At 38.8% G+C, this 144179-nt stretch overlaps 4 protein-coding genes across 9 annotated transcripts; 3 read left to right on the top strand and 1 right to left on the bottom strand.

Annotated features, from left to right (window-relative positions):
• Positions 1-43898: 43898 nt before the first annotated feature.
• Positions 43899-87259, top strand: nsd1b (nuclear receptor binding SET domain protein 1b). 5 transcript variants are annotated; one of them, XM_051878175.1, is made up of 25 exons: positions 43910-44063; positions 44149-44332; positions 44457-44587; positions 46174-46808; positions 49421-49562; positions 49709-49881; positions 49972-51820; positions 51904-52016; positions 52124-52406; positions 52606-52706; positions 52846-52891; positions 54110-54291; positions 54503-54634; positions 64266-64389; positions 64481-64681; positions 79350-79529; positions 79729-79885; positions 79974-80179; positions 81039-81151; positions 81238-81507; positions 82091-82207; positions 82293-82434; positions 82533-82639; positions 83172-83373; positions 84754-87259. In XM_051878175.1, exons 4-25 carry the CDS (start codon positions 46458-46460, stop codon positions 85266-85268), a joined length of 5706 nt encoding a protein of 1901 aa, XP_051734135.1. In that variant the 5' UTR covers positions 43910-44063; positions 44149-44332; positions 44457-44587; positions 46174-46457; the 3' UTR covers positions 85269-87259. The 5 variants fall into 5 exon arrangements, with proteins under 5 accessions (XP_051734137.1, XP_051734135.1, XP_051734136.1 ...); XM_051878176.1 differs by lacking the exon at positions 54503-54634 and having other exon boundaries at positions 43912-44063; XM_051878177.1 differs by lacking the exons at positions 54503-54634; positions 64266-64389; positions 64481-64681; ... (7 more) ...; positions 83172-83373; positions 84754-87259 and having other exon boundaries at positions 43899-44063; positions 79350-79489.
• A 573-nt stretch (positions 87260-87832) lies between these two features.
• rab24 (RAB24, member RAS oncogene family) lies at positions 87833-93610 on the bottom strand. Its single transcript, XM_051878189.1, has 9 exons — positions 93166-93610; positions 92108-92251; positions 91753-91821; positions 91582-91660; positions 90956-91023; positions 90772-90871; positions 90620-90670; positions 90457-90516; positions 87833-89544 (listed from the first exon to the last, which is right to left on the bottom strand). Exons 2-9 carry the CDS (start codon positions 92222-92224, stop codon positions 89480-89482), a joined length of 609 nt encoding a protein of 202 aa, XP_051734149.1. The 5' UTR covers positions 92225-92251; positions 93166-93610; the 3' UTR covers positions 87833-89479.
• Positions 93611-94285: 675 nt separating this feature from the next.
• Positions 94286-99437, top strand: taf9 (TAF9 RNA polymerase II, TATA box binding protein (TBP)-associated factor). The gene is made up of 7 exons (XM_051878188.1): positions 94286-94442; positions 94850-94931; positions 95432-95568; positions 95649-95783; positions 96557-96638; positions 96857-96967; positions 99103-99437. Exons 1-7 carry the CDS (start codon positions 94401-94403, stop codon positions 99264-99266), a joined length of 753 nt encoding a protein of 250 aa, XP_051734148.1. The 5' UTR covers positions 94286-94400; the 3' UTR covers positions 99267-99437.
• An 877-nt stretch (positions 99438-100314) lies between these two features.
• siah2l (seven in absentia homolog 2 (Drosophila)-like) lies at positions 100315-140078 on the top strand. 2 transcript variants are annotated; one of them, XM_051878184.1, is made up of 2 exons: positions 100315-100913; positions 137369-140078. In XM_051878184.1, exons 1-2 carry the CDS (start codon positions 100473-100475, stop codon positions 137918-137920), a joined length of 993 nt encoding a protein of 330 aa, XP_051734144.1. In that variant the 5' UTR covers positions 100315-100472; the 3' UTR covers positions 137921-140078. The 2 variants fall into 2 exon arrangements, with proteins under 2 accessions (XP_051734144.1, XP_051734145.1); XM_051878185.1 differs by lacking the exon at positions 100315-100913 and adding an exon at positions 132378-133544.
• The last annotated feature ends 4101 nt before the right edge of the window (positions 140079-144179 follow it).

The raw sequence follows: 144179 nt of genomic DNA, 5'->3' as shown, positions 1-144179 counted from the left end.
ACCTCAGTTAGTGATCTCAGCTCAGTACTGAGCCTCAAAGATAAAGACAAACCAATCCAATGAGTAAGTCAGGGTCAGAATCCTCCGGTAGTGATTGAGGGCCAGGTGGGGGCCCTTTCAGCTCAAACGGACCTTGAAGGCGGCTGATTGAATTCCCACTTCCTCTCTGTGTTTCCCTCTCAGCAGTGTGGACAGCAGGAGTGTATCCTGCACGGCACTTCATTCTGCTCCACTACTCTTTCCACACTCAATGTGCTTTTTGTTCCCCCTTACACACTTTAACACACATACACACACAGAGAAGAAGGACAGAGGAACTCACATATGTTTCACAGTTATGGTAGTCACTTAAGTTTAAATGAAACATAACAATGTTCAACACAGAATGCAAGCTTCCATACTGCATGTTGTGTAGTGTGCACTGCAAACTAAAATAAAAAGTATGTAAAACAGGATGCAGTCAGCTCTCACATGACTTAGGTAGGTTGTTTGATTTTATGTAAAAATGTCTTTTGGGAGTCCAATCAAATAATGGGTCAAGAAGATATAAAATTGTGGTTGAAATCGTTCTCTGTTCTCTGCTGGTGAAAGCATAGATATGTGTATGTAGATGCCACATTTGACCGTTCTAGACACTTTGACACGCCCGCCATCTTGGAATGGTCAGTGTGTCGTCACTCAGTAAGAATCAATGATGCCACAACATTGTGCAGCTTCTAGTTGTAAAATGCTGAAATTTAAATTCCTGAAGAAATGGCATAAGCTTTCACAGGTGAGAATGGGTTGGTTTGTGTTTTTATATGTATTAACTCAATATTACAGGTTTTTACTATGGTACTTTTTAATGTTTTTACTTTTACTATGGTAACTTTTTAATGTTGTGTTAGTTTAGCAAAATCATCTGCTGAAGTCTAATGCAGATATATGCGCCTAATTACGGTTGCAGATGCTCAGTCAACTTGCTCTTGAATGTTCGCGGACCAGCTTTGACCATTCCAATATGGAGGACGACTTATGTATAGCGGCCCATAGAAACAGCCGGTAATGAGGTATCTATGTATATGGGTTAAAGAAAGTAATGTACATTCCATTGCATTGTGGGATACAGTATTCCATTAGCTCTGGTTGTATAGTGCACATTTTGGTAGTAGGAGGTCATTCTATTACCCCATGCATACATAAAATTTACAAATTACAGCAGACAGTATACAATCTGCTTACTGCTTACTTCAAAAACAGCATCACTGTGTCATTCTAGAGATTTTCAAAAAGACTCCATCAAAATTACACATACGGAATCCGATAGAAGCTGTATTATTTTCTCATGACCATGAATTTTCTTATGATTTCAATATAAATGTTGCTGTCTTGTGATTTCAACTCAATGTATTCTGAGAAACTGTACGTCAGCTCACCATTTTTCTGGTCAGCTGCAAAACTATACAGACAAACCATAGTCTTTGACAATAGTCTCCTCAAATGTCGGACACTGATTTAAAAGTGGCCCATCACTGACAGACCTGGAATTATTTCCGTTTGAGTGAGTGTCTGATCAGAATAAAAACGTCTCGGGATACGACTGTAACCCTGGTTCCCTGAGAACAGGGAACGAGACACTGCGTCCTAGAACGCAACTGGGGAATGCCCTCACGTGGCCGGTGTCTGAAACAATCTGTCCAATCACGACAATCCTATTGGCCGGCGACAGCCTATGACGTAATTCAGGTGTAACCAGGAAGTATAAAAGGGGCACCTGGAGAACATGTCATCTGCTTTTTGTCTGAAGGGACTGACAGCAGGCAGAATGGAGGCATGGCAACGAGACGCAGTGTCTCGTTCCCTGTTCTCAGGGAACCAGGGTTACAGTCGTAACCCGAGACATTCCCTTTCGAAAGGGAACTCGCACTGCATCCTAGAACGCAACTGGGGAACGAAATACCCACGGCGCCATGCTGAGAGGAGTGCATGCCATATGGCTGAGAAAAATGGGCTAAAAAGCCAAGCACTCAACTCCTTCTGGTCACACCAGGCTGTCAGTGACAAAACTCCCTATGGCCAAAGCCGAGCTGAAGCCTCAAAGGAGAGAGGGCATGACTCACCAAGTCTGCTCAAGGCATGGAACCAGCATCTAGCAGAAGAGGTTCCTTAAAGGGAGTCAGGCCAGAAAGCTCAAGCGGAGCTCTGGCCAGTCACTTTCAGGGGGACAAGAGTCAACCCCTGGAGCCACCAGGGAGGCCGACCTAGCCCAAAAAGAGGCCTAGTCCACCAGCAACCTGTCTGTTCATAGAACAGAGTCCCTTAAAACCCAAGAAGGGCAACCAAATGAGAGGGACTGCTGAAAGAAACCACTCCTCACCGGAAAGAATCGGACAACCCAGGGAGCAGAACTTAGCAAAGTGCTTCCCAACCCTCAGATCGATGGGAGTAACCTGCTCGACCTTGGATCTACAGAATGTTAAGAGGAACATTCTGGAGGCTGGCTATTCTACATAGGGCCCAACGGGGCTAGCTAGCTTCACCAGAAGCTGGTCTAAGGGGAGTAAAAACCGAACTCCTAAATAACCCTAGACCGCACTCAGGGAGCAAGGGGAGTAAAACATGCAGCCGGGCTAAAAGAGGAGGCCTGATAGAGCCTGCAACCTTAGCAGGAAATGGCCTCAGGCCCGGGGCTAATGCAATGGCTCTAAGGGAGCATACTCAACCAACATGAAGGAAGGGAGTACCAAATGTGCTCAACCTAAGCCAAAGTGGCGTGAGGCATATCGGGGCAAAAGAGCTAAGAGTAAGCGAAAAAACCTGAGCAGAACTCAAGGGTGCAGACCTGAACAAAACTAGCTGAAGGCAGACAAGAAAGCGTCTGAAACAAGAGCTCAGGTGAAAAAGAGGCCTAATGATAGTATAGAGGCCTACAATTCTGCTGAGTGACTTGGAAACCTCAAGGAGCTCAAAACATGGCTGGAGGGAAGGTTACAACTAGCTCTAAAGAGCGGAGGCTTCAACATATCGTAATCAACTCTTAATAAAGAGAGGAAGCCAACAACACTCAAGACATCAGAGGGAGGTTCAAAACAGAACCTAAAACACCTAAGTGTCTAATTTATGCCACACACCAAAAAGGGAACTGAGGCTCAGCATATCGCATCTACTCTAATATTAAGAGGAGCAACGTTCACCTAGGCCGAAACAGAGGAGGCCACAAACTCACCCTGCAAAAGGGAAGTTAGGAGGGCCTGCTACTCGCATTTATTGCCCAATGCAGAGGGTGGGCCCCGGCCGGGAACAACTCTAACATAGAGGAGGCATACAAGGATCACCAGCCGCAGTATGAGAGCCGGAGAGGCCTTTTCTACAGAAAAAAGGCCTACTCTAGCTACTGTAAGCCAGGAGGCGGAAAGCACCAGCAAAACCTGCCTCTGTCAAACAGACGTATTCCTAAATACACCTAGGCCGGAATTAAAGGGCGGCTCCATGGTACGGCCGACACCTAACATGAAAAAGGTAACAAGAACAAAAACTCAGCCTAGCGACTCTTATGGCAGGAGGAGGCAGGTATGTTCGAACAGGAAAAAACACCTGTGGCCTAAAGGGCGGCGATAAATAGAAAAACGCCTGCACACTACACCGACAGAGACAGAGCGGAGGCAATTTAAAGCCAACATGCATTGCAGGGCGATGAAAGAGAACGGCCATACCCAAAGTCATGATACATCGGGAGCCCAGGGGAGCGGAAGGTTTCAGCATATCACCAAGACTCTCAAAACGAGAGGAAACCACTTCACTACAACCTAAGGGAGGGTTAGCAAGGAGGCCAATTTATTTAAGAACAGCCTGCTACTTGAATCGTGAGCTTTGCTGGAGTTCAACCAGAGAGGTGACTCCAGAAAATGTGATAACCATAAAAATGGCTTGCCACATGAAAAACTTCGTTCTGAAAAAACCCCAATAGCCTATGTGCACAAGCGTAGTGACGAACTTCCGTTGGCGCCAGAAGTCGGCATATCGGTTTCCGGTTTACTTGCGCAACGCTCAAAATGTCTGTTTTTACATGATGTCTCCAGGATTTGCCTAAAATAAGCATCAGCGATGTTTATCGCATCGTTGATGCCTGGTCCCCTGCTCCAACAAGCAAGCCGGACAAAGGTTTTAAACTCTACATATCTATTTGCATAACTACGAGGGTAAGTGGTTTAATCTAATGTGGTGTGCCGTCAGATAGCGGCTAAGCTAGTTAGCGACGTGTTGATTTTTAGTGTAACGTTAGTATAGAAGCTTTTTTTAAACGCAGTCTGTTCGTTTTTTGGTGATAATTGTAATATCAATTGTATTAACTTTATCTCCTCAGTTTCTAATAAAGATCAGGGCACTGACAAGAGTCCATGCAGACTGATGTAGATGCAATTAAAACGTCTTTACTTATGCTCCAATAAACATTGTCTCAAAATGACTTGTTGTAAGTTTTCCTTGTTCACATACATGTATAAACAAAGTCCATATCTTGAAGACACAGCATATCATAGTCCATAAAGCTTTAGCTGTTAACTTAACTGGTCTTTTCTCTTTCATACTCATTTTCAACACTAGGCAAACTTTGCTTTGACTCAGTAACCCCATCAGAAATCGTACACTCTTCATTTTACATTTTGCAAACAATTGTGAAAAAAACATATAATACTAAAAAAACATCACTCAGTCTTTTGCAACCAATGCACTGGAATTACGTTTGACCCCATTGTGTGCACACATACTTTCATATGGCCATTGTAATGTTGCAACAACAAACATATTCCAGTCGATCAGTCCTGGCAAGACGAGCGTACAGTGTAAATCCAGCAACAAATGCAGCAAGTGAGAAGAAAGAGTCCAAACGAATCCAACGATTAAAGCTGAAATAATTTCCACGACGAATCCAGCCAGTGAAGCACAGTTTTTGACTGTGTAACAGCATGCAGACTGATGTAGATACAATTAAAACAAACGTCTTTATTTATACTCCAATAAACATTGTCATTGCACGCTACTCTCCTTATTTTGTGCAGACAGCGCGCACGAAGGTTGGTGTCCTTCGGGAAGCGGTGGAAGCTCAAATGGCTGTTAAGGCCAATTCACACCGCACCGACAAACGCCAACAAATTCGTCTGTTGGGAGTTTGTTGGATAGGTGTGATACCCCTGTTGGCGCTGGTCGGAATCTGTTTTCACCCGACTGAACATGTTTAATCGGCGTTTGTTGGGTCGTGTAATATCTGAGCAGTGTGAACAGTTTTCCAACAAACTGCAACAAACTCTGACGTAATCTGACCTGGCCACGAACCGTTGCGATGACTATGAGGCAAGTCCCCTGCAAAGACAGCTGTTTAATCGCGCCCGCGCCTCACGCACACACAACAAAGCACTGGAAACGTGACATCGCAGCTTGTTCATTATGAAAAATAAAATACAGTTTAAAAAAAAAAAAAAAACATATAAAAGGTAAAATAGTCTGTAGTGCAATCCGTGCCATTCAGCAAGAGCACTGCTCGACTTCACCGAAAGAGAGAGGTATAACCACCATGAGAGCAACGCAGGTTTACCTTCAGTTTCGTTTTAAATTAATTCGTTTTGGCTTGTTTAGCTACATGGTTATAGGCCTATGGGTCAAATAAATAAAAAGGTTTGCGCTAAAAAAAAAGTTTAAAAACCGGTGTATACCAACCGCAACGCAATAGGTTGCGATCAGATCGATGGCTACAGCGCTTCGAATTTCAGGTTAGTATTTTTATTTTGCCTCAATACTTTAATACAATGAAAATATATATGATACTATATTATTAATATAATTAACTTGCCTGCCAATATTGTCAACACGGTTACACGTAGGCTATGTAGTTGTGGAATTTTTCCAGTCAGACTTGACTCGTTTGTCTTTGTTTGTTGGGGCAGTGTGAACATGACAGTTTTTTTCTCATAGAATTCTAAATCCAACAGCCAACTTGTTCGTTGGCGTTTGTCAGTGCTGTGTGAATTGGCCTTTATACCAACTTGAAGCAGAGCAAAGTGGCACACAGCACAGCAGTGCTCCGTAGATCCACCCTCAGTTCTTTGAAACTTATATGAGTCACGCACATTATATCTCTTTTTCCGTACAACAGCAGCACTCAATCTTGCTTGTTTACTATAGCGGATGAAGACAGGAAGTAAACCGGAAACCGGTATGCCGACTTCTGGCGCCAGCGGAAGTTCGTCACTACGCTTGTGCACGTAGCCAATAAAACCTACAAATCAAGATCATGAGAGGAGGAATTATAAAAGGGCCCTAGTAAAAATGCCCATTAAAAAATAAAACCCTAACTAAAAATATATACATATATATATTATATATATATATATATATATAAATGTCCCCCAAAAAGCCTTAAGCAGGGAGCTTTGAGGCCAATGCAAAAGCAACAGCTCTAAATAGTTAGAGGCGACCTACAAAAAACTCAACCTGAGACATACAGAGAAAATGGCCAGCTTATAAATGTAAAAGTGGCCTGCCATACTCATGCAGTCTAAAAGGCTGCGCTTCTCTTTGAACCCGGTCCGGACCATCAGAAAAGTTCCCGTTCTGGGAACATACTCATCATTGGCCCAGCCTCAGGACCGATGAAGAAGCGCCTGTGGGGACGAAGGGTACAGAGGGACAGAAGAAGAGGAGAGGGTGGAGTGTGCAAACCCTCAGAAAGAAAGAAATACTACGTTCAGAACGCCTACGCTGTATAACTTCTCTCAGATCCTGCTTCTTCTTCCTAGCTTCTCGCCTTCTCTGCAACCTGCTCCTCTGAGGAGGAGGGGCCCGAGCGGCGACGCTAGATTTCTGGCCCTGTCTATGACCCTCAGACCAGGACGGGCCAGGTCCCCCCTGGGCATAGATTCCGACCGGCGCGGTATACAAGTTTTAAATGCTGCTGAGCGCGCCCTTGCCTCTTTGAACTTTCCCACCACTGCCTCGACGAAAGTGCCAAAAAGTTCAGAGGGCGAGGCCGGGGCATAGAGGAGAAAACCCTTCTCTCTCTCCACGATATCCGCCAGGTTCACCCACAGGTGTCTCTCTGTTGCCACCATTGCCGCCATCGATCTACCGATCGCGAAAGCGGTCTGCTTAGTGGCACGAAAAGCTAGATCTGTAGTGTGGCGCAACTCAGCTACCACTTCAGGTGAAAGACCCTGACCCTGGTCTAAATCTTTTAGCAGATCAGCCTGGTAAGCTTGAAGCACTGCCATGGTATGCACTGAAGCACCAGCCTGACCCACCAGAGCTTCAAGAGTTGACGCCCCCCCCTGCCGAAGAGATAGTTCTCAAACGTCTTGTCAATGGGAGGCATCGCCACATATCCATGCTCATGCAATCCTTCAACATTGGCATAATTCGCATGCCAATGCCGATGGATGCGGGCTGAATATGGGTTCTTCCATGCCTTCTCGATCTCAGAATGGAGATCAGGAAGGAAAGGAAGGCTCACGGGGGCTGCACGACGGTGGCCAGAAAGAAAATGTTTGTCTAATCTAACACAAACCGTTTCTTCCTGAGCGTTATCCCATGGCAGCTTTAATCTATCTGAAGCGAGCCCCATCACGTCAAGCAGCTCCTCATACGCGGGACAGGATTGGCCGAGACGGCTCAGATCTCACACTCTCACTGCCAACCTCGGCCATCGACTGCTCTTCATCTTGGCTCGGAGCCAAAAGAGCACTATCTGCTGAACCGGAGGATGCAAGAGAAATAGCATCCTCCTCGAGCAGATCCGAGCCGCCGAATCGCAAGAGACAGTAACACCCTTCTCAAAGCGTTCGGCGAGCTCCACCTGTGAACCCCACCTGTGAACCCCACGTCTATGCCTCAGCACGAGAGGGGCCCGAGCTGCCAGGCACAGGTGTCTGTCCTTCTTCTCTCGAGAAAATGGACAGACGAGAGCGGAGTGTCCTCATAGGAAGACGCTCACAATGCACGCAAACTGCTCCCTCGAGAACAGAGCGTGCATGCCCAGACAATGAACGCACAAGTCGTGTGTGTCCTCCGGTGTCAAATATCTAGGACACGGATCAGCACACACCGCTTGAAACGTTTCTCATCCATAGTAGAGAATGTCTTACCTTGAACAGATCGCTACAGACAAACAGTTCCTGAAGACGAAAAGAGGATGACATGTTCTCCAGGTGCCCCTTTTATACTTCCTGGTTACACCTGAATTACGTCATAGGCTGTCGCCAGCCAATAGGATTGTCGTGATTGGACAGATTATTTCAGACACCGGCTACGCGAGGGCGTTCCCCAGTTGCGTTCTAGGACGCAGTGTGAGTTCCCTTTCAAAAGGGAACAAACATTTTTGTCCATGATGCAACAGTATATACTACACTTAATGTTTTTTCCGTAAAGAACATCAGAAAGAATAAGTCGAGATCTCAAAAAACACATTTTTTTGTTACATTAACACTTTCCCTGCCATTGACAAGTTATTTAGTCTTTTATGAGAAAGCGCTTCCCCGCCAAAGACGAGATTTTGCGTTTTTTTCACTGTTATAAGGTAGGGGGCGCTATTACACATCTTCTGAAAGAGTACTGAATCTCCTGATCAAAACACAGGCGAAGAAGATGCAGAAACAAGCGATAGCGTATGTAATCATAGGTAAAATAATGCGATCATCAACGTTAGACAGCATATAAATCAAAACTGCCTAATGTTACTGAATGAAATGTCGACCCAGGATGAGCTATAGGACTGTGCAAGCTTTGGGGATGTTGATGGACTCGATCTACCCCATCTATGTTTTGATCATTGTTCTGAATCTGATAAAGATGTAGTCTTTGACAAAAACGTGATTTTCTCAGCTTTTACTCAAAATCTACTTCTGTTGTGTTCAAACCACAAGAAATGCAGACCGAGATCTCGAGAAACAACTTTTGTTTTTTCAAAATCACGAGAAAATTTAATCAAGAGCTCCAGACAACAACTTTTGATGTGTTGAAATCCTAAGAAAATAATGTCAAGATTCTGAGAAAGAATTTTTGTGTTGTGTCCAAATTGAGATTTTGAGAAACAAATTTGAGAAACACAAGTGATCACAAGAATATTAAGTAGGGATCATGACAAAAGAAGACTGAAAAAAATAATGCAAGGCCTCTTAGAGCTCCTGTAGAAACAGAGCAGTGAAAAAGCTTATGATTCTGAATATTCATTATTCATTTTATTATTCTAAACATTCAGAATATATATAAATGTGGTCAAGCTGTTGATCTTCAACAATTTCCAGATATTTTCCCAGCAATTCTGAAATATAACATCTGGAGTGCTGCAGATTCCACAACATTTATAACGCAGAACATAGTAGAACATTTCATAAGGCCACAATTATTTTTCTCTAGATCAATACCCTCTATTTACACTTTCCTTCGAAATCAAGCAAAAGCATGTTTACACCTCAATGCCAGTCTGTAGTTGGCTGACTCAAAAAATGCACCCTGCATCCTGTTGCATAGACATGTATCTATTAACATTTCGGTCTAGACCCCTTGATCCCTGCTACATAGACTCAGAGGCACCATAAGTATCCACTTAAATTTATTGGACTCCCTTAAAACCACAAACTCAGTGTTGAGCTGCCGGTTGTCTGAGGCCCCTCTCTCAACACCCGTGTAGTGAAAGTCCTGTCTAATAACAAGACAGACGTGGGCTGCGGCGACGTCAGCAGTCGCAGGCCAACAGCGTCAAATCCGGCTGATCCGTTACAATGGACTCCTGTCACCGACCCCTCCACCCCAGGATTCGGAGGGAGTGTCTGGATATGAAGGCCAGGGTTGGTGCTGTTCATCCAGGCAGAGAGTGGCCCCCGGGGATTACGCAGGGGCCGATGGACAGACAAGCAGACTGCAGCGCCATGCCGCCATCCACTTTTGAGGAAATGACCCCATGCTAAGTGCTGCCTGACATACTAGAGAGGCTGGTGATAAAGTAATTGGCAAACGTAGAGACTAATCTCACTGTTGAGCATTTACAGGCTGATCTGAAGCTCTGATAAGCACAACCTAGACTGCTTACCTGCATATCTTAGTGTTGCGCAAGCAACTAAAAGACTTTAGATTCTGACTAGTAATGACTGATAACTGTTGAGCAGGCTAGGATTTGGATGCAATTTTTTCAAAGTATTAGACAATAAAAGTGTCATTAAGGAATGGTTTATCCAAAAATGTAGGCATTATTTACAATACAAAATGGCTGTATTAGAATTAAATAAAAACAGTCCTTAACCATAAATCCAACAGGGAACATGCAGGAAATCACAGGAATAATAAGCATAGCAAACAACCACATAAAACATAGACAGCACCGAACAAAGAACCAAAGTAACTAAGGGCTTAAATACACACATGGACTAATCAACATAACGTGGAACAGGTGAGTAACTCAAATACAAAACCATAGCAACTAACAAGGAATGATACCACAGCCAAATTAAAAAGGGAACTAATTTAACCCTGAAAGTAGATGTGTTCGACTTCAAGCAGAGCTGCGCAGAGCAATCGTTGTATGACATCAAAGTACCGTGAGAGTAATTCGAAAGCATACGCGGTACTTTGATGTCATACACTGATCAGTCTGCACAGCGCTGCTTCAAGTCGAATACACCTAATGTCGTTCCAACCAACATTTTTTTTTTTGTCTGTACAAAACCAGATGTAGAATTTTTTTTGGTCCATACAAATAATGTTTCCTATGAATGAGTTATTCTGTATTTGATAGTTCTGTATGACAAGTAAACATCAACCAAAAATGGTGACGTAATTGCTGGAAAATGTATTTTTCTTTCATGTATTTTTCTTTCATTCATTCATTCTTGGGACATTTAACTGAAGACATAAAATAATAGAAATAAAATATAGATTTAAAGGGTATATTACATTTTTAATAATATTTTGTTTTATTAGTAGTATAAACTTTTTGTCTTCTTTTGTCTTCTACAGAAAAAAAACAGCATATAGGTTTGAAACCTGAATAAATAATGACAAAAATTACATTTTTGGGTGCACTATTCATTTTAAATAGTCAAAAGCTTACGACAACACTAATTATGCCAAACTCCTGACATATTTAACACAAGAAGACATGCAGACTGACACGACTTGTACACAATGTGAATGAGACAGATGTTTCAGCATCATCATGACATACGGCCAGTCAGTGGTCATCCAGTAGTCATACTGACTGAATGAGTCACCCTTTGTGGCTTTTTCATCCAGGATATTTCACAACAGAACCAGACTGTGGATTAGAAGTGTGTGAAAGAGTGCTTCCGAGAAAGCAAACCTCATTTTCATGCTGGCTAAAAAAACAAACACAGAATCGGAAGGGAAAGTGAGAATTGTAAACATACTGTTCTCTTCTTTTTCTGGAATTTTCTTAATTGCACATGAAAATGGTAAGAAGAGATTAAACTGATCTTCACATGTGTTCAGCGGCGCCCTCACATATTTAACGCTTGTATTCTTTTGACGCTTGTATTCGTCTTGTTAAAAAGAGGTAATGAAAACAGCCGACAGGCGACATAATCAAAGCCTCATTGGCTGCTCTTTGAACACATCTTTATTTTTGCACATTGACAGAACAAAGCTTTGCTGGAACCAGCCAGAGTAGCCCACACATCCATTTTGTAATTTATGGATTTGAAAGAAAATGAGTTTTAAAATATAAGATATTCTAAAATTAAACCACATCAGAAACATGTGGTGCCATTAGCACAGTTAGGGTTTAGTAAGCAATACCGAAATGTAATATTAAGATATAAAATAATAGAAACTCACATAAAAGACAATAACATAATGAAGACAATAGTATATTGAAAAAAATAACCAATAAACTAGATAAACAAACCCCTAACCCTATTTAACTTTGACATGTAATCATCCTGCACAGTTTGTGCTACGGACATGAATGATACCTCAAGTGATCAGTGATCACATAAGTGATCAGGGATAATATTATCTCTGACAGAACATAAAACAGGTGAAAAATCCCTTAGAACTATACTATAGAAAGGACCTAAACCATATACAGGGACCAGAATGTCATTGAGACAAGCAACCATCCAAAATACCCCTTTAATGACCTAGCAGCAACTGCATAGCAACATTCAGAACACCTTAGCCCACATCTTAGCATCGTGACCACGTTTTGTGGGCAATCATCACTCACATTTACTTCTAGTAAATATCTAGTTATCTAGATTTATTTATTAAATACAGTTTAAAATGCATACAGTTGCAAAATGAATGAAAAAATAGGCTACATGATGTGGTTGCTGCATGATTTCCAGTTCAACCAAAAGGGCCCTTATTTATCTCATCTAACAGACTTGGAGGAAAGAGATGGCGAGCCCAGGGAAGTAAAGCAGACCACATTGAATCACTCCCGTTTGACACTAATAAGCAGATACATTCTCCAATAAATGCTGGTGACATTTAAGAGCAGTGCCAGCTGTTTGTGGAATCTGTGTGGAGAATGAAGGGAGGAATTAACCGGCTACAGGAGGATCCTGACTCCCTTATACACACACACACACACACACACACACACACACACACAAACCCACAGAACACTGAGATCCAGCCCTGAATAGCCTCCACTGGCTCAGGTTCCATAACTTCCTGTCCTCCTCTTCCATCTAACCAAGGGTAAAATACCACTTTATTTCTCTGCCCTTCCTTCCAGTAAAATTTGGGAAGGGAGAGCGGGAAAGAAAAAAAAAAGTTGTCAGGAATATATTTTGATTTCATAGACTCTTGTTTTAAATATCCACAAACATCTACAAAGTTACAGAACCACGGGGCAATGAACGGTTAAAAAGGAGAACAAGATCTTTCACTCATGAGAAAAAAAACATCAGAATGGGATGTAGAGAGAGACAAGAGAGAAGAATGTATGGTCAGTGTGTGTTTGTGGTCTCTGTGCCTCCTGGATGTCGTGCTCAAGGGGCTTGTGGTTACTTCATTCTGCAAGGGAGACAGTCTGACGGCGACCCTTCACATGTGGCCCTTGCAGCTCGAATTCCTACTGACCAGAAAATCAGTTGAGCAGCACCCGCCAAGCATTGGCTGAATAAAAATTACCCTTGGTTTAATTTCATTCCTACTTTTTATCCTATACAGTGCAATAGTCAGGCTCCGGAAGTAAAAATCCCATTCATTTTCTTCAGAGAGGAATTGGTTTTGAATGGTAACTTATCATTAAAGACTCTGAGATACAAGGTTGGTAATGGTATGTGATTTTGTTAAAGCCATCAGCCTGCATTATTTCAACTTATTTTTTAAATAACCATGTTGAACAGTGGAATTTCTAGTGAAAAACAACCTTACCAATGATTCTGCAAAGAATCTTTACCAATCAGAGAATCGAAACAAGCAAATCGTGCCAAAAGAACATTGTAGTGCCTGTGCCTGCTTGAATGAATAATAGAGTCAGTTTCCCTGTGCTTCCAAATTACTTAAATTTTGCAAATATATTTTGCAGTAAACCTAAATACACTGTTTCTAATCAACATATTTAAATCAATAGTTGTATATTTCTCCATTGTTTTTAATGTGAATATGTCATAAAAAATTTTTTTTGAATATGATTGTAGTTCTTTACCTCAATAAAGCCATTAAGTCTTGCAAATGTTCATCAAATTAAATTTTTAAAATCCCTACATGAAAAATGAAAGGGGGAAATACAGTTGCATTCAATAGCCTACATTTCCTCTGCATCAATGTTTACATTTTTCCAAGAAAATGTGTATACCAACTCACTATCACAATGCTAGGGTGTGCTGTATGCATTTGCTAGGCTGGTTTTGGTGGTTGCCAGGGTCAGGATCAAAGCCTCAACTCGTTTCACTTGAGAATGCCATCGCGACGGCCATTTATGAGCGCTATTTATTCATATTAAATGTTTAACATTTTAAAAATTTAAACATTTAAAATACTTACAGTCTTAACAACAGTCTCCGTGCTCACAGCATCACAGACATTAATATTTTAAAGATTTATAAAAGATGAATCACTGTCTGGCCATCTGGGATTTTGGTATGGAGATAAAGGTTATGATTATAATTTTTTAATAGTATTACACCACATCGTGTGTGTATATTAGCAGTTTAGTTTGTTGTTTTCTTGTGGTATGAGAGAGCATTTGGACCCAGAAACGCTGCCGTGTGACGTCAGACTTAACAACTGTATACTTGATTTTGGGGTTTGTTTAAATCGCTATCCATAAGTATGAGCAATAGTGAGAGTGATGATTGCTAACGCCTCAATAGTTGCTAACAAATTGTGCACAGCACCATCTCTTTGAACTTGCTCATCTCGGGTCAAAAAAAAAAGTGTTTGTTTGTCCTTCAAGTGCTTTGAATCATGTTTGCTCAAATATCTGGTGCTCAAATATGTGTCTCATGCTGTCTTGGTTTGGCACTGGGGGTATGTGGGTAAGACTCGCTTAGAGACGTCGCTTGGAGACGTCTACTTCAAGTAAGCAGTGTCAGAACTGGCAGATAAAATACTGTGACACACCAAGCCGACGATCGGCCATTGGCCAATATCAGGACGTTGTTGAGCATCTGTCAGCTCAGTTTTTGCGGTGTTTTCCACACTGTCGGCATAAGCCGTTGCCAGCGTTTTGGCTGATTTAGCATGTTGAATTGGCGTCTGGCAGTCGGTGAGACTCTAGCAAACTAGTGCACAAGAAGAATAGCAAAAGTGATTTAAGAGATAAGAGTGCACACAGAGAAGGCTGTTCTAATTTTACATCTTCATCATACATGAGCCTTCTAATACATTAATATTTTCATAACTACATGGCCGTCTGGAATGAAGAAAGTGAAGACCAACTGATCAACATGATTCATTAATGGTTAGCAAGAGCTGCTTTTGTTTATGGTTTGTATATTTGCAACCCTATTGTCAGTTTCCCTTTATGAATGATGAATATGGACTACTACCACCTGCTAATACAGACAGTTATTTCCTCTCTTGCAGGCGCAGAACATACTTGCAAGGTGGCCATTGGCTGTAGTCTTTGTGGTATGTTTAAGCACAACCTTTTGTTTTTGCATCTTTTGAAGCAGTAAGTGCTACTAATGGAGCCACCATGCTATCCTAAATTGTAAAATTACTTAAGGAAAACAACTGACCACATTAGTTGCTCATGAGCATTCTTTTCAAACCTAAAATGACAAATGAAACACCTTACGGCCCCAAGGACGTGACAGCCAAGTCCGCAATCAATTTGTACAGGCAAGTATGAATCAAAAGTTCTGGTATGTGCTATAAACTATGGACATTCACGGAATTATGTTACTTCAACATACACCAGAATAGTTCATTACATTGAGTCCAATGAGTCAGCATACATGTGAGTGAGTCCTCAGTACATTTGGATGATTCTGATTCTATAATACATGTGGTGTTTGATGTGACTGGACCAGCTTTAAGTCTTCAGAGACTCAAACTGCAGTGCTGAGATAGTGTTGCAGATAGTATGCATGGAAACTTCTAAACCCTGTATTTCACCGAATTAAAGGAGACCTTAGTCTGTGTGTAAAATGCCCATGAGACCCTCGTTAAGAAAAAAATGAGGGAAAATTCTGGGTTTGGATATCTGAATATGAGTGCCATTGACGTAGTATAAGCAAAATTGCATGCAATTGAATAATTTCTCCATGATCCGCTTTCAAACAATTACAGACCTCAGATCCCACAGAGAATTTTAAATGTACATGTTAGATGAAATTCTGATGTCAAGAAATAAGTAATCACCCCTAAAACCGCACTTTAAATGAGACTTTGGAGCATTTTATAAACTGCGGTTTGTCTTCAATAGTTTGCAGGGCTGTGAAATGCAGTGTGAATGCGACACTTAAGGTGATTTATGTTCCACTTCTTCTTTGTCCCGGCAGCTGAGTTTCCACACAGTTAAGTGTCTCCCAGTAACCACAAAGTAAACTGGCTTTGTTTGACTATTCTTTTGTTATGTTTTTTGTTTTTTTGTTTTATTACTACAGCATACCCACAAACCTCTTTGTTTTGTCTTGTCTTTCTGCTTGTGTACAGGCACAATAATGAACACTCTCAGCTTGGTGAATCATTTATGAAACTTTTCACTCCAGTCACAAAGTCGAGAAGGTTCTGCCGATAAACTTGTTAACCACGGGACATTTTCAAGGCATGTCAATGAACTTCTAATGAAAAAACCCACATTGTATTTTGTATTTCTGTAATCGTTTCCGTAATCAGGATGAGGGGTAAATGTTATTTGCGGTGTTTTGGTTTTCTCCTGCCTGGCGACGGGAGAATTGAGGCTGAGGCTGGGTCATCATTGCTTCCCAGTGGAACTCCCAGACCCGGCCAGACGCTAATGAAAACCTTCCCTCTCCATTTAACAGCTCATAGATAAAAAAAGTGGAACTCGAGAGGGATAGAGACAGTGCCAAACTCCCTATCTCGCCCTCTCAGATTTATTCTTCCACTTCGTGGAACAGGGTTTTAGGTTTGCCATTAAGGGAAAAGCTGTGACAATATTCATATGATTGAAACTGATGCTTAACTATCACTATAACTATAACTAAACCCAATAGGGGTAGCATCCACATCTGGTTGAATTACTCAGGGGTGGGCCGTAGCTCTTGGTTAGTGTGGCGGCACAGACAGGTGATAATGAGGAGGTTGTTTGCTTTTACAGTAGGGCCGATGTGGGCCCCATGCAGCGGGGCACAAGGACAGTGTAGACCTCGCCAAGGACTACCGATGGGGCAGCAAGGGAGTGATTAAGTTTTTAGGGAGCTAGCGGGCAGATATGGGGGTTAGAGGCTAAAGAGAGGGGATTTATTAAGGCTGTAAATTACAGTCAGACGGCTTCCTCCTTCTCCTCCGGAGCTCCCTCCCTGCTTCCTTTCCTCTCGCCCTCCCTAGCTTCTCCACAAAGTCCTCATAGTTCCTAAACCTCTTCCCAAGTTTTAGGGGGCAATAGAGACAGAACCCTCCAGGCTCAAAGGCGACTTTGTGTACAAGAAACTAAGAGAAAGAGAGCAGATGAAAGATGGATACGAGAAAGAGAGTCAATCTTTTGCATTGACAGATTATTGTGACCTTTGTGAATGTCATTAACACTTCATTCAAACAGTCAGGCTTTGTCAGGGGTTGACTCATCTCCTAACTGACCACTAGGGTGAACTTGTGTTAGCAGAGGAGATGGAATACACTGCACGCTGGTTTGGGGGGGGGGGGGGGGGGGGACTTTGGAAACCCCCCTACATCCAGTGAACGTCTTTTCATTCATTAGCTGGACAATATTCTAGTAGCCTTAGTGTAAAACTACACAAGCTGACTTTAACTGCATCCGGACATTTATTTGGACCAATAAATCAGAATATTCCATACTCCCTCGCCTGAATCCTGAATAAGCACACTATTTCACCTTCAACAGAAAAGCACTGTTGCATACTGCAAATGCTCCCCTTTTGATTGGTGTGAATGGTGATAATTGTGGATAAATTCAAAAGCGCTTTCATAAACTATTCTGTCACTCATACGTGGAGTTGGAAAGTTTGATTTATTTTATTGAATTGGTTCATTCAGGTGTTCACATACTCTAAATGAACACTGACTCATAATTCTAAAAAAAACAATTCATTAAATTGAGTCTCTGTGCACCGTTTTATTACAAAATAATATTTAGTTAAATGCAACTCTTCATAATTATGAAAATATGCCTCTGATTAAATTAGAAATTATATTATTCAGCAGCTAGATGCAGTCCTCTAATCTGATTGGCCAAGCAGCAAGATTTATACTGATATTTTATATAACAGCGCTGGGATGCTTTACTGTTTGTATTATAGCATTTGTTTTCATGGTATTCTAGACCAGAGTATGTGAGCGTACGTGTGTAGATTGAAAGCAGAGCGAATTGTGTAATTTTGTCTGCATCCAGGAGGAATATACAAATTAACGGCTAATTTTCATCTGAAACATAAGTTACTTGATATTAAAGGCATAGCTTAATTTTTTCAAAAAATGAAAATTCTGTCATCATCTACTCAAACTGACGTTGTTTCAAATCCATAAGACTTTTGTTCATCACCAACACAAATGAAGATTTGTGTCTCACAAAAGAGACACAATCACTTTATATGATGAACAGATTTAATTTAGGCTTTTATAAACATTGATCAATGCACACACATAGAGCACATCAAATATTGTAAACAAAAGCTCAAATATGCTTGGATCTCACATGTCAGTCAACCACGTTTAAGCTTCCATTTACCATATTTGATGTGCTCTGTATGTGCATTGTTTTTTTTGTTTTTTTTTTAGTCCATATGCAATCAATCAGTCATTTGGAATGTAATGAAAGTAAATGATGACTGTTGTTTACAGTAGAACAACTTCAAATTGTGAGTAGCTTGTAGCTTGAACACTGATTCAGTTGTTTTAAAGTTGGACTCATGTTTACTCCTGCTTACAACCATCAAAACTCAGAGCATCTCATGGAATCGTTAAAACACAGGAAACTCTTCAGGGTTGTTTTTGGTACAGACATTTGGGGAAGATCGTGATGTGGGCAGAACGGTGAAAGAGAGGGTGCTGCACAGCGAGTGTTTTGTAGCTTTTACACACAACAAGAGGGAGCATTATGTTTAGAGTGAATGGTAGGTTGGACGAGGCAGGAACAGGGCGATGCACAAGGTTATATCCTATCTACTCACACCAGGCATTTCTCACTTCTTCAGCTGAGTGACTGGATACAAGTCTCAATGAAGAACATCTCACTTCAGTGTCAGTTTGTATGAGCAAAGGTATATTTAATGTGGACCAACTACTGAAAAGACACTGGGAGAATATGTTCAGAGATCCTGAATGCAGCTCTAGTACAGGATAGAAAATGCCATCTAAGAGTCCCAGCTGTGTGGTTTGGTGTAGAGGAGTGGTGCCAGGAAGCATTTCAGCTATTTTTTTCTTGCCCCACCAAAAGACTCTCATAGTATCCCCACAAAATATTTTGTGCCCATATAGCACCAAAGTCTGAGTTGACTGGTAGCATGTTAAGGCAGAATTCACATTCTGTTATTGTTGGCTCTCAAATAAAATACAGCACCATCTCGACTCTATAAAACGGGTGGGACTTTAACAGTTTTAAACTCTACTCACAATAAATGTGCTATTTTGTTCTTTGAGTGAACCACTAAAATCTGTAGCTCAGGGTATTTGATGTCACATCTGTTTTCACCCACAAAAACAAACTGAAGATGTGTCATGTAGTCACATATTTAAATTTATCTTTATCCAAAATAACTGTGACTTTTCTCAGTCCTAGAATGCTCGTAACTTGAATCACATCACTTTTGGCAAGATTCAAAAACACTGTTTTTCATCATACATCTATTCTTACTGTCAAAGAAACAATTGATCTGCACAAGACAAGAAATTTATTTGAAAAAACGACCTGTATTAGTTCCAAATTACACAAAAAAAGCCCAATCTATCAGCTTCTAAGAGCATAAATACTCCCCATAGCCTAATAACCCTGTTTCTGGGCATAAATGTCATCATCTAATTGTTTTACAAGCTAAGCTACATAGAAAATTGGCCTCAGCTACGTTTAAAGCCCCTTAGTATCCAACTTTCAGTAAGACATATATACACACTGGTTTAATAGCAGTAAAACTCAGAAAAATCTAATCTACTGTACATTCCTCAGCAGGATGCTAATAGCTTAGTGCAGTCATTATGTCACCAGTAATTCTCAGCGGCCAGGACTGTATGATATGTGAACCTGGTAAGTGATGCTTTCCAGTAGTACAGCATGTTTTATCAAAGGGGGCATGTGTTCCTGTGATCTCTCCCCTCTGGCATTATCACTGCTGTCCCGCTACTCTGCAGCCCCCCTCTGTTGTGTTGTTTTATCAGGGCTGCTGGGGTGGATGGGAGTCTGTGTGGGACGGCTTGGCTCCAAGTGCTAGGCCTGATCTCATGGAGCTATATCAACAGAGATAGTCCTGCAGAGGAGTGGTCGAGAAGATTTTAGAGTGTGTGTGTGTGAGACAAAGACACCTCTCTTATGGGAAACCAGCACTGAAATAGATTATCGGTTAGCATTGGGTGTTGTTTCCTGTTTAACATCACCCAAAATAAGATTAGACTGGCATAAATGTGTGTACTGTAATGTAAAAAGAAAGCTACAAATATATAACCATACAAAGATGGATTATAACAAAATGGGCAGTTTATATCAGTATCCTGCAGTATTTTTGCATTGTTTTTATTATTAGCCATGCAGTTTTCAAAGTCTTATATTATTTGAAATTTAAACAGAGTATTTATATATTTTGTATAATTAAAAGTAAATTTTTCACACTACAGGACTATTTAAGCAAACTGCAAAACAGCTCAAACGTTTGATGACAATGCTGGAAATGAAATTTAAACATTTTTGGAAGAAAATGGTCTTTTTCCAAGAAAATGGGGAGGAAAAACTTGTTTCTCTTGCTAAGGCTAGTTTCATAGCTAGCAATTTCTGTATGATAATGACACAACATTAAAAACAATATTTTATACATGTTTTGCTAAATCTGACAAAAAATGATTGGAAATGACACAATTAAAATATTTGAAAGCAATCTTATTAATGGCAAAATTGTTTGCTATGGTGTAAATGACCAATAATAATAATAATAAATTACGATACATTTCCATATTTTTAAGAAAATCAGACACCCAAGGGACATTATAGTAGTTTTTAAAAACTATTTATTCATTCATTCATTCATTCATTCGTCAGGTATCCAAATATTTACCAGATTTCAAGAGGAAGCGGTATGGTCAGTCACATTTTTTTTAGCTTGAGATGGCCGAGAGGGAAATTTGATTACATACTTTGAGGTCTGATATAATCTTTATTCTCCTTTTAATGGGTGACACAGACTGAGCAGTGGGAGAATAAGGGGTCAGCATGAAACTGGCCAGATGGGAAAGCTAAGCCTTATCGCTGTGGCCTTCCCAACAAGATAAGCTGCAGTATGTCCACTCACCTTCTTCCCTGTGGCAGAACCTCAGGGGGGCAGATAAGGGGGTCTTTGATGCATGAAAGGGGGAGAGGACAAGGTAGAAGGGCAGAAAGACATACAGAGGATGAGAAAAAGAAGTCCTCTAATCTTTTAATTAAGTTTGCAGAATAGTCTGTCGGTGTCAGAGTAAATGCCACTGTAAAGTTCTCACTATACTATATACAGTCAGATAATTAGCATAATTCAGGTAACTTTGATTTCACAGATTAACTGTTCTTAAGTTAATTAGAAAGAGTTAGTGGCTGTGTATTCCAAAAAAAAAAAAAAAAGAAAAAAAAAAAGAAAGAAAAGGAAAGAAAAGAAAAAATAGGCTGACCCCAAAAAGACTATTAGACAGCTGCAGTTCATGCATTATATATATATATATATATAATGAATTAGTTTTATTTAATACTTTACTAAAAATGAACTTAAAAATACAGAAAATGTATACTTTACTATCTTTACTTCACATATATAAAAATACATTTTACTATATAAGTCCACATGCATTGCCATCCTGTTTAAACAATTAAGACAACTAACAAATACCCACAGCACTAACAGCTCAAGCCGAATTCCAGCAGAGGAATGAAAGATTAGGGTCACAGACTGTGTGTAGGCAAAGAGGTGTGGGGAGTACATTTTTTACAGCAGCGCCACACCAGAGTGTCGGAGGCAACCGGCAGCCTGTCTGTCTCCATCTCTCCAGCTTAATTAGAAACACAACTGTGATATGGGCTGCTGCCGAACAAAGACACAGTCAAAGCCCTGTCGATGATGCAAAGTACACCACAACCGCCCTGTTACAGTGCATAAAGTGCTATCTCAAGGCCTGGAAGACAACCTTCACACTGTCCTAGAATGAGCTATCTATGACCTGGCCCTACAAGGTACCCAGCAGAGATAGGCCTCTGCTTTTATCTGTCAATGTCATTTCTATGGCAAAGGAGAATCGGATTAAGGCTTTTTGGACAGTGTTATCCATAGCAGTGGGATAGGATGTTAGATAAACAGGAGACGAGGAGGATAAAACAACACTGGGGAGGTGGTGTGGTTTTAATGAGAGTCTTACAAAAGGAGCCCTTATATCCTTCACTGGGTTTTGCCGTGGTCAATCAGCCAGACCCCAAAGATAAAAGTCCTAAGTTCCCATGACCTGAACTGTATAAATCCCAGGTCTCAGTTTACTGATTTTGGCCACAAGGAATTGCAAGTAACTCAATGAATTAAACATGACATTTTTAAGTTAAAAGACTGAAATATTATTTTCTTGTAAAACTTACTCCTTAAAAAGATTTCTTAAAATGCTTAATCTTTCTTAAAAACGTAATCTTTGTTTTATTTACAACTTATGTAATATTGTGACAAAATATACCTGTCCAGAGGAAGATGTTATTGCTTAAAGGTTGCTCTTTTATTGCTCACAAGACTTAATGCAGTTCTCAATTATCTTTCTGTAAAGTGTCAACTTTGTCTCTGAAGTTTCTGTAAAATGCTTTTGGAAGAATTTGAGTTCATAATGAGACGTCTGACTTTTGATGTCTGGGCAAATCTGAGCACAGTTTGAGACATTAGTGAGATCTTGTGATACTCTAGAGCAGAAAGATCTGAGAAGCAGAAGACTTAAGCAAAAGTCTTTAATCGTTCTCAGTTTAATCTCACTGGTGTCTTGAAGACACAATAGAGCTAATAACGAGATCTCATTTCCCTCTGGCGAAGATGCCACAATAAAATATACAAATTGAACAACAGTACAGTACAGTAAATCCATACAACTACATTGACTGGTGGAAGGTTGTTGATTGGAAGTTGCTATAGACAATCACTTCTTTGTTAAATGGTTACTTCACAAAAAAAAAAACTGGCAATTCTGTCATAATTTACTCATCTCCATCTCATTCCAAACCTGTATGATTTTCTATCTTCTGTGGAGCATAAAGGATGATATTTTGAAGAATGATGGTAACTTAACAGTTTCAGTTCACACTGGCTTCCATTACATGGAAGTCAAAGGGAACCAAATCTGTTACCAACATTCTTCAAAATATCTTCATTGTGTTCCACAGAAGAAATAAAGCCATACAGGTTTGGAACGACATGAGGGTGAGTAAATGATGACAGAATATCCCTTTAAGTAAATCATTCAAAGAATTTAGTTTGCCAATAATCACTAGAAATCTTCCTGTTGTTGGACATGGATTATGGTTAAATGTGTTTATTGTTTTATAGTATTGCTCTCGTTCAGTCAGTTAAGTGCTGTAAACTTTTAATGATGACCATAGTGCAAAGGAAGCATTTAAGAAATCTTTTTACAATTAAAGAGGTGCAAACAGAAGCATGTGATACCATTAGCCACACTTGACTCAAAGTTTATGGTTCCAGTGTGTTATAAAATGCTACATTTTGATATAGATCTGTTCTTGCTTTTTCAGAGCATTATAAACACTTCCAAAAACCATCTGCTTCTGCAGTGACTCGGCTTTCTTTCATCATTGCTCAACATGAGATGATTCCCAGCCTGCGCAGACTGGCAGAAGATGAGCTTTGCGTCAGTCACAGAGATAAGTTCAAGAGCCAGGACATGTGTTAAGTACGAAGCACTTGTTGTATTTCCTGTTTGGCTACATCCTGTCTTGGACCAGATGATCCTTCGCTGTTCCACTTTTATGTCTGATCTCCTGTCCTCACCGGTCTGCGTATTCCAATCCTCTCTCTCAACCCTTGACCAACCTTTTGCCCCTGTCGCCCCCCTAAAATCCCCTCACCCCTCACCCAACCAAACAGGAAAAATAAACTTGACCCTACAGATAGTTAGCAGTTCCTGTGGAGAACTGACCCCCCGAATACGCCATCTCATCCCCCCTCCCAAAGCCTGAGTCCGCGTCTCTTGGTTGCTGCATTCTTTATCCCCCTGATCAGCGCTGAATGTTTACCCAGGTGGAAGGGTCAGATCTCCGCTGGGCTTCAGGGAGTGGATGCCCGGTCAATCTCTCACTTTCTCATTCATCTATCTTTCTGTCTATCTATCTCCCTCCTAGGCTGATGATTCTTGAGAGATGCTCTCTTGTGACCTCGCTCTTATCTAGTGAAAGGGTCATATCAGAGAGGCCATTTGTTTGGAGATATTAAAGCTCCGGGATGTCTCTGTCTTCATCTGTGCGCATCATCTACATTTAATAGCATTTTAAGCTAATGTTCTCAAGACTTACAATTTACATGTATACATGTATACAGTCATTCAATCTTAATGTTATGAAGCGAAGAGAATACTTTTTGTGCGCCAAAAAAAAAAAAAAATGACGACTTTATTTACAAATTTCTAGTGATGGGTGATTTCAAAACACTGCTTCATGAAGCTTCAAAGCTTTACAAATCTTTTGTTTCAAATCAGTGGTTCGGAGCGTGTATCAAACAGGCCTGCTGTATTGCAGAACCCCCCCCAGTGGTGAACCACTGAAATTTCGAAATGTTTCAAAACACTTATGATGTAACTAAGCCTCGTTTACTGAAATCATGTGACTTTGGCAGGTTGATACACGCTCCGAACCACTGATTCAAAACAAAAGATTCATAAAGCTTCAAAGCGTCATGAAGCAGTGTCGTCTTAAGTACCTTTCTGGGCACTGAAAATGTAAATAACTTGCTGTCAATGGAGGCCTCACTGAGCCATCGGATTTGATCAAAAATATCTTAATTTGTGTTCCGAAGATGAACGAAGGTCTTAAGGGTGTGGAACGACATGAGGCTGAGTAATTAATTACATAATTTTCATTTTTGGGTGAACTAACTCTTTAAGCAGCTATATACTTGGTCTGACACACATTAAAAAATATATATGTAAAAATTTATTAATTATGTTACCTTGTACCACTGTACCATGAAAAATATATATGGACAAATACATGTAATTTTACTGTAAATAATGTATCTAATATAGGCTAACAAGACAGTACAAGTACTTTTACATAAAAATAGTTAAAATATATTCCAGTTAAAAGTGAGTAATTATATAATTTAAACAGTAAAGTTCATTCCCTGTAGTCTGTGAGACACATAACATTTGGTAATATTTTATTTAAATAGCTGTTTTATAATCAGTTATGTATGTTTTTATGTTACATTTATGTTACTTAAATGTTGTTTAATTAATGGTTTGTAATGCCTTAAACATTATACCACATATTTACAGTGGGTTTTTTTTCAGTGAATATAATCAGCTGTTATAATAAAGTTTTTGCTAAATTGACCAAACAAACATTCTAGTGTAAATTTAAATATTACAGATAAAAAAAAAACAAAGAAAAAAAACAAAAAACAGATTAAGCCTCATTCAGTAATGATTTCACTTTTTTCAAATAACATAAATCTAATATTATTGCAGTTTCTGGGTGTTTCAGCTGAATGCAACAGCATTATAAACTACTAAATCCTTGCACATTCCTCAAGCATTATTACAGTGGGAGGAGACTGGTTTCAACTCAAATCTGTTTCTATTTTAATCACTGAACTTGGTTAAAGGAAGGTTGAAAGTTCATGTGCAAAAATGGAAACTGAGGTAGGAACATGTAAGAAAAGATACCTGAACCAGAAGAAGATATGGAGAGCGAGAGAAAAATGGAGGCAGGGAGAGAAAGCATGACCTGAGAAAGGTGAGAGGTTGGGGGTGATGGTGCACTTATACGAAACTCATCAGTCCAGCGTATGTAAGTCCATATGTGCATCACTGCCTGGCATGCTGGGAAACCAAGGTCTTCCCACACTCCCCCAAGAAAACCAACGCTGGACAAGACAAGTCAGCACTATCAAACTCTACAGACTGTGACTGAGGACAAATACACCAGCACTCCCATTCCAGATTATTAACTCATCAATCTGAGCTCTCAACACAAGACCCGATGCGTCCACAGCTGGTTAAAGGAGAAATATCTCCAGCAACTTTGAAATGTCAGTCTGTAATATGCATATTCTGATCTTTTCTTTTTTTAAGGTCAAGTTTCAACCTTGCATGTTCAACAACAGCGCCCAAAAATGCACCGACACCCCCTGTCGAGAGATCTTAATATAAGAAAACATGGCTGACATTTGGAATTTCTATGAACTGTCCTGTAAAACCTCTTTGAAGTTGATACTATCAGAAGTGAGAAAGATCTTAAATGTGATATCATTGCAAAGATTCAATATTTAAGTGCCAAACTATCCCAGATCTATTGATACACGTGTTGTTCCAACCGCTTCCAAGTAGTTGATATATTTAGCGTGAGTGTGGAGTTCAAGATACAACCACAGTTTTACAATTAGGGAGGACGAGGTAAGATAATGATGAACGTTCTCCATAATAACTAACGTAATAACACCCAGACATAAATAAGGGCACTTCTTGACATGAATTACAAGAAAATTCATCCAATGAGTTCTCCCTGCGGAGAACATGATGACACTGAACGTGTGTTATGTATTGGAAGCGAGAGGTATGTGTGTGTTTAGCGCTGCTTTTTCCCGAGCCCGCAGTTCCGGCAGAAGGAATGAGAAAGAAAAACAGCCCTGTGTCTTGTTGCCAGACTGGAGTGGAGCACAGAACACATGGTCCCAATTTCACGGCTGTGGATAGAGAAGTGCGGGCGGATGCGGGGGCAGGAACAAGCATGCAATCTGCAGGCATTAATACCTCAGTAATAGTCACATTCGCTTAAAACCAGGAAACATTTTTTTCTTTCTTCAACACACATACATTTACTCTCTCTCTAAGTGGCTGGGGTGCAGCAGATTGTGCTTAAGAAATAGAATGCTGAGAGACGGGCCCATGTCCTGTTTCCTGTGCGTACCTGCAGTCTTAATGAGTGCCGTTACAGTAAACCGGACATGTGCTTATGACTCGCACGCGTCTGGCCCGGCAGGCCAGAACAGGAAACGGCGGAGGGGCTCGTCAGCCTCCCTGTTTTCCCAACTGCACAGGCTGCTCTGGGGAAGTTGACGGACAACTTGAATTTCCAAACTGCGGTCTCTGAGACCAGTGTGTAATTACCGGACAGGAAGCTGCTTTTACCCGGGTTTTTTTTCCCTGCTGGTGTAACCACAGTGCCCGGCCTGGCCTGCGTCGTGTGCGTAAAAATGGATTTAAAGCAGGTCAAATGAAATGATAAGGGGTTTAGTGCCTGTGAAGGTTTTAATAAAATTTAAGCCAGAGCTTTGAACTGTGCCTCAATTAAAACCTATCAATGACTCTCAAATGGCTTCTGTGTAGTATTATGAAAAGCACGTGAATAAGCACGTGGAAAGCACATAACCTGGGGGGGGGGGGGGGGGGTAACTAACTTTATGTAGTCTGGATTACATAATCCGATTCCAAAAATTAAGTACTTGTAATTAGATTATATTACGTTTTCAAAAAATAGCATAGCATATCGCTTATATACATTCAGAAAGTCTTCTACTTTTGTGAAATTGCACACACAGACCAGCCACTAGTCAGGTGGCAATAACTACAAAATTTGAGAGGCCACAGAACATTTGATCACTGGATTTGCAGAAATAATTTCACTCTTAAGGAGTGTTTTCTCAACATTGCAACATTGCATATCGAATCAACTCCTAACGAACACATTAATTATTATTTGATTATCGCTCAGTAAGTCATTTAACCATGCATGTATTGCTATATATTTGAAAGTTTTTTTTCTTTCAAACACATTTTTATTATAGGTTTTATTATTTTAAAACTATTTATTTTAATTTATACATTTTTTGATTTATAAAAAATATTAGCTTTTCATTAAACTCAAAAAAAACCCTGCAGCTCTTTTATGAACCCCAGTTTGGGAAACACTGACGTAATGTAATATTTAATGCACTTCATGCTGTTAACAAAGGATGGAATATATTTTCTTTCTCTTTGTATTTTTATATCAATATGGTACATGATGATCCTTTTCAAATCAATGTGATAATTGAGTTAGGTCAAAAGTAATTTAAAAGTAATCAGATTATATTACCTAAAATGTGTAATGTAATGGAATACATTACTAATTACAATTTTTGTCGTTTGTAATTTGGAATCAGCAAAGGACTACAATTTGTAAGTAATCTACCCAATGGCAATTTTTGCAAATTCAGATTCACTTTGAAACTTAATTAAACTGTATTTGATCTTAATATAATGCATTTAAAGGATTTTTTATTACAACGCAAATTCCGGAAAAGTTGGGATGTTTTTTAAATTTGAATAAAATGAAAACTAAAAGACTTTCAAATCACATGAGCCAATATTTTATTCACAATAGAACATAGAGAATATAACAAATGTTCAAACGGAAAAATTTTACAATTTTATGCACAAAATGAGCTCATTTCAAATGCCTGCTACAGGTCTCAAAATAGTTGGGACAGGGGCATATTTACCATGGTGTAGCATCTCTTCTTCTTTTTGAAACAGTTTGAAGATGTCTGGGCATCGAGGTAATGAGTTTCTGGAGTTTTGGTGTTGGAATTTGGTCCCATTCTTGCCTGATATAGGTTTCCAGCTGCTGAAGAGTTTGTGGTCATCTTTGATGTATTTTTCGTTTAATGATGCGCCAAATATTCTCTATAGGTGAAAGATCTGGACTGCAGGCAGTCCAGTTCAGCACCCAGACTCTTCTATGACGAAGCCATGCTGTTGTAATAGCTGCAGTATGTGGTTTTCCATTGTCCTGCTGAAGTACACATGGCCTTCCCTGAAATAGACGTCGTCTGGAGGGGAGCATATGTTGCTCTAAAACTTTTATATACCTTTCAACATTCATAGTGCCTTCCAAAACATGCAAGCTGCCCATACTGTATGCACTTATGCACCCCCATACCATCAGAGATGCTGGCTTTTGAACTGAACGCTGATAACATGCTGGAAGGTCTCCCTCCTCTTTAGCCCAGAGGACACGGCGTCCATGATTTCCAACAAGAATATCAAATTTGGACTCGTCTGACCATAGAACACTTTTCCACTTTGAAACAGTCCATTTTAAATGAGCCTTGGCCCACAGGACACGACGGCGCTTCTGGACCATGTTCACATATGGCTTCCTTTTTGCATGATAGAGCTTTAGTTGGCATCTGCAGATGGCACGGCGGATTGTGTTTACCGACAGTGGTTTCTGGAAGTATTCCTGGGCCCATTTAGTAATGTCATTGCCAATCATGCCAATGAGTGATGCAATGTCATCTGAGGGCCTGAAGACCACATCCAATAAAGGTCTTCGGCTTTGTCCCTTACGCACAGAGATTTCTCCAGTGTCTCTGAATCTTTTGATGATGTTATGCACTGTAGATGATGACATTTGTAAAGCCTTTGCAATTTGACATTGAGGAACATTGTTTTCCACAATCTTTTTATGCACTTTTTCACAGATTGGAGAGCCTCTGCCCATCTTTACTTCTGAGAGACTCTGCCTCTCTAAGACATCCCTTTTATAGCTAATCATATTACAGACCTGATATCAATTAACTTAATTAGTTGCTAGATGTTCTCCCAGCTGAATCTTTTCAAAATGTCTTGCTTTTTCAGCCATTTGTTGCCCCCATGCCAACTTTTTTGAGACCTGTATCAGGCATCCTCAGTGTCAAATTGCAAAGGCTTTTCATTTTATTCAAATTTTTAAAAAAAACATCCCAACTTTTCCAGAATTCGGGTTGTACTTTCTCTAATGTGTCTTGAGCGAGAAAAAGAAACTACATTATTGCACAAAATTTAATTTGAAAGGCAGCATTAAAATACATGTACAGTATGCTGATAAAATAGTTTAGACCTGAGCAAAGCTGAGCAAAACTTTCCCATATTTTACTACAAAAATTAATTTTTTTAAGGTTTTGTTTTCTTTATTGGCATATTTGTTCATAGTCTGGAAACCACAAATTTTATAATACCCTCATATGTCCAGTTTGAGGGATATGAGTAGAGACATGGAGAATCAATCAGACATGAGGTGAACGGAAGCCTGAGAACATGTAGGCTACATTTGCAAACATAAATGCTAAGAACATGTCTGTTTGCAATAAATATATTTTATATTAACAGTTTGCTCTGAACATGCATGTTTACTAACATGAAGTCTAAGAACATGTATATTTTCAAACATGAATGCTAAGAACATGTACATTTGCAAACATGAATGTTAAGTATGTTGGCTAACATGTACATTTGTTAACTTGTATGCAAAGAACAGGCGCATGTAATAACATGAATGCTAACCTGGATTGTTACAAAGTGATTATTACACTGAAATTTGAGGCAAGTAAGCAATCATGCTCATTTTAGTATGTGCATTCTAGATTTCTATCTGGACCTTTTATTGTTACAGTACATAAAGGCAACTGTTAGTCAGAGCTGTAAAGCAAGGCGCTGCCAGTTTAGCGTAGCATATGAGAGGAGCCTCGAGTTTCAAAGAGGTCAGATAAGCTTGTCGAATGAGGTGCACACGAGGTTTTGTTTGATCCTCAAACATCACCACAAATATCAAAGCTACTGCCCACCCCTGCAATTTAGAGCCAGAAGGCAAGACTACATGCATTTTCATCTACAGCCACGAGACACTGTTATTATTCTCAGGTCAAGGCTTCTACCTGCATCTTTATGTCATGGAAGTTATTAATTACAGGGGCCAAGGTCAGGATACGAACGTGAATAGGTCTACAGTGCGGCCGTATAAAGGTTACATTGTTCCTAATAAATAACATGTGACCTGCCGAATTGAGAGGAAGTGCATAATGTAATGTATTTACATTACAAAATGTTTTCCTATAAGTGCTAATGACATTAGCATGAACTGAAAAGGCATGGTTCATGGTTCTGCTGATTATATTTTCCTCAGGTGCAGAAAGTTCAGATCATATGATGTGGACCCCCGATTGGCAGGGTGATGGGTGAGGGCCAGCTTTCACATACGGAGCCCAGTGAGGAGACCCAGCATGGGGGTAATTAAAACAAACTGCCAATGCTTTCTTAGCCTGAGCCAAACAAACGCCGTCAACTGTGGAGCTCCCGAGCGTGATGTTGGTTGCCGGCGCTACAACGAGAGGTGGCAGTTGGGCTAGTGATCGTGAGGATATGACAGACTGTCAGATTCACATGAAACAGCAAACAGCATGTTTGCTTAAATGCTCAGACAGAAGCTGTGTCTTCACCTTAAGATGTGTTTGCTCAGCCTTTGGTTCAACATTAATCTTTTTTCTCATACTCTGCAAGAAAACCATGGCTTTTGTTGAAGGGGGAAGGTTGAAATCTTCCAGAGACAGCCTCAACCTGTTCACCACCTAGGTTCAGCTGGACTTCTGGCAGGGTGACAGCGTGGCTGGCATTGTCAACTGTCTGGGCCAGTTTATCTATAGGCTAGCTGGAGATGCTAACAGATTGTGTCAGCTTCTTCAGTGATAAGTGCACTAGAACGCTTTCACAAGCTAAAAAAGCTAAAATAAATAAATAAAAGGCCTTTGTCCATCATACACCACACAATTTTCTCTGAAATCAGTCAAATGTCCAAAATCTGCAGACTATCTATTACTTTCAGCAACTAGCATAGACTCCTCCAGACTGCAAATTGGAGCAAAATCTTGGCACAAAAATTGTGTAGTGTATTACAGCCTTAACTAGCGAGTAGTGTGAAAAAAGGCTAGATTGCTATTTTTTTTGCCATGTATCTTCATTCATTTTAGTCAGTTGGTTCTTTCAGTTGGTTTAGAATAAATCAGAAAGTAGACAAGTCCCTGTGTCCACTACTTTCCTAGAAGGTTGTTTCCATTACATTCATTTTAGTGAATCGCTTTGTTCAGACAATCAAAATTAATTGGCTCAAAAAGATTTGAGTCCTTATGTTCACAACTCTCTTATAATATATTTTCTCTCTTTTTATTCATTTTAGTGACTTCATTCAGACAGTTCAAAAATAATTGGTACAATATATATATATAAGAAAGACTTTCTCTTTTCACTGGTTTACTGAATCAGATCATTCAGATGGTTTAATATGGCTTGGTTCATAAAGATTCAATTGAGTTGTATTGGCATTGTAGAACAGTTTTTTTTTTTATACCAAAATTTAAATATTGCCAGGGTGTTGTATATATTAAACAGTTTAAATTTTAAACTTTCAAATTTAAAGTTATGTTTACATCTTGCACAATTACATATTTATATTTAGGGCCCGAGCACCGGTGGTGCGAGGACCCTATTGTAATTGCTCAGTCAATTATTCTTCTTCTCCGAAATGAATCGCATTTTTGAGGGCCTAAACATGCTCAAAAACTCATGAAACTTTGCACACGCATCAGAAGTGGTGAAAATTTACATCTGATATGCGTTTCAGAATTAGGTGTGGCAAAATGGCTCGATAGCGCCACCTACAAAATTTCAATTAAGTTTCGCATGAAACAGGAAGCTGTTGCAACTCAGGCATACAATGTCTGAACTGCCCCAAACTTCACATGTTTGATAAGAGTCCTGGCCTGTAGACATCTATATGCCAATATTCAGTTAGTCATAGCGCCACCTGCTGGCAACAGGAAGTGTGGCACGTCGAAATGACTGCCATATTTCTCCTGTATTTACTCGCTTACACACATGTCACCCACTTTTCACTGTTTTCCTAAAGCCACCAGGTAGCGGTGGCCCTGAGTGCAAGGGCCCTTTCATCGCTGCTTGCAGCTTTAAAGGGATATTTCACCCAAAAATGAAAATTTGATGTTTATCTGCTTACCCCCAGGGCATCCAAGATGTAGGTGACTTTGTTTCTTCAGTAGAACACAAATGATGATTTTTAACTTCAACCGTTGCGGTCTGTCAGTCGTATAATGCTTGTCAATGGTAACTCCATCGATAAGAGTCAAAAAAACATGCACAGACAAATCCAAATTAAACCCTGCAGCTCGTAACGACACATTGATGTCCTAAGACATGAAACAATCGGTTTGTGCGAGAAACCGAACAGTATTTATATCATTTTTCACCTCTAAACCCGCAGGGTTTAATTTGGATTTGTCTGTGCATGTTTTGTTTTTTTCACTCTTATAGATGGAGTTACCATTGACAAGCATTATACGACTGACAGACCGCAACGGTTGGAGTTAAAAATCATCATTTGTGTTCTACTGAAGAAACAAAGTCACCTACATCTTGGATGCCCTGGGGGTAAGCAGATAAACATCAAATTTTCATTTTTGGGTGAACTATCCCTTTAATTAAATATTGTAATTTATAAATGTAATGCTCTCACCCTGAGATCCTAGTTGTTGTTGTTGTTTTTGGGTTTTTTTTTTTGCCAGATAAATAAATACCAGAAAAATATATTTAAAAATTATTGCAGCTAGAAACACACACACACACACACACACACACACACACACACATAGCTTCACAATTTTCGCAGACCCTCCTCAGCCTGAAGCAAAACATGAACAGATAGCAGGAGGCTAACGGTCTCAATCCATCCACACTGTCCCTCATTGTTCAGGCTCTGAGAGGCCATTAGGCTCCATAGAGGGCCGTCAGAGAGGCTCTTTCTCTGTGGATGGAGGGGTGCATTGGTAGAGGACAGCTCTGAGAAGGGCAGCAGTGTCCTGGGCAGCAAGCCTCGGCTTTGATGGGGCCAAGTCGGGCTTTGGCTGCATTCCTCGCATGTCTCCCTGGTTTCCCTCTACCACATTACTACCTCCAGTCTAAACAAACAAGCTGCTCTCGAAGGCCCAAACCCTACTCTAAAATATAGGCCTTCCATTTTTAAAAGCAGGAACACATATTCTTTGTTTCGGTGCCCACAACCAAAGTTGTTCCACATGTCCCTGTTTCTAAGCTCTTGTCACTTGCCACATTTTGTATGGAGATGTTCTCCTCGGATGACGCTGGTGCACTGAAGAGAAAGACTTGCTGTGTAAAGTTGGTGTGACAATAAAAGACAAGGCCACTGAAATTCAATGCACATTAAAAAGATGTTTACTAAATGTATTTTTCCTCTCAAAAATTCTCAACATTTCCTCCCACTTGGGTTATTATGGCAAGACGGTGTGGCAAATTTCATTTAACAGGAGAAACTGAAATGGTTTTATAGGCCATCTGGAAAAAATGAATGTATTCACAACTTTGAAAAACAAACTAATTTCTTATAGAGTGCTAAAACAGAAACATTTAGTTCCACCATCATCAAAACAAAGATAACCGCAATGACTTCAGTTTAACTCACAAACAAAAGAGAGAACACAAGAGAAGCAAGATATATTACAATAATGTTTAAAAGAGCCTTCAGGAGAAAAATAAATACTAAGGCAAAAACAACTTTCATACAATTAAAGTGAAGGCATAATTGTCCATGTGACTTTTGTATTTATTATTATATTATATTATATATTATGGAAAATACAATATTGGCATATTAGTGATAATCATTAATCCAAACCCTGAGGCAGTTTTGCACAAAGGGGCAATGGCTGTGGTTAAATACCCTCTGATTGCTGACTGCAGACCCTGAAAGGAGAGACAAGAGGGGGGAAGCCAATGAACCGTCCCTGTTTTTAGTGGAGACAATGATCTGAAACAAACCTTATGAGTGACATGATGAATAGTGTCATCATGACCAATAGTGTCAGTCTCCAAGGGTAAGGTTGTGAGAATGATGAGATTGACTTTGCCCCAATGTGTAGGCCTAGAACATGGTCTTCCCATCATAAAAAAAAAAATTGACCATCAGAAGACAAGCTGCAAAACTGTTTTCAGATCAGCAGGAAAGGAAAACCCACAATTTGAGTAAAATAATTGCTTTTAAGTAATTAATTCAGTAATATTGCAAAAAAACTTGTTCACCTAAAGAAGTGTTCGCCTGTAATAGACTGTAGTAGACTTCATTAAAAGAAGGTTTTCATATAATGATTTCAAATTTAATTGACAAAAAACAACAAAAGCTAAGCTGAGCATTACTGACATTGTTACTGACATTATCACCACCTTCTCTAGCAGTACATCTAAAAACTCTGTTAAAAACATACTGCTGTCCAGTGTTGGGGGTAACACATTACAAGTAATGTGAGGTAAGTAATCAGATTACTTTTTTCAAGTAACTAGTAAAGTAACACATTACTCACAACAAAATATCTGAGTTACTTTTTCAAATAAGTTTTCTTGCTGAAGTAAGAGTGTTGTACTTTCTTCTCCTGCATCCTATTCTTCTGCGATTCAGAATGGCAGCACAGCTGAAAGGTTTGTTTAAGCTGTGCCCTCTACTGTACAGGTGTGAATTTGCATTTCCTTCAGCCTAAGGCTTATTCATTTTACTTTTGATGTGAAAGGGCCTTTACATTTAAGCCCAGCCCAGATGAGAAAAATGAATGCAAAGGTAATGTAATGCAGAAAAACACTTTCTAGAAAAAGTATAACTAAGTAACACAATTAGTTACTTTTTTAGGGGGTAATGCAATATTGTAATGCATTACTTTTAAAAGTAACTTTCCCCCACAGTGCTGTCTGTAAACATACTGCTGCCTATGTATTTATGAATTGGAGGAAATTTTAAAAGCCAAAGTCACAGTTGTGATTTTTTTGCTAACTAATGTTGACTTTTCTGAAAACACGAACATTGCAATGCTGAAACTGTTTGTTTAAGTGTCCCGAGCATCCTGAAACAGCAACCAATGGTGTGATTTTGGGGCAGGACTTTTTGTTTACCTGACCAATGGCAGACATGCGGAATGTTCGAGAAAACAGTTTGAGAACTGTTACATTTACAATAATATTTTTTTGTTTGGTGATGTGGAAATTACACACTTCACTTTATTAAACAGCAATTTATTTAACAAATTAAACAAACTACCAATAAGCAAAACTGTCACAGCTACATATTAATTTATGTTTATATTTGGCATAAAACATGTTTGACATAATGAAGATGGATATTTTTCCATCTTCCTTTTTCATTCATTATGAGTTATTATACATGTCATTTTATCTCTGTCTTTATCTATATTTGCATGCAAATGGCAGCATTTATAGTTAAACAAATAAAGACATTTACATAAAGCTATAGGGTAATGAAATCTTGCTTTGTTTCTTCAGGTTTTCTGAGGCCTCTTTTCCTTTTGTTCCTGTCTAACATTCTTACCACCTCCTGTTGGCCAGCTTCCGCTCCTATAGCCTTGAGGAACATCTATATTGTCTCTCCGTCTAAATCACACACACACAGTCTCTTTGTCTCTCTGTCCATCAGGTTCAATTCTGAAGCAAGTGGTACTGACATCTATGTCTCTCTCAAACACACACACACACACACACGCATGCACACGCATGCACACGCATGCACACGCACACACACACACACACACACACACACACACACACCTGTCACACTCTAGTGGTTTCAAGGAACCGGCTGCAATAAAACTGTCTTAGAGATCACATATTAATCACTTGTCCTATTTGGGCTTTATGACTAGATCAGTGTATATATATATATATATATATATATATATATATATATATAAATTAATTTATTAAATTTTGAATTTATAAAAAACATTTATTTAACATTTATAAATACATTTATTTCAACAAAGTTGTGCCATTGATAACGTGAACTCTTTGTGCAGACGGTCATATGTTCTTGAAGCACAAGATGATCATTCTCAAATCACATGACCATCAGGTTTTACACAAACTCATGGAGTTCATGCAGCTTGAGCACTGCTTTTATTACCACAAAATGGCAACTTACCAAACAAAGTGAAATATAGAAGTATATATAAAAGTGTGTATTTCATGGCAAAATGCGCTTAAATTAATCAGTGGGAAGGAAGAGGCTCTCAACAGCATCGGATCGTGACCCGCCCCGGTCCACCCACACCAGCAAGGAGCCCTAAACCCGCTCATCAACAGCTATATGACAGGCCTCATCCCACAGAACCACGATTCAGATTGACATCTCAATGAGGGGGTCGGTGCCAGTCTTTTACAAGCGCCATTTCACGGCTGTGCTCTTTGTCCTCTCCCCCCCACCCCACCCCACCGGGTAGAGACCAGCCCTTTCTTTTTCGGAGCAGAGAGAGCTGCGACAGGCAGATACAGGGAGGGCCTCTCGTCATGCCCCACTGCCCCTCAATCGGTGTCTGAGTCATTGCCCACAAAAACTGGCTTGCTCCATATACCTCATTTTTGCATATGAATGAGCAGCCCATTGTCCGGCCTTAAATGCACATTAAACCTGTCTGGAAACAATCGAGAGGAGGCGCACACTTTTTCCTCCACCTTAATAAACTAATTAATTGGACATATGAGATTTAGGAGAGGAAGAACATCTTGGCGCTGTTTATTTCAGTGCTTCCTTAACCAACGGCAAGTGTCCCACATAAAGGAAAGGATGTTTATAGTTCTGCCAAGAGTAGCTCAGTGTCTTTGTACAGAGGCCAAACTAAGACCTCTGGCTTTTGTCTACAAAAGAGGGGTTGAACAGACTCATCCTGCCAGGCAGACCGTTGCCGAGACACCTTCGTCGTGTCTTGCCCCGCAGGTCTGCCCTTTGCTCTGGCCTGGAGAGCAGACACTGGGATGGGCCGAGCTCAGGCAAACCAGGTCAGCTGAGATCTGAGAGAGAGCAAAGTGCACGTCCAAATAAGAGTGATTAGAGATATCAATAGGCATTTCCATTGACTCAAACCATTGATTTGCTCTGGTCAACTTTCTTGTCAGCCTTGTTCGGCCGTGTTGAGTATTGTCGGTTGACTTCATCCACACAGAATCTCAGAAAATATATTATAATTGATGCAGATGTGTAAAATTCTACAATCCAAATCCAATCTGATTTAAGGCATAGTTCACCCAGAAACGAAAACTTTGTCATCCTTTAGCTGCTCTCTTGTCATTCCAAACTCATATGGCTTTCTTTTTTTCTGAGGAACACAAGATATTTTGAAAAATGTTTAAATTGTTTTGTCCATACAGTGAAATCAATGGGGTCCAAAATTTTCAAGCTTTAAAGCTCCAATCAAATCTGAACAGTGATGAACATCAAATTGGTCTGTATATGCATGCATCAAACCTCAACTAAAAGCAAACCTCATTGGTTCTCACATGACATGACATTTGTCATGCTGCCTTTTTTGATATAAATCCGTTTATCATACAAAGTGATTGTATCAATACAGAAGAAAATACACCATACATGTCCTTTAATAATATGGATAAAAGCTCAAACATTCTTCAAAATATTCTCTTTTGTGTTCTGCAGAAGAAATAAAGCCATATGAGTTTGGAACGACATGAGGGTGAGTAAATGATGACAGAATTTTCACTTTTGGGTGAACAAACCCTTTAAATGAGGGGTTCTGAATTATACGCCTGTCCTTGATGTGCACAAAGTCTCAAAGATGGATAGTTGAGACATGGAAAGGGAATGCTTCGGATACCCTTCATCTGCATACAAAGCTAAAAGAGGACCAAGACTGAGAACATCTAATCTCTGGTTTTCCTGGACCTTTTCTCAGAGTTAGCGGTTTTGCTAAACTACAGGGACTAAGATGTGAATGTCAAAATAACAGTCCAGACTGGACATATAGAATACAGACAGTTTTTATAAGTGGCTTTGCATTTTAAAATCCAAAAAATAGTCATTAGCACTACATTTTTCACCACCTACAGTGCTAAACTCTACTAAAATCTGCAATTACGCTCTATGAAGAGATTTCTGTAAAGATGTGAATCACTAGTCTCCAGCCAGTTTTTGTGGCGTGCCCCATGTTGGGCTTTGTGTCCTGGCTCTAACTGCTTGGCTCCATCCCACATGCAGAGGTCCTTCAGGGCCAGCGTCCCAGAGGGGGACTCCATCCCTAGCTTCGAACAGCCGTCATCAGCCCAGTGGGATTTGTTTGTACTCGGTCCGAGCAGGAGCTCCACATTTCTCCTTACACAATGTCCGACCCCGCCAATTCGGGGCTCGGGCCAAGATGCCCTCAGCGTCGTATGGTAAGTAAGGAGCCCCGGGGCCTCTTTGCAGAGCTCCTGGCGGACCAGCTGCGCATGAGGTTCCCCCATCTTTCGTGCTCATTCTTTTAATTAGACAATCTGAGAATTAGCTCTCAGAGGGACACCTCCACCTTCTCAAAAAGCCCTGCATGCTCAGAGAGGTGGCGGCCCGCATGTGAGCCCCAAGCTCATATACATAATCTCACCACATACCTACACCCCCCCCCCCCCCCCCCCCCCCCCCCCCCAATCCTCATTTCAATAGCGCTCCCCTCCTTTGCCCCACAGATTCTCAAAAGGAGCCCACACCTCCCATTTCCAGGAGCCTGTGGGCGCAGTGAGAAAATGAAGACCTCTGCGCCCCTCCAAATCCCCAGGAATTTCTCATTAAGAGCAGGTCCTGGGCTCCTGAGGACCCCCGGGTTCCCCCGGCACCCCCTGCTCCCTCAAGAAGTCGACCCTCTCGCCCAACTAGAATGGACTACTCCAGTCCACTTTGTGTCGGGCGGCTGTTTCCCTGTGTGTGTTATTCATCTTGCTCCCATTCTCCAGGCACAAGAGGCTTTCCCCGCCAATGGTGCTTTGAAAGTCCTCAAGACTTCCTCTTCTTTTCACCACATTTTTTATGTGTGTGCATGTGCGCAAGTCAGTGTCCGTAATGAAAGACCTGGGCTCTGGATAGCACAGAATAGGGGTAATTGAAATGACATTTTTTTTTAATGGTCTCCCATGACAGGAAGCGGGAGTTGGTTCATCAGGACAGTTCTGAGGTTTTGTGCCTTGCTTGGCATTCAGCAACAGGCTGTTTTATTGACGGATGAGTGCTTGGGTGATGAGAACAGAAGAGCACTTTAGTGCGAGCGAGATGCAGTCAAGAACAGTTATGTTTTTATTTCTCTGTGGCTTACAATCATATCAGCTCTGCTAAGTGTTGAATGAATGAACAGTATGTTTAAACAGTATGAACAATATGGTTTAACATAAACTGATAAGATAAAAGTAGAGATTTTGCTACTAAAAATAAGCCTTTACTAAGGCTTGCCTTGAAAACATTTCTGATCAACTCTACCTTGGCAACTGTTGCCATCTGCCAAGATTTTGCTTATTTCTAATGTAAGTCTATGGAGGATCTCTGCAATTTAATTGTTTTAAACACAATTTGATGGCAAAAATATGGTAAAACGTTGTTGCTATGGCACTTATTAAAGTGACAGAGAGTACAGTGGTATTTGTCCTTCTACAAATCTTTAAATAAATCATACATTATTATATAAAATAAGACTGTAACTAATGTTACAATTTCTTTCTACTGAGAATTTTCATTTTCAGTTGAGTGTAAGAAGCATTTGCATTGATTTTGATTTATAGTCCCTGAGGTTTTTAGTCACAATATGGAATAATTTTAAAGAAAAATTTAAACCTAATCCTGCAGCTAATTGTAAAGATTTCATAGGCCATGCCAATCACAGTGCTGACTGTCTACACAACACTGAAACAAATACTAACCCCTAACCCTAACACCCTACACTTAACTTCAGTATAATGTTGGTAACACATCCTGATGATAGTCTAACTGTTTATGGAGATCCGATCCAATAAAATCTGAACCTTTATTGACACGTGACTGTGTGATTAAGTTGACCAATGAAATCGGCCTTTGGGTGGGGTTCATGCTTAACTGGTTTGGGAGGAAAAATCACGGTAATTCATTCTAGGCCATATACAAAAAATATCTAATAATTTTACCACTTTACGAGCATATTTTACCAAAAATGACCTCTTCATGGAAATCTCCTGTTTATTCCTTTTGGATGTCTTGTAAAGCTAGACAGCAACAGTGAGCAGGAAAGGTGGACCTTAGTGAAGGGTCAAAAAAAGTGGGAACTCCCTGTAAGAAAACTGCAAGAAAATTAAACAAATTCTATAAATAAACATCAATATATGATCACCGTTTATATTTTTATAAGTAACAGTATTCACTCCAGAATAATCATTGTAGTGTGGCCTCCAGGTACTTCGTCTATGAAAGAGCGATTGACTCCATCTAGTGGAGAGACTCTCTGCCTGAATTTGAGTCCACACATGCAACAGTTTGAAGATCACTCTAAATCATAACCCAAGACAAGACAGGACGTAACCCTACTCATGAAGAGCTTAAGACGTCATTTGTCACAGTCAGTTGGATCAAGTGTAGCATGCAAAATATAATTTTCTCATCCACATGAAGTCAAATTACAAGCCTAAACTTGAAAGGTTGTTATACTATTTATATAATTTACGTTCCTCGGCCAAGAAGTGAGGAGTTTGCTGTGCATTTAGTTTTTGTAAGTCTTTGTGCTGTAAATCTACAGTCTTTGTTTATACAGGACGTACAATAAAACTCTGAGTGACTCGTTTATTTCTTTAAATGCTTCTCAACCACTCATGGTTTTACTTGCCAATTCATGCTATCATTCAAGACACTGGGCTGTTTAAAAAGTTGAGTAAGAGAAGATGTGGAAAAGAAGGAACGCAGTGAGAGAGACAGAAAGCAGGAGAGAGCTGTCACAAATGAAGACAGCTGTCAGCTGGGATGGCAGGGCTCAGAGGTTAAGGAGGAAAACAACGGGGGTGGACAGTGGAATCTCAAACAACAGGAAAAGACTTCTACACACAGACTCAGACATACGGGCCTCCGGAATTCTTTTTGGGAGATGGGTACAACCAGACACCTTCAGCAGATCAGCTGCTTACCGCTATAGCGTAACACGCAGGATAGCCTCTACTCATCAACATGACGACACTCCATGGCCCTGTCCTAAATGCCACTAAATATATGTGGTGACAATGCCACATAGACTGTTGGGAAGTAGTCTGCTGCAGTCCAGACTTAGCAAAAGGAGACATGCATGAGCGAATGCAAATCCACATCAAGTGTACCATTTGGGACAGGGCCCAGGGCAGCAGGATTCTTAAATTCTTTTGTTGAGTTGTGCTGCCCTCTGCCAGTAATATTTGTTATTACATTTGTTGGTTTGTTAAATGTCAAGTACAAGTATAGACCTTCAATTAAAGTATAAAACTTACATCTAACAAAATATTGCTTTGTTTAATAATTCTGCTTTCTTAAAATTAATCTTATGACACTGATTTCATATTAAAATCGGTTCTCTGATTAACTTTTTCTTGTGTATGTCAGAGGAAAATGATTAAACTTCATATGCATCAAAGTGAAATATCCAGGAAAAAGTTTTATTTTATTTTGTCCACTGAGTCTACAAACTGAGTCCTGCAATCTAATCACCAAAAGACAAATGCTCTGCTGAACGATTGTTGAAGGGTAATAGGTCAAGACAGAGATGACTTACCACCAGGGGGCGTAAGAAAGAACAGCATGCGCTTTAGGCATGAGAAAAATTATATCATCCAAAAAGAACAATATAAGCAAAATAGTAATATAATGTTAATGTAAAAGCACATTTGTGTATTAATAGGCCCATTAATACATAAATGTGTTAATGGGCCTATTAATCCCCCCCCATTTGGCTTTTTCTGCATGACAAAACTTAACTTGGTTTTTGTTGTCATGTGCCAAGTGTCAAGTTGACAAATGTGGAGAACAATATTTCTCCAGTCACAATGGAGATTAATTTGTAAAATGCTCATAAACAAAAACTGCAAGTATAAGATGTACAGGCCACTACTAATTTTATAGCTGAATGTTACAATGTTATGTTATGAATGTTATATGTAGATATTATAAGACGCCAAAGTGACTGAAATTGAAAAGGGATAGCCTACGTTTTACTGTAGGTTTGTCTCAAAGTTCTTTTGTACACAAATTTTGTTAATCAATATTTAATTTCGTTTGCAACATTTCAGATGTCATTGTGTGTTGAAAACGGACAGCCTGCCATATTTGACTGAGAAATAGACTGGAGATAGACTATTACGAGTATAAATCGGTTATAAGTGAGGTTGGGAAACTTTACTGCTGTAACTCGGGTGTATTTTCTGCCAGGTGCGGCGCTGTTCAGGCGAAGCGGAAAGCAGCAGGCCCACAGACAGCGCTGAAACACTTTCTCTCTCAGCTCAACACCAATTTTGACATCTTTCGCAAATTTCATTTTTCTAGGTGCCAGCGAAAAACATCTTTAACGACGTCGTCAGTCGACATGATAGCGTTTCCCAAGCACCAAACACGCCATCCCCTTAAAATATATCGCACGGGACTATTACAGTAGCCTATAGGTTTTAGTTGTGCAGGATTTGGAATAGACGTGTTGCTAAGCAGTTACATGCAGGTTACGTTTATCGCTGTCACTTATTGAAACGGGATCTAAAGCTGTATGCTCCTCGTATCAAAGCGCTCCAGTGTCACATTCACATGACATTAAACTCGGCCACAATCGTTGAGATGGTGTCGGACTCCTCCATTTTCTCTCTCCTCAGACAAAAATAAATAAATAAATAAAACAAACGGCAGACCAAAACAAATGCGCTGTTGATATATTTACACGTCCAAATATCATTAGGATCAACACAGTTTTGATGTCATTTCCATATGTTAGAGATGTGACTGAATGAAACGGAGAAGTGCGTTGTGCAGCGTTGCCTGCGATATTTAGGCTGTTTATTACACAAAATCCTCTTAGTAGCCTATACTAGTACTATATCTATATAAATGTGTCATTGTAACGCAGCATTGCTGAACGCACGTGTCTTCACGCGCAGTCATTTTTATCAACTCTAATGTAAAAAAAAGCCTCGTTGAAAGACGAGTCACAACTTCTTGAATGTATAAAAGCCTTACTTCAAATCGAAATTTAACACTTTGTGGCCTGTGCCAGCACACAGCAGACTCCATCTTGAATGATCAAGAGCGCTGAACTTGAATAGAATCGCGTATTTTCATACGGTTCCGAATGTTTGTGTTAAATTTTTGTTTATTTCAGAATAGGATTTTATACCACTTAAAGGAAAATATCACTTAAGGGTAGACATGTCCGTTATAAAAGCACAGTTTCTTGCAAGTGAGTGGGGAAAAAGATTAAAAGGACGCCTAATGTTCGATTAAACGTACATTTGAGCGTTTAAAAATGCATAATTGTGTTTTAGGATAAAGTGAAGCACCGGAGTTGAGGAGAGCTCCTCTCACAAGGGGTTGGGTTGCCGTGCCGATTGGCTGCTGTTCATAGACACATACAGTCACGGGCTTGAAACAGAACCAGGGGCAGGTCGACAGCAAGGAAACCATAATCATTGAAAATGAAAAGTACAACGTCCGCATCGTAACCCAGAGGTACGTTGTGACTCAGACATCGCGCACTGGAAAGGTTCCTCTCTGTGTGAGTGTTATAATGCATGTGTTTGATGTGTTTTTATATTGAAGGGGTAGAGTGATGATAGCATGAATGTGTTCTCAGGTTCTCTGGCCTACTACTGCAGCTGCGGCTGGGATTTTCTTGATCCACTTTCACAATTTGGGAAAAAAGGTCATTTCACGCGCACAAACGAGGAGTTTTCAATATGAATAACACTGGCCAACATTTAAATGGTAAGATTCCATCGGTGTTTCCTTAGGCATCACATTTTATATGTTTTAAAATAACGAAATATTAAGTAGAAGACCGGTGTAACTCTGTGAACTCGTTCTGATGTTTGTTCGGGAGAGAGGTATTATTAAAATAATAGCTTATAAATATTAATGAGATTAGAACGCGTGACAACGAGCCCAGCGCTGCCAGATTTACATGTATGGCATTACTGTATGTCATCATATTATAGCCTACTTCTTTATGTGAATTGTGTCAGTCAGAGTTCACTCATCGCTCTGTTGTGTGCGCCCGCTATCATTCCTGCGTTCCTGTGTTATGGAGTATGTTCGAAATGACATACCATACTTCCCCTACTCGGAATAGTAAGCACTATAAGCAGTACGTAAATAATCTGTTCCAAACGTACAGTCGCTCTAGAAACTTTGTAAACGCTTAAGATTTTTCTTAATTTAATCATAAAATTCCACTACATTGTAAACAAAGCTCTATACTTAAATAAAGAGAATCCACATAAATAAATGATTCACAAATATTTGTATTAATTTATTTAGGCTATTGAGCGAAATGATGCAGTTGTAAATATCCTTTTTGGAGAAAGTTACGCCTACGAGTACCAGATCATAATAATTCAATAGTTCATAATAATAGGGATAATTGGAGCAGGTGTTTTAAATGGATTTTATAGGATAAAAATCAAAAGTGAGTTTGACAGCCCCATATTACGGAATGAACATACACCTGGGTCTCTGGTCAAAAGAGATTTCTGAGAACCTCTGAAAAAGTTGTTGATGCTTACTAGGCTGAAAAAGGTTACAAAACATTTTCTATAGAGAATACAAATAGATTCTCTTAGTTTATCAAGAAATGATCATCTACAAAAATTCCTCCAAAAGCAGGACATATAATATTCAAGGAGGTCACAAAAAACCTCAGAGTAACATCTACAGATCTTCAGGTTAGTGTTTGTGAGTTCACCATCAGCTAGAGAGACAGGGCAGCAAGGAGGATGTTACTGCTTCTCCAAAAAGAACATTACTGCCTGTCTAAAATTTGAATGAGCCAGAAGACTTATGGAAGAATGTTTTGTGTACAGATAGGCCCAAAATAGAGCTTTTTGGTGTCAGTGAACCATTACAGTTGGAGAAAACCAAACAGTGGATGTGGCTTAATAAATAAGTGACAATATGTAATTATATAAACATATAACATATATCATTCTTTTTATGTAGTTAAAAGGTTTAGATGAAGATGTGATGCAAATTTAGGTCAAAGTTGTGCAAAATTTCAGTGCTGGGCACTTGTTGGCAGCTTTGCTTTACTATTACTACTCTTTATAACTTTTTGATAACATGTTTTAGAGAATTCACACACAAGCACAAATTATATAATAGATTTTTAATTTATAGGAAGCACAATTTATTATTATTTCATTTCAAGAGTTTTGCACATACAGAGGAAGTGATGATGAAGTGAATGCTTATATGTATATACAAATTTGTTTTTCAGATAATGTAGTAGAGCTGTTATGATTCGGTCACATGTGCTTACTTTCAGTAATTCAACACATTGCCGTACCTGTCCACAGGTGCTGGATCTGCTTGATGGTACATGGAAAACATCACCCATCGACAGAGAGACACTTGGCTTTGACCCTGGCCATTCCTGTCTCATGTGTCCGTGGGTTAAAAGCTTAAGAGCCATAGTTTACTCACTTATCATCACTAGAGAAGCCTTGGAGATCTGAGCCTTTGGGATCAGGACCTGCCTTTGCCTGACAGGGACCCACAAGGCTTATGGAACTATGTGTGCACGATGAACTCAGATTGGTGTGTGGTAGCCAGACTGACTTATTGACACATCTGTCTCAAAATGGATGCAGCTCTGACTGACAGCTGCACGTCCCCACCTAGCCCTGATTTTAGTCTGGACTCATCCAGTCCATTTGCAAATGGACTGCACTTTGATTCAATTCTGTTTGAAGATGAGGACGAGGATGAAGTTATGGATCCAGAGACATTGTCTCGGCTGGAAAGATCCTCGTGTGGCTCAACGAGAGATCATACAACAAATACAAATTCAAAGACAAAATTGGATGTCAAGCCTAGAAGCAAAATTTCAAAGGCTAGCTCATCCTTGGGGCAAGAAGTCGTCTTTGAAGACAAGTCTAAAAGTGATTGTGGGCTTTCTTCTCTTGTAAGCAGGCCTGCCGGGATTATAATGGCAAGTTCTGGTTCTGTTCCTCCATCCCCACCATCAAACCACTACCAACATTATTAGATATCTCTTCATACACCAATCAACTGTTCTGCTATAGCTTTTAAAATGAGGAACATATCAATATGCGTAATTTAAGTTCTAAATAAATGTATAATTATCAATAATTTAATATTTGATAATATAATTTATAAAAATATGCTCATAAAATGTATGCTAAAACATTAAATGAATCATATATTATATTATAGCTTATTATAGGCCTATTAGGCTATATTACTAATAGAAATGATATCCATTTCTGATATCCGCGCAATGTCTAGATATAGGCTACCTAGTATATGACTCTATTTCTGTAGGCACACATACGGGAATTATATGGGAAGTTTACTTTACAGGAATTTAACATATTAGGTTATAATATTTATTTATTTCAGCTAGTAATTAATAGACTACATTAGTAAATAGATATAATTATAAACATGTAATTAGTGTTTAAAAAAATGTTTTCTTATATTATGTTCTTACATATTCTTTTAACAAATATATAATATAATATAATATAATATAATCACATTGTAGTTCCACACTTTTTTTGTCATTTTTAATTCAAAATAAAATATTTATTACTTCTGATAATCCCAGGTTGCTATGGTTATGCAGGCTTGTTGACACAATAAATTTTTGACCACAAGAAAAGGATGTCGTTCCCTCAACATAAAAAGTCATAGCCATGAAATATATTGTTCCCTCAACATAGGATCTTGAGGCCATGACTTCACATCATGTGGCCACGAAATATACCTGGTATTAAGATGCGTTTTGGTCAATTGGATCACAAGTAGACGAGGCAGACAGATACCCATTTACACCTGCTTCCAGCTGCATAAACAGCCATTATGTGTGTTAAGTACTAGTATGACCAACTAGCGATTAGTCTAGGAGCAGTAAGTCTTACAAGTCTTACAAGTCTTAGACCAATCTACGTTTTTATCATGTAATTGACTTAAAACAGTTATGAACATTCTTAAAGAAAAAAAATTGATGACTAACTTTTAAGACTAGTCTTAGCAGTATGCAACTGGCACTTGGTGTTTTAATCCGTCTCTTTTGTCCACTTTCAACTTTCAACCACTTCTGTCCTGTTTTCTTCGAGGGGAGGATCTATGGCCGGGTAAATGTATGGGTTTTTTCAGAACTTTCGATCTAATGGACAAAATAAGCTCACACAATTTACATATGAATGCGCACGACGACGGAAAAATATACGGAGAGCATCAGCTTTCGTTTCTGCTCTGATAGCTGCAAGACCACACCAAACGCGGTGAGTGCGTGTTAGAAATCAGGAATGGTGAGAACATTGTGCTTGTTACGTTTTTCATCTTCAAACCAAACTTGGGTCTTCGGCCAACAGAGTTTAAATCCCATCTGGATAGCGTGCTTCCCATAATGTTTATGCACTAGGTCAGTAGGTGGAGAGTAGGTGGTCTTTTGTGGCTGTTCGAACATATTTGACCACATGAGCGTCTACATTACGAAAGCAATCTGGTCGAATGTGTTTTCGACTACCTCTGGAACTGGTCAGAATTTTACAAGCTCAAAAAGTTTTAGACCCTCAACAAAATTATCTCATGGCCACAACATTTTATCACGTTCCCACGAGTTAATATGTCTGAAAGAAATCCGGTCGAATGTCTTTTCGACTACCTCTGGAAGTGGTCACAAGTGGACAAGCTCAAAATATTTTAGATCCCATTTACACCTGTATTTAGCATTGTCCACTTGTGATCTGATTGACCAAAACGTATCTTAAAGGTTTTGTTCACCCAAAAATTACATTTCTGTCATTAAGTACTCACCCCATGTCGTCCCTTCGTTAGTCTTTGGAACAAAAATGAAAATATTTTTGATGAAATTCAAGGGTATCTGATCCACACATAGGCAGCAATGACACTGCACCTTTTGAGGTCCAGAAAGGTACTAAAGACATTGTTAAAACCGGCAAGAAGTATTCACAAAAAGTATTCTCGTCGCTTCATAATATTAAGGTTGAAGTCACTGTAGTCACTTCGCCGGTTTTAACGATGTCTTTAGTACCTTTCTGGACCTTAAAAGGTGCAATGTCATTGCTGCCTATGTGTGGATCAGATACCCTCGGATTTCATCAAAAATATCTTAATTTGTGTTCCGAAGACAAACAAAGGTCTTGCGGGTTTGGGACGACATGAGGGTGAGTACTTAATGACAGATATTTCATTTTTGGGTGAACTAACCCTTTAATAGCAGGTGTAAACAGGGCCATAATGATGTCGTTACCTCGACAAAATGATCTCATGGCCACAACATTTTATCACGTTCCCACAAGTTAATATGTTGTGGCCTCAACATGCTGTGACGTTCCCACTAATTAATATCTCATGGCCACGACAAAGTGAACCGAACCATGTCTCCTCCTGGTCACCATTTTTTTGTAGTTGATACTGAAACCATTTTTTTTTTTGTAGTTGATACTGAAACCATTTTAAAACATTTTTCATGTTTTAAATGTTTACCATGTTTTGAAACCATTTTAACAATACGTTAAAATAACCTAATTTATATATGATGTCCACCAGCAGACAAAAAAAATGAAAACAAAGGCATTACCACCAGTGAAATATTTGGAGGGTGAAGTTATATGGGCTAAATTCAACCGTAGACCATGGTGGCCATGTCAGGTGACTGTTCACCCAGTTGAGGGAGTTTACCACAGAATTAAAGGTAAGTACACAACCACAGAAGCCATACTGTGGATGCCTAACTTAATAAACTAGATTCATAACTTTTCAGTTGCTTTTTACCACATAATCCACCCACAAAAATGTGTATTGTCCTTCCTTGAATTGCTTTGTGTGATTGTGTTTCAGAGCCACCAGATAGGACCAATCGTCAGTATTTCCTCAAGACATTTGGGGAACCTGAAGAACAAGCATGGGTTCCTGAGCGATCTACTCATATATTTGTGGGTGGATATCAGTTTAACAATCTCCCTTTTGTGAGGGGAAGTGGACGCCAACAAGATGAAAACGCCAGACACTCTGTAATTTCTGAAACATCCTTTCAGTTAAATGGATATTGTGACACCTTTTTAAAACCCTTGTGAAATTGTTACTCTTGGGTTACTTTGCAGATACCCAAGCGTTTTCTGAACTCTTGGAGAGCTAGTGTGGTTGAAGCAGAAGCACTTCTCCTGGAGAAGCCAAGGGTCACCACTCCATGCTCAGACTTCTCCAAAACAATCTCTGAAGGAACCACAAATAACACAGAAAACAAAGTGTCTGTACCAGTGGAATTACCCAACATTAGTCTTCTGAGCAATGGAACAGTTACACAAAAAGACCACCTGAACACCTTGCAACAAAATCAGGGGTCTAAAAACAAAAAGAAACAAAGAAAGTCATCAACACATTTAAAAACATCTGAGGAATTTCATTACGAGAAGGATAAAATTATGGAAGGGTTGGACAGTCCCTACTCTGACATTGATTCAGTACCACAGATCCGCAGATGTCCCAAAAGCTCTGAGCGAATATCAAATATTGAACAATCAAACTTAACCCCAAGTCAGCTTCCCATTACAAATGACAAAGAAATAAAAAAGAATGTGGAGAAACAGGGTGGCCTTTGGTTCAGTAAAACAGGGAAAGGTCAAGTCAATGGGGGACTTGGTCGTGCTGGAATTAAATCGGTGAATTGTTCCTTCGGGAAGGTATCTTGTAAAATTAAGATGCCAGATTCAGCAAGCATGAAATCCAAGGACAATCACATCACCGGACTTGAAAATCTATCTACCGAAGCCAGGAAAGCTCTCGGTAGGAGAGTGAAGTGCCTTCCGGCAAGTAGTCGCCTGATGACGAGAGCACTGAAGGCGATGGAGGAGGCAGAGTGGATGAAGAAACAACTGGTAAACCAAGAGTCAACCTCAAATGTTGATATAGAGAATTGTGTATCTTCTTCTGACTTTACATTACCTGAAACAACAGATGTAGACAACAATGGCCCTTCACAGAAGATGCCAACTACAGCAAGCAGTGATCTGAAAGAGGACTCAAACATTAGCACATGCACCCAGCTGTTGTCTAATCCTCTGAGTTGTAAAGACAATGAACATTTAGTCAAATCTGAAGATGAAGCTTCTTTGATATCTCAAGCACCTGTTGCCTTTCATTCATCCAAATTCAAACAAGAGAGTCATGTTTCTAATTTATCTTCTAGTTCTACACCAAATTTGCACCTAAATATGGAAGATATGGAGAACATGAAAGAAATAACTTTCAAATCACTAGCAAATGAACACAGTGGCCAGCCTCTGTTGTTTCATCCTGATGCAAACTACAAGTTTAGCACATTCCTAATGATGCTGAAGGATATACACGATAGCCGGGAAAAAGACGGAACAGCATTGGTAATAGAACCGTTACCCAAAAATGAACTTATTAAAGAGGAGCCATCACTGATTCCGAACGTGAAGGATGATCTGACAACAGTAAACACAGTAGCTACACAAAAATATCAGCTGGGCAAAATCACATCCAAACAGAAGAAGATGAAGCTGAAGTCTGGGACAGATATTATCCCAGAAAATCAGTTAAACTCTACAGTTTCAAAAAATGCTCAAAGACTTAGTAAAAAAATGAGTTCAAAAAAGAAAACCACTGAGGTCACAGCAAACATCCACTCCAAAGATTCCTTTGACAAACTAATATCTGAGCATCACCTGCCCTCAGAGGAACCAGAGACCAAGTTCTCAGCTAATGTGCCCAAAAAGCGTTGGCAGAAGTTTGACCAAGTCAGTAACAAAGCGTTACATGCAGATGAAGGTAGTTGTATTCCAGAAACAGAAAGATTGCCCTCAGAAAATTGTGACATTTTGGTAGGTGGCACAAATAAGTCTTGCTCTTTTGTGCCCGAGAAGGCAACAGTCATCAATGCATCAGAAAATTCTCAAGCCAACTGTCAAAAAAATGACACCCCTACAGGTAAGGTAGACAATGTAATCACTGCTAATATCATCTAAGGATTGTGTGAAGTCTTGGCTCAAAAATGTTTGTGCTTTTCACAGAATGTAAACGTATTAGAAAACCTAGCAAAAGACTCATAGAATGGACAGAAGAATACGATCAATTGTTTTCTACTAAGAAGAAAGCAAAAAAAAAACCTGAGTCGTTTAATAAGGTAGCTCAATTTACGCTAGCTAATCATGTTCAAGTTGCATATGCAAATTTTCTTGTATTCTGTAATTCGCTTTAGCATTCTGACAATTTTTTTAAACTTATGAATAGGTTGAAAACCACAACTGCAGTGGCCCAGTTGAGAAAACATCTGGCGAAAGTATACAGAATCCTCAGGTAACAGAACAAGTTATGTCGAGGCCCCTGCCAGAATTACAGACTCCTCCTCCAGAAGACCTATCTCGGAGCACTCCTTCAATAAATACCACGCCATGTCAAGAGAGTCAAGTGTTGTCTGTTGACACACTAACTCCACCTCCAGAAACAATCCCATCACCATGTGCTGAAATTTGCCATAGGGAGCAGCTTCAAAGACAAAATGCTTTAGCCATTGGTGAGTACCTTTTTGAAGGTTTACATAATTATGAAGAAATTCAGCAAGCATATGCAATGGTCATATGAAGACCTAGTGTCAGAATCACTTTTTACTATGTTTTATTTTATTGATTGTTTTAGGGCTCACTATATTCAGTACTTTTTATCAGAACAAAAATAACAGTCAAAAAGAAATGATTGTTCACAATTTTGAATAGGTAATGGTGTGTGTTTAAGCACAAAGAGACAACGGAAACCCACCAAAAAGATTCTAGAAAGCTCCATTGAAGCTGAACCAATTCTCATCCCTAAAAGAAAGGTACTATTACTATTTAAAAAAGTTCACTTTGATAGATAACTAAATAAAGAATCGTTATCATAAACCATACTTATTGTGTCTTTAGTCTAAGGGACATCAGAACAAAGGAAAATTGGGCTAATAGCATTATCATTCACAGGTGAAGTCACAGAAGATTTGCTCATCTGGACAATCTACAAGATCAGGTTTGACTGCTTTCAAAACTCTGTTATTTTATTAAAATCATAAAGTTAATATTTTGGACGACTTGTTTATTTTAGGGACATAGCCAACAGTCAGAGACAATTCAAGGGCCACATTTTCTGAACATGCAGCCCTGGGGTACATTTCCCGTACAACAATGTAACTGCTTAACTACCATAGCACGATGCATCGTTGAAGAAATCAACTAGCTAGTCACGACTGTTTCCCGAAACCGTACTGTCACAAATTTGTCATTTAACCATGTTGGTTGATGCCACGCAGGTGGTAAAAATAACTTATTTTAATGAATCCGTTTGAAATCAAATTAATGCTAGATTTTTTGCTATAAACTACAGACATGTTAACTGAGGACTAATTCTCATTTTTCTCAGTTATTTTGCTTAATTCCCAGATATATTCATAGGCATATACGCACATGCGCACTCTTCAAAAATGGCGCTATAAAACTTTTGACAAACTAAAATATGTAAATGACATTTGTATATATTCGAAATAAAAGATATAGATTGTACTGAATGTCAGCTTGCTTATTTTGCTCAAGATAAAGATTTATTAAGTTCACATGTCTTGCAAAGAAACTAACCACTGGTTGAGAGCTGTCATTCCAACCACACAACTTTGTGATGCTATTTGCAAATGTTCGTTGGAACTATAGTTTTGGGAAGCACCGACTTGTTGAACTATGCTGATAACGACGGAACTTGCTACCATGGTGGGCTAACAATGCTTTTGGAAAATGCACCCCAGGTCATTTAATGATGTACTAAAAGATGTATGTCCATTATATTTTATATATTTTCAACAACAATCTAATCTAGTTAATCTAAATTATGTTTTAAGCATGTTATTTGACATTATTCAAACTTAATAACAGGCAAATTTATATGATGCCTCAGGTTCAAATCAGTTCAATAGTCAGCCTCTTATTAGTGACCATCATAGTGACCGTGATCAGTAAATTTTCACAATTGATATTAAATTCTGGGTTTTTAATAACAGAAATCTGAAGAAGCCTAAATCTCCAATAATATTTTGGAAATGTAAAACAGTTCTTTTGTTGAGCTGCTAGAAGAACTGACATATGCTGCACAAATAACTTTGTTATTTTTTTATAAACAGTAATTTAATCTATGCAGCAAGTTTATTTGGTGCCTTAGTTGTCTTCTGTTTTACAATCTTTAATTGTATTATAATTGAAGGGATAGGACAACAATCATCAAAAAGTAAGAACAAGCTGTCTTCTGAGTCCATCGACACACCAACTGACCCAATACTAAAAAGCACAGAGCTGGAGATAAAAGTTGCCCCCGCAATGCCTCATACAGTTAACCCAGAATCAGCTGAGGATGGCTCAGATGCTCTCAGATGCTCAAGTTCAGAGGTCAGTAAAATGAACTCTTGAAAATAGTCTTTTATTATTTCTTAATTGCCACTTTATTGGGTACACCTATACAACTGCTTCTAATTAGCCAATCAGTCAAATGCATTACTAGAAAGTACCAATATCCAAAGAATTCAATGAAAACAATTTAAATCAATCTTTCCAAATGCCCACTTAATTAAATAACCTGAATATCTGACATTTCATTCAGATGTTTGAATCTAGTTATGGCTTGTGTTCTGAAAGAGAAGAAAAATCACGATCTGAGGAAGGACTTTCGGATAATAAAAGACTCTCAGAGGAGAAAGGTGGCAGCATCTTACTCGTGGAAAATGTGTGTCAGGTAGGTGTGTTGAGGCCCGTTTACACCAAGAATGATAACTATATTAGTGTCCACACCAACGGACAACAGTTATTTTGTCTACTGTGTTAAATACTCAAGCTCTTTAAAGTCAGGTGAATTCTGACTGAATTCTGATTCTCAATGTTTTTTATCATTCACTGTTCAACAAATCACTCTAAAAATGATCCAGTGATACTGTTCCTCTATGCTATTATTGTTATAGCTGTGGTGTGAACTTTTATTATCACTATTTATTATTTAGCCTTTATTGTCTCCCTTTGGACAATTTTTGTCTTGGGCGATTCAGTGAACACAATTGACCTATCAACACATATATAATGAAATCAACCTACAATTAACAAAAACTTAAAACAATTACTAAACCAGCAAATTACTTTTTAGTTACAGTTATCGTTATAATTACCGTCCTTGGTGTAAATGGACCTTTATCCTGGCTAACAACAGTGTTGGTTGTAATGCAGTACTAAGTAATTAATTACTGTAATTTATAGGGATGGACCAAAATAAAAATTCTGGGCCTAAACCGAAAATGTTTTTTCGGTTAATTAAATTATTTATTTCTTATTTTAAATTAGCTTTTTTTTTTTAAATGAATGATTCTGAATTTAAAAACACAAGCCAATAAAATAAAAGAACCACACTTTTATTAAAAGTAACAAACTAATATTATTAAATATATTATTCTTTATTCAGTTATATGCAACAGAATCAGATCCAAATTATCCAAATTATGTATAGTCCTACAAAGCTATTATTATCAGAGCATGTGAGCAGATAAGATAAGTGAAAGAGAGGGTAGCATCATTTTACCAGCGTTGTCCAGCCCAGCTATACCACACCATGTTACAGCACAGTAGGGCTATTGCAAACAGAAACAAGTATACTACTACATAGAAATATACGTTGGCACGTTATTTGAGCGGACTTTGCTTTTCCGGTAAGAGTGAGTGGTACATGAGTGGAGCGTTCGCATGACCCGTAAGCAACTGAGAGGAGCACACGTGGATAGAGCGGAATATTGAGTGGAACATCACACGGTGCAGTGATATCGGCTAAACCCAAACAACGAACACTGCGGGGCAGCATATACAGTTGTGGTCAGAATTATTGCCACCCTTGGTAAATATGATCAAAGATGACTAAAAATAAATGTGCATTGTTTATCCTTTTGATCTTTAATTCATAAAATAGCAAAAATATAACCTTTCATTGAAGGAAAAGAATTGAAAGTGGGGGGAAAATCACATTATGAAATAAATGTTTTTCTCCAAAACACGCTGGCCACAATTTTTGGCACCCTTTTATTCAATACTCCTTTTGCCAAGATAACAGCTCTTTACCTATAATGCCTGATGAGTTTGGAGAACACCTGACAAAAGATCAGAGACCATTCCTTCATACAGAATCTCTACAGATCCTTCAGATTCCCAGCTCTATGTTGGTGCTTCTTCTCTTCAGTTCACTCCACTCATTTTCTTTAGGGTTCAGGTCGGGGGACTGGGATGGCCATGGCAGAAGCTTCATTTTGTGCTCAGTGACACATTTTTGTGTTGGTTTGTTTTGAATCATTGTCCTGATGGAAGATCCAACCACGGCCCATTATTGGATTTGTAGCAGAAGCGGTCAGGTTTTGATTTTTTATCTGTTGGTATTTGATAGAATCCATGATACCATGTATCTGAACAAGATGTCCAGGACCTCCAGCAGAAAAACAGGCCCACAACATTAAAGATCCAGCAGTATATTTAACCGTGGGCATGGGGTACTTTTTATCCATGTGTGCACCAAACCCATCTGGTGGGTTTGCTGCCAAAAAGCTCTTTTTTTTAGTTTCATCTAGCCATAGAAGCCAGTCCCATTTGAAGTTCCAGTCTTGTCTGACAACTGAATGTGCTGGAGATTTTTTCTGGATGAGAGCAGAGGATTTTTCTTGAAACCCTCCCGAACAACTTGTGGGGATGTAGGTGCTGTTTGATAATTTTTTTTAGGCTTTCTGAAACTCAAGACTCAACTAATCTCTGCAATTCTCCAGCTGTGATCCTTGGAGAGTCTTTGGCCAACCAAACTCTCCTCCTTACTGTGCATTAGGACGATTTAGACACATGACCTCTTCCAGGCAGATTTGTAACATCTTTAGTTCATTGGAACTTCTTAATTATTGCCCTGATAGTGGAAATGGGGATTTTCAATGCTTTAGCTATTTTCTTACAGCCATTTTCTATTTTGTGAAGCTCAACAATCTTTTGCTGCACCTCAGAACTATATTCTTTGGTTTTACTCATTGTAATGAATGATTACGGGAATTTGGCCTTTGTGTTTCCTCATGTTTATACTCCTGTGGAACAGGAAGTCATGGCTGGACAATTTCATGTTCATAATTACCCTGGTGTGCTAAAAAAAAATGTAAATATGAATGAATATACTTCAGAGATATTTTATTCATAAAAAATTCTAGGGGTGCCAATAATTGTGGCCAATGTGTTTGGAGAAAAACGTCTCAGGTTACGTATGTAACCACGGCTCCCTGAGAACAGGGAACGAGACACTGCGTTTAAACGCATATGGGGAACGTCATCACGTGAACCGGTGTCTGAAAGCAATTATCAAATCTCACCAATCCTATTGGCCGGCGACAGCCTATGACGTCATTAAGACGCGACCTGGAAGTATAAAAGGAGCGCCTAGAGAAGCAGTCAGTACCTTATCATCTGAAGGGAATTCAGCAGGCAGCCCCGATGCATGGCAGGTAACGCAGTGTCTCGTTCCCTGTTCTCAGGGAACCATGGTTACATACGTAACCTGAGACGTTCCCTTTCGAAAGGGAACTCTACACTGCGTTTGAACGCATATGGGGAACGATATACCCACGCCGCCATGCGTGAAAGAAGTGCATGCCAGAAAATGGCTAGACAAACGTCAGAACTAGCAGCTTCAACTGAAATGCCAGAACCACTCCCCCTACGGGTCATACATAGGCTATCAGTGACAGCATTCCCAATGGCCAACAGCCCAAGCTATGAGCCTCAAAGAGGCCTTCCGCAGAAGGCCTACCAAGGCCGCTCAAAGGCTTCTGGGACCAACTTACTTTTCGAAGAAAAGAGGGTACCTCTAAGGGAATGTAGCCAGGGGGCCCGAGGGAACCCTAGCCAGTCTTTTGTCAGGGGAACAGAGTCAACCCTGAATGCCACCAGGGAGGCCGACCTGGTCTAATCAGCAACCTAGTCTTGGCCAACAACCTGTCTGATCACAGAGTCTCAAATCACATTCTTCAGAGAAGATATCCAGTAAGAGTGACTGCAAAGAGGCAGTAACCAACTCAGAGGGGCATCCTGGAGAGCAGGACTCAGCGCTCTTTACCCTTACCAATGAGGGGAGTGACACTCTGCTCAATCCTAGGATCTACTCAGCGCCTGATTATTTGCACTGAGGAGGCTGTGCACTCTAAAGGAACCCAGAAAGGGGAGTACATTACCAGCCTGGGGGCTGATCCTCAATAGGGAGGCCTCAGGGAGGCCTTCAACCACTGACCAGCTTAGGGAGCTAAGTACTATGCGGGACAACCCTCAACGAGGGGAGTACAGAGCTCAACCTAACAGATAAACCGTACTGTAGGCACAAAATCATGGAGGCTCAGGAAGGGGCCTGCAACATGACGCAAATTCTACAATGTGAAGAATACATCACAGCAGCCTTGCTAAGCCTTGCTAAGGCCAACATGTGAAGCTACATGCTCAATCTGCTTAATCTGCTTGAAGGGAACACACCTAGAACAGCTTGCTTGCTGATAAGCAAAAACCCACAAACATGGAACTCATTCAAAATGTAACGGAGTTAAACCAGCAGACAAGACTGTAGAGTGCCCACATAATAGTCTACCTAACACAATCTGACGAGCAGTGTACTCAGTAAAAACACTTTTTACTCTTTAAAGCAAGAGGAGTACAACATACGGCATCACGCCCTGCAGGAGGCCCAAAAGAGGGCCTACGACTTCCAGACACATGGCGTCAGCTCATGGCAGTGTTCTAAGCTCTAAGGGAGCCAAATATGATAACCAAACTTCTCTAGTGAGGTTAACTAGTTTAACTCAACCTGAGCCACCATACCACCTGGCAATGTACTCAGTAAAAACACCTTTTACTCTTTAAGCAAGAGGAGTACAAACCTATGCCATCATGTTCTAGAAGGAGGCCCAACCGAGGCCTACAACTCAGAAAGACACGTGGCGCCAGCTCTAGTGGCAGTATCTAAGCGCTAAGGGAGCCATATATAGAACCAAACTTTCCAGTGAGGTTAACTATTAGCTCAACCTGAGCTTAATTCTAATCAACAAATTCCAACAGGCAGTGGTTTTAAGTCTTTTACTCAGTAAAAAACTTAAAACTTTTAAAGCAAGAGGAGTACAAAAACTCACATGCCACCGAAAGACTTCTACTACTCCAGAAGGCATGGGCGTCAGCCAGTGGCAGTGTCAATATTAAACTATCACAAACCTGCGCCATCATGTTCCTAGGGGAGGCCCAAATGGGGCCTGCGACTCCAGAAAGGCATGTGGCGTCAGCTAGTGGTATTTTTTTAAGCTCTAAGGGAGCCTAATCTGAGAACCAAACAATCAAGTGAGGTTACCTAGTTTAACTCAACCTGAGCTTAAATCTACACATTCCAACAGACAATGTACTCAGTACAGGGTTAAGGCCACTCTTAACCCTGTAGTAGGGGAGTACAAAGAATATATGCTGCCATGCTCTGAAGGAGGCCCAAACCAGCCTACTACTTCAAATAAACACGGGCATAAACCTGTGGCAGTGCTAGTTCTAAGTGAGCAAAACTCTGACCAAACATCTACCAACAAAACTTGTGACACAACAAGCTATTGTGCTCAGAAGAAGACTTAGATCAAAGCCTTCAGCTCCAAACAACGCAATCAACTCTTGTGGCAGTGTTCAAACTCTAAGGGAGCTATAAAAGAACCAAACTGAATAGTGAGGTTCCCTAAACAAACTCAACCTGAGCTATGCATTCCAGCAGGTCATGTACTCAGTAAAAACACATTTAGTCTTAAAGCAAGGAGAGTACAAATTAGTCACCATGCTCTGAAGGAGGCCAAACCAAGCCTGCTACTACAGAAACAGGTGTTAACCTGTGGCAGCAATAGAGTTACAGCTCACACTGTGTAGGGCAAAACTAGAACTTAAAGCATAAAACAATGCTTTACTTTTCATTCATACCATCCTGAAACTCAAGAATGAATGCTTTTCACCAAACCAGAAGTTCTTACATCTGTACTGAACCCTAGGGAACGGGAGCTAGATCAAAGCTAACACCGTTACACTCAAGCTTGAATGTTAATTCAAGGGGTTCAGGGGAAAAGACAAAACACAGTATGAATGAAAATTCTAGAAAAAGTGGGGTTTACGCAACACTAGCATTCTCTTATCCACATAATGATAAGGGGCCTACCACCTGAGACAACGGCACCAGGGAGACTAGCCATAGCCTGCTACCTTAGCTGCTATCTATCTTGCACCTACACCAAAGGGGTAAAGGGCCTTGGTCTGACAACTCTGATAAGAGGAGGCCAGAACTAGGAAAACTACACAACTTGACAAGGGAAGTAATAAAAAGGGTGAAATGCTTTAATATATCACCTGAACCCTAGTTCTAGCCTAGGCCAGCTATAGCTGTGAGCCTATAGGGCCACACATAAGCATAGATCTGCCTGGGGCTTAAACTCAGCCTCTAAACTCATACTAGAGAGGAGGCTACTCTGAAAATAACTCTCTAAAATAGGAGCTCAGAGGAGCAAAGCTCAACCCAAGCCAAACAATGTCAGGCGGCCCCGAAGGCCGACGCTAAACATAGATCTATCTGAAGTAAAGAGTGCTAATCTCGAAACATCTCTAGCTATGACCAGAGGAGAAGCTACTCTACCAATGGTGGCTATAAGGCGGCCATTTTGTTTGCCAACACCAGAAATAAATCGTTCTAGCCAACCTACTGGAACTTCAGAGCCCTAAATTCCCCTTTCTTTTTTTCCATTTACATGCCCAGGAAAAAAACTATACAGAAAACTTAAGGTCAACATATTTTATAACATAAATATAGACCAAGCTCACCTTCCTGCAGCTCGAAGACCGAATCCTCATCATGAAAGGGATGGAATCTAAGGTTCTTTTAAGCCTAAAAGAGCCTCTTCACTATCAAGCCAGAAGGCGAGCCATCAGAAAATATTCATCATGGGCCCAGCCCTCAGCCTAACTGTAAGAAGCGCCTGGGCGTGTTTCAAAAAATATACCATTACTCAGGAGGTGAAAGAAGAGAGGAGAGGGTAGAAGTGAACTACCCTCACGGAGAGGAAATCAATCACTGACGCTGCTGGCGTCTGTGATTGATCACCTCCCTCAGATCCTGCTTCTTCTTCCTGGAGTCCCGCCTTCTCTGGGACCTGCTCCGAGGAGGAGGAGGTGCCCGAGAGGCTACACTGGACTTCTGGCCCTGTCTCCGATCCTCGAATCAGGACGGGCCAGGACCTCCTGTCTGTCTGGACCCAGGATCAAATCTGAGTGGTATGCAGGTCTTAAACGCTGCCGAGCGCGCCTTTGCTTCTCTGAACTTTCAGAAAAGTTCAGAGGGCGAAACCGGTGCATCGAGAAGAAAGCCCTTTTCTTTCTCCCCGATGTCAGCCAGGTTCAGCCGCAGGTGTCTCTCCGTGGCCACCATTGCTGCAATCAATCTACCAATCGAGGCAGTGGTTTGCTTAGTGGCCCGGAGAGCCAGATCCATGGTGCAGCGCAGCTCTTCTACCGCCTCAGGAGACAGACCCTGCCCCTGATCCAGATCCTTCAGCAGATCAGCCTGGTAGGCCTGTAACACCGCCATGGTGTGTAAGGCCGCACCAGCCTGACCTGCTGCCGTGTATGCCCTGCCATTCAAGTGAGAAGTCACTTTAAGAGGCTCTGAAGGACGAGATAGTTCGCAAACGTCTAGTCAATAGGGGGCATCGACACATACCCATGCTGGCTCAATCCCTCAACATCAGCGAAATTTGCCCGCTTATGGCGGTGAATACGAGCCGAGTATGGGTTCTTCCATGCCCTCTCGATCTCAACATGCAGATCAGGAAGGAATGGAAGGCTCACGGGGCTGCTGTGTTATGGCCAGAAAGGAACCGCTCTTCAAACCGTCTGCGTGCGGTCCCTTTCTTAACACGCTCCCAAGGCAGCTGCAGCCTGCCAGAAGCGCGCTCCATAACTTCAAGCAGCTCCGCATACGCAGGGCAGGGAGGCTTTGAAGTCTCAGCAGGCTCACCTGCTTCCTCTTCAATAGCCATCTCCTGCTCTCTTGGGCTTGATGCTAGAAGAGCACTCGCTGCTGGATCTGATGATGTCAACGAGAGGACATCATCATCATCCAGCAACTCATCCTCGTCAGCCACTGAGGGTTGAGAGAGATTTACACCTCTCTCAAATTCCTCAGCGAGCTCCACCTGAGAGCCCCATGATTTCAGCCGCCGCTCTGCCTCAGCACGGGTGGGGCCAGAACCACTAGGCACAGATGCCGGCCCCTCTTCTCTTGAGAAGAGGGCCAGACGAGAGCGGAGCATCCTAATAGGTAGATGCTCACAATTCACACAGACAGCGCCCTCAAGTACTGTCTGTGCGTGCTCCTCCCCCAGACAGAAAACGCACAGATTGTGTGTATCACCGGGTGTCAGAAACCTGGGACACGGATCCACACACTTCCTGAAACGTTTGTCAGACATAGTAAACTCTTACCGGATTCGATGTAATCACAATCAGACAAAAACAGTCCCTGAAGACGAAGAGATACTGACTGCTTCTCTAGGCGCTCCTTTTATACTTCCGGGTCACGTCTTAATGACGTCATAGGCTGTCGCCAGCCAAGAGGATTGTTGAAATTTGGTAATTGCTTTCAGACACCGGTTCACGTGATGACGTCCCCCATATGCGTTTAAACGCAGTGCATAGTTCCCTTTCGAAAGGGAACATTTATTTCATAATGTGATTTTCCCCCCACTTTCAATTCTTTTCCTTCAATGTAAGGTTAGATTTTTGCTCATTTTTTTTAATTAAAGATCAAAAGAATAAACAATGCAGATTTATTTTTATAGTCATCTTTGATCATATTTACCAAGGGTGCCAATAATTCTGACCACAACTGTATCTTCGACTATTTTTCTGTTTCGGCCAAAACTAATTTTAATAATTTTTTGATGCAGAAATTTCGGTGTATCCCTAGTAGTTTAATTACTTTTCCCTTAAAATAGTAAAGTAAGGGATTATTCCTAATTATTTAGAAATTTAATTACAGTTCTGATGTAATTGCATTAAATACTGTATAGAGCAAGGGTTCCCAAACACATTCTGGACCCTCACCAGCACTGCACATTTTGCATGTCTCCTTTATCTGACACACCCATTTCAGGTCTTGGAGCAGGGGTGTCCAAACTCGGTCCTGAAGGGCCACTGTCCTGCCGAGTTTAGCTCCAACTTACCTCAACACACCTGCCTGGAAGTTTCCTGCATGCCTAAAAACCTTGATTAGCTGGTTCAGGTGTGTTTATTTGGGGTTGGAGCTAAACTCTCCAGGAGCAGGATTGGACACCCCTTTCTTGGAGTCTCGACTAATGAGCTGAAGATCTGAATCAGGTGTGTTTGATTAAGGAGACATGGAAAACATGCAGTGTTGGGGAGGCTCCAGGAATGTGTTTGGGAACCCCTGGTAAAGACTATGGAACAATTTTATATAAAACAACAGTGGATTTAACATCTAATGTTAAAATGTTTTAATGTAACCTTCTCTCTGGTCAGTTCAAAAATAATTTATGGAATTTTATATAATTTATTTAAAAGAACAAAAAGAGCAGTTTCATATCTATCCTTGTATTGTTCAACTGGTCGAGGTTGATTTGGGATTAATTAGTAATAAGTCATGCAATACATTTTAGAGAGAGTAATTAGTACATATAATATCTATCTAATAACATACACTGTTGAAGATATAAATAGTAGCTAAATAATTACTTTTTTAGAGTATTTACCAACACTGGCTAAAAATTACTGATACTAGTAAAAACAAAAATAAATGAAAAATGAATTATCACAATAAATATTCACAATAACCTGTATTTTTAAGTCACAATTGAACAAAAGTAGGACATATCTTTTTTTTTTCTTCACCTTATTTTGATGTACTGTATTTCTGGGAGAAACAGATTATTAAAAAGAACTTGGTTTTATCCATTGGTTGTTGATTGCAAACGTCACCTGACAAAAGTCTGTTGTTTCACCATAAGATCAAAAACGAAGATCAAAATGCATGGATGCATTTAAAAAATAAATTTTTAATTTTTATGCTAACGTTAATAATAAACAAATGACAGTGTCAAATGACAAAAAATTATATTATATTTTGTTAAAAATTATAACTATATTTAAGACTAAGATGTTTCCAAAGAGTGATTGACCTTAGGATGTTTTAGCTAATTGAAATTTATCATTTAAAATATTAGTTCACTAAACTAGTAGTCAATAACTATATGGTATATTATAAAATACCTCAATGACCTCCTCCTCTGCTGTTTCTGAAGGCGTGTGAAAAACAGGGAGATCTCCTTCTGTGCGAAGGGCAATGCTGTGGGGCATTCCACCCACAATGCACTGGTCTGAACGAGCTTCCCACAGGAAAATTTTTATGTCAGGAGTGCACGTCTGGTGAGTGCCTGCTCCATAATTTACACACCAACAATTTGTCTTAAAGTAATTTTACAGCTTTTGACAGCTGGTTTTGTGACCATTTGAATAGGTATACACTCATGCTTTGCTTGTAAGAGCTTGGGTGAGGACGTCAGGCGCTGTATGCTTCCTGGATGTGGGAAGTTCTACCATGGGGAGTGCGCTGCCAGCCATGCACCCACTGTACCTCTGAACCGGGCCTTTCGTTGCCCTCTACACGTCTGCCTGTCTTGTTTCATCACAAACCCTACCAATCCATCCGTATCTAAAGGTTTGTTGTGCTTAGAGCAGTTAGGTGCTAGATCAGGTGATTCTACATAATGAAAGCCTGTTCACACTGCCCTAAAAAACACCAACAATTCCACCTGGGAACAGCAATATCTGTATACGGTATCTCACAGAAGTGAGTACACCCCTCACATTTTTCTAAATATTTTATTGTATCTTTTCATGTGACAACACTGAAGAAATGACACTTTGCTACAATGTAAAGTAGTGAGTGTACAGCTTGTATAACAGTGTAAATTTGCTGTCCCCTCAAAATAACTCAACACACAGCCACTAATGTCTAAACCGCTGGCCACAAAAGTGAGTACACCCCTAAGTGAAAATGCCCAAATTGGGCCCAAAGTGTCAATATTCTGTGTGGCCACCATTATTTTCCAGCACTGCCTTAACCCTCTTGGGCATGGAGTTCACCAGAGCTTCACAGGTTGCCACTGGAGTCTTCTTCCACTCCTCCATGATGACATCACAGAGCTGGTGGATGTTAGAGACCTTGTGCTCCTCCACCTTCCGTTTGAGGATGCCCCATAGATGCTCAATAGGGTTTAGGTCTGGAGACATACTTTAGCAAGGCAGCAGTCGTCTTGGAGGTGTGTTTGGGGTCGTTATCATGTTGGAATACGGCCCTGCGGCCCAGTCTCCGAAGGGAGGGGATCATGCTCTGCTTCAGTATGTCACAGTACATGTTGGCATTCATGGTTCCCTCAATGAACTGTAGCTCCCCAGTGCCAGCAGCACTCATGCAGCCCCAGACCACGACACTCCCACCACCATGCTTGACTGTAAGCAAGACACACTTTGTACTCCTCACCTGGTTGCCGCCACACACGCTTGACACCATCTGAACCAAATAAGTTTATCTTGGTCTCATCAGACCACAGGACATGGTTCCAGTAATCCATGTCCTTAGTCTGCTTGTCTTCAGCAAACTGTTTGCAGGCTTTCTTGTGCATCATCTTTAGAAGAGGCTTCTGGGACAACAGCCATGCAGACCAATTTGATGCAGTGTGCGGCGTATGGTCTGAGCACTGATAGGCTGACCCCCCACTCCTTCAACCTCTGCAGCAATGCTGGCAGCACTCATACGTCTATTTCCCAAACACAACATCTGGATATGACGCTGAGCACGTGCACTCAACTTCGTTGGTCGACCATGGCGAGGCCTGTTCTGAGTGTCCTGTCCTGTTAAACTGCTGTATGGTCTTGGCCACCGTGCTGCAGCTCAGTTTCAGGGTCTTGGCAATCTTCTTATAGCCTACGCCATCTTTATGTAGAGCAACAATTCTTTTTTTAGATCCTCAGAGAGTTCTTTGCCATGAGGTGCAATGTTGAACTTCCAGTGACCAGTATGAGATAGTGAGAGTGATAGCACCAAATTTAACACAACTGAGACCTTGTAACACTAACAAGTCACATGACACCAGGGAGAGAAAATGGCTAATTGGGCCCAATTTGGACATTTTTACTTAGGGGTGTACTCACTTTTGTGGCCAGCGGTTTAGACATTAATGGCTGTGTGTTGAGTTATTTTGAGGGGACAGCAAATTTACACTGTTATACAAGCTGTACACTCACTACTTTACATTTGTAGCAAAGTGTCATTTCTTCAGAGTTGTTGCATGAAAAGATATAATATTTACAAAAATGTGAGGGGTGTACTCACTTCTGTGAGATACTGTATATGTAAGATTCAACCCATAAAGTGTGGGTCCATAAAGTCCATAAAGTTGTTATTTTTAATTAGGTGAGTTACCTCATCATAATGGGAACAGTGTTTGTTGGAGCAGTGCGAATTAGCTTTAAGATGTCATCTTGCAAACTAGGTATAGACTGATATTAAAATTCTGGTTAATACAGATAAGCCTATGATTATTTCATGTTGTGGCTGATAACCAATAAATGGATGATATGAAAATTCTATGCTATTTTGCCTAAATAATTTTAAAATTAAACACTTGAAACTAAAATAAGTCATTTGAATTTGGTGATTTTGTGCATCACAACATTATAATGAAAAATTGATTTTCATTTTGAGATTTGCTAAATATTACATTTAAGTGTTTTTAAAGATTAATTTCAAGTGAGTGAAAGGTAATCTAAATTTAAAGGGGTCCTGTTATGCCGTTTTTACGAAGTCTTGATTTTGTTTTGGGGCTGTACTAGAATATGTTTTTATGCTTGATTGTTCAAAAAACGCATTATTTTTCACATATTTTACATAATTACAGCTCCTCTCTCCACAGTCCGGCTTGAACGTGCTGTTTAGTTTCTGTTTCGATGAAGCCCCTCCTTCCGATATACGAAATGTGCTGTGATTGTTTAGCTGGCCCAGTGTGTTGTGATTGGCACCACTTAGCGCTTGTTCGGGAAATGCCACACCCCTTCATAACAGCGAGTTTTGCTCTGGTGTAAATAATTAAGGATGGCGTCAATTTCAAACCATTTGGGAAATAGAGAGAAGATGAGGTGTAAATTTTGTCAGCTTCATGATAGTTCATCCATCAATGCTCTATTACTATTCAGTTTAAGATTATATTGAGTTGCTGTGTGCGAACATATCAAGTAAGTGAATACTGTCTATATATTTCCTGTTTTTACTGAGAAATGCTTAGTTTAATTTCCAGTCTAAGCAGTAGCTGATTAGCATGACTCTGTCTGTATTCATCTTTCTGTTCAGTGTATTTCGGAGTTTTTTTCTATGTGCTATTTGATGTTACAGGTAGATGTTACGTATTGCACACTGTGTTATTATTGGATGCACACGATTTGGAGATTATTATTATCGCTCAGTGATCAGCTGCATAAGCATGCCTAGTTGAATGGCATTTACGTGCTACTAGCGCTCTCTTGTGGCGATGTTAAGAATAGTTACTCAGAATTGTCTAATAATACTTTATTAATAGGCCATTAATAGACATTCTTCTGTACATACTGAATACTGTTTAATCATTTAAATGGATGTTTATTTGTGGAATGCATGTATATATGTATATATTAATACGCTTGTATATATTAATACAACTAAGAGTCAACTCACACAGTTCTAATCGCACAAATCTAAATTAGCCAAACTTCGAACCTCTTCATTTCAAGTGATCCTTCGAGCCAGATCGGCGAATCACAGCAGAGAGATGACATCCCACCCTGAGCCAGATCCTCCTGTTGTCCGACCTAGACAACAAATAAGGCTACCTGCACATCTTGCAGATTATCAAGTTCCTGGATCAGGCTAGGTGAAGAGAGTATTAGCACCTGCCTGTCTGAATGAAGCTGAAATGGAGGAAGCTCTGCCCATGCCAGAGAATGCATCGCGATCATCCTCTCCAAAGAGCCAGCCAGATGCCAGATGAATGGCAAGAGACATTTGAGGATATGCTACCAGACCAGGAGGAGCTTCACTTTCAAGCTCAACAGTTGTCTGACATTAAGTCTATGTGGCACAAGATGAAAAGAGACAGTGATGAGTTTCACAGCCACATCCTACCTGAGATCCTGTCTGCATTACAAGGGCTCAAGGCAGAGAATGCTGAGTTAAAGCAGGAGATCCAGCAGATAGCCACAGGTAGAGAGACTCCTTGTCGATCACTGACACCAGTGCCAGCCCCCCACATTAATAATGTGCCAACACTCATGCGTCCACTGGTCACCCAGAGAAAGCCTGCAGCATATTCAGATAATGTTCCTCAATACACATCTGTCCAGAGTGAGCAGCTGACAAGGCAGATGAGGGACCTCACGCTTTCACACAGGTCAGAGCAGATGTGTGTTAACGAGAGGTCCTATGCATACTCACCACAGCCTGTTGAAGCCATACATTATGACGACAAGACTCCTCAATCCAGACATGGGCTTTATCCAGGTGAAAGAGAGTTTCATTTACAACAATGACCTGAGGCTACACCTAGAGCTGAGATGTTACATGTTCAAGAGAAGATATACAGAGGACCTAAACCTAACATACCCAGCCTGACAGCAGCTGACCCCAGTCAGTTTTCAAGACCGCGGATGGCACTGGAGAACCTCCTGCTGGAAGATGCAAGTGAGCGTTTCAAATATCATATCCTGACTGATCATTTAAAGCTTGTAGAGGCACTCTTGGTAGCAGACTCCTACTGTAATTCCACGAGACCCTACACAGACACCATGCAAGCTCTTATGAAGATGTATGGACAACCTCACAAGCTTGTTCTGCAGAACATCACTGAAGTGCTGGAAGGACCCAACATCAGGCCAGGAGATGTTAGAGCATTCAAGCTATTTGCCCTCCATGTGCGCTCATTAGCAGTACCAGTGCTGAATCTGAACCCAAAGAGAACTCCTGCTTTGTGAGTACCACGAAAGACATCTTGTATGTGGACCATTCTGTCAGCAGCCGCAGAGTCCTTCTGAAAGTGAGTAAAGTAATAATTACAAATGGGGATGCCTCAATGGAGACATATGCTGTGCTGGATGATGGGTCAGAAAGGACTATTCTTCTCCATGCTGCAGCTCAGCAGCTAAACCTCAAAGGACAGCCAGAAGACTCGATGTTGTGAACGGTCAGACAAGATTAGCAGGTGCTTCATGGGGCGGCTGTGTCTTTCACAGTGTTTCCTGTGTCTAATCCTCACAAGAAATTCTTCATCAGAGGTGCATTCACAGTCGAGAGACTGGGCCTTGCTGAACATACCTACCCAGTTGCATCCATACAAAAGAGGTATCGACACCTAACTGGTCTCCCACTGCAGCAGATGGATAAAGTGCAACCCGTGCTGTTGATTGGTTCAGACCACCCGCATCTTATCACACCTGTTGAACCTGTCCTGTTAGGCCCACCAGGTGGACCTGCAGCAGTTAAGACCCATCTGGGATAGGCTCTTCAAGGCCCCACGAATGAGATTAAACATGGGATCAGGGCTCACCAATGCTTCTTCACATCTATCCTTCCCAACGCAGACCTGTTTGCTCACGTTGAGAGACTGGCAGATGGATGTGATTCCCTACCGCAGTGACAAGGTAGTGATAAGATCCAAACTAGATCAAGAAGCCGTCAGAGTCCTTCAGTTGAAAACCATGTGTGTGGAAGTAGAAGGGACAATGCGGTATGCCACACCACTACTTTTTATGCAGAGTATGCCACACTTGTCCATGCCCAAGGAGGCTGTTCTCCCTCGGCTTAGGAGTGTCGAGAGGAGATTGCTTAAGGAGCCAGATCAGGCTTCCGCCTATCAGGCCGAGATCACTAGACTGAAGGGAGCTGGTTATGTAGCCAAACTGGACCCGAGAGAGATGGAGAGCTCCACAGAATCATGGTACATCCCCCACCATATGGTGCAGCATAATGACAAGAACCGGGTCATCTGTAACTGCTCCTTTTAATATGAATGCCACAGCCTTAATGAGTTCCTCCTACCAGGACCCACACTAGGCTCATTACTACTAGCGGTTCTGCTCCATTTCTGGGAACACCCTGTGGCCATAAGCAGCGATATTCGTGGTATGTTTCACCAGGTGAGGCTGCTTCCTGATGACATGCCATTGCTCCAATTCCTGTGGCGAGACTTGAAGCCTTGAAACAAACCCCGACATGTACCAGTGGCAGGTGCTCCGCTCTGGCACCACGTGCAGTCCCTGCTGTGATACATATACCTGCAGAGGCATGTCATAGATCACAACCAATGTTTAACAGGAAGCCAATGCAGTGTTGACAGAACTGGCTAATATGGTCATACTTCCTAGTTCTAGTAAGAACTCTAGCTGCTGCATTTTGTACGAGCTGTAGTTTGTTTAACAGGCGAGCGGAACAACCACCCAGTAGAGCGTTACAGTAATCTAGCCTTGAGGTCATGAACGCATGAACTAACTGTTCTGCATTTGTCATTGAGAGCATATGTCGTAGTTTAGATATATTTTTAAGATGGAAGAATGCGGTTTTACAGATGCTAGAAACATGGCCTTCAAATGAAAGATTGGTATCAAAGAGCACACCCAGGTTCCTAACTGACGACGAAGACTTAACAGAGCAGCCATCAAGTGTTAGAGAGTATTCTAGGTTATTACGTGAAGAAGTTTTTGGTCCAAAAATTAGAATCTCTGTTTTTTCTGAATTTAGAAGTAGGAAATTACTGGTCATCCAATTTTTTATATCAGCTATGCATTCCGTTAATTTTGTGAATTGGTAAGTTTCGTCAGGGCGCGAAGAAATATAGAGCTGAGTATCATCAGCGTAACAGTGAAAACTAACACCATGCTTCCTAATGATATCTCCCAAGGGTAGCATGTACAGAGTGAACAGCAACGGTCCTAGTACTGAGCCTTGCGGTACTATTGAACTTGTTATCGATATGACATCTCTTCATTTACTACTACGAACTGATAACGGTCAGATAAGTATGATTTGAACCATGACAGTGCAATTCCACTAATGCCAACATAATTTTCGAGTCTATTTAAAAGAATATTGTGATCAATAGTGTCAAATGCAGCACTAAGATCCAGTAACACTAATAGAGATATACAACCACGATCTGATGATAAGAGCAAATCATTAGTAACTCTAATGAGAGCAGTCTCAGTACTATGGTACGGTCTAAATCCTGACTGGAAATCCTCACAGATACTATTTCTTTCTAAAAAGGAACATAGTTGTGATGATACTGCCTTTTCTAGTATTTTTGACAGAAAAGTGAGATTTGAGATCGGCCTGTAATTGACTAATTCTCTAGGATCAAATTGTGGTTTTTTAATAAGAGGCTTAATAATAGCCAGCTTAAAAGTTTTCGGTACGTATCCTAGTGATAAAAGATGAATTAACGATATTAAGAGGATCTATGACCTCTGGAAGCATCTCTTTCAATAGCTTAGTCGGTATAGGGTCTAACATACATGTTGTTGATTTTAATGATTTAACAAGTTTAGACAATTCTTCCTCTCCTAAAACAGTAAATGAATTAATTTTTCCTCAGGGACACTACAATGCACTGTCTGACGCGATACTGTAGTAGACGGTTGCATGGTTATAATTTTCTCTCTAATATTGTCAATCTTGCAAGTAAAGAAGTTCATAAAGTCATTACTGCTGTGCTCTTTGGAAATATCAGAAGTTGAAGCTTTATTTCTTGTTAATTTAGCCACTGTATCAAATAAATACCTAGGGTTGTGCTTATTTTCTTCTAAAAGTTTTGAAAAATAGGCAGATCTAGCAGTTTTTAAGGCCTTTCTGTACTCAATCATTCTCTCTCTCCACGAAATGCGAAAAACTTCTAGTTTTGTTTTCTTCCAGCTGCGCTCCATTTTTCTGGCTGCTACCTTTAGGGCCCGAGTGTGCTCATTGTACCACGGCATTGGATTAATTTCCTTAATCTTTTTTAAACGCAAAGGAGCAACTGAGTCTAATGTGCTGGAAAAGACAGAGGCAATAGTTTCTGTTGCAACATCAAGGTCTTCTAAGCTATCTGGTATGCTAAGGCAATGAAACTGATCAGGAAGATCAGCAAATTCTTTGATAAAGTCTGTATGGTGTCCTGGTGGCCTGTATACAGTAGCCAGCACAAATGTCAACTTACATAATGTTACATAAAGTACCATCACTTCGAAAGGAATTTTTTTCGAAAGACTTTTGACTAATACTGTAAACCTTTGACTTTCTGACGAGGATTGTGTCGATAATAATAACCTTGAGGGCTAGACTCATTTAAAGTAATGTAATCGTCTGATTTTAGCCAATTTTCTGTCAAACACAGCAAATCCAGATTATTGTCTGTGATAATATTATTTACAATAAGTGCTTTTGAAGAAGGGGATCTAATATTTAACAACCCAAGCTTTATCATTTGTTTATCAGTATTATCTCTATTTTTTTATTTGTTGAACATCAATTAAATTTTTACCATTAAATGGGTTTGGAAGATTTTTGTTTTTACTAATTCGGGGTACAGACACAGTCTCTATGTGATAATATCTAGGTGTAAGAGTTTCTATGTGTTGGGAATTATCTGACTTCTGTAATGTGAGGCAGCTAGCAGACGGTCGGTTTAGCCAGTATGTCTGCTTCCTGACCTGGACCCCAGTTTGTCATGTTTCAGCTCTAAGAATATGTGCCATATTACTAGAGAGAAGAGCAGCACCATCCCAGGAGGGATGAATACCATCTCTTTTCAACAGGTCAGGTCTCCCCCAAAAACTTTTCCAATTGTCTATGAAACCTATATTATTCTGCGGACACCACTTAGACATCCAGCCATTGAGTGATGATAATCTGCTAACTATCTCATCACTCCGACGAACAGGAAGGGGACCAGAGCAGATTATTTTTCCTGACATTGTACTTGCGAGTTCACACACCTCTTTAATGTTAATTTTAGTGATCTCCGACTGGCGAAGTCGAACATCATTAGTGCCGACGTGAATAATGATTTTAGAGTACTTACGATTAGCATTAGCCAGCACTTTTAAATTTGCTTTGATGTCAGGTGCTCTGGCTCCCGGCAAACATGTGACTATGGTGGCTGGTGTCTCTATTTTCACATTCTGTGTAATAGAATCGCCAATAACTAGGGCACTTTCAACAGGATTCTCAGTGGGTGTATCACTGAGTGGGGAGAACCTGTTTGATGTTCTTATTGGAAAGGAAGAGTGGTGTTTTTCACGGCTAGGCCGCCTCATCGTTACCCAAGTGCCCTGCTGCGCGGGCTCTACAGCTGGAACCGAACAATGTACAGAGTTCACTAAGCTAGTCGCATCCAAAACAGTATCTGAAGCCCTTACATTCTTACTATCCTCAATTAAAGTTTGGATACGTGTCTCTAATTCTGAGATTTTCTCTGTCAGCCTGACTATTTCCCTACATTTATGACATGTAAATCCCTCGTCGCTGACAGAGAAAGCTATACTGAACATGTGGCAAACAGAACACGATATAACACTAGGAGAGGATGACATGACTCACTGTGTTTGTAGACTGATCCGACTTACCACAGCTGTATGATGAACGCGTTGAAAAGAAAATGAGCGCGCGAGAGACTGATGACAAGTTAACCAGCTAGCGAGATGCAAACGCGTTGTAATAGCGATTTAGATTCAAAGATTAAAAGTTAGCGACGTCAGATTAATGTGGTAGGCAATATTATATATAAGGTAATGATAATATAAGCAACAATGAATGAAAGTAAGAGATTCAAAATAAAGCTATACAGAGTTACAGACGCAAACCACTCTGAGCAGCGAGGAGCAATCGATCCTTTACTGCCAACACTGGAAACTGGATAATGCAGACCATCAGTCTGACACCCTACATTACAAGCACCAAGCCAGACGCTGTTCCCCCATGAGGATGCGTCACATTTACCATGTTCTAGCAAGCCAATATGACCCCCTCGGTTATATCATCCCTTATACTACCAAAGCCAAGATACTGGTACAGCGTCTGTGGGATAAGAAGCGCAACTGGGATGACCCCCAGTTGCCTGAGGAATTGCTTACCTTGTGGTTTGAGTGGGAAAAGGAGTTGAGTGGTCTAGAGGAGATATCTCAGCTCAGGTGTTACTTCAGCTCACAGATGGATCACCCTTCCTGTAGACATGAGACCCATGTGTTCTGTGTTGCGGTGGAGTAGGCATATGGGTCAGTGGCTTACCTGCAGACAGAGGACAGCAAGAGTTAGACCCGCTTAGAGTTGTGTGCCACTCTCAATGGAGCACAGCTTTTCCAGCTCCTGACTACAGAGCTTACGATTCCCATTCACTTCTCTATGCTTTGGTCAGACTGTATACCACTGTGCTCACATGGCTAACCTCCAGCTCATGTCGTTATGAACACGGGTGGCAGAGATCCAAGAGATGACAGCATCAGCCACCTGGCGCTACGTCAGATCCGCAGACAACCCACCGGACGATATCACTCGTGGCAAGTATCTTCCAGATTTCTCCGGAGGGAGGCAGTGGAGCCAGGGACCGGAATTCCTTAAACTGCCACCAGATAGTTGGCCCACACAGCCCCTCTTGCCGCTTGAAGAGCTGAGCTGTGAATTGAGACAGTCAGTCTTTTCTGGGTTAGTGACGACAACTGCACCCCCACTTAAGCCAAAGCACTACAACAAGCTGTCCGAGTACCTGAACGCCTTTGGGCAGGAGCTTCACGGGGCAGCCTACACCTCCAGTGCTGAGCACCAGAGAGTCGTTCAACAAGCAGTCCTCTGTCAAGCTCAAGCCGAGTCTTTTCCCACCGAGCTGAGGCTTCTGAAGTCAGGCAAACCAGTGACTGATTCGAGTAGGAGGACGTCTACGCCACTGTGAAGTACTCCAGTTGCCCTCAACCCCTGACCACCGAGCTAATAATCAAGGATTATGATGAGAGGCTGCATCATCCCGGTACAGAGCGTCAGAAGAATGAGATCAGAAGAATGTACTGGATATTGAAAGGCCGTGAAGCTGTCCGCTGACACCAGTGCGGAGTACAAGAAATGGAGAGGCCACCCAGAAGTGGCTGAGCTACCCCTTACCAGACTGGACTGACTGGTAATGGACTGTTTTGACCCCTTCCTAATTAAGATTAGTCGTCGTAATGAGAAGAGATGGGGCATAGTCTTTAAGTGTATGACCACCAGGGCAGCCCATCTCGACCTTCTCACCAGTATTGACTCATTCCTGATGGCCCTACGACGGTTCATTGCCTGACGAGCATAGCTCTCATTGTAGCATCTCATTTGTGCGCAGCTTTCATTGTTCTGGAATCTGTCCTCCGTAAAATGTGCAGGGCACAAACAAACGTTGGGGTTATAATGTTCAGAAACAGTGTTTAAAATAAATTTTAACCACACTATGCTTGTCTGCCTTTGGACAAACTTTTTCCTGGGTGAAAAAAACAGCAACAACACTCTTCATCTTCTTTAGCGCAGCTCAACCGGGCCTCATCCCCTTTTTTGCGAATTCCGTGGGCAGAGATTATTTAAATGAGTAACATTTTGACTTCACAAGATCTGGAAAAAACACGTTGTAGTCCAAATGAGTCGTTCGTTGTAGTTCTTGAAAAGTGGATTCTGGTAAATAAAATATCTTCCTTCAGAGTGGACTTTGAGCTTTGTAACTGTTACGGAATACAGACTCAGAGAAATGCAGTTAACGGTGAGCTTTATTGACAACACAGAGCAGATTGGAGGATACGGGTGACTATGCAGTTCAAAATGACTTTGCAGAATGAGAATGGCTTGGTAATAGAAACTTTCCTTGTCTTACAGGTGCAGGAGATCGTGGATGGCTGAACGGATGGCTGGATGGATGCACACACCTCGTCGTGTTTGGTGAGTATAGTGGTAATGGTCTTTTGCAGGTTGTTGACTGGAGAACACATGAGACACAAGAGAGAGGAAGACGCTGGAATACAAACGCAAATCACTGGAGATAATCACTGGAGTAAATGCTGGAGAAAAGATAAGTACTCCACTTCGTATGAACGAGACCGGACAAGCTGCAGGTGTGTGTGATTTAGTACTCTGGTGAGGGTGTGTGCTGTGATTGGCCGGGATGAGAGCCTGACAGATCCGTGACAGTACCCCAACCCAGCCAACCTCTTCCACGAGGAGCAGGATGATCTGGGTGAGAAGTGTGGATGGTAGCAAGCAGTCACTTCCCACTGAAGCTGATGGTGAGCTGCATCCCAGACCCTCTCGTTCTCTCTGAACCAGTGGTCGACAGATGGGACATCAGATGGTTCTCCAGACCATGGGAACAAGGGTGGCTGGTAAATGAGTACATGCTGGAAGGGCATGAGTCCAGTGGCAGGCTGACGGAGAGAGTTCTGCGCATACTCTGGCCAGCCCAGGAACTGGTTCCAGGAATTCTGGTGGCCATGGCAGAAGGTTTGTAGGATGCATACAGGCTCCTGGATCTTTCTCTCCATCTGCCCGTTCGACTGGGGATGGTAAACTGAGGAGAGACTTATGGTCACACCTAGTAGGGTAAAAAAGGCCTTCCATTCCTTGGAAATTAATTGGGGCCCACAATCCAACACAATATATTGTGGAATTCCGAATTATCTGAAGACATGATTGAAGAGAAGTTCAGCAGTTTCAATAGCCGTAGGGAGTCCCTTGAGAGGAAGCAGATGACATGACTTTGAAAATTTGAAAATGAGCAATGACAACCAGAAAATGTGTTTCCATCAGAGGGAGGTAAGTCCGTGATGATGTCCACTCCTAGGTGTGACCATGGCCGATTAGGAACGGGCAGCAGATGGACTTTGCCAGTTGGTAGATGATGAGGGCTCCTTGAGATGGTGCAGTCAGAGCAGCCTTGAATGAACCTTCTCACATCCCTGGCCATGCTGGTCCACCAGAAGCGGCCTTTTAACAGCGAGAGGGTGTTATTGGCCCCTGAGTGGCCAGTGCCAAGAGATGAGTGCACAAGAGTGGATGAGTAGAGTGCGTTGTGATCTGGGAACATACTGAAGCTCAGGTGGACAGCCCGGTGGAGTAGCTGCGGAGGCATTGGAGGAGGTGGCTGACTCTGGGGACCATTGGATGGGACTCACAATCATGCTAGTGGACAGGATGGGTTCAGGTTCTTAGCTGAGAAATGGAGAAGTTAAATTGGGTAAAAAACAGAGCCCAACCAGCCTGGCGAGGATTTAATCTCTTAGCTTCTCAAATATTCAAGGTTCTTGTGGTCAGTCAACACAGTGAAAGGATGTTTTGCACCCTCCAACCAATGCCTCCACTCCTGAAGGGCTAACTTGATGGCAAGGAGCTCCTGGTTGCCGATGTTGTAGTTTCTCTCCACTGGGGTGAACTTCTTGGAAAAGGCGCATTAATGGAGTTTGGCTGGAATCCCCTGCTGGTGAGACAGCACTGCTCCTACCCTGGTGGTGGATGCATTCATTTCCACAATGAAAAGTTTGTTGGGGTCAAGATGGATAAAGAGCGTTGCACTGGTGAAGGCCTCTTTGAGTTGTTGGAATGCTTTGGTGGCAGATGGTGACCAGGACAGAGACTTGGGCTTGTTCTTCAGCAGATTGGTTGAGTGACTAGTGATGGAGCTGTAATCTTGGATGAACCGTTGGTAGAAATTCAAAAATCCTAGGAAGCTCTTTGAGCTCATTGATGGTGGTTGGGATGGGCCAGTTCTTAACGGCTTCCACCTTCCCCTTGTCCATTTGGATACCATGTTTGCTGATGTTGTATCCAAGGAACTGCACTAAGGATTGATGGAAAGAGCACTTCTCAGCTTTGAGGAAAAGATGGAACTCTCTCAGGTGTTTCAGGACCTCCGTAACATGCTGCCAATGTTCGGCCATGCTCTGGGAGTAGACGAGGATATCATCTATGTAGACAAGCACAAATCAATGGAAAAATTTCTGGAGCGCATCATGCATAAAGTCCTGGAATATGGAGGGGGCATTGACCAATCCATACAGCATCAGAAGATATTCATAGTGGCCTGTAAGTGTCACAAATGCTGTTTTCTGCTCATCTCCCTCACGTATCCGGCTGAGGTTGTAAGTGCTGCGGAGGTCCAACTTGGTAAAGAGTGGCTCCATGGAGATGTTCTAATGCCGCTGGTGCGAGGGGAAGTGGATAACAAAACTTTACTGTCATCTTGTTAAGAGCACGATAATCACTGGAGAAGGAATCCATTACAATCCTCTGCCGAGCCAGAGTAGGGCACTGGTTTGGCCATGGAACTGGCAACAATTGTTGGTGAAGAAGTGGTGGTGGTGGTGATGGAAGTGGAAGCAGACACTGAGGTGGTGAGAATACTCCGAAGGGAATCCACAATGTCCTGGAACGGGTCAGAGGTGCTCATGATGCAGTTGATTCCTTTAGGGTCCGGTCTTCTGTTACGGAATGCAGACACAGAGAAATGCAGTTAACGGTGAGCTTTATTGACAGCACAGAGCAGATTGGAGAATACAGGTGAGTACGCAGTTCAAAAAGACCTTTCCTTGTCTTACAGGCGCAGGAGATCGTGGATGGCTGAATGGATGGCTGGATGGATGCACACACCTCGTCATGCTTGGTGAGTATGGTGGTAATGGTCTTTTGCAGGTTGTTGACTGGAGAACACAGGAGACACAAGGGAGAGTAAGACGCTGGAGTACAAATGCTAGAGGTAATCGCTGGAGGTAATTCCTGGATATAATCACTGGAGGTAATCGCTGGAGGTAACTGCTGGAGGTAATCGCTGGAGGTAATCGCTGGAGATATTCACTGGAGATAATCACTGGAGATAATCACTGGAGAACAGGTAAGTAGTCCACTTCATATGAACGAGACCAGACAATGATGGTGGACAAGTTGTGCGATTATGTAGCACTCCTGATGATCATGCAGATAAGGTGCAGGTGTGTATGATTAGTACTCTGGTGAGGGTGTGCATTGTGATTGGCTGGGGTGAGAGCCTGGCAGATCGGTGACAGTAACCTTGTAGATCTTTTTTAGTCTCAAACAGCAACATTACAGACTAACTAAAGTTTAAAAAGTGAAAAAGCATAATAGGACCCCTTTAAAAGCTAATGAAATTAAATGTCCAATTTCGCCTGATATGGATTAAAAAAAAACAAAAAAAACTTGATAACCGTTATGGTAACGATATATCACATCATGTTAGTGTTCACTATTTAAATCACACATATTTCAAATGTGGGTGCATTTATTATGAAATTCTCTGTATTTTGTGTCTCAGGCCAGCTAACCTGCTGTATTAGATGCCCTGTGGCATATCACGCCAACGATTACTGCGTACCTGCTGGGAGTGTCACGCTCACCGACAGCAACATAGTGTGTCCCAAACACTTCACACCAAGAAAAGGCTGCCGCAACCACGAGCATGTCAATGTCAGCTGGTGCTTCGTCTGCTCAGAAGGTTAATTCAGCTGTCTTAGACACTAATTTCTATCACAATTTACACCTCTAATTTTACAGTGTGTGCACTAAATCGTTTATATTTAATGGCATTAGTAATCCTTGATGATTCAATTCAGCTTAAGAGAACTTACAATTTCACTTTATATGACCTTATCAGAAACATTTCCTCTCTGTATCTGTATCACTTCCCTCTACAGGAGGTAGTCTGCTGTGTTGTGAGTCATGTCCTGCAGCATTTCACAGAGAGTGTCTGAACATCGACATGCCAGAAGGAAGCTGGTACTGCAACGACTGTCGTGCTGGAAAGAAACCACACTACAAGGAAGTAGTGTGGGTGAAAGTGGGCCGCTACAGGTCAGCATCCACAAACCAACCGTTATCATTCCTGGTTTGTACAGTCATTGTACACAACAGTTTCTGCTCTGCTTCTACTCTTTGTTAGATGGTGGCCGGCGGAAGTTAGCAATCCCAAAAACATTCCTGAGAATATCCTCCGCATGAGACATGATGTTGGAGAGTTCCCAGTTCTTTTCTTCGGCTCTAACGACTACCTGTGGACTTACCAAGCCCGTGTTTTCCCTTACATGGAGGGTGATGCCAATAGTAAAGAGAAAATGGGAAAGGGAGTTGACTCTACCTATAAGAAAGGTATCTTCTGCAACTAATTATTTTTGCTTGCTTTTGGTGCTGCTATTTCTAATGCCCTATCGCTTTTCTTAGCAATCAGATTAACATTTTCAGGTGTGATAAAATTGATATTAAATGTAAAATAAAACAAAATCATTTTGCTACAAAATCCAATGCTAAAAGTTCATTTAGACATCACAATATTGAAATGTCATAGTTTGGTAAAGCAAAGGAAAGTTGAGGTGTTGATCTAGGAGCAAGTGGTAATTAAATAATCAAAACAAAGACTCTAAACAACTGGAAATGCTGAGAAGCACAACCAACATAAAATATGAGAACAGACAACTGAAACTCAGAGCTATGAATACATAGACTAAATGAAGAACTAAACAATGGAGAAGCTAGCAGAGTGGGATGCCTTGATGGAGCCAGAGGGATGAAGGCCCATTGCGAGCCTTAGGCAGTGCAGCCCAGGGTGGTATACATTATACATTATCGTATACATTATAGGATACCCATAAATGATAAAAATCTCTAATATGGGCTGATAGCCAATATGGTACAGACATATTGTGCGTCTCTAATACAGTCCAATGGACTTACATTGAAGAAGGGACTTGAATATCAAAGAGAGGTGGGGTCGTTTGACTTGGGCAGCCACATAAGCAACTGCATAGAAACATTCTAAAACACTTGGAACTCCTTAACAACTTGGACATAGCAATGCCTTAGCAACCATCCACAACACCCTAGTATCTTGAAGGTAACATTTACACACACTACTCGTGTAAAAACCTAGTTGTATTACATGGTTCTTGGTGTAGCTGAAATCAGCGATCAAATGAAAATTTCTGAAATCAGAATGTTCAATGTGGTTTAGCTTTGGAAGAAGCTGCACTAAGGTTCAAAGAACTGCAGGCTGAGAAAGAACTGCGGCAGCTCCAGGAGGACCGACGAAATGACAAGAAACCTCCACCATACAAACATATTAAGGTACATGACCATACAAGACACGTTATGAGATTGATTGCTAGCATTATATTATGACGGTACCTGTCTTATCTTGGTCAATCCAATAGGTGAACAAACCAATTGGCAAAGTGCTGATCATCTCGGCAGACCTTTCGGAGATTCCCCGCTGCAACTGCAAAGCATCAGACGAGAACCCCTGCGGTATGGATTCAGAGTGCATCAATCGTATGCTGCTGTACGAATGTCATCCACAGGTTTGTCCCGCAGGCGAGCACTGCCAGAACCAGTGCTTCACCAAACGGCAGTACTGCCAGGTGGAGATCTTCAGGACACTCTCTCGAGGCTGGGGGCTGCGCTGTGTGCACGACATCAAAAAGGTGAGCTGATTTAGAATGTTCTTCATGGGTACCGATGCCATTAAACATCATTCATGCAGACCACACAAAAAAAGCCCTAAGGTATACTTTGTTCGTGTTCCAGTTCGGCTCGCGAACTGTCCGCATGACATAATTTTCATCATCAGCACAGTCCGCTGATGTCCGCATGCAGCCAGATTTTTGTGTTTGTGCAATTGCTCAAAAACAAAGTTCCAGTACGTGGTGTATCCATTCACACTCACAATAAATTACATATATACATATTACATATATAAAGTATACCTCACAATGCTCATAGTTGATGCTTAGCATGTTGCTGAGCTAATTGCTTTAAATTAACAATCTCAACAACATAATTTTGCTTCTCTGTCTAATTACACACAAAACTATGTTCAGTTTAGAGTGAACAAACTTTCAAAAAGCGACTGACTTTTTTTTCCCATACATATTTCTACTATTAGTCCATCTCCTCCTCCTCCTTATAATGTCTCTACAGAGAACCAGTATGGATGTGGATATAATTAGCTTTAGTTTGTCCAGTCTGCTTTGTAAACAAGTCTTTGTTTTTAATGCTCGACCCAAGGGAGGATTTGTTAACGAATATGTTGGAGAGGTGATTGACGAGGAAGAATGCCGTGCCCGGATTAAACATGCTCAGGAGAACAATATCGGCAATTTCTACATGCTTACGTTGGACAAAGTGAGATTCTAAAACTACAACACTAGTTTTTTTCTAAGATTTATGTTACTGGAAGCTGAATATATTGCTTTGTTTTTTCTGGAAGGATCGAATTATTGATGCCGGGCCCAAGGGAAATGAAGCCCGTTTTATGAACCACAGTTGCCAGCCAAACTGCGAGACCCAAAAATGGACGGTCAATGGAGACACACGTGTTGGGCTTTTTGCACTTACTGATATCCCTGCTGGTAAGTCAAATTAATTTTTATATAGAAGACACTGTGGTACAGCCTCACATTTACACCGCTTTTGCGAAATCATTGATGTGTTGATGTCTTCTTTAAAGGCACAGAGTTAACATTCAACTATAACCTTGAGTGTCTGGGCAATGGAAAGACAGTGTGCAAGTGTGGTGCATCTAACTGCAGTGGATTCCTGGGAGTAAGGCCAAAAGTAAGCAGATGATCTCCAGGGGATATCTTTTATATAGTATAACATCATGTTATATCTAGAGATAGATTGATCATTGATTTGGCTGATATAATAATATATAATAATTAATAATAATAAAATATTATTATTATTATTATCTTTTATTAATATTATTATTAATATTAATAAAAGAGACAATACTGGAAAAACCAATATAAGATAATAATAATATAATTTATTTTACTTATATTATTTAATTATTATAAAATAATAATAATGTATATTAAAAGAAAATATAAATTAAAGTAAATAAATATATATATTAGCTGTTATAATAACTAAATAAATATAAATAACTATGAATATAATAGTTATTAGACACTGATAAAAATAATAATTGGTATCTATATTGTTTGTTATATATGACTGAGATTTACAATACATTTCTAATGTAAACCTGTCGTTTTTAGTATCCAAAGCATTTTTTCACATTCAGTGATCATTTCTGCTTCGATAAGTGATTGTAGTTAGACATCAACTTTGTGTCTATCAGAACAACCCCCCATCAGACGACAAAGGCCGTAAGCTGAAGAAGAAGTCCCAGATGAAGCGCAAATCCCAGCAGGAAGTAATCAAGGAGCGGGAGGATGAGTGCTTTAGTTGTGGAGATGGAGGCCAGATTGTGTCCTGCAAGAGGCCAGGCTGTCCTAAGGTTTACCATGCCGACTGCCTCAATCTCACCAAGAGACCTGCAGGTCAGTCTTAAAGTATTCTCAAACATAGGCCACTCACTGATCATAAAAAACACACTTTTCTTTGATTTTATGTCTATAACTAGTGTGTTGCAATACCAAAGGTTTAGTAGTCAATAGCATTACAAGTGAAATTTCACAATTCTCAATACCAATGTCTTCAAAAAGGATTCAATAGCACCATGTCATATTTATAAGTCAAGTCACAATTATTTATATAGCGCTTAATACAATACAGATTGTTTCAAAGCAGCTTCACAATAATAAACAAGAAAATAACAGTATTTAAAATACTAATGTTGCAAAGTTCTTCAATCATATAATGAATACAATTTCAGCTGTAAAGCAGTTCTAAAAAGACTGTCATTATTCAGGTCAATTTAGTTTAATGTTGACAGTCTAGTTCAATAACATTGTTCATTTGATCATTTTCATTTGACAATTTTTTCATTAGTTATGAAGCAAATGTAATTCAACTATGATGTAGTATCATTATTCAGCTCAAGGCAGCTCAGTGTTGTTTAGATCAATAATAGTGTAAAGTTCATCAAATTATGAAACAAGCTAATTTAGCTGTAAGCAACTCTACAGAAGGCAATAGTGTTGTTATTCAGCTTAAGTCAGTTCAATGTTGATTCAGTGGAGTTCAGTTACAATGTCAATGTTGCAGAGTTGATCAATATGAAATAAATTCAATTCAGCTATAGAGCAACTCTACAGAAGACAATTGTGTCATCATCCAGCTCAATTTAGTTCAAGTTTTGTTCTCATCTAATAGTGTCAGTGCAGTCAAATCAATAATATTACTGAATATTAAGTGTCTTTTAAACCCTTATAAAGCCATATGATAGCTGTTATTGAGAAACGAATTCAATTTAAGTCAATATTGATTTGTGAACAGATCATTATTTTGTGTCAGATCTTTTCAATGAATCAATTGATCTGGTTCACAAAACCAATCTGAATGTTCACTGACTCAACGATCCACTTGCAGCAGTTAACTACGGAGCCCCGGGCATGACATGCAAGAAAAAAATTAAATCGTGTGCACGATTTACTAGTTTGTTCCCTCAATTTACTAAATCGTGCACACGACTTACTGATTCGTTCCCTCGATTTACTAAATTGTGTGCACGATTTACTAAAACGTGCACACGATTTACTATTTCGTTCCCTCGATTTATAAATCATGCGCATGATTTATAAATCGAGGGAATGAAATAGTAAATCGTGCGCACGTTTTAGTAAATCGATGGAACGAATTAACAAATCGTGCGCACGATTTAGCCTACTATTTTTTTTCCTGCATTTCATGTCCGGGGCTCCGTAGCTAACAGCTCACTGGAGGAGAAGATTTACTGAGTAACCTGTTTTGCCTTTCAGGCCGTTGGGAGTGTCCATGGCATCAGTGTGACTTGTGTGGACAGGAAGCAGCTTCCTTCTGTGAGATGTGCCCTAGTTCCTATTGTGTTGAACATCGGGACGGCATGCTTTTCATATCCAAACTGGATGGGCGATTGTCATGCAGCGAGCATGACCCCTGCGGCCCCGAGCCCCTGGAGCCTGGCGAGATCCGGGAATACCCCGCAGAACTCGTGACAACGTACCCTATAAACCTCATCAGAGCTGCCAAAACCAAAACCACAACCCTAAACACTACGGCTGTCCCGCAGGCTCCCTCTCCTCCTGATATAGCCCCTCAGGTCTCCTTTAGCCCCCCCAGTAGCCCTCTACCACTTAACATCTCTTTAAACTGTGCATATTCACCCATTTCTCCCTATGGAGAAGAAAAAGAAGAAGAGGAAGACAGTTTGACACGTTTAGAAATGGATGGTGAGAAGAGCGCATCTCAAGATAATTCAGAACGACTGAGGATAAAGAAGAAAACCGAAGTATGAAGGTTTAATCTACTGACTATCGAAGCAAACTGACCTGGGGTTTAAATTTCCCAACAGACCTCTTTTTAGCCATGTTCTTATTTTCTCACACTACTTTCACTGAGGGTGTCTGGTGTAATTTGAGTTCCAATCACTACAACTTAGTTGAAGATGGTACTCAAAATGGTTTGCATCTCCTTCTGTTATCTCTTGCAGATTTTATGAGGTTGATTTTAACGGCACCGAGGAAGATGACAATGCTTACGAAAAAAGATTCAAACGATGATTGAACAGTATCCACTTCATACAATGCCATCAACAGTTACAACATCATGGGACATCATGAGATTTTGGCCATCTTATTGTTTCTTGCTACACCTGGCACTATGCTGAGCATCACAAAAAAGCAACAATGAAGAGAATGAAGATACTACAAGTATTGAGGAAAGGGACTATATTTTTCCATGGAAATGCCATTGCCTTCTTCATTGAGTCAAATAATGATGACTATAAATAATAAGTACCATTACCAAAACTCATTTGCTCTGTGAGCAAATGGTACAAAACCTAAGCTTATGTTAAATTTTACTATTGAATAAGTGGTTGAAATATTCAAGTCCAAAGTATACTTTGGTTTTTATAAACAAATGCTATATGCATACAGTGCGTGTGACGTAAATTTCATCATCAGCCCGACTTTTGTAACCGCGTGTACTTAATTTGCGCTAATAATCTGGTAAGCAAAGTAGCAACACTGGGCTGAACTGTTTGAAAATAAAAAAGAAACATAAGAGATCGAACAACAAACTACTGACGACCACATTAACAACAGAAATGCACATTGATGAGCGATTGTGCGAGAAGGTTAAGAGATATCACAACAAAACAGCACAGACATTAGATAAAGATGAAAATGTCTAATGAATGTGTCAATCGCTTATGTTGGCATATGCTATCAAATTGACTATACTTTGAAAGGCTATGTGTTTAGCTGTACGCATATGATAAGCATCTGCATTAAAACTGAAATATACTTTGGTGACAATAATTAATAAAATTAAAATATCAGTGTCTTGATCCTGTATTTTTTCCACATCGTATTATAGAGCCTGCTGTTAAAATGACTTCAAGTCTCGGTTTGTTGAAGCACTTTTGTATAATAATCCAAAATTCACCTGCTAACATGTTTAAACAAAGGCAAGAATGCTTGTAATTTATTTTAGATAATTTAGGAAATTTCCCAGAAATGTCTCCGAATTAATCTTAGCCAAACTGTCACAAAATTTTCTGGTGTAAATTGTGCTGTAAATTTAAAGGTGAACAGTGTGATTTTTTTAAACACTTGTGACATCCAACAGTTACAAAACATTCAAACAAACAGGAAGTTCTGTCCCAACTCAGTGGTTGAGCCAGAAGTTTAAATGTTGGCTGCTCAACCAGAGCAAACTTATTAAAGCGCAACTATGAGTTCTAGCTAGATAAAAATATGAGCTGTTCTATCCTGTTGTATGTTTTTATACATTTAAGCCAAAAGGGAGAAAGTAACAGACTTCGCAATTCTGATAATGAAACACTCCCAGTCAAGTATTTGTCATTTGGTGACTTCATGTTAAATCCACATACAGTTTGAACTGAGACTGCTCGTTTTACAAATGTAAAACACTAGAAGACAAGTTCTCTATCATCATTTGTAAAGCTAATGTATTGGACAAATGATATTGGCCTGTTGCATGTCTACACTCCTGAATTCCCTCTTCTGGTTTTCCTGACCCCCATCTAACTGATCAAGTGTTCATGTTGAACAACATTTCAGTTTTTTTATTTTTTTTACTGTATTCATGTATAGCAATGTCAACTTAATAGTTTTCATGCTGCTCCTAGAGTCATTCCACTTCAGTATATTTCAGACAAATTATCAAGCAAAAGGGGAAAAAAAATATCTGTTGCCTTGTCAGAGATTTTAATTGTGCAGTAGTGCTTTGTACAGAATAAACAACAGTACGCACTTCTTGTATCCTTGCTGCTGTTTTTACTACCTCCCCATATATGCTTTGATCTCAATTGTATTTAATTTATTTATTGCATTTGCCAATCATTAATTGTCATTAATCAAATGTGAAAGGAACTGAAACTATTAAATCTCACAAAAACTGTCAAGAAAAAATAAATTCTATTTTACTTAAAGAAAATGAAACCCATTTTTAGGAACATTGAAATGTTTCGCATTGCAACATTAATGTCATAACAATTAAGCACATTTCCACATGCATTTATCATTAGCCAACAATAATACAGAAAAAAGGCTCATTACTGTAACACAAAACTATTCTATTTACATTGTAAATTCTAAGTAGGCCTATAGATAATTGCAGCATTTGTTGTACTGTACTATATATATACCGATTTTAATAACCAAAAAAAAAAAAAAATTGTCCAGACAGGATGATTTAATTTCTGTATTACAGTAATGAGAATTTTAATGAGAATTTGAGGCAATTGTCATGGCAATAGTCACAACGTAAAACTCTTGCAGCTCATTTCATTTTCTTTGTGTAAAAGATCCTGAAAGTGCAGAAAATGTCTAATTTGATTTCAATTTTCAGTTTAATTTCTATGGAATCACATATATAAAGTATTTGGTAATGTACAAGAATGATACAGAATATTCAATGAATTTTGTTCTCTGATGCAGTACACAGAATTGCTAATATTATTTTGGTGAGAGAGTTGATCTTAAACAAAAATAACTTACACATGTGAGGGCAAGCAGGAATAGGCAGCAAAGGATGAATATGATATGTTGGGCAAAAAAAATTCCATGTTGAATTTAGGTGATTACCCCTCAAAGTTCTAAGATTAATTTACAGTATTGATACAAGCATGCTGCACGCACACTTGATATTTTATTGTTCCAATATCTGATAATGATTTGGGCTGCGCTTATACACTTAAACAAACTTGGTAAAAAATGGTCTGTATATGCAAGAGGTGTTTAAGATCACATGCTTTAGCCTTTTTTTTTCTTTCTTTTTTTTTTAAAGTGATCATTGTAACTTAATCTGTAACAAAGTAAATTATTATTGGGCCCTTTTTTCCTTTAGGATGCCCAGTAAAAATGGCACAATATCAGGATCTCTCTAGAATGACATGTAAAATACGCAATTTTTTTTTTTTCACAAGAACCATATTTTTTTAGCTACAGGCCTCTTTGAGCAGTATTTAATACATTCACAATATGAACTGAGAGCGAACTAAGGCTGTAAAGTTCGCACAAACACGTTCACAACAGTTAGTGTCCCAGTTTACAATATCTTACCCAAACTGCATTGAAGTAAAATTAAATAATAATAATAGAAATAACGTTGTAAACATTAACATCACATTCATCAAAGGCTGCACATAAACTCACTTTTGGAATACAGGATAGATCTATTATGTCAAACAGTCAACTGCAAATAATGGACAACATAATACAGGAAACTTTGGGCTTGATTATCAAACACTGCAAACTAACAGTTCTTGTGATATTTCCAGACAAATTCACCATGATATTATAATGTTCAAGTGACCATAGTTATAGTTATTAGCCTTTAAAATATTGACAGCAGCTTTTCAGCTGAGCATGAATGGGAAACTACCTTTTACTCTTTGTGATCTTCCAACCCATCAACATCAAAACCTTTGTCATGAGAAAGTGTTTTCAGATCTGGTTTCAGATCTGTGAAAACTGCAACTTAAATGGCTTCAGTTTAGTGTGGACGTGCATGTATCAGCAGAGCGTAATAAATGAAGGGTGTAAACATTTCAATCCTCAAAAGATCTATAAAATGGAGACACTTTAAATTATAAAAGGTGATGAATCACAAGGCATTGTTTGTGAAAATTGGCAACGATCATCTCCATGCAATGGCATCTGTCCCTAAAGCTTACTTGGTGTCTTTTCTTTTTGGTAAAATGGATTGCCATTCACTGTTGACATTTGCTTTTGTCAATATTCTCAGGTCCAAAAAGTGTTCCTGACAAAGAAAATTTTTTTCATTGCTAGAACACAAGAAAAGGAAGAATCCTTCATCTTCTTCGTTTTCAAAAGCCCAATCTCAACATACTGCACAGCAAAAAAGAAAAAGGAAAAAGCAAAACACTCCAGCTGATGCTTTGAGGAGTATAAAAGACAGAGAGCTTCCAGTCATCCCAAAATAGATCATATGATACAGCAGTTTTCCTGTGATAGGTCAGTTATGGCAGCAGTTGTCAAAATAAGAGTCCTTCTTTTGCCCGAGATCCACTCCTTTCTCTTCTGTGAGGATACAATATCAAATATTTTTATTTTATTTTATTTTATTTTATTTAAACAATATCACATTATTTTAACAATTCTATTCCTATTATTATTTACTTGCCTTAATAAAATTAGTAAATGAAATTATTAAATGCATTCAAAAGCTTTGGAAATTGATAAATACTCTTCAGCAGTATTGATTAAAGCAAAAAGAGCAACTTGTGTTTTTTTTTTCTATCAAAACTGTAGAAAATAGACAAAAACACTGGTGTACATCTGTAATTGAAAGCAAATCTGTTATTAAATAACTATTAAGGCCCGTTCACACAAAGCATGATAACTATTAACGACAAAAATATATTTCAAAAACCACACCACAACTATAATGATAACGACACAGAGGAACGATATTGTTGGAATCACTTTGAGAATTTTTTTTTTTTCCAGCTGATGAACGATAAAAACATTGACAGCCAATCAGAATTCATTCCACTTTAAAGAGCTTGAGCATTTAAAACGGCAGACGACAAACCTGCAGCACGCGCTTAGAATAAGCAGAGCATTATAGTTCGTTGGTGTGGATGCTAATATAGTTATCGTTGTTGGTGTGAACAGGTCTTTAGGCATCCAAGCCCATGTAGGTTAGGCAGGTATTTCCAAGCCTGTAAATCTTTGCACATACATTAAGATATCATTGTTGTGGGCTGTATCTTTGTTTCCCCACAAAGACAAGCAGTTTACCTAAGTCATTGTAATAAAAAGTCTCTGTGCTTTTCAGGCTTATGCTAAGCATCAAGTAACTGACAGAGTGTTATGATTGTTAGCAAATAGGTTAGCATGAAAGTTGATGTGCCTGAAACACAGGACCAGGTGTATAGTGTAAAAAAATAAATGTGTTGTTTCAAGTTTTATTTAGCGACAAATTCCCACCTTGCATGAACTCTAAAGCACAGCTACTGAAATCTTCAGCCATCTTCTGAAACACCTCATCTGTACAAAAAAAACAAGCAAGAAGTGAAACTTCTCGGTATCTAAATCACATGTTACACATAAGTAGTGCTCAACAGAGCAGATACACTGAAGTATCACTTACCAACATTTTTTCCTGTTTTGCTGGAGGTCTCAAAATGTTGAGCACCTATTTCTGCAAAGAAAAATTATAATGTTGATTTTTAAAAAATTGTTTGTTTTAATTGTTTTGCAATAGTTGCATGGAAAAACAAAAGCAGCTAAATTCATGCTTACCATCTGCGAAGTCTTGAACATCATGGAAGTCTACTTGCCGCACACTTCGATCGGCTTCAATTAGGTCACTCTTGGTACCACACAAATATATCTTGCAGTGCTGAAAATAAAATAATGTGTCAATAAAGTTGTGCTAAATAATCTTGAGATGTTCTTGTTTTTGTGAGACGTGGGTATATTTTACCTCTTCACAGTTCTGTAGCTCCTTCACCCAGAACCTGGCCCTTTTAAAACTGCTGCTGTCAGTCAAATCTAAGTGCAAATGTCAAAGACAACCACATATTTAAAATAAAATATTGATGTTACCCAACTTTTTCTCTTGTAAGGGACTCATTTTCTTATGACTATTTCCATGTACACTACCGTTCAAAAGTTTGGAGTCACTGACATTTTTAACAAAATAAATTACATTTTAAAATATCTTAAAACAGAAATCTGTTATTTTAAATCATAATATTTCAATACAATATTATTGTTTTGTTTTTTTTTTACTGTATTTTTAATGAAATAAATGCAAACTTGTTGAGCTTCTTTCAACATACAAAAAAATGTAATAGATCCCAAAATTTTGAAATACAAACCCATTTATAGTATATGAGAAAGAAATAGTATATGAGTGTGTGTGTGTGTGTAGCCCTGATTAACTTATTTTAACCAAGCCTAGCAGGACTCGTAACTACTGTAAAATGTACACAGAGTGAGCAAGTATGAGCCATTTACTTGCTCACAGTCACCTGACTGCTAGACTAGCTGCTACATGAAAAAAAAAAAAAGCCACTTTCTGTGTCAAACTGTGAAAGAGGGATATACCATAGCAGACAATGGCAGCACGGGCTCCTCTGTAATAGATTCTGCTCATGGCCTCGTAACGTTCAGACCCAGCAGTGTCCTGAGATTAAAGGAAACATATGAAGATATGAACATATGAAACCTATTACGTGGTTGACGAGCATATATAAAGACCCTAGTAACAACACTTACCCATATTCCCAGCGTAACCACTTTGTCACCGACATTGAGGGCTTTTGCAACAAACGCAGCCCCTATAGTCTTAATGAGACACAAAAAAAAAAAAAAAAAAAAAAAACACACATCAAGCCTAAAAACATCATATCAGGTCATTGTTAAAGAAATCATTGACATCAGTGGAAGGTGGCTTTACCTGTGGAGCTGGTTTATGTGACACATGATAGAGATAGCTGATACCCAGTCAAATGTACATCTTACACAAAAATGTCTTTAATGAGAGCAAACAATCTCAGATAATCTGAGAAAGGCCCAGCCTAATGACCATAACTAATTACTTCTTGAGGTGTCTATGCAAACGCATACTTACATTTTGATAAGGTCCCACAAGAAAGCGGCGATGTACGTATCTTTCCACCAGGCTGGTTTTACCAACACTCTCCTTGCCAAGCATGACCACTTTAGCATCCACTCGCATGGCAGTCATGATTATTTGGGTTTGTAGAAAAAGACACTAAAGAAAAATAAAATGGACATGGGTCCATTGTGTAGACATAATAATATATAGATACTGTAGATATGGACAGCATCATTCTTGTGAAAATGAAGAGTGCTTAATTGTTTTGAATGAGCACTTGTAGTACTTCAAATCTTGAAGGTATATTTTTAAAGACAAACAGTACTTGCAGGTAATATAATAATAATGAAAAAAGGCCACTTTAAGAGAGTAAACTTACAAGACTGTTTCTTAAAATGCTTAAGTACACTTTTAAAAATTGCACTTTGCAATAATGTCAAATTAAAAGTTTTTCTTTAAAGTACATTTTAAAACATTTTAAATGTTTTTGCTGTGTTTACATGTAGTACACTTATTTTGATGTGTTGACTAAGATGGTAAAGCACATTTGACATGTAAAGTACTTGATTTTACACACCTGTAGTGCATTATTCAATTTTACATTTAATATTAATATACTTTAAATGTACTAAATTGCAACGTCATTATTACAAATGTGTAATTACAAACGAATTTAAACAAATGACAAAAGTTTCATCATACAGTACACTTAAGTTATATTTCAAAGACAACAGAATTATGAAATTACATATACAGATCAGCTTAAGTCTTGCCAAAAAGCAGTTAGTTAAATTGAAGAGTATTCGATATAAATTTAAATTATACATCTTCATTTTCAAGTGTCCGAGAACATTACGTTTAGTAAGCATTTAAGCATATTATTTTAAAGTATATTATTTCCGTAATAAATATTATTATTATTGTTGTTTTTTTAAGTATGCTAAAATGTTGAAGTAGTGGAAGAAATCAGAGCTAGCTTTGGCTAATGCGCAGTTTCAGTATATCAAGCAAAATAGTAACCATGTGAAACACACTAGAGGTTTGTTGGCCTTCTCATATTTTTCACTTACCTGTGCTTTTACCGTATCAGTTGACGGGACTTCAGAGTGACTTTACTGACAGATAAATACTGTAAGTGGGTGGCTAATTGTTCAGTTAGCAATCCACATTGATGTGCCACTGAAAACTCCTAATACAATTAAAGACTACTTGATGAATAAATACAAGCAGCGAATCACAAGACACTTCAAACTGAGGACACGGTCAAAAATAAAATAATCGGTGATTGTTCACCGTAAAACGAAAGGAAAACAGCTTAGCTTACAACATCACTAAATACAGCAGAGATAGATAATTTCCGAGCCATGTTTTTTCCCGTTTACATGGGAATTACTACAGTAAATGGTCTGACAGATGTTAGATGTATTCGGTAGAAGAGGAACTGTAGTGTGTCTAGCTAGCTGGAATAAACTAGTGTATGTTTTTTTGTTTATATAGAGGAGGATGTGACTTCACTAGGGACAACGGTTGTGTCTCAAATAGCGATGTATGAATCGGGAAACAATCGTTCTTACGAGTCGGATCTTTTAATTGAATTGCTTGACGGATCAGAGTGAATCAGTTCCAACGTGGGATTTGCAGAAATGTCAGGAATAAAACGTACTGGAAATATGTTTATAACTTAATTTATGTTTATGAATTAGAGCTAATTATAGATTATTTTTAAAAAATTCAAGAATGTTTTTCACGCAAGCTGGATATTAATTCTAGTATTGTTTAATGTAAATGCTTATTATATTTAGGTTCAAAATAACTTTTTAGTGAGTTAAATCGTGACTGTAACGGACACATGAAATTTCAATAAATACTCGTAAACAACAGGTAATCGAAAAACATAATATGGCTTTATTGTAACGTTTACCGCTTGAAATATGCCACGCCGGGATGTCAAAGACCACGATATCTTTTTAAAATGAGTTGCTTGAAACGAACTGTTCGAAAGAACCGATTCGCTGAAATGATTCAGAAGTCATATCACTATAGGCACGTGCTGCAGTTTGGGCGCGTTGAATGTCTAAGCCGCTACTGATTGGATGCTCGAGTCACTTGGCGCGTCACAGTTGGCTGAATATTTGCATATCTCTCTGTGATTGGTTGCTTGTCTCCGCCACTCATTGTTTCTTCATCCACAGTGGCTGCGCTGCTTCGGCACCGCCTGTGGTGGCCTAAACGCTGTCTAGGTAGTCAACTCAGTACGTTTTGAAACACAACTCGAGCCTTCAAGGGGAGGAGAATCTGAGCTCATATGAAAATGGCGTCTCCGAAAACAGTGCCTAAAGATGCACAGGTAAGTAATGAATCAAAAACGGTTTTATTACTGTGGTATGCACCATTTATTGTTTTATAACAATAGCGATTAAAGCAGCACGTTTAAAGAGTGACTGTGTATTTTATTTGTCTTACTTATTCTTCTTTGTGCACACACATGCGTTAGCACGCTAACTGGTCCACTGTAATGCAGTGGTTTGAGTTTCAATTTGGCGCGATTCTAACACGTTGTGTTATAATTTGCCATATTTTTGTAAATTTGAAGGGGTTTTTTTATGTATGATGAATTTTACAAATGTAAAGTAAGATGTGTACTGGCGCATCGCTGCAAAGAACCTGCAACAGAGACTAGTTGATGCTAATATAGTATGCATAATATTTCCCTTTAGCACTTTTTGCTTTCTTATTTTACTATTATTTTTAAAGGTTATGATGCAGATTCTTAAAGACATGGGGGTCACGGAGTACGAGCCTAGAGTGATCAATCAAATGCTGGAGTTTACATACAGTAAGTCAGGATGCCTTTAATGAAATCAAAATTGGCAATTTTTATTTGTTCATGGAATATTGCAGCATTTATAATGATTGATTTATCCATGCAAATCATTATTTTTTTAATTCATGTGCTCTCGTAATCTTTAATCAAAACGACTTGCCCTCCCTCTTGCAACAAAATCACTTCTCTGATGACGTGTTTACTGGCGCGAAGGCGGGACAACCTGTCACTCACATGACATCACAGCAATGGCAAACCACAATCATCCAATCAATTCTCGATTGACAAAATCAAGTCCCGCCCTATGTTTTTTTTTCTTGTTCAAGAAGCCGCTTCACTCAGATATACGGAAGAAAAGACACACAACATCAGATCACAACATTTGCTTCATGCCAGCTTTTAAGTATTTTGTTAAATGCTTTTAGAGAAAATGTTAACACACTCCAGCAATAACTTTTCTGTACTAAAAAATCATCCAGTAACATTTTAACATTCCTCATGTTTTTCTACAGGATATGTAACCACTATTATCGAGGATGCAAAAATATATTCCACCCATGCCAAGAAGTCCACTGTGGATGCAGATGACATAAGGTTAGCAATCCAGTGTCGAGTGGATCAGTCGTTCACATCTCCTCCACCTCGAGATGTAAGTCTCTCTTGATGATTAATTCATAACTCATATGTGACTTAAGGTAATTAACAGTGCTGTTTGGTCCATGGTTTCAGTTTCTTTTGGACATTGCAAGGCAGAAGAACCAAACCCCTTTGCCCCTGATCAAACCGTACACAGGTCCACGCCTTCCACCAGACCGCTACTGTCTCACCGCACCAAACTATAGACTGAAGTCCTTGCAGAAAAAGGTATTACTTTAGATAATGTGATAATATACAGTTTTATTCAGTCTGGTATAAAAATTGGATTTGGTGATCTAGGGATACTTGTGATGTATTACTACAGTTATTGTACCTGTAGGGCAGTAGGTTTTTAACTTTTTATCCTTTTTATTATTTAGCTTTTTTTTTTCACTTTTTATCCACAACAAAATTCGAAGGCCATAGTTTTGTTTTTCAAAACGTATTTTATTTTAATCTATTTATACATTAATACATTTTTTGTTGATTTTAAAAAAAAAAAAAAAAAAAAAAAAACTTTTTTTACCAAAGGAATTTACAAAAGTGCAGTCACAATTTTCAGCAAAACATTTTTTCTATTGGTCAACACGGCAAATTCATATAACCAACTTGAATTGCAAAATCATTGGGGAATTTTTTTTTTCATTGGGGAAGTCACATGCTCTTCTATCGAAATGAATGGATTTTATATTTGCATAAATAGTAAAATGTATATTCATTTTTAAAATGCATATGGCCATTTATTATGACCTTTCCAATTTTTAAAAAGTGTTATTTTACTATCTTACTAAAGTAGATGGATACTATTGTATTTTTATTAATATTTTTAATTAATGGTTTTTATGATTTCAGTTTTTAGTCAGACTATAATAAACCTGATAGTAACTTAAAATTCAATTTCCTCATATCTAGGTTTTTCTAGACTGTGGGAAATCCTGGTTCTTCAAATAAAACAAATAAATTAATGTACAGTCTGATATGGTTCTGATTTGAATGTTTAGGTGTCTTCATCTGCGGGCAGGATAACAGTGCCACGGTTGAGCGTGGGGGCCGTGTCCAGTAGGCCAAGCACTCCAACTCTTGGTCAGTTATTCTAAATGCTTTTTGTATAAACTGAAATTTCTCAAGCATCTAAATGCACTGAGTTTTCAGGACACTTTACATGCTCACGATTTCCAGCATACATTAATTGAGCTAACTTCTTACAAGAAAAGCTTTTAGTAGTTTTCCTTTGTGTCTTGTCATTGTTGAATGAGCAAGATCTAAAACTCCATTTTCAGGATCCTCATTGTGTTTTGCAGGTACTCCATCAGTGCAGACAGTGGGGACAAAAGTGGGAACACCAGTGTCACTGACCGGCCAGCGCTTCACTGTTCAGATTCCCAACTCACAGGCTGCCTCTGTCAAATCAGGTACCAGTTTCCACTTTAGAACAAGCAGTTCTCCTTGTATGTTCTTTTTATATATTAAAGGATTAGTTCACTTCAGAATTAAAATTTCCTGATAATTTGCTCACCCCCATGTCATCCAAGATGTTTGTCTTTCTTTCTTCAGTTGAAAAGAAATAAAGGATTTTGAGGAAAACATTCCTGGATTTTTCTCCATATAGTGGATTTCACTATATGGACAGGTTGAAGGTCTAAATTGCAATTTCAATGCAGCTTCAAAGGGCTTCAAACAACAAGTTTTTCATCCTACCGCAGTACTTCCGCCTACGTCACATGTGACTTTTCCAACATGGTTATGTAATGCGTGGCGCATCGCAGAGCTAGTGCAAGATGAGCATTTGTGGTTAAAAAGTGTATACATTTTAATTTTTTTTTTTTAAAATGACGATCATTTCTCTAGATATGACCCTTATTCCTTGTCTGGGATTGTGTAGAGCCCTTTGAAGCTGCATTGAAACTGCAGTTTGGACCTTCAACCCGTTGTACCCCAATGAAGTCCACTATATGGAGAAAAATCCTGGAATGTTTTCCTCAAAATCCTTAATTTCTTTTCAACTAAAGAAAGAAAGACATAAACATCTTGGATGACATGGGGGTGAGTAAATTATCAGGAAATTTTAATTCTGAAGTGAACTAATCCTTTAAGGGCCATGGGAAGATTTTGTGCCAAATCAGTGAGCAGGTCAAAAGTTAAGCTGTTGATTGAGTTACAGTACCTGTAAAAAGTTTGGAAACATTAAAATTTTTTTATGTTTCTGAAAGATGTCTCTTATGCTCACCAAGGCTGCATTTATTTAATCAAATGTTTTCCATTTTAATACATTTAAAAATGTAATTTATTCCTTTTTAATGACAGCTGACTTTTCAGCATCATTACATCAGAAATCATTCTAAAATGCAGATTTGCTGCTCAAGAAACATTTCTGATTATCAATTTTTAAAACAGTTTTTGCTGCTTAACATTTTTGTGGAAACAATGATACCATTCAAACATTTGTGATAAGATTTAAAAAAGAGAAATTAATACTTTTATTCATCATAAGTTGATCAAAAAGTGTCAGTGAAGACATTTGTAATGGTATAAATAAACTCATCATGCTGCCTTATTCATGTTCATTGAACTTTCTATTCATCAAAGAATCCTGAAAAATGTATCTGAGTTACTAGAAAAATGTTAAGCAGGACAACTGTTTTCAACATTGATAATAAGAAATGTTTGTTGAGCAGCAAATCAGCATATTAGAATGATTTCTGAAGGATCATGTGACATTGAAGACTGGAGTAATGATGCTGAAAATCTAGCTTTACCATCACAGGAATAAATGTTCCACAACTACTTCCGCGTTCTACTTATTACAATGCAGGAGTTTCCGGTAACAGCATTCAGTGCACCTACATACATGAGAATGCAGATTATTACTATATTACTTTTATGGTTGTCAGTTTATTAGAACAATGAATAATGTTCTCTGCGTTAACATGAATTATCTTGAACCTGCTGAAATGTTCCTATAAATATATTTTCTTTCTAACTGTGCATTCTGATAAAAGAAAAAATTTATTTCCCCACTAACCTGCCGCAGTCCAGTGCCTGTCTTCTCATTAACATAAATACTGATCATATTTCATACCTGTTGAGTTTAAAATTTTAAATGAATTTGACTGATAAAAAGGATTTCTTGTGTGTTATATTTAATTAATCTTAATTCATAATATATTTAATTAATCTTAAAGTAACGGGTTAACAGCACTACTACTTTGAATATTAAGAATTTTTGCATAAATGTAAATTACATTTTGGAAGAGTTCTTTACACAGTAATCATCAGAACATCTTTTCTCCTGCCTCTGAAAATGTCCAGATTTTTAAATCTTCTTTCAGACACTCATTTTAAGTGGCGTTGTCCATTGCAGTTAAAAATATAAAAATATATATTAATTTGTAATAATATTTCACAATATTACGTTTTTTACTTTTTATTATTATTATTATTATTATTATTAAATAAATGCAGCCTTGGTGAGCATAAGAGACTTCTTTCAAAAACATTAAACTGTGATGTAACATTAATTATGAATGATTTAATTTTTTATTCACAGCTACTCCTACCACTCCCACGGTTCAGAACGTCCTCATCAACCCCTCTCTCATCGGCTCCAAGAACATCCTTATTACTACAAATATGGTGTCACAGAATTCATCTAGTGACTCTGCGTCTTTAAAGAGGAAGCATGAAGATGAGGATGACTATGATGCTTTATGACCTGCTGTGGTTTCTTACTAGTATGGAAGAAAAAGTGATTCTGTAAATAAGCATTTGATAACTCTGAATTTGCCTTTCAGTAGTCTTGTCTTGTTTAGAATATTACCATTACATATTACCATTTATTGTTCATTTTTGTAAGTAAAAAAATAAATTAAATAAATTGATAAATTGTGTGTTTGGTTATTTCACAGATTTCATTTAGTAGTTGAGGTAGTTAACAATGGTGCAAAAAAAAAATTCTTGATCACCCTGAGCCAGTTTAATCACTTAATTAAGGGCAATTTAATTATTTGGATAATTTCATAAATCATAATATTAGGTGTAAATAAAATGTAATTAAAATACATAAAATAAATTCAATTATTTCTAATGAAATCAATGGAATGCCAGCAGAGGGAGCTGGTTACACAAGTGCTTTTACTCCAGGATTCTGATACTGATGTATGCTGATATACTGATATAATTTAGAGGCAGCAAATGAGATGTGCAGTTTGTGAATTCGTCCACTGGCCAAGTGTACAAAGGTGTATCTGTAGCTCGCCTGGTAAAGCATGGTGCTAGCAGTAAAATTGTTTCTCTTGTGTATTATTTACATATTTTAAAATGGTATTAAATATGTATTTCAAAGTGTGTTTTTTTTTCTAGATTGAGAACGAATGAAAATAAATGATGTTGAGCTCATTTTAAGGTAATTAGTTTGAATATACTCATTGCACATACTTCATTTGTGCATCCCAAGCATGTTAACTAAAGCGGAAAACAGATTTTATTGAACCAGAAAAGAAGGGACTTTTTTTTTTATTAAGACTTTATATCCTTTTTTTTTCATTCTGTTTAGTTCTAATGGTTTAGCTTTAGTCTTTTAAATGCGCCAGTCTTCTGATTGCATAAAACGGTGAAACATCCTTTGGTCGTGTCGAGGTGCCATAGTGCAACTGTTTGCTGTTTACTTCACTATCCAGTCACGTAGACTCTTACGTAAACGTCAAGAGCAGCTGTGTGATTGGCTGAAGAGAGTGTCAATCAAATCTCCTTCATCCAATAGACTCGTTACTCGCTCTCAAACTATGGCGGCCATGTTGTGTCCGCGGGGGATTGGAGGCTGCTCGGAACTGAGTCTGTCTTCAGTTGGGAGTATATGGTGAGGCTCTCGGGCTTGAACTCGTCTGGGTTTTACACCATCAGAGATCTACACTCCTCGCCATGAGCCGTCCGTCCTCTACGGGTGGTGCGGCCGGGGGACTCGGAGCTGGTAAAGCAGGAGGAAGTAAGCATGGAGGTTCTGGAGGAACAACCGCCTCTGCTGCCGCCGCCGCTGCAGCTGCTGCCGCCGCGGCCGCAGCAGCAGCCGCCGCGGGGGTATCTGGCTCTGTCCCGGGCTCTGGTACTGTGCCCGCGGCCGCTGTAGCCCTTCCAGCCGCTGCCCTACCAGGACAGTCAGCCGAACTGACAGCGTTGTTTGAATGCCCGGTGTGTTTCGACTATGTGCTGCCTCCGATCTTGCAGTGCCAGGCTGGGCACCTGGTGTGTAACCAGTGTCGGCAAAAGCTCAGCTGTTGTCCAACCTGTCGCGGCCCTCTTACGCCGAGCATAAGGAACTTGGCAATGGAAAAAGTTGCATCTACTCTGCCGTTTCCGTGTAAGGTAAGAACAACCCCGTAGCACTGGTGAAATGCATTCACAGTTGTCATAACCAATCCAAAGTTGCCTGGAAGATTGTTTCATTCAGTACTATGATGGCACACAGGCAGCCATGAGTTTAGGAAGTATGGTCATATTGTGTAACTTAAGCTCAGATGCCACAGGTATATAACATCAAGCCAAGAAGATGCAGCGCTTCTCCTTCATTTATATTTTCAGTCAACTTTTGCTTATATTTGCATTGACATCCAGCTGAACTGTCTATTTTTTTGTTAAAATACGTTAATCTATTCTTTATTCTAATAGCTTAAAATGCTTTACTTCTTAGATATCATATCACTAAAATTCAAAACGATATTTTGAGCTTCTCGACCAAAGCCGACATATAAACATTGTCTCAGCCAATGGCTTGTGTTTGGGGGCGGGGTTATCTTTTAGTTCAACAAATGACAATAGAGAGGCGGGGAATGTTTGGGAAACCTGTTTGGGAACAATTATTTTTGTATTTCCGTTTGGTGACACTAGGGGTGCAGAAATTACACTTTAGCTTTAAAATTTGAGATAGAGGCATAGGCTGTGTCCGAAATCGCCCCCTGTATCCTCATTCACTCCCTGTATCCTCATTCACTCCCTATATCCTCATTCACTATTCCCTACATTAGTCCACTAATAGTTCTCGAGGGAGTGAATGAAAATGAGTGAGCGAATTCGGACACTGGGTGTGCCGCTTTTGCATAGTTTGTGTTTGCTGTTTAATAATTATTTGAAACTTAGCAAACTGGCAGCTCCAGTAGTAAGATGAAAAGATTTATCTTGAACTCTATCATGGGAACTGTGTGAGCCTTAATTAAAGGGGTCATGAACTGTGTTGTTTTATTGTTTCATAATGTTTCCTGGGGTGCGCTTATAATGTTAGTATGCTTTTTATATCAAAATTTGACACAATTTAGAAATAAAAGGCATTTTTCCTACCCTGATTTTAGCCCTCTTATTTGAACGCTCTGTTTTCAGGCTGGACAAGTCAATGCTCATGTGTGGTCCTAAGCGTGAATTTCAGGTTTCTATGGGAACTGGAGCTTTTAACGCCAACTGCAGTGACGTAATGACTTTATCAATCAGCGATTGGCTCTTTTACTTAGAAGACGGACATATTCCACCATACTGCGTGTTGCAGTTTCTCCTATTCATAACTAATAGGAGTGAACTGTCTTTCTATATCTATAATCATTGGTATTACTCTCTCGAAAACTTTTAGCATGTTTTTACTATTACAGCTCTCAAGGTTAACGTGAAAAAGCATTACATTTAGATCTATGGCATTATATTCGGCATGACTCTCACAGTGCTTTATGGGTATTCTCTGGCCGTTGAGTGTACATCAGTTGTACACTCATTATTGCATTTGGCATTAAATGGTTTCGGACACCACTACAAATGGCTGTCCCTTCAAATAGTGCCCTATTTAAGGGTATGGGGGTGATTTTGGACACATCCATAGTTTCACAGCCCCCCCATCATACTCTTCTTTTTTTTTTATTGTTATGGATATACGTATATAAATTGTCTTTACTTGCAGTACAGAGTTGTTCACAGGCTGTTTGCGCAATAAAGAGCTGCCTTATCGCATACGATTCAAAACATTTTCAGGTTTTGTTTGCTACAATGGATTGTAGGTAAATATCCATCTCATCCAGTGCTTTGTTTTTTTATTTTAGAAAGTATACTGTTATTATTTCGGTGTGAGAAAACGCTGCAAACAATTCAGTGCTTGACTGATGTGTCCAAATGAACCAAAATGAATCACAAATATTTTCAAACTTTTTTGCAAACCTATTTGACCAATTAGCAGTCCCACCAAGATTTCATGATTTTTTTTATTCTTTTATTTATTTTTCAGATTTTTGTGATCAAATGACTAATGACTGATTTTGTGGTGTAATTTCCAGAATTTTGCAGAAGATCTTCATTGTTTTATAATTATACCACCACATAGTAGATGTACAGTCATCATACAGGCCGGAAAAAGAATTTCATCTTTCATAAGATAATGGCAAATTATGGAGGATTGCAAAAAATGCGTCTTTTTTTTTTTTTTTTTTTTGGAGGGCCTGAATTGATCAAAAGAGTGATTCATTTGTGAGTACATATCTAGTTCTGATTCTAAACCGCTGATAGAAAACACAAAACGTAATTACTGAAATATTATCAGGGAGAATTAGAATTTCCATTGTCAGACAAGGATCGGTCATGTTTTACTGGGGTAATTACTTGAACCAAGTTTGATTGCTTGGTTTAAACATAAGGGCCTGGTTTCAGAAACAGTGCTTAGCCTAATCCAGGATTAGGCCTTAGTTCAATTAGGATATTTAAGTAGTTTTTATAAAAGTACACTAGAAAAAAACATTACTGGTGTGCATCTTGAGACAAAACAATGGCACTGACATATTTTAAGATATATCAGGACAACTTGCTTTCAGTTAAAACAGCTCAAACATGCATTTTAGGCTAGGACTAGCTTAAGCCTTGTCTGTGAAACCGGGGGAAGAAGTCTTATTAAAACCTTACTTAACTTGGTTTTGACTTGGAAAGATCTGAATTCACTCTGGATTAGTTCTAGCTCTTACTGCATATTAAACACAAAGTTCAGTTCACATTTTTATTTTCCCCCATACAACTGCAGTGTGTTGTAGCTTTTTGGGCAGCTTGAGCTTAACGTTTTCTTTTGACTGACCTGAAACACCTTGATTGCATCATCAGTACATTAAAGTTGTATTCTCTGTGTTATCACTGGTGAAAGTTGATCACTGCTCTTGTTCCCTGGGGTAATGTTTCCTCCTTACAGTGGCTGTAATCAGGGCATGGCAACTGGTATGTGATGTAGTGCAGTCTCTAGAGTCTCTGATACAAGCCACCAGTAAAGGAAAGTAACCCTCAACATTTGTAGTGAAAGTACAGCTGGCTCCACTGTTGTTTCAGCAAAGGGCTTTGTCAGGTAGTTATTCAGTGCTCTGTACTAACAGCATTAAAGTATATATGGGACCTAGGGCTGGACGATATGGCCAAAAAAAATGATCACGGTTAAATTTTTCATATCAGTCGATGTCAAAAATTATCACTCAATATAAATATCAATATAATAAAATTCGACAAGAATATCCCACATTTCTGCCACAATGCCATGGTGCAGTTAGTGTTACTACAGTAAGTCCATGGTAAATGATGGCGAATGCGATTTGTAGATTGAAAAGCTGATTGTATTGAGCACAGTGTTTCTCCTGTTTATCAGCTCTGTTTCATCTGGCTTTAATTCACCGAGACATTTGTGTTCCTTGCTGAATTCAAGCGCTTCTCACCTGATCTCACGGCACTGTTTAGCGGTCACCTGACCGAGACAGATCAGCGAGTAAATGCATCTGCACTAGTAAGGTTTCGATGCGCTACCATTTGAATTTTGAGCCAAGCGAATAAATGGTCTGTGTGGCGCGGTTTCGTTACGCTTTTGGCACATAAACATTATATCGAACATTTATCGATATCTTGTCATCGTTATATCAAGGAAAATTATATAGCTATATTTATAGTTATCGTTTTATCGCCCAACCCTAATGGGACCTCAGTTTTTAGTGGAGGGATTTGTGAAAACACGTGCAGCACATAGCACAATTGTATTACATTTTATTCATTTTATTAGTTTGATCTCTCTGACCCTTGAAATTAAACAAATAAATTCTTATTGCAGTTTGGGTTCAATAAATTGTATTTTTGGACTGGGAATGACAGTGAGACTTGAAAGTTATATAGTATATTTTTTTAAGAGGTCAAAAAAATATTTCTCATGAATTTGCCTATTTAAGATGCTTTTAGAGGTTTGACTATATTACTATATTTCTTCTGCTGAACAAAAAAGAAGAGATTTTGAAGAATGTTGATAACTAAACAGTTTTGGTTACCATTTGCTTGATTTCATGGACAAAAAACAAACAAACACTAAAGCATTTCTAAAAAATAGCTTTTAAAAATAGCTTCTAAAAAATAGAATAAAGTAAGTCATACAGGTTTAGAACAGCATGAGGGTGAGTAAATGATGATTAGTTTTTTGGGTGAAAATAATAGGATTAAAAAAATGTTTTAAGTCAACATGAGGGCACAGTATGTACTGTTTTTAATATGCTTTCCTGGCTATCTTTGCATTGATGCATGTTATTCTAAATGTAAACAAAAAAATTTGCCGTTCTAGCTGCTTTGTATACAGGGGTTACCAGGGTAAAGTTATATTTCTGTTGTTCCATAAGCAAGTCAATTTGCATTTTCATTCAACCCACAACAAATTTTCACTTGACTTGCTGATTACATTACTTGGCCACTGCGGCACCGCCCCACATACGTTTTGCTTTTTTATAGAAATAAAAACCATATAGTTCATTTGGGCAATGGATGCTACATTTATAACCTGAAAGTGTCTGCTCTGTTCCATAGCAAAGTGCAGCATGAGTCAGATTTCACCTCTTTCGTGTGAAGAGAGTAAGGAGAGATGACTGACAAGACGATGTCGGAGGACTTGGTGCATAACATTGACAAATATGTTATCTTGTAAAATGTGCGGTCGGCATCGCCGCTCCATATACTCAGAGTACACGTGATTGCGAAAGCAATTTCAATAACCCACATATTCATAGCGACCGCCTGATGCTTGCAAATTATATACAATATCTTCCCTCCATGCCCTAACCGATGGATAAAAAAAAGCAAATGTGCATTCTAAAATATAAACATTATCACACATAATTTTAAATATAATCATAAGAATATAAATATAATTATTTATTTATAATTTTGACATCTCTTTTCTTAAAAAAAGTTTGAAACCTGAAATGTGAGGTTTATGATTTTATAAAACTTTTTTTAAACTTTATTTGAACTGTAATGTTGTTTAAAGGTGCACTATTTAACTTTTGTGTACAAAATTAGCAACATTTAAATAATAGTCAATAAATCATAAATCCTTTGTCAAAAACATGTTCTTGTCTTACCCTGATTAACTATGGTAAGCCTATTATAAGTGTTTATATTTTAGACCTGTTGGGCTGGTTTTCGTGGGAAATTGCGCACATGTGTCTCTCGCCTGTGCTTCTTGTCATATCCGTAAATAGAGAAAAGTTGCTCTGGCTACTTTGACATGTGTAGGGTGTAGGAGTTGGCATAGGTTAGTTGTCACAATGAGAAAGAAAGGTTGACGTGGAGCATGTTAAATCTCAAACCTCCGGGGAATCAACCGTTTAAAAAAAAAAAAAATGAAGCTGAAGCTGAACAGAGGGGAAAAAAGAGAACGCGACAGAGCTCGTAATAAAATGAGAATCAACATTGTCTTGGCTTTTTAGAGATTGCGAGAACTGAAGGATTTGAAATGTTGTAAAGGCAACATGGAGATGGTGTTTTTATTACTTGACAGGTGAATAAGGTATTTTATTGAACAGATAAATTGCCATATGTAGCTCTCTAACAGAGTTCATTGTAAAGCAGTAAAGCATTATCTATTGTGAAGGGTCATATTTATCCGCACAGTCACGCGGCGCCAAAGCACAACCAAAACAACTTTCTTCCACAAAATGCATGCAGTTTTGTTTTTTAGTTAGTTCTCCCAAAAATGAAAATTCTATCATCATTTATTTACACACACTCATGTCGTTTTCAAACCCGTAAGACTTTCATTCATTTTCAAAAACATGTTTTAATGAAATCAGAGAGATTTCTGTCCCTTCATTGACAGTACGCAACTACCACTTTGACGCTTCAAACAATTTATAAAGAGATATATATAAAGAGATTGTAAAACTAATCAGTATGAATTTAGCTGTATAGTCCAAATTTTCTGAAGAGACACGATCCCTTTATATGATAAACAGATTGAATTTAGGCTTTTATTCACATATAAACTTTGATCAGTGCATACATCAGATATGGTAAACGGAAGCTCAAGCATGTTTGCTTGACGTGCGAGAACCAAAGAGGTTCATTCTCGTGTGTCAAACAAGTACGGTTGAACGGATGTTTATGTTCACTGATCAGTGTTTTTATATGTGGAAAAAAAAAAAAGAAAAAAGAAAAAAAAAAAAAGCCTACATTTTATCATATAAAGCCAGTGGTTCCCAAACTTTTTAGAGTGGTTTACCATCCTTTTGTGTACCCCTTCTCTTCCACAGACTGCAGTCATACCTTTTCCATTAAAGGACAATATTTGCCCCCTAAATTAATTTTCCAGTGCATTTTTTTTTTTTACGTTTTATAAATAACTTTATAAAATAAATAATGTTTTAAATAAAAAAAAGTTTAATAGAGAAATATGCAATGATGATGATAACTAAGTGAGGCTTTTAAATATTAAACTAAAACCGCTAGTAGGTGGCGGTAAGTCACTGTCTTAATGAACAAGTCATCAAGTCATTCATTCATTCAGTAACGAAGCAAATAGCTGTATGAATGAATGAATGAATCATTGAATGATTGACTCTCACGATTTGTTCATAGCTGCAGAATTGTTCACGAAACACCGTTGTGTGCTGTAGTTCTGCTGTGGCTTTCGCCGGAACTATTATTTTGTTGCAAAATAGAGTAACTGACAGTACTGTGTTTAAAATGCATGTTTTGTTTGTTGACCTGTTGTATAATAATAAATGTCATGTTTGCAATCATTTGGATATTTAGGAACAATTGTATTTGTTATCAACTTTAAATACAAGAACTCACACAGGGTATGTTTTTGTATCGAAGAAAGTTTGATTCTTAAATCGATCTTAATCCACTCTGTGCCTGTATTTGTTCATGTGAGTAAGTGCCAAATCCCCACTTTTACAAAGGTGCATTGTCGAGAACGGCAGTAGCTTAATGTAGCGCGATTTGCTAGGGCAGCAATACTCTGCACGCAATCTGTCATATGCACGCTGCATGTGTGGATGCAGTTAGTTTTCACCGCAAAAGATGAGGTAATTTGAATGATTGTCATGTATTTATGGCATTTTGCCAGGTAGAAATACATGCTCAGTTTTAGTGTTATTTTAAGTTAGGGTAGAACTAAATGAATGGAGAGAGTCAGCATTTTGTTCGCGTACCCCCTTCTGTCACCTTGTGTTCCCCAGTTTGGGAACCACTGATAGAAAGTGAATGTGTCTCTTCAGAAAATTTGGACTAAACCGCTCAATTCATATGGATTAGTTTTTCGATGACTTTATGAACTTTTTGAAGGGACAAAGTGGTAGTTGCGTAGTTGTCAATGGAGGGACAGAAAAGATTTAATTTCTAAATATTTAATTTCTAAAATATCTTCATTTGTGTTTCAAAGATGAAAAGTCTTACGTGTTTGGAACAATATGAGGGTGAGTAAATGACATTTTTTTTTTTTTTTTTCTCATTTTTGGGTAAACTAACCCTTTAAATGTATTTGTGCAGGTCTTAAAAAAGGTCTTTAAAAATGCTTAAATTTGATTTAAAAAAAACTCTGAGATCTTTATTGGCACACGACAGGAGTTTGACAAATATTAGTGAGTTGAACCTGAAACAGGATCTGCTTTTCCACATTCCTAAAAATGATTTATTCGGTTTATAAGAAACATATTCTTTTGGAGAAGTGGAAAAGGAAATGGAAGACTTGGATCTCAGTCATTGTGTCTCGTCAGATGTCTTAGTAGCACACCTCATGTAGGATGTCCGTTTGGAGCACGGCCCAGAGAGTCTGGCAGGAAGTGAGCAGTTCCTCAGAGCTGTCACTGAGCTGCTTTCCTCACACGCCAGGCTCTGGCAGCAGGCGGCTGTGTCCGGCTGGCATACGTAACCAGATTAGACATGGATACACTTAGTCCCCTCAGGCTTGGGCATTTATTTTGCCATGTGAGTCTATTTTCAGCCTGTTCTGCGGGTTTGTTAAGATACAAGCTGCTGTCACTATGAATAGTGGCGGGTGCAAAGCGAATTAGAGGTTTGTAATGATCTCCATCATCTGTTTAAAGAGGAGAGCACCCCAGTGTGGCGAACACTGGTGACACCTGGCCACTGCGCATGTGTCTCGATGATTGCAGCACTGAGTGTAATACTCTTCCAAGCATCTGTGTACATGACACAAAATGCTCTGCTGCCCTTGAAAATCAGTATGTGCATGGTTTTGCTTTCTTATATTCTTGTTTACAAGATTTATTCTCACAAAATTCTTAGCAAAAATCTTTATCATTATCATAGTTTACCATAGAGACTGTAGTAGGCAATATCAGGCAGGAATATGCAATAAAAAATAAAATAAATAATATATTTCATATATATATATATAATATATCAATTGTATTATATTTTGTGATTTTTTTGTTTTGTTTTGTTTTGTTTTTTTTAAACCTAACCTTACAGTAACATGTAAATATGTACCACATATTGCAGCACTTTTTTGTTATATACATGTATTGTGTATATAATATTTAAATATATTTGTTTTTGTGGCACGTTTTTTTTTTTTTAGCAGTAGGCACACAAACCCAAGCTATTTATAAAACATGCATGTATAGACAAATATGTCACATTCATTATTATACAAATGCACACACACATACACAGAGATCTCCAGCCACTCAATTAAGTCAATTAAGTAAAGAAATGGAAGGATTAATGAGAAATCGCTAGTTTTTACACATGAGCAGTGCTGAGAGGTGGATCAAAAGACCATTTTAGCGCTCAGCATTTCCTCCCCCTACTGTAATAGCTGCGGCCCCTTCATCATATCACTGGAGGAAGTAATGTGAGCAGCCTGTAATTAATTTCACAGATGAGTTGCTCACAGGGTGACTCGCTTGGCCCTCTGCAGCTGCATACACACAAGCTGCATGTGTGTGTTTGCAGGTATGTTGAAAAAGGACACGGTCAGCATATTGACATATGAACTTCAGGGGGCAAAGAATGACAGAAATGAAAGAATGACTTTGTGTATCTCTGGAGGCTGAAGGCAGAAAGGATGACTGAAGTTAAGTGTTAAGGTTAATGCAGAGTGCTTTTAATGGCATCCGTACATTCGCCAGAGGTAATGACACAGTCATATTTATACTTCAAGGAACCATGTGGTCGATAAAGGGCAATTATTGTTTGTCAACATTTCATGCACCATACCTCCTGCTTCTGTACAGGAAGTTTTCACTAGCGAGATTATAACAGTGAGCAATGCTGGGCTCAGTGCTATCAAGTACATTTTGTTTGAGATTGCACTGGAGAGATGACCAATTTTGCTTTATATGCTGCCCTATTAAATTTTCTTAAAATGTAAATATTTCTGAGTAGCCAAATGGCAACATACTATTTTTAATTTTCATTTATAGATAATGACATCAATTATATGCTTGTATTAATTTTTTTGGAAGTGTTTGTCATGATAAAATTGTAAGTGACACAATTATGATTTGTATTTCTTCTTGCTGATTCAGTGGATATTTTCTCCACACTGTCACTTGTCATATCAGATGCAGTAAAATTCATACAATATAAACACCTCTCAGCACCACTGAAGTGCACACAATATCTGTATTATTAGATCCATTAGTCATATTACTTAGTCACAACTGAAATCGCGAAGAAAAAAATATTAGTATGGATTATTCAGTGGTTTCTTTGGTTGCGGTCACATTAAGCTATGAGCATGTGGAATTACTTTGGACCCCGCAGCTCTTAAAGGGATAGTTTACCCAAAAATGAAAATTATCCCATGATTTAGCCTAATCACCCTCAAGCCATCCTAGGTGTATATGACTATATGATCTTCTTTCAGACAAACACAATCTGAATTATATTAAAAAATATCCTTGCTCTTTCAAGCTTTATAATGGTAGTGAATGGCGCTCCTGATTTTGAAGCCCAAAAAAGTGCATCCATCCATCATAAAAGATAACCACACGGCTCTAGGGGGTTAATAAAGGCCTTCTGAAGCAAAACGATGGTTTTTGTAAAAGAAATATCCATATTTAAATCTTTATAAACTATAATAACTAGCTAACGGCCGTACGCATCGAGTTACACCAAAAGAGTAACTCTGACCTGACACAATGACGAACATGGATACACAGATGATAGAGCAAAACAAAACATCGGTCATGTATTATTTAGAAGTCTAAAACAAGAAAATACTTTTACTTGAATAAAAGTACAAATACCTTAATCAAATATGACTCAAGTAAGAGTATTAAGTACTACTTTTCCATGTTACTTGAATAAAGTACAAAAGTACTTGATTTTTAATGTACTTGCATATTAAAAGTAAAAAATGCTGATTAAAGAACCATTTTTTTTTTAACATTTATTCTAGCCAGCACTAGTCAGAGTAGTGATTAGTAGGGGTATGTGATATTAATATTTCTCGTCGAGGTGAAAAGCTGTCTCGCGATATCAGCATGATGGAGTTGAGTTTGTGGCAAAATCTTTTACAGTGCTTGCACTATATTGTTCTGTCTTTTACTGCATATGATAATTTAAAAAATATATATGCGCTGCGGGTTTTAGAGTGAAGCATGACGCTTTAATTGTTTACATGCTCCGTTCAAAGTAAATGCTGCTCCCTCCACACAGTCTCTGCATTGTTAATAAATTCTATGGCTGTGTCTGAAATCGCATACTCTGAGTAAGTACTTATTCTGAATAAGTAATTACTTCACAACTACTAAAAAAAGTATGTTCTATCTAGTATGAATGTGTGTAGTATGAATGTTGTTGTACGTAGTACATTCGCCATGTTGTAATTATCATGTGACCTACAGCGTCAGTTGTGTCCAATACTCACTGCAATACCAGAGGCTGCACTTTTAGGACCGCAACACTTTCCGGACTGCGTTTCTAGGACCCTATTTTTTTGTGACGGCGCAATCTGTACTCCTACAAAGGAGACCTAATTAAAACTTTTTCCACCTTATTTTTAACATAAGAGCAGGCATGGCCATTTTAAACTTAATTACATAAATTAGTTTAGATATTTCAACAGGGTTACCAACAGGTACGTAGGTTTAGGGCTAGGGGTTGGTTAGGACAATATGTCAATTAAATTGAATCAATAGCATTACCAACAGGTAGGTTTAGGGCTAGGGGTTGGTTAGGACAATATGCCAATCAAACTCAATCAATTAAACAACTAAATCATTGCTATGGTCCTAGAACTGCGGCCCTGAAAATGCAATCTCTGGTATTGTAGGCACATGCTACTCGTTGTGTCACTTCACTGCTATTCACAAATCCTCTCCCATGGCCTCATGGGATAGTGAAGTGTCCATCATATGCACACTTTAGAATCTCGCTGGAAGAAGTGGGTCATCTGGGTACTTTTTGCCTACTCTTTTATAAGTACTGTGAATTCGGACATACTTTTTTGTCACACAATGTTTTTCACCTACTTTATAGTAGGGAAGCATGCGATTTTGGATGCAGCCATATGCCACGAGTTTGGGTTGCTTATAACATTCATCTGGGAAAGCGATGTGCGTCATTTCACCAGATTTGTAACGTAAATCATTTACAAACCTACGCCAACACAGGAGAAAACATCAATATATTTCTAAATATGCAAACTGTTGTTCGTCAAGATTTCACAATAAAAGTTTAAACCCTCGTTCTGAGTTTGTATGTTTTGATGTCCACATGTTCTTGTCCAAGAAATTACAGTAGCTGTAGCATTTAGCAAACAAGTGGCCAAATATTAAAGGTTAAGGTGACAATTGAATTAAATGTTGTTTGGTCAATATTAAAACAAGAATTTGATCATGCTGTAAAGTGAAACAACAACGATCACCAGGCCATTGGCGCCCTCTGCAGGCATTTGTTATAATACATAATGTATATGAGTTGATTGTTTATATTATGTATGTTACATTTTGTATTTTAACAGTGTTGTTCAATAAAACTATACGATTACTTGCTTTTGATACTTTATTTGAACCAATTATTATTGTCTTATTGTTACTATATGTATTTTAAATCATTTTAAAGACTATTGTTGTTCACTTTTTTTATTACCACAAAAAAAAAAAAAATCAGATTAATAGTAATAATAATAAAAAGATTACTCGATTACCAAAATAATCATTAGTGACAGGCCCTGGATTAAAATGTTTCAAAATACACCTGCATTGCATTTTGTGACTTTCAGTCAAATAAAAGACGTATATTTCGTCATTGAAGATTTCTTAAAAAGAGTTAAAATATTGTCTTCTCATTCCCATGAACCCAATATCATGTATCGTCTCGTGAACTATATGTATTGTCACACCTCTAGTCATTAGTCAGCACTAATAAGAAAGATTAGTGCAGATATTTAATATGTATTGATCTGCAAATAATCAAATTTTACACATTATACACAAAACATTAAACTTTAATATACTAAAATATCAATTCAAGTGTGTAAACAAATAAAATGATAAACAAATACCATAGTATTTTAAAAATGAGGAGAAAATAAATTTGTGTAGCTAAATATGTGGCTACAATACTTAAGAACAGCTGCAATCAGATCAGTCCGATTCACAAATTAATCATTCAGTGTGATTTGTGAACCAATTCATCAGGTTTTTGTTTTGTTTGTTATTTTTTGTTTGTTTAGCTTTTTACAATGCAGATTGTGTCAAAGCAGCTTTACAGTGATAACAGGAAAATAATTTTGGCTGCACAGCAGCTCTAGAAGAAAATGGTGTCATTGTTTAGCTTAAGTAAATTCAGCATTGATTCATTCCATTTGTAAAATCATTAGTTATTAAGTTAGTTCATTTATCTACACAGCAGCTCTGGAGAAAACAGTGATGTCATCGTCCAGCTCAGTTCAGTTTGCATAAAATAATATCAGTGTAGGCAGATCAAAAACATTGTTGAATATCAAGTTGAATGTCAGGTGTCCCCAACTAAGCAAGCCAGAGGCAACAGCGGCAAGGAACCCAAACTCCATCAGGTGGAAATGGAGAAAAAAATGGAGAAAAAAAAACTTGGGAGAAACCAGGCTCAGTCAGGGGGCCAGTTCTCAGAACTGGCCAACAACGAACAGTGCATGATTATGATTCAGGCACTGTTACGGGTTATAAGTCAGATCGGGATCAGAACAGTCAAATTATTTAATCCAGTTCCATCTGGTTGAAGATCGGATTCATCATGCCGATATGGAAGCGGTTTTGTTGAGGATCTGTGCCACTGGCTGTCATGTCTATGAGGCCTTCACAGGGGATAGTTGACACAATCTAGCTGACCTTTCAGGGATACGTTGTGGTCGTGTCTAGGCGCAGGTCCTCCATCTGATCTGGATACAGCCCGGATCCGGCTGACTATGGTAAACCTCGGGATAAACAGAAAGAACTAATATTAGCGTAGATGCCATTCTTTTTATGATGAAATGAGTACATCGGGTGTTATAGGGTGTTCATTCAAAAGAATCAGCTCGTTCATGAATTAGACTTCGCTATTGCGTCTCAGAGCAGGTGTCAGTTTCTTCAGCTTGAAATAACGAGGAATGATATTTTTTTAGATACTTTATCCCGAAAGAGAAATTATTTTTGCCATAGCTGTCTTCAGACAAAAGATATATAATAAATTCAAATGCATACATAAAATCTTTAGGTAGTAAACAAAATTACTGCTGATATAAAAAGATATGTGTGCTGCATGTTTTAGGTGAATGAGCAAAAATATGAGTGAATTATAATATCATCCCCTTTTTTGGTTTCTGTCTTCCCAAACCAGCTAATGTTAGTCTTGAGAGAGAGCTTATACAGTAGCTAGCGCATGTTCTAGTAGCATTTTTTTTTTTTTTTTTTTTTTTAATGTGGTCGCCGTTTCAGCCATTTACCTCCTCCACTTTATTAGGAAGCACAAAGTAATAGCACATTCCCTTAAGCACAGTAGTTACATTTCCTGTACAGCTCTTTAATATATGAACAGAATTGCTTTTCATCACACGCTCAGCAATATCATCCTTGGCTCCATCTTCAAATTGGATTATCTGATGCTCTGGAATGCAGTGCACACAAGCGCCGCCTTCCTCCCGCTCTCTCACTGTGCAATGTAAGGGCGCCTATGGAAAACAGTATTGACCTTTGGTGCCATGTCAGCAGCATTTTGTATCTGCCTCATGGGCACACTGATGCGTCACTCTTTGCTTCTCCTGCATGTTAATGATGGATGCAGCGATCCTTGACAACATTCTGCTCGCCCTCCCTGCTCGGCCTGTTTAATGATGCGACATCTGCCTCGCTTCTCTCGAAGTGCGCAACCTCCCAGTGGCTCTTCACCGATCATGGCTCACTGGCCACAAGGAAAATGGCCCATCGTGGAATCCAGACAGGGTAATGGGATACAACGATCCACAGAAAAAGCAATTAATCATTTAAAAGTTAATAGGTTAATTGAGTTCTTTGTGAAACTTTAAAGGAAGCCCTTATGAAAAAGCAGCACACTTTAGCATAGTTTTAAAAAGAATTTACTTATTATGGAAATAAGAGTATACTTAAAGTGTTAGTTCACCCAAAAATGAAATTTCTGTCATTAAGTACTAACCCTCATGTCATTCTAAACTCCGTAAGACCTTCGTTCATCTTCGAAACAAGATATTTTTTGATGACATTCGAGAGGTTTCTGAACCACACATCGGCAGCAACGTCATTACACCTTTCAAGGCCCAGAAAGGTAGTAAAGATATCGATAAAATAGTCCACGTTATTACAGTGGTTCAACCTTAATGTATGGCTTAAGTACATCTTTATATGTAATTTCATAATTCTATTGTCTGTTGGACAAGGGTTAAAGTGTACTGCCGAATGTATTTATGGTAAACAAAAATATACTTTAAAGTCATTTCTATTGAAACTTTTATGTCAAATTGTCAAAAATTGAAAATTTGTAATTACACATTTGTAATGATAAAGTTGCAATTTAGTGTATTTAGAATATATTGACTTTAGACGTAATACTAAATATTACACTACAGTTAAAATTGTAATCAAGTATTTTACATGTTAGTCAAAACATCAAAATAAGTGTACTTTAAATTATGACAAAAGGTTATTAAAACAATGATTTAAATTATTTAAAATGTACTTATTATAATTATAATGAAATTAATGATCATAATGTAATTATTCATGCCAAAGTGTTAAACAATGTCATGAAAGTACTCTTTAAGTACACTTAAGTGGCCTTTTATTTTATTTAAAATTGTTATTTGCATGTACAGTTTTACAAAATATAATTTGTAAAACTGTACATGCAGATAATATCATTTTAAATGAATTTTGAAGTACACTACAAGTGCACATTTAATACAATCAAGCACACTTCTTTTTCACAAGGAAGAGTTTGCCCAGAAATGACAATTCTGTCATTATCAACCTTGTGTTGTTCCAAACCCATTTTATTCCTTTGTGGTATACAAAACAAGAAGTTTTGAAAAATGTGTTGGTTTTTTTTCCTCCTTACAATGAAAAGTCAATGGGGACCAATGTTATTTTGGATATAATTAACTTTCATTGTGTGGGGAAAAAATGAATTAAACATTTTTCTTAATAGCAGAAGAAAGTCAGTCATATGGGTTAGGAACAACATGAGGGTGAGAATGGCAGAATTTTCATTTTTGGGTGAACTCTCTTTAAGTTGAAAATTGTGATTTTGGATTTTTCACCATTTGGAAATGGTTTCAACAATGTCAAAAAAGCATCTGAACCATTTAGTTAAATATGCATCTGGACGTTTTGTTGAATTTTATTGAGTTTAACCTTCGGCCCTTATTGCTTAAGCTTTGTTTAATGTCCATTAAAGCACAGTCAATGAGCTCTTTAGCCAAACGTAATCAATCCCTTACTGGGTGACCTTTCCTAATCCCATTAAACTAGCGAGCACTTACCTTAAATCCATGGATGAGTTAAATAAGCCAAGTGAGGGCCCACCAATCCTCTTTGTAAATATATAGCTTAATATCGTCCCTTCCTAGATTAGTTCCTCAATGTGAAAATGGTAAAAGGAGATCAGGTGAGATTAATGGGATGGCTCAATTGTCTCTATTTCAATCATCTTCCCTTTGTATCCCTTTTTCTACAGCCTGTCTCTGTCCCCATCCAGCTGCTTCCTTAGTAACTTGGCCATTCACTTAACAGAGCCTTTTAATCAGGGGCCATTTGGAGCAGCAAGAGCTCTATGAGAGACGGGCAGCTTGGATTATTGTGCCTGAACTGAATGACTCCCAGGAGGCTAAACTGGAGGGGACACAGCAGTTTGTCATACAATGGAGCTCAAATTGAATGAAAGTGCAATTGAACCTTGTTCTACCCAATTAGGATTTGAGGAATAGAAGATATTGATGGTAGGACATGCCATTAGACAGATTTTCAAACCAGTGATTTGTGTTTCCTGTCATGTTGTGTAATATTTGGTCAGGCTGAGGTGGAATGTTAAAAGATTAAGATTTTTTTTTTTAAATGACTTCTGAAGGATCATGTAACACTGAAGACTGGAGTAATGACTGCTGAAAATTCAGCTTTGGCATCACAGGAATACATTACGTTTTAAAATGTTTAAATATAAAAGTTATTTTGAATTGTAATACTATTTTACAATAATATACATAATATGCTGATTAGATGGTAAGCAAACAATCAGTTCTTGTAATCAACGTGTTGGTTGCAGGAGAAATTGGCAGGAATAAAGATCTGAGCGCCTTGCCATAACAATTTGGCCCTTGTCAGAGTATCTCTGAAACGGCAAGGCTCACAGTCAGCAGTGGTGGGAATTTACCAACAGTGGTCCGATGAGGGACAAATGACAAACCGGCGACAGGGTGTTGGGCTCATCGATGCACGAGGGCAATAAAGGCTGTCGCATCTGGTCCGAGCCAACAGAAGGTCTACTGTGGCACAAGTCATACAAAATTTAAATGATGGTTATGGAATGAATAAGCACAATGCATCGCACAACACACAATGCATCGCACTCTGCTGTGTATGGGGCTGTGTAGCCGCAGACAAATCAGAGTGTCTGATGACCCCTGTTCACCATTGAAAGGGCAAGTGAGCATCAGAACTGGACCTTGGAGCAATGGAAGAAGGTTGCCTGGTCCAATGAGTCCCGTTGTCCTTTACATCACATGGACAGCTGTGTACATGTACGCAGTTTACCTGGTAAAGTGATGGCACCAGGATGCACTGTGGTACAAAGACAAGCCAGTGGAGGGAGTGGGAAACTCTGGGTCCGGCCGTTCATGTGGAGGTAAATTTGACACATGCTACCTACATAAACATTGTTGCAGACCAGGTACACCCCTTCATGACAATGGTGTTCCCTGGTGGAAGCGGCCTCTTTCAGCAGGATAATGCACCCTGCCACACTGCACACATTATTAAGGAATGGTTTAAGGAACATGATGAAGAGTTCAAGGTGTTGCCCTGGCTTCCAAATTCCCCAGATCTCAATCCAATTGAGCATCTGTGGGATGTGCTGGACCAACATGTTCGATCCACGGTGGCTCCACCTCGCAAACTACAGGACTTGAAGGATCTGCTGCTAATGTCTTGGTGCCAGAAACCACAGGGGTTCTGTAGAGTCCATGCCTCGGCAGATCTGCGCTGTTTTGCATATTAGGCATTTGGTCATAATGTTTCGGCTCATCTGTAAGTGTATGTGTATGTATGTTATGTATTGTATGTATGTACCGTACGTATGTACTGTATGTATGTATGTACATGTATGAGGTCTGGACTTCACTGGGCCATTGCAACACCTTGATTCATTTGTTTTCAGCCATTCTCTTGTAGGTTTGCTGTTGAACTTCAGATCATTATCCAGTTGCATGACCCATTCTTGGTCAAGCTTTAGCTGTCATACCGATGGCCTCACCTTTGACTCTAGAATACTTTGGTATGCAGAGGAGTTCATGGTTGACTCATTGACTGCAAGGTGCCCAGGTCCTGTGGCTACAAAACAAGCCCAAAATCATCACCCCTCTACCAGCATGCTTAACTTGTGGTATGAGGTATTTGTGCTGATATGCTGTGTTTAGTTTCCACCAAACTTGGCACTGTGCATTATGGCCAAACATCTTCACTTTGGTCTTGTCTGTCCAAAGGACTTAGTTCCAGAAGTCTTGTGGTTTGTTCAAATGCAACTTTGCAAACCTAAGTTGTGCTGCCATGTTTTTTTGTTTTGTTTGTTTTTTTTTTTTTAGAGAGAGAGAGAGAGAAGGGGCATTCTCCAGTCTTCCAGTCTTTTATTTATTTGTGAGGGGACCATGTACAATTTTTAACATAAATGTTTCCATTCCATGCATTGTGCCGGGTTTAGCCAAAGGCTAATTTTCACCCGCAGTGTCCTGGCAACCCTTCCAAACATGCCATATTTGTCTTGTCTTTTTCTAATTTTACTGTCATGAACTTTATCATTTAACATGTTAACTGAGGCCTGTAGTGTCTGAGGTGTAGTTCTTGGGTTGTTTGCAATTTCTTTGAGCATTACACGGTCTGATCTTGGGGTGAATTTGCTGGGACGTCCACTCCTGAGAAGATTGTTGTCTGTTTTGAATGTCTTCCACTTGTAAATAATCTTTCTCACTGTAGAATGATGGACTTCAAATAGTTTGGAAATGACCGTATAACCCTTCCCAGACTGATGGCAGCAAGAATTGCTTCTCTAAGATCATTGCTGACTTTCCTCCTTGGCATTGTGTTAACACACACCTGAAGGCTCCAGACCAGCAAACTGCCAGAACGTCTGCTTTTATAGAGGTGCTCGCTTGCTGATGATCGCTTAATCGAAGGCATTTGTTAAGCAGCGCCTGACTGCTACTTACCCTCTTATTTGCTAAGGAAGCAATAAGGGTGTTCTTAGTTTGTCACCCATGGCTTTTTCATCTTGGCTTTATTTTTGTTAAATAAATAATGACACGGTGTGATATGTCAGGTGTTATTGTTCATCTGAGGTTTTATTTTCCAAATTTTAAGACCTGCCAAGGACTAGATGATTTTTTTTGTCCCGATATAGAAAACCATGGAATGCAATTGGGTGTCCTAATTATTTCACATGACTATATACATATTATTTATACAACAGTTCTTTCTGGTTCTCCAATCTGATTGGCTGAGAGCCGTGCAATATTCTCCCAGTATCAGCACTGGTACCGTTTCACCATTTGCATCACACCGCTTTTGTATCACTGTCATGGTGGTCGAGCAAATCTACCATATTTTTTTATAAATAATACTGTTATGTCAGCAAATGTAGTTTAAAGAGTTTTTTAAGTGAGCGTGTATTTGTTTAGATGTCAAATATGTGACTCGTATATAAACACAGCGCCTGTTTTACTATTTGTTTTGCCGCTTTTGCAGATGCGTGCTCCAGGATTTAACTTAAATCCTGTACTAGAGCGCTACTTTTGTTCTTTTGACTGAATTGTTTGCTTGTGTTTGTCTTTCATAATGGCTATTGTTGGTAATATAAATATTGTTCAAAAAATATTATTTTATATAAATATGCCGTATTTGGTATTGAGAAAGGGTCCGTCAATAGTATCAGTGAAAGTTACATTATTACGGCATTAGACTCTCTTTATGAGTGAGTCAGAACAAGGAAGTTGTTTTAGCGCTGTGGGAACTTTTATAAGGACAAAGCCAAAGATTTTGAATTTCTCTGCGAATATTCAAACTGATTTTTTTTTTATTTATTTTTTTTATAATGGATATAATATTATGGACATCGACCTGAAGAATGAATGCTATATCAGATGCAGGTACTTGTTTAGTCAATCTCTCTCTCTCTCTCTCTCTCTCTCTCTCTCTCTCTCTCTCTCTCTCTCTCTCTCTCTCTCTCTCTCTCTCTCTCTCTCTCTCTCTCTCTCTCTCTCTCTCTCTCTCTCTCTCTCTCTCTCTCTCTCTCTCTCATATAATACCATAATACTCGACTCTACATAATACAATAAGCTTCAATGAGCTTCAATGATCTCACACAAGTAGCTGTGCTGATATACAGAAGTGAGTACACCCCTCACATTTTTGTAAAATTTTATATTTTATGTATTTTATTATATCTTTTCATGTGACAACACTGAAGAAATTACACTTTGCTACAATGTAAAGTAGTGAGTGTACAGCTTGTGTAACAGTGTGTAAATTTGCTGTCCCCTCAACACACAGCCATTAATGTCTAAACCGCTGGCCACAAAAGTGAGTACATCCCTAAGTGATAACAGTTGTATGTTGTTTAACCATGCAAAGCCACATGTCCTATTCATCATGTTCATGTTTTTGTCTGCTTGACAGGACCATACAAATGTGTGAATCTTGTATTAGAGCAGTTAAAATTTTGTGCTTTGAGTACAATTCTCTCATACTGATCACTGGATGTTCAACATGGCACCTCATGGCAAAGAACTCTCTGAGGATTTGAGAATTAGAATTGTTGCTCTCCACAAAGATGGCCTAGGCTATAAGAAGATCGGTAGCACCATGAAACTGAGTTACAGCATGATTGCTGCTGGTACTGGGGAGCTCTGCTTCATTGAGGGGAAACATGGATTCCAACATGTACTGTGACATTCTGAAGCAGAACATGATGCCCTCTCTTCAGAAACTGGGCCGAACGGCATGATAATGACCCCAAACACACCACCAAGATGACAACTGCCTTGCTGAGGAAGCTGAAGGTGAAGGTGATGGAGTGGCCAAGTATGTCTCCAGAGCTGAACCCTATTGAGCAACTGTGGGGCATCCTCAAGCGCAAGGTGGAGAAGCGCCATGTGTCTAACATCCAGCAGCTCCGTGATGTCATTATGGAGGAGTGGAAGAGGATTCCAGCAACAACCTGTGCAGCTCTGGTGAATTCCATGCCCAGGAGGATTAAGGCAGTGTTAAATAACAATGGTGATCACACAAAATATTGACACTTTGGACACAGTTTTGACATGATCACTTAAGGTGTACTCACTTTTGTTGCCAGTTTAGACAATAATGGCTGTATGTTGAGTTATTTTCAGAGGACAGTAAATCTGTACTGCTATACAAGCTGCATATTGTCTACTCTAAAGTATATCCAATTTTCATTTCTATACTATTGTCCCTTGAGAACATATAATAAAATGGTTGCTGAAATGTGAGGGGTGTACTCACTTTTGTGAGATACTGTATATATGTGCGTGTTCTTTTTCTCTGTCTCTTGAAAAATTTTATTGGATGAAATTTCCAACCCTAATGACAACATCTGTTTGTACATTTGATGATATTTTGATGATGGATGTGATTGTGATTAGTAAAATGTTGTTACAGTGTACATGTAGGCAGTTTTACATGGCCTTTCTTTAGTTTCTCTGTGGATGAATGTTATTGTCGAATATTGCTTGGTGATATCACATCAGTGGTTTATAAAATAGCCAGGCATGTATGCTATGCGAGGCGGTGTAATGAATAGTGTTTACATTAAATGATTTGTGGCAGAATATAAATTTGTATAATGCCAGACATTTCCACATGGAAGTATCCAAGTCGTTTAATGCTGCTTCCAATCAGGGAGGGGAAGACATTTCTCCTAATTTATTCTCTCTCTTCCTTCCCTTCATAGTTTCTCCATTTACATTTCACACTCTGTCGACCCTAAAATTTCCACGTTCCTCAGCTCTTTACATTCTGCTCATGTCTGCGTAAGAGCTGGTATTGTCTCTAGCGTTCGTGTGTGCAGGAAAGGAAAATGGGAATGATTTTGGAGTGTGCACATACTGGCAGGCTGCCAATCTCATCCCATCACTGTCTCGCTGGGCTCTTTGAGCACTTGGTGTTGGGGGGGCTGCAGTTGATTGATTGACAGGTGGTCTTCTCTGTTGAGCTCTTCGAGGGTACAGCTTTGGCGGAAATTGGTGCCTTTTGGAAGGTGAGTGACTACTACTGTAGTCTAGTCTATCCCTCAGTTTGGATAGGTTTGTAATATTACACATTCATGTGCTTAAATGTGTATTGTAGTCAAGTCACCTTTATTTATATAACGCTTTTTACAATGCAGATTGTGTCAAAGCAGCTTTACAGTGATAACTGGTATATAATTTTGGCTGCACAACAGCTCTTAAAGAAAATGGTGTCATTGTCCATCTTAAGTAAATTCAGTATTGATTCATTTGGTTGTAAGAATCAATAGTTATTAATTTAGTTAATTTATCTATATCAGCACTGGAGTGAACAGTGATGTTGTCATCCAGCTCAGTTCAGTTCGTATACAATGGTGTCAATGCAGGCAGATCAAAACACTGTTAAATATCAAATGTCAAGTGTCCCCAGCTAAGCAAGCCAAAGGCGACAGCGGCAAGGAACCCAAACTCCAACAGGTGATATCAGGTGGCAAACAGGTGTTAAAATGGAGAAAAAAACCTTGGGAGAAACCAGGCTTGGTCGGGGGGCCAGTTCTCCTCTGGCCAACAGCGAACAGTGCTTTTTTATGATTCAGGCAGCTATCATAAGTCCGATTGGGATCGCAACAGTCAAAGTATTTATTCCAGTTCCATCCAGTTGAGGATCGTATTTATCACGCCGGTATGGACGGTTTGTTGAGGAACTGTGCCACTGGCTGTCGTGACGATGAGGCCTTCACAGTGGATGATCTAGTTGACTCAGTCTCTGCTGACACTTCAGGGCTGCGTTGTGGTCGTGTCAAGGCGCAGGTCCTCAATCTCACCTCGGGATAAACAGAGAGACTAATATTAGCGTAGATGCCATTATTCTTCTGATGTAACGAGTACATCTGGTGTTATAGGAAGTGTTCCCGGTTCCGGCTGACCTAATTTATGCAGCCTAACAATCCTTTAACGTATTTGAAAACATAAATTGATAATGTGTTATGTGTATGCTGGGTTAAAGAGATGCGTTTTTAGTCTAGATTTAAACTGACAGAGTGTGTCTGCTTCCCGAACAATGCTAGGAAGATTGTTCCAGAGTTTAGGTGCCAAATAGGAGAAGGATCTACCGCCTGCGGTTGATTTTGATATTCTAGGTATTATCAACTGGCCTGAATTTTGAGATTGCAATTGACGTGAAGGACTATGGTGCGTTAAGAGCTCGCTCAGGTACTGGGGAGCTAAACCATTTAGTGCTTTGTAAGTAATTAGCAAGATTTTAAAATCTATATGATGTTTAACAGGAAGCCAATGCAGTGTTGACCGAACCGGGCTAATATGGTCATACTTCCTGGTCCTAGTAAGAACTCTAGCTGCTGCATTTTGTACGAGCTGTAGTTTATTTATCAAGCGAGCAGGGCAACCACCCAGGAGAGCGTTACAGTAATCTAGCCTTGAGGTCATGAACGCATGAACTAACTGTTCTGCATTTGTCATTGAGAGCATATGTCGTAGTTTAGATATATTTTTAAGATGGAAGAATGCAATTTTACAGATGCTAGAAACATGGCTTTCAAATGAAAGATTGGTATCAAAGAGCACACCCAGGTTCCTAACTGACGACGAAGACTTAAAGGGTTAGTTCACCCAAAAATGAAAATAATGTCATTTATTACTCACCCTCATGCCGTTCCACACCCATAAGACCTTCGTTAATCTTCGGAATGCAAATTAAGATATTAAGATTTTGTTGATATCCGATGGCTCAGTGTGGCCTGCATAGCCAGCAATGACATTTCCTCTCTCAAGATCCATAAATGTACTAAAAACATATTTAAATCAGTTCATGTGAGTACAGTGGTTTGATATTAATATTATAAAGCGACGAGAATATTTTTTGTGCACCAAAAAAAACAAAATAACGACTTATATAGTGATGGTCGATTTCAAAATACTGCTTCAGGAAGCTTCGGAGTGTTATGAATCTTTTGTGTCGAATCAGCGGTTCGGAGCGCCAAAGTCACGTGATTTCAGCAGTTTGGCGGTTTGAAATCGATCCGAATCATGATTCGACACAAAAGATTCATAACGCTCCGAAGCTTACTGAAGCAGTGTTTTGAAATCTCTATATAAGTCGTTATTTTGTTCTTTTGGTGCACCAAAAATATTCTTGCCGCTTTATAATATTAATATTGAACCACTACTCACATGAACTGATTTAAATATGTTTTTAGTATATTAATGGATCTTGAGAGAGGAAATGTCAATGCTGGCTATGCAGGCCTCACTGAGCCATCGGATTTCAACAAAAATATATTAATTTGTGTTCCGAAGATGAACGAAGGTCTTATGGGTGTGGAACGGCATAAGGGTAAGTAATAAATGACATTATTTTCATTTTTGGGTAAACCTAACCTTTTAACAGAGCAGCCATCAAGTGTTAGACAGTATTCTAGGTTATTACATGAGGAAGTTTTTGGTCCAAAAATTAGAATCTTAGAATTTAGTAGTAGGAAATTACTGGTCATCTAATTTTTTTATATCAGCTATGCATTCCATTAATTTTGTGAACTGGTAAGTTTCGTCAGGGCGCGAAGAAATATAGAGCTGAGTATCATCAGCGTAACCGTGAAAACTAAGGCCACGCTTCCTAATATCTCCCAAGGGTAGCATGTGAAAAGAGTGAAAAGCAACAGTCCTAGTACTGAGCCTTGCGGTACTCCATATTGAACTTGTGATCGATATGACATCTCTTCATTTACTACTACAAACTGATAAAGGTCAGATAAGTATGATTTGAACCATGACAATGCAATTCCACTAATGCCAACATAATTTGCGAGTCTATTTAAAATAATGTTGTGATCGATAGTGTCAAATGCAGCACTAAGATCCAGTAACACTAATAGAGAGATACAACCACAATCTGATGATAAGAGCAGATCATTTGTAACTCTAATGAGAGCAGTCTCAGTACTATGGTATGGTCTAAATCCTGACTGGAAATCCTCACAGATACCATTTCTTTCTAAAAAGGAACACAGTTGTGATGATACTGCCTTTTCTAGTATTTTTGACAGAAAAGGAAGATTTGAGATCGGCCTGTAATTGACTAATTCTCTAGGATCAAGTTGTGGTTTTTTAATGAGAGGTTTAATAATAGCCGGCTTAAAAGTTTTTGGTACATATCCTAATGATAAAGATGAATTAACGATATTAAGAAGAGGATCTATGACCTCTGGAAGCATCTCTTTCAATAGCTTAGTCGGTATAGGGTCTAACATACATGTTGTTGATTTTGATGATTTAACAAGTTTAGACAATTCTTCCTCTCCTAAAGCAGCGAATGAATTGAATTTTTCCTCTAGGATACTACAGTGCACTGTCTAACGCGATACTGTAGTAGACGGTTGCATGGTTATAATTTTCGCTCTAATATTGTCAATCTTGAAAGTAAAAAAGTTCATAAAGTCATTACTGCTGTGCTGTTTGGAAAAAATCAGAAGTTTAAGCTTTATTTCTTGTTAATTTAGCCACTGTATCAAATAAATACCTAGGGTTGTGTTTATTTTCTTCTAAAAGATTTAAAAAATAAGCATTATATATTATATAGCAGTTAGTTCGTCTACTAATTGGGATGGACAAATGCTAAGATTTATTATAATGATAGTTTTGAAATTTCATTGTTTGTATAAAAATTATCATTATTATAATAATAATAATAATAATAATAATAATAATAATAATTATTATTATTATTATTATTATTATTATTATTATTATTATTATTATTATTATTATTATTATTAATGACTAACTAACTAACCCTAACCACAACCATGGTATTATTATTATGGACAGGGTTCGACCGGAGTCCACTTTTAGGCTTTTGTTCATTTGAGCTGTGGCAGTATAAGAGGTTTGTTTAAAATGGATGTTTATTAGGTGTGTAAAGGAAGACAAAAATTATGGTTTGATACATACATCTGTTTTAAAGTCACAGTTCAGTATGTTTTCAGTACATTAGGGGATTTTTTTTCCCTTAAACAGTAGTTTACTGAACTGTCTTTTTATATATATATATATATATATATTGCTGCAACCAGCTAGGGATGGGCATTTTTGTCATTTTTTTTTTTTCGTTTTGAGTACTGTTCTGCAGACATCTTGGCTTTGTTGTCTCCAATAAAGTTTTGGCATCTGGAACTCTGACTCTAGTGATTTTATTTTAAGCATAGACTTGCTCAGGATAATCCTTTATGTGAATTTGTAAAATGGAAATACTTGTGTGACTTTGTAACATTTAGAGGTAATTATACCATGGTCTGTCTGATTCTGAATACTCTATTCTGATTGGCTGGAAGGTGTGCAGTAAAACCATTTAATGCACAGAAAGTCAGTTTAATCACCGTTCTATATTAATGCGCTGCTCTCATTGAAGCACACACACATCACTCTCACTCTGATAGGAGTTTGCGCTGCGTGCACAGAAACAGGAGTGCAGAAACTTGTCAACGCTGCCCCATGACTTTTATTAATCAGTCCCTCCAGGATTTTGCGATTATTTTTTTGTGATTTTTGCGATCAAAATGACTGATTTTGGTGGTAATTTCCAGAAATTTGTGAAAAATTTGCAATGTTTTTTTTAATTAGAATACCACATTTACCATGTATTATGTTAGATGCACAGTAGTCATACATGGCAATAGAACAAACAAAATGCACAAATCTTGTTTATTGTGGTGTCTTGCCAAAAAAGGCTAGTCCAGTGCTGTACTAGGCTATCTAGCTTTAATAACATGATTACTTACGGTGGGAAATGTGACCAAAATCTTACAGGTAAGCCACAGCAATAAGCAAATGCCTAATAATAGCCTATAAGTAAAAAGTTCTCAAGTAGGCCTAGTAAATAAGTAGGAATCAAGTAAACAGTCAGCAATAAAATAAGAATAAACAAATTACAATAGGACAAATAAATACAACATAAAGATACAGATACAAACAGTGCTTTAAGTGTAAGTACTGTTTGTTTTTCCTCTGTCGTTGTTGTTTGATTAATATTAATGACACAGACAGGAGCGGGTATATATTAGGTTGCTTTCACTTTAAGACCTACTGTAATGAGTGGATCCAACACTGACATACGTCCCAAATTTGTTCACTCAAGACATAACCACCAAGATGGACATTTAGGCATAATTATGTGTGTATTTGACCGTTCAAGGCCAATAAGCCTAGAAATATAACACATTTCGGTATGCACACGCGAGCGCTGACAGGCGGCAAACGCATGCACAGAATCCGCAGCAAGTCGGTCAGTGTGTAAGAGCCGAATTGAGTTCGTGTAGCCTATACAGTTCTTTTATCAACTCTTTTTTTAGTGCTATCAGGCATATTATACTTTTTATTTGTCATTCATCCATGTCGCGTCATTTTACATTTGACAAGCTTTAACTTGTCAACTGGCAAATGAGTATGGTATAAGCAAGCTAATCCATGGCTAGCTGTGCATTAAATGATTTTAATGCACGACTTAGAGGCAAAGAACCACTCATCACAATGCGGAGGGTGGTTGCCTCCACAGAGTGCATTGAAATTGTTTATCCCTTATGTATACAACCATAAGATGCAAGTTGTGCGCTGAGGAAACCGCGTCTCAATCGCATTAAACAACACATGCGTCTGACGGTAGGGCAAGACTTGTAGGTTTGTGATTTAGTTTTAAGTGCTTCAAATAAAGCACATCTCATGTTTAAGATAAGTTAGATTGTGCACTTATGCGGCAGCAACTCACTCTGCGTCCTTCGTTATTTTTCAGATGTGTTCGCAACGTCATATATATATCATACAACGTTGATATATTATATCGATATAAATAATATTGTCCCATCCTGGGGGGAAAACTTGGAGTTTGCTCTGCACACAGAGAAGTTCTGCACGTGCAGTGGTTAAAACAACACTGTATTCCTTTGGTATGTATGCGTAACGAACAGAAAGACCCGTACCAAAAATTTACGCTACGAATACGTGTATATTCACACCCCTAATGTTTATCAGTTAAAATACAGAGCAATAAAGTAATAACAATATTGATGTTTTGTTTTGTTTTATGCTTTGTGTTGTACTTTGGTTTTGTTTTTTTGTTTTGTGGTTTGATATCTTTGGTCTGCACTCTGCAGCATTATAACCAAACTATTTTTATTGGCAGAGGAAAAAATAAGAAGTTGCCAGACCATAATGTGTCTGAAATGTCACTTAACTTGATAGTGAATACATCTTTTCTTGTAGAAAGCATGACACTCACAAACATTCTGTTGTAATAAATATCAGCACTCGTGATATTTCTTTAATTTCACTGGTGTTGTTCAAAAGGTGTTTAAGAGAGAGCTTTTTATCCAAGCTATTTTGAATAGATGAGATTACCTGAACAGTTCCTGGAATTACACATGATATTGCCTTACTGTGAAAACACATTACTGGCTCATGTGAAATAAAAAGCCTTATGTTGTTGTGCTGAACCAGTATCAATATGATCTGTCTTTGTCCCTGCTCAGCGAACGTTAAATTTAAACTGCAATCACGGGTCAATCTCTCATGCCCCATAAATCCATGAGCACCATCGCTTAATTGAATTGCCTGGTTTTGAGAACCCAAGGCAAGTCTAGCTCTCTCTGTGTCCTTTATCTCTCATCATGGGGTCCAAATGGAAATGCACCAGGATTTTTAGCTGCAGAGGACGGTACATACACACACATTTTTATATATAATTTTTTATATATATATATATATATATATATATATATATATATATATATATATAAAATAATATAAAATGTGTGTGTGTGTGTGTGTGTATATGTGTGAGAATGTGTTTATGCCCATATGCTCATTACGACTAGGTGGTGTGACAGCGTATAACGTGTGTCAGTATAAATGTCAACAAGTATCCGATCCTGCTGTCTGCTATGTTATATCCTCACTCCTCAGCATGACTTTCTGACACCACCAAGCAAAAAATAGTATTCTGTTTCTCAAAATGATAAACACAATATAATTGTACCTTATTGGTTATCTGCCGATTTATTAGGTGTTTTTTTTTTTTTTTTTTTTTAAATCATATCAGAGGATGTTGAATTGTGAACACTTATTTCCCAATTTTTTTTACCTTTGTGTTATGCAGCGCATGCCGCATGCATGCAGTTATTATTTTAAAACACCAAAATTTATTAACACTGTTTCATGTAATCTCTAGCAAATCTCAAAATGATGAATATCCACTTTTCATACTGTACATTTATAATGTTGAGATGCATAAATTGACTTGTAGCATTTAAAATTATTTTAATTTCCAGTGTTATTTTAATTTATTTAGACAAAATAGTATAGAATTTAAATATCTGCCATTTAACAGTTATTGGCTACAACATGAATAATTGGCTCATTTTGGATCCCTAATGAATAAAGTGTGTGCATGTATGTGTATATACACACACACACAAGATACATGTATATATATTTTATATATATTTTTATGTTTTTTATTTTATAACCCATTTTAATTTGAATTTCCAGCAAAACTGTATCATGATATATACTGTTACTGTGAAATGAAATGACTCCTACTGTGATGTTGTTCTTACCACCCACCCCAAAATGCTCATGCATGTCATTGTAATGAAATAAGAATGTGAATGTCAGCCTCCGTCTCATGTAGCCCTCTAATTGTAACCTTCTGATTGTGCTGCCAGTCATCGTCAGGCTAAAAATAGGCTGCTTTTTCCAAAGCGGGGAAGCCAAGGGGTATGAGCCTTATGTGAGTGTGTGCGTGTGTGAGGGCACTCACCTAGAAAGTGAAAGGGGGTAAAGATGAGTAGAATGCAATGAGATAGATTGTCTCTCACCTTGTGCATGAATGTAAATAAAACCTGTGGTAGTGACGGCTAGATCCACGGACTTCCAGGCACACAGATGTGTGGAAACATCTAGTTTAATCTGAAACGCTATTGCAGGAGGTCAAAGGAGGGCCTAGAAGGGAAGAGAATGATGAAAAAGGAAATGGACAATGGTGAAAAAATTCGAAATGCTGGAGCTGTGAGAAGTCATAGTCAGCAAGCCAGCTGTGCCTAAAGAAAAACCCAATGCATGGTGTGATTATTTATAGGCAAACACGTGTGGAATATACAGAATTAGTGCTAGGCAATTTATTTGCAGTATATTTCATAATTGTTTTGACAGTTTAATATTAGCATTTATTGTGGATATTAACAGATTATCGAAGAAAAAAAAAATAAGGAAGGATGGGGACCTGGATCTATCCATCGGTTGTGGATTGTATGGAAGCAGATCTGAATGTGAGCTTGCAGTCAATTATAAGAAAGGAGTGGAAATTATGAAATGATTAGAGAAGTCCAGCAAACATCACTAAAGAGAAGTCTGTCATTTTTCTAGAAGGCCTAGTTATAACATATTTTGATTTAAAAAATCATAAACATTTTCATGAATGAATCATTGACAAGGTGATTTCTTTCATCCTTAGTTTAAAGACCATGAAAGTAGGCCAGTTTTGTTTTTTCTTTCATAAGTATAACAGGATTAAAATTTAGCACTGTTGAAATGTACTTCACAAGCTTTAAAATGTTTTAGTAAATATAAATTAATATTTATTCATTTAAAGGGTTAGTTCACCCAAAAATGAAAATTCTGTCATTAATTACTCACCCTCATGTCATTCCACAAGTGTAAGACCTTCGTTCATCTTCGGAACACAAATTAAGATATTTTTCATAAAATCAGGTGGCTCAGTGAGGCCTGCATTGACAGCAAGACAATTGGCGACGAGAATACTTTTTGTGCGAAATAAATAACAACTTTGTTCAACAATATCTTGTGATGGGTGATTTCAAAACACTACATGAAGCTTCAAAGCTTTACGAATCTGTTGTTTCAAATCAGTGGTTCGGAGCGTGTATCAAAGTGCCATATTTTACATAACCCCCCCCGCCATATTTTATTTTTTCCTTCTGATTCAAAAAATTATCCGATCCGTGAACCAAAAACTGTAATATGATCCAAACCGTGAGGTTTTTTTTGTTTTGTTTTTTTGTTTGGTTGTTTGTTTTTGCTCCGTTGAAGCACTATTTCTGAAGGATCATGTGACACTGAAGACTAGAGTACTGATGCTGAAGATTCAGCTTTGCCATCGCAGGAATAAATTACAGTTTAAAATATATTAAAATAAAAAAAGTTGTTTTAATTTGTAATACATTTTCACAATATTACTATTTTTCTGTATTTTTGATCAAATAAATGTAGCCTTAGTGAGCATAGACTTTCATAACATAAAAACACACTATTTTTTATATATGCATGTATATATATATATGTATATGCATGTTTATATGTCTGCCCTTCAAAGTGCCGCAGGGGAATAGACGAGCCTAAATCTAACATGAAAGACCTGTAGATTACGTTCTGCTTGAAGTCCCCAAATGGCTGTGCTACAGGCATGAGAGAGAAAAAACACGAGCAGAGGAATGAGGAGGTGAGAACACACACACACACACACACACACACACACACACACATACCACCTCCTCCTCCCCCACCCCCTCCCGTCGTGTGCAAGCGTGCTGCCAGTGCTGCAGTCCAGAATGTTTTTCCGCGTCCGCAGCTCTGCTGAGTTGTCACCCTCCGGAGCGCAGCAACAACAGAGAGAAGAAAGAAAGGAAGGAAGGAGAAAAGATTGTTTTGCAGAGATCACAGTCTTTTGGCCAGCTATATTTGTAGGATCTTGCACAATATGAGAAGAGGTTGATGCTTTCCTGGCAGTACAACACCTGCGATCACTGACTGTTTAAAAGCCTTTTATTGGGGCTAATCAATTTTAACAGGATGCTGCGGTTCATAGATGTTTTTGTGGCGTATTCTGGGAGCTTTTTCAAAGAACTAACCTGTCTCGTCTGATTTGACCTGTGTCCAGAATTGGGAACGGAGAGGAAAGCGTTTTTTGTGTCTGCATGGAATGAAAACGGAATTTAAATTGGGATTGAGGTGTTTTGACAATGACAGTTTCTGTACGGCTACTAAATCACAGTGTGGGTCTCTTTCTGGTCCTGTGAGGGGACAATGCAGTCCATGGTGTATGTTTTGAATCAATAGATTGTTTGTTTGGTTTTACTATTATGTGCATGTGTCTGCCAGCAGACCTCTAACGGGTCCATAAGACTTGTGTTTTGGCAGTGTCCTTCAGGACACACAATCATCCTTGTCAGAATCGGAGGTAAATAGAGAGACATTCAATATAATTACTCTGTGCTGCCATACACACTTGGACTTGTTCAGATGTACTCGGGGGAACGTTGTTTTCGCTTGAGTGAGAGTACAGCGTGTTCAGTTTGCCTCCTTGACTCTTAGTAGGTCAGTAGGTATATTCCACACAATTTTTTTTTTTTTTTTTTTTTGCATTAATGAGATTCTTAAGATTTTGATTTTATGCTATCTACATGTGAATGAAGAGAATGCTTGTTTATGTTGAGCATTACTTCAAGTTGATTTTTGGATACTGAAGCTTGAGCTGAAGCTAGTCTAGCCTAATTTTCTCTGACAGGGCAAACGTTCTCAAAACATTTTGACTGGGGTATTATTGTATTGGGGTGATGTTGTGCCCGGCCTCCTGTTTCCCTCTCCTGAGGGATTTGTCCCAGTTGCGGTGCCTGCTTGGTTGGCCGCGGCAACGGGGTGTTTGTGTCACGGGCACAAATCGACCAGTTTGTCATACCAAGCCACTTCCAGGGAGCAAGGTGAGTATTACATGTGAAGATCATAGTTCAATATATTATTGTTTTTTGTTGTTGTTGTTGTTGTTGTTGTTTTCTTGTATATTATGTATTGTGGTACTTGTTCATTTGCTGTTTGCTGCAGGAATATATTACACTTATTTTACTACTTTCCATATGTGTCAGCTGGAAGTAAGCCCATGCATTTACTTGTAGAGGAAACCAAAAATTTCAGGACAATTTCAGGAATATATGAAATTCATGGGAATGGGGAATGAAGTCGCGCCGCCTACGAGAATAAAGTTGCACCGTTTACAGGAATAAAATCATGCTTTGAGAATACTTTCATAATAGTATAATATTAATAGAATACTTGGCAATGTTTTGAGAAAAAAGTCATAAAACATGAAATTAAAGTCATAATTTTATGACAAAGTCACAAAAAATAGCCTCAAAGTAGACATTATAAAAAAGTAAAAGGCTTAATGTACTATAACCATCACCATTTTTTTTAACTAAATGTTAGAACTTTTATTTTTTGTAAAATGCCTTTTATGAAATTATTCTCAAAACATTATGACTTGATTCTCGAAATTGTAGAATTATTTATTTTATTTTTTGTTTGTTTGTTTGTTTTGTTTTGATATCGCACTAAAATGGCATCTTAGAGTACAGAAGGCTCAGATTCCATGTCTTTCCAGTGCAATGCCGATTATACTATGTTCATACAGACACATTACACTAATTGCTCCGTAAAAACATTAAATGTAATTGAAGAACCGAGCGAGAAGACTGCAAGCAAGAACTCCCCTCCCCCCTTTAACCTAATTACTCTGGCCTTCACAGGGCCGATTTCAGCTTCGAAACTTTTAACTAAATTGCTATTGATTCCAGAGTGGAAAAGCGAGTGTCTGGGCTTCCATTGCAGTGGTTGAAGTGGGTGCGACGGCTTGCCACTGATCAGGAGAAATCAGATTTCTCTGTGCCTGATGCACAGGCCTTTCGTTTGGGCTATTTGAAGGCCCCCACAGAGATGATTCTAATTATGAGCTGGGCCTGGCTGCTCCCCAGCAGTGATGAGGTCATGTGCAGACATGGTGTCTTATAAGAGGGGACCAAGATGATGGTGGCCTTTCTTGGTCTCAAGAACACTTTCTCTTGCCATATCATATGTGTTTACCCTGTCCTTGAGGGAGAGGGGAAAAGAGACGGTAATGATGCCATCTTGTCTGTCCTGGGTTCTGTCTCTGGGGATCTGAATGCGGAGACGCCATCGTTTTTTAACTGACACTTCGGTGATGGCAATTCAAGGTCCTCCTGCTTGTTAATGGAGGAAAGATAAGCCTGCCTCTCATTCATTTGCTCTGAATAGGTGTATGGGAAACATCAATAGTTTCTTGAAATGAGGCTACCCAGCGCTTCCCAACTGTCAACATTGTAGGCAGAGGCATCAGTCATTTGGTAAAAGGAAAGGTACCCTTGAGCTTAACAGTACTTTTAGCACAACATATTTAAAATTGTTTTGAAAATTGAGCATTTTAGCCTAGGGTAAGATCAAAACCAGTGTGACTTTTACATGCCCATTTTGTGTTGATTTAAAATACAATTTCATTTCAACACACAACAAAACTAATTAATAGATTGTCAAAATTCATTGTCATTTATCAAAATGAGCATATCCAATGACTTTCCCTTTTGGCTAAAGTGGCAAAATATAATTTGCAACTTAAATGTGGAATTGTGTAAATAATTCAGTAGCTAAGCTCCCAGCCCAGGGTCTGTGTGTCTCCACAGGGCTAAATTGGCACAGCGTCAAGGGTGTACCAGAAAGAGAGCACTTCATTTATTATATTATCAGGTCTCCAGAGCAATGTATGCTGGTGATAAATTCAAAGTTTTATTCAAAGTGAATGAGGGTAGGAAGGTGAAGAACTTAATATGTAGCCAGTGTTGTTCCTCCGCTTTTTTTTTTTTCTTTCAGAATTGATTTTTTTTTTTTTTTTTTTGGGCTTATTGGTACTTGATGTTCAGATGCGTTCTTGAAATGCAGAGTTAATTTGTTTGCTGTAGGGGCTAATCAATGCAAGGTAAGTGATTATACTGGGTTGTTTTGAGAAGTTCACAGTTGGAATCAGGTATAGTAATGACTGAGGGTTCTGAATACACACAAACTCAACAGTGTGCCCTAAACAAACACTTGATACTGTTCCTTCCTACCAGATATGCTAATACCCTCAGCTTCAACAGGCTCCAGGAAAAAAAGGCTTTATCTCCACCGTACGGCCCTAGGATTACCGCTTAAAATCCTGTCATTCTCTCATTAAAAAGGTGGATAAGAGGATAACTGTTTGTCTGATTGGGAGGGAAGAGATGGGACACACAAACTTCAACACCTTCAGAAGTCAGATTGTTTGATTTGTAAAAGAAAGGCTGGGAAATGAGGAAGGATTAGCTAAATGAATTTGAGGGTATTTGGACACAGGCCATGTCCTAATGAAAGACAGTTTGGAAAACCCAGTGTAACGTGAAGGAGATAAAATTATTCTTTCTCCCAGCTGCTTCTTAACGGCTTTTGACAATAAATGTCAGTGTTTTAAGGCAGTTATGGCCTCTGGGGCCTTCTGGACCACTGGATAACGGCTGTCACTCATTGATTTTTGCTAGGCAGCCAGTGACTTACCACTCAGATTAATAATTAATTTAGCAGATATTGAAGCACACCCTTGGGGGGCATTGAGTGGGCTGAACACCCACACCTCCAGCCTTGCACTAACTTGATAGAAATGGATTGTTCTGTGGTGCATGGATTTAAAAGTAATTAATAAAGTTTACATGGATTTTCAGACTAAAGAATCAAATAGTGCTTTAAAAATTATTTTGAATGAAAAAAAAATTATGATTCACTTCTTTTAGTTTGTGTGCTTGAAAATTTTGACTTGGTCTTAGTTCTTCTGTCTAGACATAAATGAGCTTGCTTTTTGTCAGAAAACCAGTCTTTTTCCTGCCTATTCATGCAAAGATTTTCTTTCTTTGTTGCTTTGTCTGTGGGCTTACATTTTTTTTTTTTTTTTTTTTTTTTTTTTTAGTTGAATTCTAAACCTTTACCCATAATTTGTGTTGAATACCTTGTCTTTTATTACAGCTCTGCTAAGCTGATGAAATTCCCCGAAAAGGGCATTTATCAGGTTATTGTGGGATTTCACCTTTTGTTGATGCAAGTCCAATCCAGTAGGCCATTCAGGGAGATAAATGTTGGTTTTGGAGTGTGCACATTTCTAGTAAAGTGAGCAGATTGGGGGAACATTTCATATTTGACCTTCATTGATATTCTCTTCCTGAGATAATCAAAGAGAGAGCCTTGCTGTGCTATTTATCTTCAAGCAACATAATCCGTCCCACTCATTTTCCCAAACTGCATGGACATGTGCATAAAAAATGAGAGGGTTGTCACAGCTTGACACGATTAGAAGCAACGTCGCTTTTATGGCAACTACACACACGAACAGACGGATCACTCTATGTAATTTATGGATTCGCTTCAAATGATACTGACATAGCTCGACACATGGCCTAGTTCCTTCTTTGCCCTACCTATATATAATTCCCTATCTCATGTGTCCTTCACCTGCCCTCCTGAAATCCCCTTATCCTACTTTTTCTCTATTTTTTTTTTTCTTTGTTCTCTCACCATTTCTCAGCCTCCCACTCACCGTTCCTGCTACTCTGTCAGTGTTTTCCCATTACTTACCCAAGCACTCTTGATCCAAACTCTCTTCACTCTCACGTTTTTGTACCAGTGCTCATGCAAGCCTTTCATTAATCTTTTTTTTTTTTTTTTTTCCCTGCAGTATGCCTCGGCTGGATGTCTGCTGTCCCTTCACCACAGCGAGAAGCCAGAACATGAAGAAGTGTGTGAGTTTCGCCCGTACACCTGCCCATGCCCGGGGGCCTCCTGTAAATGGCAGGGCTCCCTGGAGGCCGTCATGCCACATCTCATGCATGCCCACAAATCCATTACCACCTTACAAGGCGAGGACATTGTCTTTCTGGCCACAGATATCAACCTACCCGGGGCTGTGGACTGGGTCATGATGCAGTCATGTTTTGGCCACCACTTCATGCTGGTTCTAGAGAAGCAGGAGAAATACGAGGGACACCAGCAGTTCTTTGCAATCGTGCTGCTCATTGGCACGCGAAAGCAAGCAGAGAACTTTGCTTACCGCCTCGAGTTGAACGGCAACCGTAGGCGGCTCACGTGGGAGGCCACGCCACGCTCAATCCACGATGGCGTAGCAGCAGCCATCATGAACAGTGACTGTCTTGTATTTGATACCTCTATTGCCCACCTGTTTGCAGACAATGGCAATCTGGGTATCAACGTGACCATCTCCATGTGCTGATGTGGCAGCGTTAGGCTTTTTCCAGTAATCCAAACCTTGGACAACCTCTGCTCCCTATCAGACTGCAGATTCTGAAGGCAACAGTTGGGAGATGTATACATTTTGTATATTTCTGTTCAAGAGTCACCTGCTAAAACAACGCAGACTTTCCATATTCACTTGTAGGTTATTATGGTAGATGGATGTCAGGTGTTCTTTTTGAGATAAAGAGGGGAGTGTGCAGGTGTTGGCAATCAGTCTAAGTGCAATTGAGATTTTCTCTTGTACACCCCAAGGATTCAACCTTCAGAAACTTCTGATTACACCTACGGTAAAGTTCAGGTGTGGATGACCACATTTATTGTCTGGGATGTCCGGCCCAAAATCCACAGGAACTTGACAAGTGAATCTAGCTTTACAGAATAAAAATGCTAAATTGGGTAACATTTGCCTCAGAAAACCTATGTGTACAAAAACTGCACTGACAACTTTGGTTTTCCTCTTGGGATATCGAGTGGAACCATGACAATTTAAATGGTAATCCTCTGAATTTCATGGTTGTATAATGGCTGTACCCATGGTGGAGACACAGTGTGCATGGTGGAAATAAAATTCACTTGCAAAAAAATGACTACAGAACCACCATGTTTGTAGGGCAAGAATCTAACCTCTGTTTTGTTTGTTTGTTTGTTTGTTTGTTTGTTTGTTTTTAAACTATATCTGTCTTCAATGTTGCAAGACATAGATGAGGACAATTCTGAAAGTTTGTTATTTTGTGGTCCTTTGTTAAAACTTACCCAGAGGAGAGAACTGGTTTGTAATCAACACGGATTCAACATCTTCAGCTACATGAAATGACAGAACTACAGCCAACCTTTTCAAATTTTCTGTTACCCATGATCTAATGCCACATAATAATCTTCCTAGATATATTTGTACATGATGCTTGATTTTTAAATGAATAGTTGACCTACCATTGATTAAATCTGTCAACATTTACTCACCCTCATTTTGTTTTGTAACACTTTTTGTGGAACACCAAAGCAGAAGTTTAGCAGAATATCTCAGCTGTTCTCTTTCAGTACAATGTTCGTGGATGGGGACCAGGGGTTGCCAAACTCCAAAAAGGGCAAAAAAGCACCATACATGTAGTCCATACAACTTGTGCATTATATTGCAAGTCTTCTCAAGCCATAGCTTTGTGTGAGGAGTGACTGAAACATAAGGTGTTTTACACTGAAAACCGTGCCTTTCACTTTCATTGTATGAAAAAGAGCAGCTTGCACATTTACCTAGATGACTCCTTTTGTGTTCCATGGGTTAGAGAAAATATACGCATTTCAAACAATGGGAAAATGATGACAGAATTTTCATTTTTAATTAACTATTCCTTTAATATAGGTGTTCCACCTTTGCGTACATTGTCTTGTCTCCAATGACTGTATGTAAAAGATTTAGCCTGCGCACAAACAACAATCTGTTATTTTCCCGTTGATTAAGTGTTTGCATTTGACTGGTTTTGTTGTCATTGTACTTTTCTTTCTTTATATTCCAGGTAATCTGTAAGATTAAGGAAAGCTTTTGTAAATATATAAACAAGTTTAGTTTTGTTGATATTTGTTGTTATTGTTAAGTCTCCTTAAAATGAATGTTTAGTCTAGACTGAAGTTTTGTTTACTCTTTTAAAAACCCAGTAAGATCTGAGCAATTCCTCATTCTCCCCTTTGGTCAATGAACCCACAATGCCTTACTTGTATACAAGCTTAATCTTTTAGAGTCTGCCTTCTTCTAGGACTCAAGTGTGTCAGGTTCAGGTCACTATGCTCCAAACCTCCAGTGTCTTGAAAGAGACTTAAATTTACAAAGTGGCATTATGAGTGGGAAGGACATGGCACGTTCACAGGTCGTCCTACTTTGCCCCCAAAACCTGCTGCAGTAATTATTTCACTTAAACTTTTGAAGTATGGAACCCAGCCTCTTATCAAATACCTCTGATGACTTTGGAGATGTCTTTGCAAGAAGAGCATTGATATCCCTGAATGTGTGTGGTTCTGTGAAGAGATCCCAAGTTTGATGCACAACATGACACCCTCAGCTTTATCTGTCTCCTATTTCATTCTCTCTGGAAAAAATAATTTAAAAATGTAAATTAAATGTTTTATAAATCTGTTGTAGCAAATGTATTCTGTTTTGTTGATGAATATAGACCCATAGGAGATGAAAGTGTGCTCATGTGATCGGTGTCTCCGCTCCTCAGACATGTGGACAGACTCTCGTCCCCCATGCTTTTGTGCTCTCTACATGCAGTTGTCATGGCAACTAAATATGCTAATGAGAAATCTAGCTCATTCATTCCTAGTAGAAAATTCTTGTACTTTTTTTTTTTTTGATAAATTCTTGATTAGTCTGAAATCCCATTTTGACAATTTTTAGATGACTGAGATCAAAATCAGTGAATTTGTCAATGTATTTACAGGACATGGATCATTCCTATAAAGATCTATAAAAACTATGCTGTTGAATTAAATGGATGGTGACTAGCACTTCCATTATTTTAAGTTCTGCATATACATAGCAAATGTGTGTTCAACAGGATGGAGTACCTGCATGTAGATCGCAAGCCCTGAAGGAAGCTCAGTCTGGGTGGCGTGACTCCTACGGCTTTGGGCTGACAGTGCAAAAAAAAAAAAAATATATATATATATATATAAAATTAGTAATAGGAAAACCTAACCGGTTTGGATTTTCAAGTAATACATAGATATATTCAGTCATCTTAATTCTGATATGACCACCCACCAGTTGTAGCTTGTTGCAGATTGTTGTAGCTCCAAGACAGAGACAAAACATACCAAGTCAAAATAGACTACCAGCCATCTGTCTATCTCCCACGGCATTTCAGACTCCCCTACAGCGAAGTGAACCCAAAACTGAATAAATACATTTTAATGAAGCGACCAGGTGGTTTCCCGAGCTGTGTGCCATGCCTCGCAATCAAGCCATCACGATCAATATTGAGTACCACATCCTAATGAACTTGCAAATAAACAAGTTCCCATCAAGCACTAGAATACTTAACATGCATGGCAAAGAAATCCAGCTTCATCTAGTTTCCTGTGCCAACCTAGTGATACAGATACTAGCACATGTGAGTTTACAGATCAATCACATATGAAAATGCATAATTTCAAATGCACTATGCTAGGAAAAACAATATTAAATAGATAAACAGAAGGTTAAATTTGAGATAAAACAAGTAGCAACAGGGTTTTTTTCATATTGTGACATACATCCGAGTGAAATGGATTATCAAAAAATAAAATATTTCTTGGGCAGGGACTTTCGTTATATCCATCAGTTTTTGATTGGATGGAGGCACTACATATGTCGAAACCACAACCATTTCGATAACTGTTACTGTAATATATTAGACTCACTTTCTCACCAAATTCTACTTTTATTGTTTTTAGAGGTTTTTCAGATTTAATTTACCATAATGAATGGTGTTGCTGCAGAAACCTAATGATTTGCTGTTGACCTGTTCATTTAACTATTATGTTACATTGATAAAGTAATGAAAGAATTGATATGAACGTGCTTATGGTAAATAATTCACATGATTTAGTTTGGGAAATACTGTGAGACTGGCTAAAAAAATGTCAATAACAGGGCCTCTTACAACTACAAAAGACCGCTACATCCAAAAACCCATATGGCAACTGTTTATTTTTTTTAAGCATTTTTTACTCTGTAATTTTTGATAGCTTATTTAAACCAGGGTTGGTGATGTAGGTCAAGGTCACTTTTATTTATATAGCACCTTAAAACAACATTACTGCTGACCAAGGTGCTTCACAATAACACAATAAAAAAAGATAACAGTCGTACAAAAAAATACAAAGTATAAAAATTTAAAGGGGTGGTTGTTTATGATTTCACTTTTTTAACTTTAGTTAGTGTGTAATGTTGCTGTTTGAGTGTAAACATCTGCAAAGTTAGGATGCTCAAAGTTCAAAGCAAAGCGAGATATTTTCTTTTAAAGAATTCTCTGTTTAAGGACTACAACAAGCCTCTTCCCAGGTTGGTGACATCACTAACCCTAAAATTTGCATAAACCCTGCCCCCAAGAACACGCAACAAAGGGGTGAGGCCATGTTACTGCATTACAGAACCAGAACATAACACAAATGCAATGTCATAAAAGCAAGATAACAACATGACAAGTTATAACCGTAATTAAACTAAACTATACCTGTTATATCTTCATGCAGCATATATTCTCTAGCCCTGTAGGATCTTACAACAGTTCCCATTTATAGATTTATAGATTATCATAACAAAATATGCTAATTAATCACTTTAAGATAGTTAACTCCACATCAGCTACATAAATTCATCAACTAACTGATCAGAAATGTCCTGTTGCATTCTACATGTCACTTCTTCTTGAGTCTCTCCATTATTGTCTGACTCCGGTTTGAACATAAAAGGCTGCACAGTTTCTAACATTTTCAGTGAGTCTGCGTGAGGTAATGTTAATCGGAGCTGCTCACAGGAGCTCCTGAAACTCCGCCCTTTTCTTGAGAACAGCAGCTAATTTGGATTTAAAGGGACACACAAAAACTGAGCGTTTTTGATCACCCTCAAAAAGTGACAAATTTAACATGCTATAAAAAAATTATCTGTAGGGTATTTTGAGCTAAAACTTCACATACACACTCTGGGGACATCAGAGACTTATTTTAAATCTTGTACAAGTGGCATTATATGACCCCTTTAAATCAACAACTTAAACAATAAAACTAAATAAAAATAAGGACTAAGAATTTAACTCACTAAGACTAACATATCTAAAATTATGAATAGGCCTGAGAAAAAAATATATGTTTTCAGAAATTACGTAAATACAGATAGAGAGGAGGATAACCTAACAGATTGCGGTAAATTTTGATACCAGCATATAGAGCATTGCAATAATCAAGCCTTGTTGAAATGAAGCCATGAATAACTGTCTCTAGGTCACTAAAAGATAGAAAAGATTTAAATTTCCGTAAACCCCTAAGCTGGAAAAAACTGGCTGACAACAGAGTTTATTTGCTTGTCGAATCTTAACTCTGAATCAACAACACCACCCAGGTTCTTTACATGAGTGCGGATGTACTCTATTGAGTGAGCATTGAAAGGAGGGACATCTCATGGGAGTGACAGGAGTTCGGTGTAAACAAACATTTGACCTTTAACCTTAAGTATTGACTTGATTGTTTAGTGTCTGTGACCGAACATGTCTAATGGAGTCACATCTGCAGTATATCCTGATTGGCCAATTGTGGATTTTTCATATTTGACTTGAATTGAACTGCTCGCAGTAACTCGTGTCAGGGTGATTTTCTTAATTTATGGTATAAAAAGTTGTGCTAACTGTGTTGTGTTTTGCTACCGAAAGCAATTATTTTAGACATGAAAAAGTATATATGTGTAGTTCTGTTTTATCCTCTCTTGCTAGGTTATTGAATATTTGGCTATATCGATAATTTAAAATATTACCGATGAAATGCTGTTTCTTGTTGAGCAGGTATAAATGGGTAATGTGCAAATCTGTTTGGTCTTTTTTTTTTTTTTTTTTAACTCCTTGCCCTTAACTAAATATCTTTTAATAGTTTTACAGTTGAATCCTTAATGATTGGTGTACTTTGATTGCATCATCTTGATTTCGGAGTATTTAGATGACATTGTTCATCAAGACATTTTTGGTTTTTGTATCATTTAAACTCAAATAAAGCTTATTTATTTGTCAAACGACTGTGTTGGGCGTAACGTATTACAAGTAACGCATTACGTAATAATTTTTTTTTTTTAACTAGTAAAGTAATGCATTACTTTTAAATCTACAAAACAAAATATGAGTTAATTTTTCAATAAGTTACTTTGTTTTCCCATGTATTGACTGACAGCTCTCCTGTCCTCATGTTGAGAGAAATCATGAGTAAGTGCCGAGGCATTGTGTGCTCTGTGTAAACATGATGGTTATTGTAGTTCTAGACTAAATGTGAGCATTTTGTGAAGTTAATTATCTCACTTGCACAAAATAGATTCAGGATTTCTCAAAATGAATAAAAACAGTGAAATGCAAACTCAGAATATTACCTGCAATAATTATTTTAAATAACAAATATACTTCATGTATTTAATCATTATTAACCAATGTTTTTGCTGCTGACCTTCGATGATCAAATTAAATTCCACACTAACGAGCAAAAATCACTTTAGATAAACATCACAT

This window comes from Ctenopharyngodon idella, chromosome 21 (assembly GCF_019924925.1).
Source record: "Ctenopharyngodon idella isolate HZGC_01 chromosome 21, HZGC01, whole genome shotgun sequence".
In the NCBI taxonomy this organism is placed as follows: Eukaryota; Metazoa; Chordata; class Actinopteri; order Cypriniformes; family Xenocyprididae; genus Ctenopharyngodon; species Ctenopharyngodon idella.
The sequence above is the reverse complement of the archived record's forward strand: the minus strand, read 5'-3'. Positions and strand labels throughout refer to the sequence as shown.

Coding starts and splice junctions, on each gene's coding strand:
- nsd1b (XM_051878175.1), top strand. CDS start 46,458: ATGGATGCAGCTCTGACTGACAGCTGCACGTCCCCACCTAGCCCTGAT. Junction 52,707..52,845: donor TTCTCATCCCTAAAAGAAAG/GTACTATTACTA, acceptor TATCATTCACAG/GTGAAGTCACAGAAGATTTG. Junction 82,208..82,292: donor ACATGCTTACGTTGGACAAA/GTGAGATTCTAA, acceptor TTTTTCTGGAAG/GATCGAATTATTGATGCCGG.
- rab24 (XM_051878189.1), bottom strand. CDS start 92,224: ATGACTGCCATGCGAGTGGATGCTAAAGTGGTCATGCTTGGCAAGGAG. Junction 91,661..91,752: donor TGGTTACGCTGGGAATATGG/GTAAGTGTTGTT, acceptor CTTTAATCTCAG/GACACTGCTGGGTCTGAACG. Junction 89,545..90,456: donor TGCTTTAGAGTTCATGCAAG/GTGGGAATTTGT, acceptor GTATCCTCACAG/AAGAGAAAGGAGTGGATCTC.
- taf9 (XM_051878188.1), top strand. CDS start 94,401: ATGAAAATGGCGTCTCCGAAAACAGTGCCTAAAGATGCACAG. Junction 95,784..96,556: donor TGAAGTCCTTGCAGAAAAAG/GTATTACTTTAG, acceptor TTGAATGTTTAG/GTGTCTTCATCTGCGGGCAG. Junction 96,968..99,102: donor GGCTGCCTCTGTCAAATCAG/GTACCAGTTTCC, acceptor TTTTATTCACAG/CTACTCCTACCACTCCCACG.
- siah2l (XM_051878184.1), top strand. CDS start 100,473: ATGAGCCGTCCGTCCTCTACGGGTGGTGCGGCCGGGGGACTCGGAGCT. Junction 100,914..137,368: donor CTCTGCCGTTTCCGTGTAAG/GTAAGAACAACC, acceptor TTTTCCCTGCAG/TATGCCTCGGCTGGATGTCT.